The sequence below is a fragment of the Martes martes genome, assembly GCF_963455335.1.
Source record: "Martes martes genome assembly, chromosome: 1".
Classification (NCBI taxonomy): Eukaryota; Metazoa; Chordata; class Mammalia; order Carnivora; family Mustelidae; genus Martes; species Martes martes.
In genome coordinates, this window is record NC_137888.1 from 117,966,589 (window position 1) to 118,109,117 (window position 142,529).

The 142,529-nt window shown below is 48.1% G+C and overlaps 2 protein-coding genes across 3 annotated transcripts in view; one reads left to right on the forward strand and one right to left on the reverse strand.

Annotated features, from left to right (window-relative positions):
• The first annotated feature begins 1,204 nt into the window (after positions 1 to 1,204).
• Positions 1,205 to 114,635, forward strand: ITGB5 (integrin subunit beta 5). Its single transcript, XM_080796275.1, has 15 exons — positions 1,205 to 1,409; positions 13,003 to 13,088; positions 23,451 to 23,655; positions 34,809 to 35,058; positions 44,168 to 44,336; positions 65,830 to 65,991; positions 67,470 to 67,565; positions 69,358 to 69,447; positions 76,334 to 76,468; positions 83,044 to 83,473; positions 103,858 to 104,080; positions 108,022 to 108,125; positions 111,630 to 111,749; positions 112,856 to 113,022; positions 113,904 to 114,635. Exons 1-15 carry the CDS (start codon positions 1,340 to 1,342, stop codon positions 113,997 to 113,999), a joined length of 2,403 nt encoding a protein of 800 aa, XP_080652401.1. The 5' UTR covers positions 1,205 to 1,339; the 3' UTR covers positions 114,000 to 114,635.
• Positions 114,636 to 127,611: 12,976 nt separating this feature from the next.
• UMPS (uridine monophosphate synthetase) overlaps positions 127,612 to 142,529 on the reverse strand; it is a 28,838-nt gene continuing 13,920 nt past the window's right edge. For both annotated transcript variants that reach the window (XM_080807634.1, XM_080807633.1), the window contains 2 exons: positions 140,845 to 140,959; positions 127,612 to 128,222 (listed from right to left, as the gene is read on the reverse strand). In XM_080807634.1, the coding sequence (XP_080663760.1) occupies positions 128,053 to 128,222; positions 140,845 to 140,959 (285 nt within the window). In that variant the 3' untranslated portion in view covers positions 127,612 to 128,052. The remainder of the gene's footprint in view (positions 128,223 to 140,844; positions 140,960 to 142,529) is intronic.

Here is a 142,529-nt window from a genome sequence, read left to right on the forward strand (position 1 = left end):
TCCCTCAAATTAACACCTCTGTGCCTCACTTTTCTCATCTGGGTAACAGTAGGGTTGTGGGGAGGATTATGTGAGTTAAGGTGGTAATTTAGAACAGTGCCTGGCTAGCAGAGCGTTCTCGGTCCATGCCAGGCAACCTGTTACTATTGCTTTCCAGACGAAGGCCACCTCTTCCCTTCCTGCCTATGAACCACTCGTGTTCATCCGTTCATAGAGGTCCAGCCCAAGCCCACCTGTCCCTTCGCGCGCGCTGTCAGGGGAAGTTCCTCACTCTCAGCTCTCGGTGGCCATTTCAGAACTTGCTCAGATGTAAGGGATAAGCTAGCCCGAGCATCTGTTTATCAGCTTAGCTCCACGAAAACCGCCAGCGTATCGAGATAAGGAAAGGGAAGGATAGCGGCACGTCGTCCAGTCTCGAATCCTCGGAAAGGGCAAAGCGCTGTTGAGGGAAAAGTGGACATTGCCTGGGCCTCCACGCCCCACATGTCCTCCCTTCCCGATCAAGCGCATCTCCTCGTATTACACCGGCGGGCGCCTCGGTCGCTCCTCCCGCGAGCGCGCGGCCGGCAGTGCGACTTGGGGAGAAGCCAGACGGCCACGGCGGGGTCTCACCGTCCTGCTCTCCCTCCGGAAGTTTAGCAACCCAGAGTAATGGGGGCCGTCCTCCACCCCCTCCCTTAGCGGCGCCTGGCTGCTAAGAAAGCACAGCGAGACCCTCCCTAACGCCTTCGTCCCCCACCCCCCCAACCCCGCCCCGCCGCCAGCGCTCCGGAAGGGACTTCCACCTGGGAGCCCCGGCTCCGCGTCCCAGGCGGGTCCCCGCGAGGGGCGGAGCTGGCCCCGTCCGGAGCTCGCCCCGCCCCGCCCCGCCCGGCTGTAAACTGACCGTGTGGCAGCCAGGCGGGGGATTGGAAGGAGGGAGAAGGGGAGGAGAGAAGAGGGTGGAAAGTGGATCCTGGCGGGCGGGAGGGAGGAAGGGAAGGGGCGGAGGCGGAGGGCAGAGTGTGGCTGAGCGTCCCGGAGCCCAAGTTGCGGTCCCATCGCGGAGCCCGCCCCTCCCGGGCCCAGAGCCACCAGCCGGGCCGTCCCGAGCCGCGACCTCCCCGCCCCCCACCCCGATCCCGGGCAGCCCCGGGACTCGGCTGCGAGCGCTGCGGGAGGGATGGTGGCGGCGGGGCGCGGGCCAGCGCAGCCGCCAGTTTCTCCCGCCCGGCCGCGGGCGCTGTGAGCCGGGCATGCGGCTGCGGCCCCCGGCCCTCGGCCCCCGCGCTCCGGCCCCGGCCCTGGGCCCCCGCGGAGCCCGCCGCCCGCGCCGCCGCTGAGGCCGGGCGCCCTCACCATGCCGCGGGCCCCCGCGCCCCTGTACGCCTGCCTGCTCGGGCTCTGCGCGCTCGTGCCCAGCCTCCCAGGTAAGCCGGGCCCCCGCGGCGCAGAGAAACTTTGTCCGGCTAGCAGCCGCCCGCAGGCAGCGTGGAGGGCCGGGCGGGGGGCGCTGTCGGAAGGGGAGAGCGTCTTCTGGGCCCCCCAGGTGGGCGAGTCGCGGGTTACGGCCCGGCGGGGGGCTCGCGAGGTGAGTGCGCCACCCCGCGCGCAGCCTGCAGCCGCCCCGGCGCGCTGTCGTCCGCCGCCGGTCAGTCCCGGGCCGAGGAGGAGCCTTCCCTTCCTGTGTAAACAGCCTTGCCCGGCTGCTGACCGGCCCGCGTGCGCCCGCGCCCAGTGCCCGGGGAGGGCGGCCGCCAGCCCTGCGCGGGGGCCGGGGCGCCGCAGTCCCAGGCACAAAGCGGCCCTTGTGGCCGGCCGGGGGCGGGCGGGCTGCGGGGAGGCGCCGACGGATGCCGCGGGTGCCCCGGTGCTCAGAGAGGCGAAGGGCAGCAGGGCGGGGCGAGAGACCTGGAGTCCTGGCTCGAGCCGCGGCTACTAGGGACAGGGTCGTCTCTTGGAACTGCGGGTGCTCAGGGCGCCTTAGCATGTCCTAGGGTTTCACTGCACCCAGGCCGACCGCCTGCCTTTAAAGTTGTAATCCCCTCGCTTCCTCCCCCAAGCCACCGCAAATCCCGGGGGAGACCGGCGTCCCAAGTCACAGCTCCACCTGGACTTCCCGATCTGATTCCTTCTGCCTGGCTTTATCCGGGGATTTACACGCACTCGTCTCCCGCTCCCCGCCCCCCCCCCCCCAACATTCCCCTAACTCTGGGGCGTTCTGGGCGGGAGGGTTAGGAGATGTGCGATTGCTTTGGCGCGACTCTGCCAAGGGTTGGCAGCTGCGTGAGGAGCCCCCAGTTACCTGCTGTTAAGTTTACCGAGCTGGGAGGCCCCAGAGGGAGGATGCTCTGTTTTGCGCCTGGCTGCCAGGCAGATAAGCTACCCCTAAGCCCTCCAAAAAAATCAGGAAGTTCCGATCTTTCCCCTTTCCCGGAGGAAATAATTATGTGCTGGGGTGCTTCGTTGCTCCGTTGCCTTGCACACCCAAGATACTCGATTGCCCTTGTGCCTGGCTGCCAAGCGAGAGCGGACTGTTCCCCCGTGGCACCTCATTTAGGAAGGCAGTTGAAGGTTTACCCCTGAGAGAAGGACTGTTCTGGGCACACAAAAACTTCCTTTACGCTGGAATTCAGACTTAATACTCTAGCAAGATTTCTTTAATGGGAAAATAATCACTCTGGAGCTTGGAGCAGATCAGTGGTTTCCAAACACCCATCTGGCAGCCAGCGCCCATGGATGTTTTCTTGCCTCATGAGGGAAATGCAAAGAGGAAGATGAAGCTAGTGTCAAACCCAGGAGTTTATCTTTGGTAGTGGTTCCCTGCCTTGCAAGGACTGTCCTTCAATTCGAAATTATGTCTTTTTTATTTTTGGTGGGAAAACTTCTAATGATTTATAGTGATGATAGAGGTAGTTTTTCTTTTTGGCAAAATAAAAAAATCTGGCCATCCTGTATAAAGAGGCCATTCCTGCCTCTTTTTCTGTTTGTTTTCTTCTGTTCTGTTCTTCATGTTCCGTGAAATCCCAGAGTTTGGGAATTGCTAAAGGAGAGGATTTCTAAGTTTCCCTACAGCTTGACATTCTCTGATTCTAATAAAAACTCAAATGCTTCCAGTTGTGAAAAATTCTTTTCATATATTGCTTTGCATTTGCGTTGTGGTTTCTGTTTTTCACAGTTCACATGCATCCTCACGACCATCTCCATTTTTTCCGTTGGGCCCCAAAGGATGAAGTGACTTGCCCACTCTCCTTGTCCGTGATCTCAAAGCTTCTCAGTCTGGGCCCCTTTGTCCCACAGGACACAGCTTAGGCCGGGAGAAAAGTGTAGAGCCATCGTGGTTTCTCTCCAACTCTTTCAGAGCCCGCTTTTCTTATGCTGTTGCCCTGTGAGAGCTCAGCCAGCCCGCTGCGGGCCAGCAGAGCCAAGGTACCGTAAGCCCATCGCTGGCTTCCAGACCTGTCCTCTCCCTCTTAGCCCTGGAGCTTCTCAAGGTTAGATGGGGCTGTATGATTTCGCTAGTGCCCCAGTGTTGCTTCCAACAGAGTTTGGAACAGTTTTCCTTTCCTCTTCCTTCCCTTCACTTCTCTCCCTCTCAAAGCACCTCAGGTACTTTTTTCCCCAGAGCGTGTTTCCTGTCTTGCTGCTAAGAACATGATTGGAAAGAAAAACCTTCGTTGTCCAGTGAAAGAAGGAGGACACCTAGGGGTGCCTGGGTGGCTCAGTGGGTTAAAGCCTCTGCCTTCGGCTTGGGTCATGATCCCAGGGTCCTGGGATCGAGCCCCACATTGGGCTCTCTGCTCAGCAGGGAGCCTGCTTCTCCCCCCCCCTCCACCGTCTCTCTCTGCCTGCCTTTCTGCCTACTTGTGATCTCTGTCAAATAAATAAATAAAATCTTTAAAAAAAGGAGGAGGAGACCTGCAGGGCCTTACCTACCCAGGTGTCCTTAGACCAGGGGCCATGCTGTCCATCTGTTGCTTTCACCACACTTCCATCCCTGTGCCTAATCCAGCAGAAAATAGACTTTTAATTTAAGAGGGCTCATTTCAAACAAGCCCCTGGCAGGCTGACAACCACCCCCCTGCCCTTGTCCCAGCGTTATCTCCTGCTCTTCTCATCCCGTGGCCCAGAGCCTCCCGACAGGACCTTTGGACACAGAAACCTTCCCACAGAACCAGAGAAGAGTTTCTCTGGGGTGAGGCCTTTGCCCTTCCAGAAGGAAGAGGGGGAGCAGCATTGATCTTGCTGCTGGGACTGGAGTCATGTTTGCTGTCATCGTTCATGAAAAAAAAATCAAATGTTCTTTCAGGAAATGCCCTGCAAATTAGAATGCTCTGACTCTTAAGAGAGAGCCCTTTATTCTGTTCTGTGGGCTCCTGTTGGCAGCACTCCGCCCTGCACCACAGGTTCCAGGGCCTGTGAGGGGGCCGCTGGACTTGGGCCTTGGCTTTGCACCTCTCCAGGTGACCGGGCCTGGGTTTAGAAATAACAGGGCAGCAGGGTCCAAACAGTGGCCTTGGTTTGGGGACTGCTCTTTACCTCAGGTATTTGTGTTTTAGCCCCCACCATCCTTGAATGAGAGGGGTGGTTTATAAAGGGAATTGAGGCAGAAGAGGGCAGGGTCTAATTAGGTCTAATTAGTATTCTCCTTCTGCTTGTTCTCCGTGCTTATTGCGCTACTGAGGCAACGGAGAATTACAATATCTAAGTAGTTGGCAGAAGGCTTTCTGTGCCCGCCTGCCCTGGTTACTGGTTTCACTTCTTCAGCTGGAACTGGAACTGTTCTGAAAAGTTTGAACGATATCAGTAACCCAGCACAGTTACGCACCGCTTCAGTAATGGCTTCGTTTTCATGCAGCAGCGTGCAGCTGGGTTCATGGGGCCAGGGGGCGGGGGGGGGGGGGGTGTCTCTTTTTTCTCTTTTCACAGGTGTTTTCTGTTGCCTGGGGCAGGGGGAAGGCTTCAGAAAGCCCACTGCTATAGTTTGTTTGCTTTCTTTCCCGTGGCAATGGGATTAGCGGTCTTTATAGATATAAAGGAATACTTTATTTATAGGCACCCACTGTTTGTGAGGCTGCTTCTTGCTTCTGTTGAATGCAGGGTTTGATTCCTCGGCCACCTGGTGAAAACCCTGCTCCAAGGCAGGCCTTGACACATCCCCTGTGTGGTGGCGGGGGTAGGGGGGGCAGAGGGAGAAGGTGTGTGGTACGCAGTCCTTACTGGATTCCCTCCCCCGCCCTCCTCCCCTAACACCACCCAAGTTTTCCCCCTCCCCCCCAGATGGGGCCTGCTCCTGCACTTGTCCCCTTTCCTTGTTTGTAGCTCTCACTCAGAGGGATTCTGTTAAAACTCAAGTCAGATCCTGCTGCTCTGCTTAAAACCCTCCCGTGGCTTCCAGGAGTCCTGACAGTGTCCGGCCACGCCTCTGCATGCACTCTGACTTCCCTGACTTTATGTTTCTGGCCATTTCTGCTGGTGCCTTTCGCTCTCTCTGTTCTTTCGGTGCAGCAGGCCCCTCTGGAGGCCTGCTATTGTCCCCCCGCCCCCCCTTGGCTGCAGAGCCGGCTGCCTCCATCCTGCCGCCCTTTCTTGGTGGTCTCCAGCTCAGCTGAGGTGTCCCTGGCCACTCCCAACTCAACCTCCTGCGCCACATTCCTCCAGCCTCTTTTCTTTAGGGATTTTTCTCTGCAGCCCTCATCCCCTCTGGTGCTCTCCCATCTTGTGTACTGTCCATCACTTCCCCCGCCCCCAAGGAGGATTCTCGTCCTACCGGAACCTAAGCACTGTGAGAGCCAGGAGCTGTTGACTGACTTTATCATTGTGTCCTCCCGGCTTAGGATGGTGCCTGAGGCACAGGGTTCAAAGCCTGGATGAACTTGAGTTTTGGGGAGGGCGGGTGGGGCTTGTTCTGTCCTCTGCTCTTTGCTGCCTTCTATAACCGGTCTGGAGGTCAGGGACTGTGCGTGCAGTGTACTAGTAGGAAACATTGTGGGAGAGAGAGAACATGTTGAATGTGTCAGGGTGTCTGGGGCTGGAGGAGGTAATCAAAGCCATGGACTGCACCGCCTGAATTGCTTGCATGAGGCTACTGAGGCCTGGAAAGGATAAGTGACGTGCCAGAGGTCATGGAGGCAGGAAGTGGCTGAACCAGTGCTTGGATCTTTCCTGCCCAGGGTAGCCTCTCCTCGCCCCCTAATTGCAGCCCAAATGTCCCCTCCTCTGTGAAGCCATCCTTTAGGTAGGTGGAATTGGCTTCTCCTTCCCTTGCTCCCATAGCACATTCTGTGAGACTAGGGGCTGGTGGGGGGGAGGGGGGGAGAAGGGAGGGGGTCCCCCTCCCCTGCTAGGGGGCAAATTGCCCAGGTCTCATTTACCTTTAGGTTCCTGGTACAACTGCAATGGGCCCCCCGCCCCTATCCCCCTACTTTATGGTTTCAGTATATTTAGAAAACCCCTCAACTTTCTAAAAATGTAAAGCAGTTTTAGATTTATAGAAAAATGGAGAGGGTAGTACAGAGAGTTTCTATATACCCCACACCCAGTTTAGCCTATTATTAACGTCTTCTCTTAGTATGGTACATTTTTTTTTTCAATTAATGAACCACACTGATACATTATTATAAACTAAAGTTCATCCTTTATTTTATTTATTTATTTTTTGTAAGTAGGCTCTATGCCCATCATGGAACTTGAACTCGTGACCCTGAGATCAAGAGTCCCGTACTCTACTGACTGAGCCAGCCAGGCGCCCCTCGAGGTCATACTTTACGCAGATTTCTTTCTTTTACCCAGTGTTTCTCCTGTTCTAGGATCCATTCTGGATGCCACCTAAATTGAGTTGCCATGTCTCCTTAGGCTTCTCTTGGCTTCGACAGTTTCTCAGTCTGTACCCGTTTTAGATGACCTTGACAATTTCGAGGATACGTTTTGTAGATTGTCCCTCTGGTGGGATTTGTCTGATGTTTTTCCTCATATTTAGACTGGAATTACAGGTTTCTGGAGGAGGCCATAGAGGTAATCAGTTGCCTTTATAAAAATTATTATTATTATTATTTTTTTAAAGATTTTATTTATTTATTGGACAGAGATCACAAGTAGGCAGAGAGGCAGGCAGAGACAGAGGAGGAAGCAGGCTCCCTGCTGAGCAGAGAGCCCGATGCTGTGCGGGGCTCAATCCCAGGGTCCTGGGATCATGACCTGAGCCGAAGGCAGAGGCTTTAACCCACTGAGCCACCCAGGCGCCCCTTAAAAATTATTTTTGAACAGATAATATAGTCACATGATATTTTTATGGTGTAACAGCTATACAGTGAGAAATCTGTTTTCCGTTCTTATTGCCCATCAGTCCAGCATGTTGTCCTTACCCCTTCCTGGCACAGACTGTCTCTGTTAGGTTTCTTAATGTATCCAAAGTGTTTTCTATGTGTGTATGTTACAAATGTCTCTCCCCTTACGTTTATTGAAAGATAGCACTGTCCAACTGTTGTATGTCTTGCCTTTTATTTTTAACTTAGTGATATATCAAGGTAAGCTTCCTGTCAGTATCTAGGGAGCACACACATTCTTTTTTAAAGCTGCATCTTATACGCAATCATATGAATTGGGGTTTTAAAAATACAAGTCCTGTCTATCAGGCTGGACGTTCTGCAGCTGTGTGATGTTCAGAAAGGCAGTCTAAGATGGGAACTGAGATCAGGCCTTCCCAGGGCATATTTACAGTTTATGGTAACATCTTTGGGTCAATGACTGTTTAGTTGCTAGGTTCTGAACCAGAAACATTTTGTCTACCATGTGAGAATGTGTGGGGAGGGTGGTTCAGGGTATGGGGAGAGGCACTCCAGTGGCTTGTCACTTTTTAAAAATCAAAACCAAACAATAATGGAATGTTTTTATTTTCTGTTGTCTTGACAACAGTGACTAAAATGTAATTTAGGACCATGGGAAGCCCACTTCCCACTTGAATCATGATGGTGACACATACACAAACATGATCTGTTATTGTTCGTGTGTTTTGTGGGGGGAGTATACACCCTATATCCTCATGATGCTTTTCCTACTGTCCCAGCTGAGTAGCGTCCTGTCCCTTCTCCCCCTGCCAGTACCAGGTCCTTCCAGCTCCGTACTAGTTTCTGTTCTCCATCTGAATGTCTCGGATCAGGAAGTTCCACCTGCTGGATGTGTGCTTTAGTAAGTGTTGTCTGACCTTGGACATGTGGGGTGGACGGAAATGGGGAGAAGCTGCCCGGAGGGATGCTGGCAGGAGGCCCCTGCAGGACTCTAGACCAAGTGCAGAGGGCTGGCTTGGGCACTGTAGGGCAGGAGGGGGCAGGCAGGAAGGGCTGGATTAGAAGAAACATTTCATACATCTTGAAGGAATGATCAACCGGACATGCTAGCTGCCTGGATATGATTGATGAAAGAGAGCAGTGAGTCAATGAGTTTCGGAAGGAAAACGTATTTTTAGATTATGGTTTGCAGTAAACCCTGGCTTCAGAGATATTAAGGGCTTCAGGCCGTTGCAGTGGAGCTGGAAATAGTCACGGTGCAAACCAAGAAAAGATGTGGCCACCGTCTGGGCCACCAGCGCCTATTTCCATGACCTAGACACGACACTTTGACATTTGTGAACTCTAGCTGTTTGGCTTTTTATTCATTGCTTCCGCCCTTTCGAAATGCTGTCGGTGCCGAGTGACTCATCCAGCCGAATCCAAACTCTGCAATATTATTAGGTGGAGAGAGGAGTGATGCCAAAGGAGGAAGTCTGGCACCGTGGCGTCCATCAGCGCCCGACCTAGGCTCTGGGTTCTGGGAGTGCCTGTCCGCTGCCTGCTGCCTGGCACCCTGAGCGCCCCGGGAGCAAGGCTTGGCCCAGCCGTCTCCGTCTCCGTATTTTGTTAGCATCCCCTAGTCCAGGGCTTAGCATTTAGTACGCGCTTAGTGCAGGCTTTCTTGAATTTGGATGTGTCCCAGTAGCAACCTCATTCTAGAGGAATCATTTTGGGTGCAGTAAAACGACTTTACGGTTGCCTGTGAATATGCGATGGTAATAGAAGCAGTTAGTAAAGCAGGACAATAAATATTTTACAGTCGTTCAGTATGTTTTCATAGCAGATGTCTGTCATATCCTTTGAGCCACATCAGTATTACGTCCGAGATCTTTTAGGCTGGCAGAGGAGAAGACCAGAGCCCCTTCTGTCTGGGTCAGAACGGAGGAGCCCTTATTGCCCTGAGCTCAAGACCCATGATCCAAATTCCTAAAGCTCACTGATGAGGCCCTGGTTATTAGGAAGTGGTCTTTGTGAATTTCTATGGGTTGAAGCAGATACATAAATGAGACACCTGACTTCAAATTCCTCCCAGATTGAGGGCCTATTATAGCTCCTTGCCGGAACCCTGGAATTCACTGGTTATGTGTCCCCGAGTCTGGGATGGTTTCTGGATTGCCGGGCATCCCCCATATGGGCACTTGCTAGGCAGCATCCCTTCTGACTTCTTTTCTTTGAGACTGAGCTCCTTTGTTTCAAGTCACTTACTCTCGTTTTCATCTCTAAGATGAGCTGACTTGACTACCTCATTTTAAGACATTTCTAATTCTGAGAGTCTGCAGTTCCATGATTTTATGGAAATGACTTTATGCACCAAAGGAAAGGATTGCCACAAGGGCCCGAGTTTGTACTTGGTGAGGAGAGCAGGGGGAAAGTCACTTTCATCCCCAGTTTGACCCCCCTCACCCTACATTTGGGTTTCTGACAGGTGAGGAGATTTGACCCCAAAGTAGAACTGGCATTTTCAAACTCTTTCTGCACACACTTTTTTTTTTTTTCTTCCTTAAAAGCTTAAGTGCCTATTTAAAAGTCATCAAGTGAGTGGATTCACATTAAAATGAGAAAGAAATTTGTCAGGGCAAGCAGGAGGCAGGCAGGCCCAAATTCCCAGTGGGGGTTGTATTCAGAGACCTTCTTAGTTAGTGTTTAGACCTGGGAAGGGCTCTTCTTGCTGAAATGAGGTTATGCATGGTGGTTGGTCCCAGCTTGTTTCTCCTGAGAAATGTGTCCCAAGGCCAGGTCTAGCACCCAGGAGGTCCTGGTGCAGGCCTGCCAGTGAGATTGGGGTCCCCCAGCTCTGGGGGTGTGGTGGCTGATTTGGACCAGGGGCTCAGAGTTCAGGATTGAGGTCTCTGCCTAGGGGAAAGCATCTGATTTACCGGCTCTGGGCTTCCTAAGCCACCCCTCCTTTATTCCCAGCATCTCTGGTCCTGCCAGTTTCTCCTCCCTTCTATCCCGGTGGCCATTCTTATCCCAAATGGTATTTGTTCCCTCTGGTGTTCCTTGGGATGACACAGTACGGCTCCCTATCACTTAATTTCTGTTTTTACTGCTAGTGACAGGGAAGAAGCAGGGAGTTAAAATTAGCAAATTGGGGAAATGCTACATCTTCAAGATGTCTTGAAATAACTGTTCTCTCCCTTCCCCCCAGATCTTTAAAAATTTTTTTAATGCCTATATTTTTTAAATTTTATTTTTTAATTTATATTCAGTTAGCCAACATGCAGTACATCATTAGTTTCTGATGTAGTGTTCAGTGATTCATTAGTTGCATGTAACACCCGGTGCTCCTCCCATCATGTACCCTCCTTAATGCCCGTCACCCAGTTACCCCATCCCCTCACCCCCCTCCCCTTCCGCAGCCCTCAGTTTGTTTCCCAGAATCACGAGTCTGTCATGGTTTGTCTCCATCTCATTTCTTCCCCTTTCAGTTTTCCCTCCCTTCCCCTATGATCCTCTGCACTATTCCTTATGTTCCACATATGAGTGAAACCATATGATAATTGTCTTTCTCTGATTGACTTATTTCACTTAGCATAATCCCCTCCAGTTCTATCCATGTTGAGGCAAAAGTTGGGTATTCAACCTTTCTGATGGCTGAGTAATATTCCATTGTATAATGAACCACATCTTCTTTATCCATTCACCTGTCAATGGACATCTCGGCTTCTTCCACAGTTTGGCTATTGTGGCTATTGCTCCTGTGAACTTTGGGGTGCATTTGCCCTTTCTTTTCACTACATCTGTGCTTTTGGGGTAAATACCCAGTAGTGCAGTTGCTGGATCGTAGGGTAGCTCCATTTTTAACTTGTTGAGGAAACTCCATACCGTTTTCTGGAGTGGCTGCACCAGGTTACATTCCCACTGACAGTGGAGGAGAGCTCCCCCTTCTCCCCATCCTTGCCAAAATTTGTTATTCCCTGTCTTGTTAATTTTAGCCATTCTAACTGGTGTAAGGTGGTATCTCATTGTGGTTTTGATTTATACTTCCGTGATGACTGGTGATATGGAGCATTTTTTCACATTTCTGGTGGCCATTTGTATATCTTCTTTGGGGAAATGTCTGTTCATGTCTTCTACCCATTTCTTGACTGGCTTATTTGTCTTTTGGGCACAATAATTGTTTCTGTGGTACAATAATTGTTTTATGAACTTAGTGGAGTTCACTATGTTTTCTCTTCCATTCTCCCTTTTAATCTTTTTGGCTCTGCTTTCCCGTTATACGTTGGGCCTTTCTTTGTATGGCTGGTGGCTCTCCATTTCTTTTTTCCATTGATTCAGTGGGCCTCTCTCCTTCTGACATTCGAGGCAAAGACTAGGAGAGACAAGTGGGTCCTGTAGGGCTATGAGGGCTGAATAGAGTCATTTTCATTCAGAGAAAAACCAACGTGTTCTATTCTTGATCAGTAGAAATGTATGGGGGCACCTGGGTGGCTCAGTGGGTTAAAGCCTCTGCCTTCGGCTCAGGTCATGATCCCAGGGTCCTGGGATTGAGCCCAGCATCAGGCTCTCTGCTTGGTGGGGAGCCTGCTTCCCCCTCTCTCTCTGCCTGCCTCTCTGCCTACTTGTGATCTCTGTCTGTCAAATAAATAAATAAAATCTTTAAAAACAAAACAAAACAACAAACAAAAGAAATGTATGCTTGACCTTTCTGAGGAAGGGAAGAGAAGGGATGATAGGTTTCACCAAGGATACCTGTGCAGCTGGCAAGGTTGAGGAAGGGTGGGGCAGGGTGTGGGGTGGGAAGTTGGCAGGGCAGTGGGTTTAACTTCACCACCACAATTCAGCCTGCTTCCAGGTGCCCAGATTAATGGAAGAGAAGGGGTAGGGTAGGCCTTAGTTCGAAATAAGTAACTTCTACAATGATAGATAAGTTTCCTTCTGATCTTGGTTTCTAGATTTGATCAGGGGTGGGTTTTAGATTTGATCAAGTGCCTTTTCATTACCCAGTGAGGTGATGATAGGATTTTCCCATTTGGCCTACTAGTAGGTATACCAAATTAAGGAATTTTCTTTATCTTAACCCAACATTGTATTCCTTGGGTACATTCTTCTTTAAGGGTTCTGCTGGCTTCTTTTGGTGCACTTGGATTTGATGTGATAGTACTTGATTTAGGATTTTTTTGTCTTATGCCTGGAGGTGATCAATCTGTTCTTCCTTTTTCTTCCTATCTTTTTTTTTTTTTTTAATTTTATTTGTTTATTTGAGAGAGAGGGGGCACAAAGGGACAGTGAGAGGGAGAAGCAGACTGCTTGCTGAGCAGAGAGCCCCATGAGGGACTCAATCCCAGAGATCATGACCTGAGCCGAAGGCAGACGCTTAACTGACCGAGGCCACCTAGGCGCCCCTCTTTCTTTCTTCTTTTTTTTTTGTACCATTTCTTTTTGTCATTTTGGGTGGACTAAGTGTGATGAGGCCTTCACTGAGGGAGGACCTACTGTGTTATGGGGGTGGAAATCCAAGTGGGTCCAGGAGAAGAAATGGGAGTTGCTAACACAGTGTGCGTGCTTTAAAAACCACCCGTGCGTTGCCTCAGCCCCTGTGCCTTAACCTGCCCTTGGCCCAGAGGCCTGTACCCTTCAGCCTTGCCCAGACTCCCTGCTGAGAACAGATGAGACTCCTCCTCCCACCCCATTCAAAGGCCTCATCAGCAAGCTTTATGGCCAGGAACCCATCGGTGCCTCTCTTTCTTCGAAGGTCTCAACATATGCACTAGTGGAAGTGCCACCTCATGTGAAGAATGTCTGTTAATCCATCCAAAATGTGCCTGGTGCTTCAAAGAGGTACGTGGTGGTGTGTGGTGGGGGTGGGGAGGGGGAAGGGTGCGGGGTAGGGGGAGGTGGTGGTGGGGGAGGGGTGGGAGAGGGGGGAGGGAGTAGGGGGGGGGTTACGCCCAGCACCCCAGTCGACTGAGCAGAGAAGGGGTGAGCAGATTCTGCAGGCTGCCTCTTCTCTTTACCAGGGCGATGACAAAGCTGCATTTTTATAACAGAAATTCAGTCGGGTCTTCAGATGGTGTTGAGTGTTTTAATCCTATTTTAGGAAAACAAGACCTTCCTTCCCTTTTGTGGGGGAGCCAGTTATGACTCTTGTCTAGTTTCCTGCGATCTGGTAAAAGATCTGAGCATGTGAAGGGAGTTTGTTGTATAATAGTTGAAAACGTGGGCAGGTGGGTGGCGTGTGGATGGAGGCCAGTCATCTTCACGTATTATGACTCGGCCTTTGTGATATGATTAAAAGTCATGGTTGCTGTTTCTTTAGGCCCCGTAAGAAGGGTTACAAGTTCGGGGAGATGTTAGACATATTGCCACCGTAAAGCAGTACAAACCTTGGAGCGTGGTGAGCTCATCAGCAAGTGATCAATTTCTAAAACTCCTGTCTTGAAGGAAATTTCCAGCTCACCTTTTGAAATTGTTTAGAACCACCAGGCACAAACTCTCCTTGCACGAATGTACTGTTAAGGTGGTTTTTTTTTTTTTAAGTTTTATTTATTTATGTTAGAGAGCGAGTGCTCAAGGCGGCGGGGGGCGGGGAGCAGAAGGAGAAGGACAGGCAGACTCTGTGCTGAGGGCAAAGCCCGACATGGGGCTCGATCCCCTGACCCTGAGATCATGACCTGAGCTGAAACCAAGAGGCAGACACTTAACTGACTGAGCCACCCAGGCGCCCCTGTTAAAGTTATTTTTTAAAGAAGCTGAGACCTGCCATCTTGGATTGGCTCAGTCTTTGCTGTTCGGTGTGCGGTGCCCGTCAGGACAAGAGATGACCTGGGAGGCTGAGCGTCTTTGCCTCAATGCAGCCTCAGAGGTCTGGGGATGGGTTCAGCCTTCGATGGCTACAGACGGTCATGTAGGGAGCCCCACGAGTACCTACCTCACACCTTGTATATAGTATTGATGAAAATCGAAGGCTCAGAGAGGTGATGTGATTTTTTTTTCAAGGCCACACACTGTGCCAAAGCTGGATTTTAGAGCCCAGGCTCTTACGCTTTGGCCACCCGGCCTCTTACATGTGACCTCTATAGAATTTTTTCAAGTGGAGAGTAGGATTAAACTAAATAAATGATCCCAACCACAATAAGTTTATTCCAATAAATCTTCCCAATATATGAAAACTTCATTGTATTTGTGCTTAATTGTGTTTGTTGTGAACTTTCTTTAAAACCTTTCACTGGCATCGTATGTCCCAAGTTCCATGGCCCCTTTCTGCCTCCCCACCATTGCCCCTTGCCTGCTCCCAGCACTTTAGTCAGAGGGAACTACCTGAAGATTGCCAGAAAGCCCTGCCCGGTGGACGTCCTCATGGTTTTCCCTGTGTTGCTCCTTCACCTGGAAGGCCTTCCTGGCTTCCACTCCTTTCCCTGACCAATGTTTTGTCATCCAGTTTTCAAGAATCAGCTCAGAACTCATCTGCTCTATGAAGACTTTCATTGTTTTTCCTAGACATGGCTGTCTACCTCTTCATCCATCAGTCTGCCCAGGCCCTTTGGTATGAGACTATCTCTGTCTTCCAGAATGTTAGGGCATGGCTTTTATCTATTTTCTTCATTGCTACATCCCCAGTACCTAGAGTGTTGTCTGGCACACAGTAGTTGCTCAATAAGTATTGACTGAAGGATTTCACTGGATTGGTATTTATTGCGTGTCTGCATGTGCAGGCCATGACCCCCTCTTCGTCTCCCCGTATTCCCTACTTCCTTGATAGCACTGATAACCTTTTATTGTATTAATTTGTTTTCATGCCCATGACTGACTAAATCATCATCTTCTTGGAAACCCAAACGATGTCTTATTCATCTTGACTCCTCAGATCCAGCCCAGAATCTGGCAGAAATTTATAGTTGATAAAAGAGATGGGCTTGGGTGCTTGGGGGGCTCAGTGGGTTAAAGCCTCTGCCTTCGACTCAGGTCATGATCTCAGGGTCCTGGGATTGAGTCCGGCACCGGGCTCTCTTCTCAGCAGGGAACCTGCTCCCCCGCCCCCTGCCCCGTGGCTCTCTCTGCCTGCCTCTCTGCCTACTTGTGATCTCTGTCAAAAAAAAAAAAAAAAAAAAAAAAAAGATGGGCTTAAACAACATGTAGTTAGAAAACCAAAGTTTATTTTTTATTTTTTTAAGATTTTATTTATTTGAGAGAGAGAGAGAACATGAGTGGGAAGGAGAGGCAGAGGGAGAGGGAGAAGCAGGCTTCCTGCTGAGCAGGGAGCCCAACGTGGGTCTCCGTCCCAGGACCCTGAGATCACAACTTGAGCTGAAGTCAGATGCTTTACCGACTGAGCCACCCGGGCGCCTCTAGAAAACCAAAGTTTGAATCTCAGTTTTGCCATGCTTTGTTTCCAGTTGTGTGATGTGTCAGATGCTAGTGACAATTGCCGCCCTCCAGCGTTCTTGGGAGTGTAAGATGAGATGAGTGCATGAGAGGACTCTTGGATGGGACTGCTGATGAACGGAATGAGTGTTACCCAGCACACTGCCACTGTCATCCACGGTATCGGCTAGTAAATGGAAGCAGTGGGACCTGGAAGCCAGGGTCAGCTGTCTACGTTAGGTTTCTTCCTTTCTTGTGCTAGTACTTCCAGGAGTCTGATATGCTAATATTGACAGTGAATGACATTATCTCCAGGAGCCTTGCATTCTCCGGGCCCACACCTGGGTTCCCTCTCTAGCCCAGTGGGTTCCCTGGGCTTACACGGAGCCTCGGTCTTGGCTGCAGAGCTCCCTGTGATGCCTGCGTGGGAATGCAGCTTCCCATTTTTTGGGGGAGGTGAACTGCCCCCAGGATGTGAGTGTGTTTCAGGGAACTGGGTTTGGACAGTTCAGGAATGCTTTCTGATTGACCTCTGCACTTTAGCAAGACAGAGTAAGTGTGGTCGAGTGCCTTCCTAACCGTACATGCCAGGATGGCATCAGAGAGGTCAGGTATCTGCCACGAGGATATGACGAGTGTGCACTGAGGACTGGTCCCTCTGAGATGGTGAGGGAGGGCCAGGTTGCTGACCCGAGTGTTTGTGTGGATTCTGCCCCGCCCACCTGTTGTGGCCGCACACTAGTACGGAGTCATCGGGGAAACATCCTCCATCGGGACTCCCCAGCTCTTGATCTCGTAGTGCTGTCTTATTTTACTTCAGGGGTGGGCATCCTCACTCTGCGTTTAACATTCCTTGTAAACTAATTCCATCTCCTCTCCCTCGTCTGTTCTGCCGTTCCTGTGTTCCCCGCAGGTATTGAGTTGGAGTCTGCTGGCATCGGGCTCCCACTCAGCACTTCTTGCTGATTTTCCATTCCGTTCTGCCGCATGGCCCTTTTTTGTTTTTGTTTTTTTTTTTTTTTAATTTTTTTTTTAAGATTTTATTTATTTATTTGTCAGAGAGAGGGAGAGCACAGGCAGAGAGGCAGGCAGAGACAGAGAGAGAAGCAGGCTCCCCGCTGAGCAACGAGCCCGATGTGGGACTCGATCCCAGGACGCTGGGATCATGACCTGAGCCGAAGGCAGCAGCTTAACCAACTGAGCCACCCAGGCGTCCCTTTTGTTTTTTTTTTTAAGGTTTTATTTTTGGGGCACCTGCGTGGCACAGTCTGTTGAGCCTCTGACTCTTTTTTTTTTTTTTTAAATCTGAGCGAGAGAGGGGGAGCAGAAGTAGGAGGAGCCGCAGAGGAAGAGGGAGGAGGAGATACCCCACTGAGCAGGGAGCCAGATGCAGAGCTGGACCCTAGGACCCTGGGATTATGACTTGGGCCGAAGGCAGCTGCTTAACTGACTGAGCCACCCAGGTGCCCTGAGCATCTGATTCTTGATTTCATTTTGGGTCACGATCTTAGGGTCGGGGGATCGAGCCCTGCGTTGGGCTTCTTGCTCAGCACAGAGCCTGCTTGCGTTTCTTTTCCCCTCTCCCTGCCCCCTCACCCTGTGCTTTTCTCTCTCTCTCTAATAAATAAATGTTTTTTAAAAATTTGAAAATAAAAAAAAGATTTTTTAAAAAAGATTATTTATTTATTTATTTATTTGACAGAATCACAAGTAGGCAGAGACGCAGGCAAAAGGGGAGGGGGAAGCAGGCTCCCTGTTGAGCAGAGAGCCCAATGTGGGGCTCGATCCCAGGACCCTGGGACCATGACCTGAGCCGAAGACAGAGGCTTAACCCACTGAGCCACCCAGGCACCCCAGAAAAGGATTTTAGAGTTGCCAGACTTTCTGGTACTCTGAGACCAGGAGTGCGGGAGGCCGCCTGTCCTTGCCTGTCCTTACCTGTTCCCACGGCACCCCTCACCCCGTCTTTAATTCATTCTTCATGACACCTCCTTGGCCCTTGCTTCTCAGCCAGTGTGAGCACTTAGGGTGCTGTCGTCCTGCACAGGATAAAACACACAACAAATTCCAGCAGTGTATTAGCCATTTTGTCTGCCCTTTTTTTTTGTTTTTTTTTTTCAAGTGGAAATCTGCCCCTGATCTCAGCTTGTGAGCCTCTCAACCCAGCTGGCTGTGAGAGGAATTTGTAGGGCAGAGTGTGTGTATGCTTTTCCCGCAAGGCCCAGGGCAGCCCGCCTTCTCTCCACTCACACTTCTTGGCCGACCACCCAGTCATGTCGCTCTTCCTACATGCAGGGAGAGCCAGGAGACTGGATCCAGCTGTGTGCCCAGGGAGATGGGGAGAACAGGGTTCATGCTGGGAGCAGGGGGGCCACTGTGGCTTGTAGGAGGACGGTGGTTTGGGAGAAGTGGGCAGGGCTGAAGGACCCAGACTCCCCGTGAGGGTAAAAAGCAGAGCCGGTGGGAGTGGAAGAGGAGAAGACAGGCTACAAGATTGCATGCAGGGCTGGGGAACTGGGGAGCCCATTGGGCATGATGGTGAGACAGCTTGAGGTGATGTGGCCTTGGCCAGCACAGGCTGCTGAAAAGCCAGAGGGAGAAGGACCAGGGAAGCACGGCCACTGGCTTGTGGTGTGTAGATGGAAATGCGGTTGGAATGGAAGAAGACTGGGAAAGTGTGGGCTGGGGTGAAGGGTGTTTGCCTTGGAGATAGACATGGAGAAGCAGAAATGAAGAGGTCAGTAGGGCTGGATGCAGGAGGAAGGAGGCCATTTAGAGGCAGGAAAGCAAGACAGTGTTAGAGGTTAATTGGACACTTAGTGAGGGCCAGGGTCCCCAGCAAGAAAGCGAGAAAGCCAGGGCAGCTAAGCCAAAACCACACCAGCATCCTGTTGTACAGCTTAGGCAAGACCACAGTAGCATCCTGTAATGGGCCGAGTGGACTTTCGGGGGAAATTATGGTGGCCCAAAGGGCTATCAAGGGGACGTTGCCTGTATTCTCATTTGAGCTGGGAGGAAATGAAAAAGAAGTGAGCATTTGCTTTAGCTCACATTAAATTATAGATTCTTTGAGAGAAAAGCTCTTTGTGGTCATGAAAGGAATAATCGTGGCCTGTTGTAGATGCTTCATAAATATTTGTTCAGTGAATTAAATGAGCTGCCTGAAAATTGACAGAGGGATTTCTCCATCCCCAGGCAGAGGGTAGTGTGCTGAATGAACCCGATCACCCTGGCCAGGGTGCACGCACTGGCTTGCACCGCAGGGAGAGAGATCTTGGTGAACAAAATGTCCCGGGAGTTAGGTGTGACAGTGTGACAACCCGCAGTGGAGCTCGTCCTATCCTCCACATCATAGGTGGTGGAGGGAGGAAAGGGGAGCAAGTTACAACAACATGCAAAGGCCAGTGTTGTAGCAAATTAAAAGGGATCTACATTTGGAATACTTCCCTTGTCTTTTTATATTACCACAGGGTGACTAAAAGCCATAAAAGATGTTTCAAGTTCCTGTTCCCATTTTGATGCTTCTCTTGGAAGTTTGCCTGTAATGCCGTTTCCTTTTATGAACCCTCTGAGGGTTCCTGGAGGCATTTCTGGAGACCGTGGACAGGCAGAGCTGAAACTCCTTCCAGCTCAGAGATCAGGAGCACCTGCTCGCATTTGTGCTGTGCCCCACCAGGAGCCCTTCCTGATACTAGTTTCCATGTTGAGATGAAGTCTCCCCCCCTCCTTCCGTAGCTGTTTTTCTGCATAAGAAAGAATATTTATCCTCTCAGTTTGAGAGGTGGCAGGAAGATCTCTGCCTTGGGGGCAGCAAGGAAACACTAAATTCAGAGGGATGGGGTCTGGGGACCCAGCATTAGTTTCCTGCTGCAGCGTTCAGCTGTGGCCTTGTTGAGGTGGAAGGGAGGCGATGTGAAGAGCACTGGGGTCCAGGCAGCTGAAGCCAGGTGAACTTGGGTTTCTTGGATGAACTTAAGAAACAGACATAACCTATACATTGAACATGTCTTTTTTTTTTCAAAGATTTTATTTATTTACTTGATAGACAGAGACCACAAGTAGGCAGAGAGGCAGAGAGAGAGGGGGAAGCAGGCTCCCTGCCGAGCAGAGAGCCCGATGTGGGGCTCGATCCCAGGACACCGAGATCATGACCCGAGCCGAAGGCGGAGGCTTAACCCACTGAGCCACCCAGGCACCCCTTGGATGAACTTAGGCATGAACTTTGGCATGTGGGCCTCTCATTCCTCACCCACAGAGACCAGCGGCTGGCACCTGAGGATGCCTCCGAGTCCCTTCCCCCTTGGAACTTGCTGTCTTCTGGCACCTGGACGAGGGCCCGGGTGTCAGGTCCCTGGCATCTGAATGAGGACCTAGGGAAGCGCTCAGGTGTGGAGCGAGAGTAGAAGCCCTTGGGCGTGCAGGGTTGGTACTCCCAGCCGGGCCTGCAGGAACACTGTACTTTCCTTGGGCAGCAAGAGATGAGTCGTGGCTCTTTTCAGACTCTGTGCCAGATGGACCTTCAGCTATGTGGGAATCTCAGGGGTAGCTGCCTTCCTCTCAGAAGGGGCTTCATGCCTGCCAAGGCCAGGGGTGCCTCAGAGGTTATCTTCGAGGCCTCAGACCCCGATTCAATATATAGGTAAAGATGTCCCAGAGGCTGTGGAACCCATCAGTGAAACCACTGGGCCCACCCCAAGTAACAGGACACTGAGCTTTGTGAACTAGGACAGGGTTGACAAACCGGTGATAGAGATCGATGGCACTGAGACAAAATCTAAATTTGGCACAGGTGCCACAGTAGGGTGTCCCTTGCTGTGTGTGCAGCTGGAGCTGCTGAGAAGGGGGCTCCCTGTGTTGTCCCGTTGTTGACTTGATGGGCACTTGTGAAGTCACCGTATGAGTTGCAGTTTGTTTTATAGTGGTCTCTGTGGCCAACATGGGGCTTGAACTCACCACCCCTAGATCAAGAGTCTCCTACTCTACCGACTCAGCCAGCCAGGTGCCCCACGAGTTACAGTTTTAATGTGGTCACCGGTAGTTCTCCTACTGGCAGTCAGGTGACAATACAGAGGTTGATGGGCCTCCCTTGCCCGTGCAGTGAACTTCGGAAAGCCATAAGCACTGGAGTGGAAGTTTATCACAACCTTGAGGAATATTATTAATGAGAAATATGCTGGTACCAGTGAAGGGAATGAGGAGAGCCTTGCTTCTAATACCCTAGAGATTAAAGAAGCCGCAGAGTCTCTAGAGTATGGCTGGGACAGCCAGATATGCAGACCCGGTTGTGATTGGCATGGGTGTGGCTGTCTGATTTCTTCAGGTCTGGCAAGGGTGACCTGGGCTTTAAGTCTCCTGGTGATCTCAGCTGTGCGTCTTCCCTAGCCAGCAGGTGGCCCCGTACAAGTTCTCCATCAAGGACTGCTCGTGTCTGTCAAAGACCCCTTAGAGCGGGATGACTGGGAAGCTTGGGTGAAGTTCACTGCTAGTGCAGGTGTCCGGGTGGTATGGTGTGATCTCGATGAATGAATTGCCAAGGCTGTGGATTAAGAATCATACCACTACCTGCTGCATAGAGGGAAGCAGGTTGGCTCTGTGACCTGGTCTGTTCCAGAATGCAAGCTGCTCCAGACCAGTGGGAGGGGTGTCGGGTTCCCATCACTTCAGGGGCACCACAGATGCTTTCATGGCCAACCTGGAGGCAGAGTTTTGCACTGGAGTGCTCAAGACACTGTACCTTGACTACCAGAACTGGGCCAAGCACAACCAGCTCCTCAGAATTGGGGGAGCTGGCAGCAAGGACCAAGATGCCAGAGGCCAGCAAGAAATTCATGAGCAGGCGAGCCCCTTCCAGCTCTGGACAGCCAGGTGGACCTCCGCTGCAGGTGGCTCAAGACAGCAGACCGCTACTGTGGGGCCGTCAGAAGTTACTCCTTCATCCCTTGGCTTTCTCACTACTTTATTAGAATTTCTACATCAGAGTCATGCTTGTCCGTTTGGAACCCAGTTTGGAAAGCCTAGCTTTGAAATCTTGTATCATTTCAAGGATAATCATTTTTAGCTGGAATAATTATTTTCTCACCTGATCCACAAGTGTCTGGAGACACTTAGACTTATGACACCATCCCTGAGGTTGACAGGCAAGATCTCCAGGGGCTCAGTATATCAAAACAAACAAACAAATAAATAAAATTCGATTATAAAATAAACAACAACAACAAACATCACAGAGGTCCAGAACAACACACCTTGTTTCACTTATATAAAAACACTGCAAATTCTTCTTGACTTCTTGGTGTTGAATCTTGTGAAGGCTCGAATATAGAGGTTGGCTAGCCCTGGAACCTCGACCATGGTGAAGGGCGAGTCCCCTTTGTCTCTGTGCTTCTGCCAGCAGTCTGACTCCTAATACAGTGGGGAGGACGCTTGACGCAGCTGAGGCTTTCTGGCAAAATGTTACAGAGGCAAGAGGAAGAAATCAGCATCAGAACCCCTCCAGCTATCAACAGGGTGATCAGGGTCACCAGCACTGGCCTCCTGCCAGCTGGTGGAGGCGATCTGCTTTTCTGCATCCACCAGCGAGAGGGTGTTCGGAGAGCATCCTGGATTTGCTTTGCTGTTAAAAATTCCCTTACTGGAAAACAACCAATACTTACAAAGTACCATATTTTATAATAGAGTATATTATTTCGGTTTAAAGTGGATGGCCTAAAGTCCTGGTTGGGTCATCCTGATATCTAGCCTTCTCCTAAATCCAGCTTAAGAAAAGCAAGTTTTTTTCTTACCAATGTGGCTTTATTGTTCAAACTACAGTAAAGATAATAAAAGAAAAAATGTAATTTTAGTCCTTCTACACTAATGCCTCAACTGTCTTTATTTTTAAAAATTTTTGTTTTGAATCCTTATGTGGATACAATTTTATTTTCTGATCTTTCTTAGCATGTTTTGGACTTTCTTTTCAGTCTTCATAATTTTGAATGACCATGTCATCTACGGAGGTGATATACCATATTTTTCTTATAGTTGAGGGATTTATGTTTACAAGTTTATACTCAGTATGTATCTTATAGAGTTCCCCCCCCCCCTTTTTTGGAAAGATTTTATTTATTTATTTGACAGAGATGGAGACAGAGAGCATAAGCAGGCAGAGTGGCAAAGAGAGGGAGGAGCAGGCTCCCCACTGAGCAGGGAGCCTGATGTGGGGCTCGATCCCAGGACTCTGGGATCATGACCTGAGCCGAAGGCAGATACTTAGCGACTGAGCCACCCAAGCACCCTCCCCTCTCTTTTGATTGACTTCTAGTGATAGATTCCTGGGACTGGACCAGTGGGTCAAAGGGTGTGGTGTTTATTGCCCCGTTGTCTTGCAGAATGGGTGTGTAATGGGTGTGTAATGCCCCGTGCCTGCACAATAGATGAGTGGATGCCTCATAAGTTAACTCTTGACTGCCTGAATGGTGACTACTTGTCTACTTACATAGTATCTTTAAAACATTTTTAGTTGTGCAACGGGCCATGTCAGTTACTTTCCTCCCGCTAATTGTCCAGACAGGCCCATTTTTTTAGGAGAATTTTGATCATTAAAGTAACAGTGAAACCAAACCTTTTTATTATGCATTTACAGTTTGCAAAGGGCTTTTGTATCCAGTACCCTCATTAACCCTCGTAATCCTCAGCAAGTATTTGGGGTATGTGTGATCGGTTTCACCACTTTCCGACAATGAAAATGGAGTGTGGAGTGTTTCGGGTCCAGGCACTAGGTGCTGTTGGGTCCACTCCCTGAGGTGCTCTGGAAAGACAGCCTGACCATTCTCTGCCCTATTCCTTTGTTGCTGCATCTAGGACTTCGGCAGCCTGCGCTCCGTCACCTCCCGCTGTGACTTGAAGGCAAACCTGGCCAGAAACGGCTGCGGGGGTGAGTTTGAGAGCCCCGCCAGCAGCACCCAGGTCCTGCGGAGCCTGCCTCTCAGCAGCAAGGGCTCCAGTCCCGCCAGCTCAGATGTCATTCAGATGACGCCACAGAAGATTGCCCTGAACCTGCGGCCTGGTGAGCGCCATGAGGAGGGGGAGGCCTAATGATGGGCAGGTGAGCCGGGGCAGGCTGAGAGCTGAGCCCGCAGAGGGAAAGGGCAAGGCATCGCCCAGGCCCCGGGAGGCAGAGTAAGCACAAGGCCTCTGTGGACAGATCGGGATCTTTGCTATCTGTGTGATTGAAGTAAGATACATATAACATAAAATTGAGCATTTTAACCGTTTTAAGGTGTATAGTTCAATGGCATTAAATACGTTCACCATGTCTATCACCACTACCTGTCTCCAAAACTTTTTCATTATCCCAGTCTGAAACTGTGCCCATTAACACTCATTCTTTTTTTTTTTTTTTCTTCTAAATTCATTTGAAAGAGAGAGAGAAAGAGAGAGAAGCACATGGGGCGGGGGGGTGGGGCAGAGGGAGCAGGGGGAAGGGCAGGAGGAGAGGGAGAGAAGCAGACTCCCTGCCGAGCAGGAGCCCCATGATCCTGAGATCATGATCTGGGCCAAATGGACCAAAATCAAGGAAATCAAGAGGTGTAGGCTTAGCGGCTGGAGCCAGCCAGGTATCCCTGAACACTACTTCTAGCTTCTACGCCCATCCTCCCTCCTCCTACTACTACTACTCCTCCTACTTCTACTTTCTGCCATGATGAGTTTGACTACTCGGGGAGCCCATATAAGTGATAGTAATCGGATTCGTACAATACTTTCACTTTTGTGTCAGCCTTTTTTACTCAGAAATGTCTTCAAGGTTCATCCATGTTGTCGCATGTGTCAGATCTGCTTCCTCTTTAAGGCTGAATAAAACTCCCTTGTGTGTGTTTACTTTATTTTGTTGGTCCATTCATCCATCAGTGGACACTTGAGTTGTTGCTACTTTTTGGCTATTATGAATGACGTTATGGCCTTTCGTGGGAGGACACTGCTAGGTTTACTCCCTAGTTAACTTCTCAGGAAGGTGCTGCTTCCAGGAAAATGTATTTTTCCTTCTCAGCAAATTCCACTGGAGTCCATGGCATTCTGAAGGGACAAACTTTTAGAGCAGAGTTATTTTGTTTTATGACCCTAGAGCCCCTACAAGCCCTAGCATTGGTTGGGATATGAGGAAACTAACGGATTTTGTATACCTACTATGTGCTGAATGCCTGGCTTACTCCTAGGTAGCTAAGACCATTTTACATGATGAGTGACCTGCTCAAGTTCTGCCAGTTAGAAATGGTGACTCTGGGGGCACCTGGGTGGCTCAGTCAGTTGAGCGACTGCCTTCGGCTCAGGTCGTGATCCTGGAGTCCCAGGATCGAGTCCCGCATTGGGCTCCCTGCTCCAGGAGAGTCTGCTTCTCCCTCTGACCTCTCCCCTCTCAGGCTCTCTCTCATTCTATCGCTCTCAAATAAATAAATAAATAAATCTTTTTAAAAAAGAAAAAGAAAAAGAAATGGTGACTCTGATTCCACCCCAGCTCGTTGCAACAACAAAACTCATGACTTTTTCTAGTTCACCATGTTTTAAATATAATACTCTACATATTGGAATTGTGGTAAGGTCAAAAAGTGGATATGCATGTGCTTAAATTAGAAAGTATCACATTTTGAGGGAAGGTAGCCTATTTCCAAATTCCTTTGATTTTCCTCCTTTTCTTTTCTCTCATTGCCTAAGAAACCATTGGCAAAAACTACTCCCAGATGATTTATTTCGACCCCAAGGCCACTTGGAGCCAGTGGCAAGGTCACGGATGTGGTTGGCGGTCCTGGATTCTAGCGCTGACCCTGTCCCTAGCTGGGAGGGCCTGGGCAATTGACCCCACCCCTTCGCATCTCAAGGTCTTTGCCGCCTTCATTCCTTACAGCCACATTCAAAAGCTTAAATGAGACTTCTTGTATACATACACTTTAAAAAGTCAAAATTACCATTATTTTCAGAGACTAGTGGCCAAAGATGCAGATCCTGGAGTCAGCGAGGTCTAGGTTTGAATAGCCATTCTCAGTGTCTCAGAGACGGATTTCGCCCAACGCTGCCATCATAAGCGCTTAGTGATGCTTGTTGTTGATGTCTTCGTATATTTTAAACATGTTTTATTCTGGGGACACCTGGATGGCTCAGTCATTAAGCATCTGCCTTCAGCTCAGGTCATGATCCCAGGGTCGCTGGATTGAGCCCATATTGGGCTCCCTGCTCGGTGGGGAGCCTGCTTCTCCCTCTCCCACTCCTCTGTGTTTCCTCTTTTGTGTGCTCTCTCTCTCTGTCAAATAAATAAAAATCTTTAAAAAAATGTTTTATTCTGCTCATTGAATTGTCTTGGAAATAAAAACAAGGGGGCATCTGGGTGGCTCAGTGGGTTCAGCCTCTGCTTTCAGCTCGGGTCATGATCTCAGGGTGCTGGGATCGAGCCCCACATCGGGCTCTCTGCTCAGCGGGGAGCCTGCTTCTCCCCCCACCACCCCCCCCCGCCTGCCTCTCTGCCTACTTGTGATCTCTCTCTCTGTCAAATAAATAAATAAAATTAAAAAAAATAATAATGAAAAAATTTAAAAAAAAAGAAAGAAGAAACCAAAGGAGGTGTACGCAGCCGTGCTGTACAGAGAGGCACAAGCTACTGGATGGCCAGGGATTAGCACGGGGATTAGTTGAGGCTGCTATTTTTATAAATGGTCCACTGTAATGACACTTAGCCTTGTTGTTTGGTGAGCTCCCACACTGAGAGAGGGCAGAGCCCCTGCAAAGCTGTGTGACTGGGTAGAGAAGAGTCAGCTGAGCCTCTCTGTGGGCAGCTGCTTGGTGATGTCCTCTGGGTTAAGATAAGTCATCTTCATCCATGAAGACTGGCCTGGGGTCAGAGGCTGTGACCTAGAGGGGGATGTGGGAGTTGTGGCGGACGATTAAGGTATTAGAGCATTGTGTGGGATGAGAGTAGCTATCAATTAAAGTGAATGATGTTTCTTCTTTTGTATTTAATTACAGTGTAACAATAACTGAAAGTCTTGAGAGATCATCCACTTTCATGCAATGTTGCTTTTCATTTTTACTAGACTCTGTCTCTATTCACATGTTCAAAATTTTCATACATTCATATTGTATTTATAATCATACACTGTCTTCACTTAATCATTAACAAAGACCAAAATTCACACCGCCAACCAAGTTTATAGTTTCAGTCATCGTCAGCAGAGGTTTTTAACTTACATTTTTGAAACTCCTCATTTAGAATTGCTCTCAGCGCCTCTGATTTTCTGAGAAATACATTGTTTCAGGGTGGCAAATCCTTATCCTTTAGGGTGGATTTAGTTTAGGAAGGAGCTGGAGGTGACACCAAGTCAGACATGCCACAGTTTGAATTCTACTTAGAATCAGAATGAAGGTCACAGTCACACGTGAGGCAGAGAGACTGTTGTTTGATTTGATTTACCAGGGGGCTCTTTAAATAGCCTCCAACAAGGAGCTAAGGAAGGGAAGGCAGCCTCCTTGGGCTAAGTTCTCCTGGCATTAGACGTATGCACAATATTGATTTATGCCTGCAGTTTAATGTATGTTCACTTATAGAAGAAGGAAGTCAGCCTTATTTTGATATGCCTGTGGTGGTTGTTGGAAAGAGCTCTGAGTCATCATATATAGAAGAAAGGTTTCCTTTTGCCTATTGAATAGTCTGGAAATAAGAAACAAAAAAAGGGGCGTAAGTGGCTCTCCTGGACAGAGAGGCACAAACTACTGGATTGCCAGGGATGATTATGGGATTAGTTGAAGTTGCTAATTTTATAAGTCATATTTCCTGCTAAACATTATGATACAGTTTCTGGTATTAGAAATAAAATGGAAAGTATGGTCCTTTTTTTAAAAAATGATATATATTTTAAAGATTTTATCTATTTTTGCAAGAGAGAGAAAACTCGAGAGCACAAATGGGGTTGGGGGGAGGGGCAGAGGGAGAAGCAGGCTCCCTGCTGAGCAAGGAGCCCGAGGCAGGACCTGATGACCAGAACCCTGGGATCATGACCTGAGCCGAAGGCAGAAGCTTAACTGACTGAGCCCAGTGGTTTAAGCCCAGTATGATCCTATTTTTATATAAAATCATGATATGGGTGCTGTGTGTGAGCTCTCTGGTTGTGTGGAAGGTGTGATAAGAGAGCCAGTTTCTGGAAGGTCAGGGTGATGGAGATGTTGGCTACCCAGTTAAAATATGCCCAAACTGTGAGGATATTTGTAGAGCTGAAGACTTGGAGGAGATCTGATGAAAATAGGAATTCCTAAAGGTCTAGAGTCTTGTGAATCTCTTTGTCAAATGAATCTGTTTGTCACCTGAAGCCAATGAAGCCTCTTAAAATCTTGAAAATTTTAATTTTTTTAAAGAGACAAACCCCAGATATTTATTTGGGGAAGAGAATGTTATGTTGCAGTTAACAGCATTCGGTTTACCAAGTGCATAGTCAACCTCAAGGTAGTTACCCCTGACTCTGCAGAAGGCTTCAGATCTACGGGTTGGTTTTTCCAATATTGATTTCTAGAAATCCTTTTTTGTCTCCTCCCTTTCCCTGCTCCCCTATACTTCATAATAGATACTTGTTGAGCAAAATGTAACACTTCACCAGCCTTATACTAATGACTAATCAAAGATAAGCCTCAACATAATATGAGTGCTACTTCAAGAAAGCAAAGTTATTGTTCTAGGATAAGCCTGGGGAAAAAAGATTAATTTTGCTCTATGTGGAACTTTTTGTTTTGGTTTTCTTTCTTTCTTTCATTAGATGTGACTCACGTCCCATAGAAGTCACCATTTTATTTTTATTTATTATTTTTATTTTAAAAAAAATTTTATTTTTTAAGGTTTATTTATTTTTCTAGTGATCTCTATACCCAATGTGGGGCTCAAACTCATGACCCTGAAATCAAGAGTTACGTGGTATTCTTACTAAGCCAGCTAGGCGCCCCCAGTCACCATTTTTAAGTAAATAATTCAGTGGTTTGCAGTATATTTGCAACATTGTGCAGTCATCACCATTGTCTCATTCCAGAACATTTTCCTCACCTCAAAAAGAAACCCTGTATGCATTAACAGTCACTCCTTATCTTTTCCCTCCCGGCCACATTCAGTCCTAGGCAACCAGTAATCTACTTTCTATTTCCATGGTTATGTCTGGCTTCTTTCACTCTGCAGAATGTCTTCAGGATTCATTGATGTTGTAACACTTACCAAGACTTCCTTTTTATGGCCAAATAATATTCCTTTGTGTATGTATAGATATGCCGCATTTTTGCTGATGAATATTGGGGCTGTTTTCACTTTGGGGCAATCATGACTAATGCTACTGTGAACATTCATGCCCAAGTTTTTGTGCAGACATGTGTTTCCAATAATCTTGAGTATATAACTAGGAGTAGAATTGCTGGGTCATATGGTAATTCTATGTTTAACTTTTTGAGGAACTGCCAAACTTTAAGCAGGATTTTGTATAAACACAGGATCATGTTTTCCATTTTGTTTGCAATCCTGGAAACTGTATGTCAGGAAAACAATCTTAAAAAAAATTCTTAACAAAGGATACAAACTTTGGAATAAAGCTTATTGAAATGGTGAATAAAAGGCTAGCAGTGGTTTTGAAGCATTGGGACAGTTAGAAAGAGTTTACTTACGTCATTAATTTTCCTCCATCCTTTAGTTCATTGACTAGTAGCTTTGTATTTTCATATTAAGTGTTTTAATCTGAAATAATCGTGGGCTCACAAGAAATTGCAAATGTAATCGTGTGCTTGTATACCCCTCCTGGCTTTCCCTGGTAGTGTTACATAACTGAAGTGCATTACTCAAACCAGGAAATTGGCACTGGTACAGCCCTGTTAACTAACTTAGGGGACTGGTTGCTTTTGAGCCCTTTTCCCAGCCCTTATGTGTGCTACTTTTTATCCCGCTCCTCCCTGGCCCTACTTTGAGGTGCCAGTTACCTCACTTAGGTGTTGCTTCTGCCACCCAGAGAGACAGAATACATTCTTTATTATAAAATCTGAGAAAGATCTGATGGAGGCTGGATAAGAGAGGTTGGCTAACATACCGTGTTTGTGCCTTCCCCGGAACATTTGTAAATTGCAATCCTGACCCCCAATGTGATGGTATCAGGAGGCGTAGGGTCTTTGGGAGGTGATTAGGTCATGAGGGTGGAGCGCTCATGAATGGGATTAGTGCCATGAATTATAAACAGACCCCAGAGAGCTCCCTCCTCCCCTCAGCCATGTGAGGACACAGCAGGACGCCTGCAGTCTACAACCCAGGCCTGGCATTCCTAGTTTCCTAGTTCCCTTGGAAAAAACCAAAAAAACCCAAAACAAAACCCAGTCTTAGTCCATTTGGGCTACTCTAATAAGTACCCATAGACTGAGGGCTTATAAGCAACAGAAATTTCTCTCTCAGGGTCCTGAAGGCTCCAAGTCTAAGATCAGGGTGCAAGCCTGGTTGAGTTCTGGTTGAGAACCCTCTTCGGGGCAGACACTGGTAGAGGCCAGTTGTGTCTTCACATGGTTCCTTCCTTCGTTCCATCTGTCCAGAGTCAGAATTCTGCATTGAGGAGTGGGATACAGTAGGGCACACCAGCCTTGTCCTAGACCAGGGAGGCAATTCTTTTGTTCTAGGTCTGGATTTAATTCTGGGATACTAATTACCTTCCACTACAGTAAACAGAAGAGCTAGATGATAGTCCTAAGGTGTATATCTGGGCCCTAATTCCCTGTTCAGCTGCGATCCTTTTTTAATATAGTGGATTTTAATGTGCTTCTTCTTTCTTTCAGTTTTTGGCACAGAAAGGTAATTCTGAGGAATCAAAAACTACTTACATTTATTTGGGCACGGCAAGCATCTTTATCGATTGGAATACTACTTTGTCTGAACGTTTGGACAAAAATCAGTCTTAAAAATACCAGAAGTTCTTGGTGGAATTCCCTCCTTCACTCTCTCCTCCCTTTTTTTTTTTTTTAAAGATTTGTTTATTTGTTTATATGGGGGGAGGGGCAGAGGGAGAAGGAGAGAATCCTCAAGCAGACTCTTCCGCTTAGAGGGGAGCTCCATGCGGGGCTTGATCTCACCACGGCAAGATCATGACCCCTGCCTAAATCAAGGCTTGGCCAACCGACTAAGGCATCCAGGTGCCCTGACTCTCTCTCTCTTCACTTTTTTTTTTGTTTTCTTTTTTTAAAGATTTTATTCATTTATTTGACACAGAGAGAGATCACAAGTAGGCAGAGAGGCAGGCAGAGAGAGAGGGGGAAGCAGGCTCCCCACTGAACAGAGAGCCCCATGTGGGGCTCAATCCCAGGACCCTGAGACCATGACCTGAGCCGAAGGCAGAGGCTTAACCCATTGAGCCACCCAGGCGCCCCTCTCTCTTCACTTTTGATTGAAGGGAGGGCATAGAGAGAGAACAAACTTTAAAAATACATTTCAGGTGGTTGGCTGGGACATGCCTGCAGTAGGAGAACCGGAAGCAGGTGCTGACCCGCCACTGACAGTGAAGGTGACAAGGGCTCTGCTCTTTGCTGGACACGTGGAGGTGACATGTTTTGAGTTGGTGCAGAACCGCATAGCTGGCTGGACTTCCAGAGAGTGGCTGAGTGTGCCTGGTTCTCGAAGTGTGTCCAGAGATGGAAAGTGGGTTGCAGGCTTTCTCTCTGCACGTGGCGGTGGCCTCTCCTTCAGTCTGCTGACCTTGCTCATAGTGGGGCTGGGGCACTGCTGCTTAACTCCCACACTTAACACTCACGCTGAGACTTGGTCCAAGAATGTTGGCCCCTCCCAAATCTGCTGACAGAACATCCCGTTCTTGCCACGGCCCCCTGAGAAGTTTGTAGCATCTAAAATCAGGGATAGCTGAGGTAGCAGTAAACCCTCATTCCCAATGCTAATAACACCCTCCTTCTTACACCCTCCCCTTTCTGGAAAACTGGAAGAAATACTTTTGTTTAACATTGGCAGCCCCCTAATGGGAAGGGGTGTGTGTGTGCTTTTCAGTTTCTCTGAATTTGATTCTGAGAATCAAACTGATTCTCTGAATCAGTTTCTCTTAGAATTTGATGCCAAGAGCTTTCTCACTTCAGAGTAGATGCCTGCTGAGCACACACAGATGCGTGGTCCCACCTTGTTTCACTTTCTGGAAAATGTGGAGTTAAATGTAATGCCCAAAGCTATAGCTGTTCACACTCAAGTTTCTGGCAGAGTTTTCTGTCTCGCTTTTTATCCCTACAGGAAATTGCTTTAATAACTGACTTCTGGGGGGAACCCAGGTGGAAGTCTTCCTGGAGTAGAGGCATTTGTATGATGTTAGGATAGGTTGTCTTGTTTGATCCCCACAGTAATTAACATCCTCCCATTTTACCCATCTAGAAACTGAGACGCAAATTTAGAGGAGCCTGAAGTCTCCCAAAATCTTGGTGACAAGGTCTGAATTCCAGCTCAGCTCTCGTTCTCCAAGCCCAGTACCCTCTGCCCTCCCATAAGGGCCTCCCCAAGTCTGAGCCCGTTTCGGACTTCCTGGTCCTAAAGGGCTCATTAGTGCTGTGCTCACAGTCCACAAAAGTGGATTCTGGATAAAAGAAGATGTAGTTGGGAACTTTGGGGGAAGGGCAGAGGTGACAGAAAATGCAGAAGCCTCTCTGAAGAGGTCATGGGATTGGACAGAACACACGTGCATCACAGGCTCTGCCCATTGGGGGTCTGCGGTCTGCCTAAGCCAAGGCCAAGGAGGCACTCCCCTTCCCCAAGTTCTCCTCCCTCCTGCCCCTTCCCCACCGTGATGTGTCATCCAGGGCTGGGGGGTGCTCAGTGCTGGGACCTGCTCAGTCTTTCTGATGGGAACCAGAGGCAGACATTGCAGCCGTCCAGAATTCATTTTGGAAGAAATCTCCAGCATTCTTCTGCATGAGTCAGATTCTGATGGTTTTTAAAAATAGGCTCCTATCAACAGGCAACCCAAACTACGTCAGTCTCGAGGAAGCTAGAGTAGTACACGCAAAGACAGGTCCAGGGAAGCAGCCTCGGTGCTGTCACTCAGGCAACAAATAGTAATTATAATAATTATACTTCATTTATGCAGGCCTCTGCTGCTTACAAAACATGTTCTCCACATGAGCGCTTCATAGCCTTAATCAGGACTGTGCTGTTATTTCCATTGTATCCCCAAGGGCACCACGGCTCAGGTTGCACCCGTGGTCAAGGGACGGAGCTGGAACTTGGTCCTTTGAATCCCTATGGTCTAGTTAGTGCCACGTGCTTGTCTGGGGTGGGAGGAGGAGAGGGAGCAACAGGATTGGGGTCCCTGTCCTGCAAGTTTAAGAGGACTTCTGCTTGCTGCTGGTCAGCTTGAGGTGAGAGACGAGCTTCCCTGGGTGGTGACTGCCCACAGATCGGGCATGGACCCTCTGGGTAGGAAAGGCCGACTTCACTGTTGGACCTCTGAACACGGCGCATCTGTCCAGATTTCAAACGTGTGTACAGCTCTCCTGCCCAGAGAGTTGAAGGACATCTTGGTGCCTCCGAGAAACGAGTTAGCTCAAGGGCAGCTAGAACTACCTGGTATGATTGCTTCTGGAAGTTGGCTCTAAATGATGTGTTTTTAGAGCCTATGAAATGATTTAACATCATTATCCTGGCATGAGTCCCCTGGGTGTGGCGCTGACTTGGGCCTTCTGTAAGCCCTGGGAGGGCTGACATGGGCTTTTCTCTTCGTTTCTTTCCCTCTGAATTAATTCCTCCTTCTCTTTTGTGGAACCAAAATTATTTTCTCTTTTTTGTAGCTGGTAGACAAATATAGTAGTGTTCTTTTTTTTCTTTTTCTCTCTCTTTTCTCCCTTCATTCTGATGGTGCTAAAATTTGGAATCTGTCTTCCTGTATTTATACATATAATTTCTTTCTTTTTTTTTAAGATTTTATTTATTTATTTGACAAGATCACAAGTAGGCAGAGAGGCAGGCAGAGAGAGAGGAGGAAATAGGCTCCCTGCTGAGCTAAGAGCCCGATGCGGGGCTTGATCCCAGGACCCTGGGATCATGACCTGAGCCGAAGGCAGAGGCTTTAACCCACTGAGCCACCCAGGTGCCCGTATAAATATAATTTCTGATGACAATAATTTATGTCTGTGATATCCCAGTGTCAAATATGCCCAAGAACTAAATACTATTTTTTTTTAAAGATTTTATTTATTTATTTATTTGACAGACAGAGATCACAAGTAGGCAGAGAGGCAGGCAGAGAGAGATGAGGAAGTAGGCTCCCCGCGGAGCAGAGAGCCCGATGCGGGGCTCGATCCCAGGACCCTGGGATCATGACCCGAGCCGAAGGCAGAGGCTTTAACCCACTGAGCCACCCAGGCGCCCCTAAATACTATTGTTTATAAGTGGCTAGGGATATAGGAAAAAGTGAGAGAAGCATAAATATTTTTGCTCTTTGGGGTATGTTAAGTAATCGTGTGTCCCCACTCCCCCTTGCCTTGTATCTCTCTCTTCCCATCTTATTTCTTAGTCACTCATGCCCGTACCTCCTTTTGTTTATTCCCTCTTTTCTGTTTCATTCACACCTTTACAGTCTCTTCCCCGCCATGTTCGCAATTTGGCCGCTCCTTTCTCTGAAGTTGGTGTGTGGTTGGTGGGTGACTGTCACCTAATCTGTGTCCATGGAATTGTCTGGTTCCTTGTCCACCAATTGCCCTTTTTTGCTGACAAAACAGAACAGCACTGAGGAGACTAGTTGTTAAAGAGTTTCCTTAAAAATCCTGAGCCAAGGGGCTCCTGGGTGGCTCAGTGGGTTAAAGTCTCTGCCTTTGGCTCAGGTCATAATTGCAGGGACCTGGGATCCAGCCCCCACACTGGGCTCTTTGCTCAGCAGGGAGCCTGCTTCCCTTCCTCTCTCTGCCTGCCTCTCTGCCTACCTGTGATCGCTCTCTGTCAAATAAATAAATAAATAATCTTAAAAAAAAAAAAAAATCCTGAGCCAAGTATTTGGAAAGAGAACCTAGAACCTAGAACTTCCCCTTCGGCACCGTAACTCCACTTCCAAGAACAGTATTTCTTTTGAGGGGGATGCAGTCACTAAAGAAAAGTAAGGGGGATGGGGGACCGGCTTTAGAAGCAAAGTCCATCCCTTCAGCCCCCAACAAGTTGGGTGACCTCTAACGAGCATGGCTTTTCTGTTGGCACAGGTGACAAGACGACTTTCCAGCTGCAGGTTCGACAGGTGGAGGATTATCCTGTGGACCTGTACTACCTGATGGACCTCTCCCTGTCCATGAAGGACGACTTGGACAACATCCGGAATCTGGGCACCAAGCTCGCTGAGGAGATGCGGAAGCTCACCAGCAACTTCCGGTTGGGGTTCGGGTCTTTTGTAGACAAGAACATCTCCCCTTTCTCTTACACAGCGCCGAGGTACCAGACCAATCCATGCATCGGGTGAGTGACCAGTTGTCCTTCTGTTGGGTGTTTAAGGGTGGGAGAACAGAGTCGCAGGAAAACTTAGCCCAAAGAAAGGACTAAGGAGGACTTACAAGGGCAGTGAGGGAGCAGACTTCAGTGTTTAAACTGATCAATGATGACCCAGTTCTGTGCTCCCACTATGTGTGGAGACTTGAACGGTTGCAAGGCTGTAGGAAGGTATGATGACCATAGCTCATTTGTTTTCCTGCCTGCCTGACAACAGCACCGTTGTCCAGGTGAAGACAGTGCTTCAGGAGGTGAGCACCCAGGTGTTCAGGGAAAGAGCAGGCAGGACAGTGGAAACTTTTCTCTTGCTTGGGGTGCCTGAGGTACTTGGGGAGAAGTGAATTATTTGTTGTTTATGTAAATAGAACTCATGCTGACAAGAAGAAATGGAAATGCTGCGATTTAAAGGTATGACTTCTTTCCCAATGTAAGTCAAGTACTCCAACTAGAAAATATTTGACAGGTTATCTGAGAGCAGGAACTTCTAACTGCCACAACAAACAAATCCAAAAGTATGTCACGGTAGAAGTTTATCTCCTGGGGTACCTGGGTGGCTCAGTTGGTCAAGCGTCTGCCTTCGACTCAGGTCATGATCTCAGGTTGAGCCTCACATCAGGCTCCCTGCTCGGTGGGGAGTCCTCTTCTTCTCCCTGTGTAGCTCCCCATCTTGTGCACATGCGTGCTCTCTCTGTCAAATAAATAAAATGGTAAAAAAAAAAAAAAAGAAGAAGAAGAAGAAGAAGTTTATTTCCTACCCACCTAAATCCAGATGGGTCTCCTGATCAGTGGACACCTCTCTTCCAAGCAGGGTCTCGGGGACCCAGGCTCCGTGTGCCCTGTACTTCTTCATCTTCCATATGTGATTTTGAAGGTCCCTGTGTCTGGATGATTGCTCACAGGTGGAGCTTATGGGCCAGGGCTGAGTGGCTTTCACTGCTTCTGCACCTGTATTTTATCAGGTAGAAGGGCATTCTAACAAGGAGGCTGGAAGCTAGGTTGGCTGTGCCCAGGAAGAAGAGGAAGCAGGACTGGTGACCAGGACTCCTCCGTCGTGTACTTGTGACGGGGGTGGGGGGGGGGGTCACAGCCACCAGCTCCCCTAAGGCAACCTCTAGGTTGGTTTGTTTCTAGTTTTGTAATGGTTCCCTTGAAGTCTCGGGATGATGTGGTCTGTGACAACGAGTGGTAACTTCCAGCTCTTTCTTTCTCATCCCCACATTCAACTTGAGTCAGGCTTTGGGCTGTGAGGCCCCAGAGTCGTTACTGGACAAGAAATGGCGAAGACTTAGGTTCTTACCAAGTGTCAGGCACCACACGAAATGCTTTGCACCATATGGATCATCTCATTTAAATCTCATGACAGTCTTTTGAGGTCCCTCTGGTAGATGTGAGCCATGCTTCACAGATGAGGACACGGACGCTTGGAATAAACAGCTGACCTGAGATTACACCACTAGCAAGGGGGGACTTGGAGCACAAGTGAAGTCAAACTGTTTCAGAACCTGCAGTCCCGGTGACACTGTGCTTGCTTTTGCCCATCCAAGTCACACAACAGCACAGAAGCTCCTCCTGAGTCCAGTCCAAAGGCCAATACCCATTCCCAGACCACCTGACCCTCAAGGAACTTGCCCGAGGGCAGTGTTGGGCGATGCTACTGTGACACACAGCCCCCGCATCCCCATGGCTCAGCACCACCCAGGTTTATTTCTTGCTTCTATCAAGTCTGGTGAGGGTTGAGCTGCTTTCCCTGACGGCTCTCCCTCAAGCAGGGATCCGGGTCCCAGCCTTTCTGCCTTACAGTGGCGTTTTCCATCCGCGGGTTCCTTGGCTGCCCCAGGGAGGAAGGGAGCTGTCCCCTGAACCTGCCCAGCTCCCCGGCTTATCTGCAGCAGCCTCAGCAGCTCCCAGCCCTGCAGTGGGCTGGGTGGTCGGCACGCGGTGGTGTTCGTGCCGGTAACGGATGTACTCCTTCATCTTTCGGGACCGTCCGTGCACTCTCCTTGAAGCTCCCTTTGATCTTCCTTAGGGCTTGGGAACTGACACAGGGGTGGGAAAATCAATGAATAAGAAAAAGGTTTAAAATAAAAAATGAATCTAAGTTCCTTAACTGCAAAGAGGCCTAGGTGTCATCATTTGCTGGGTTTAGCTTCCTCCTGGCCACGGGTTACTGCTGGCGTTGTTAGTCTGGTCCTGACTCCAGGGCCCCTTCAGCCGACTGTCAGTGCCAGATGTCCTCTGGTTGGGGTTTTGCTGCTGACCAGGTGCAATAGCATCTTAACCAAAACTTTTTTCAGGGCGCCTTGGAGGCTCAGTCCATTAAGCATCTGCCTTCAGCTCAGGTCATGATCCCAGGGTCCTGGGAGGGAACCTCCCTAATCACCAAGGAGTCTGCTTCTCCCTCTACCTACTGCCCCCCCCCCCCGCTTGTGCTCACTGTCTCTCTCTCTGCCAAATAAATAAAATCTTAAAAACAAAAACAAAAAAAAACCCTTTTTCCAATTCATCAAGAATAGTGATGCTGTCTACTTCTTTTTCACCTCTGCCCTGTGAGTGGGCCCTGTCTGTAGACAGACGGGGGTGTCTCCACAGTCATTTTCCCAGGACCCTTCCTTCACTGTGAGATATGCTACATTGGAAGCCTGGAGAGGATGAAGGACTGGCTCTGGGAACTCAGCATTCGAATATTCTAGGTTGTTACAGGCTACTTTTCCAGAGTCCCCCTCTGGGCCTAGAAGGCAGAGCCAGCTGTGGACAGTGAAGGTCTTCACAGCGAGCACAGGCACGCTGAAAGACCGCAAGACAGGAAATCTAGTGAAGAATGGGAGTTTTGAAGGAAACATCAGGGCCCAGTTAGGCAAATCTCTCTTCTCCAAGCTGCGCGCCGCATCAGGGAGTCACTCTGTGGCTCAGTGAGACAGGCCGAGATTGATCTCCTCACGGCCAGGGAGTGGACTGCGGTGGGGTCTCAGGTCTCGGAGATTCCCGCTGCTTGTGGGAGAACAGCGCGAGGCGGCTATTCCAGCCCGTGTGTGCTTTGTTTGCCTTTCTGAGTTTCAGTGGCACTGTGAATTAGTTACCAATATTTAAAGGAATAGAAGATCTAACCAAGAATAACCAGGACTGGGGCGTCTGGGTGGCTCAGTCGGTTGAGCGTCTGACTCTTGATTTCAGCTCAGGTCATGACTTTGGGGTAACGGGATGCAGCCCCACGTTGAGTCCTGCATTGGGCTCCGGGTGCGGTGCAGAGTCTGCTTACCTTTCCTCCTGCTCCTCCTCCCTGCTCACACTCTCCCAGATAAATAAAATCTTAAAAACAAAAAAAAAAAAAAAACAAAAGAAGAAGAACCAGGATTTGCAGGTTTTCTAGAACAATGGGGAGGTCTGGTCGTGCTGGGCTTGAACCCCATGCTTGGCCACCGCTGTCCTAACACTCTCTCGTGTCCCAGCTGGCCCACCTTGCTGGTTTGCTTTCATCCCTGGCTCGGGACACACTGTCTGTGATCCTTGCCTGTTCTTTTCCTTCAGCTAGTGTGCGCAGGAAGGTCAGGGGCTTCTTCTTGGGCTCCAGTGGCACCTTCAGTTGGGTTTCTCTCCCCTGTGGGAGTGGGAACAGCAGCAGCCCCCAGGAAGTTTTGGGAGGAAAGAATCAGGAGGGAGGGACTTACCGCCTCGGTGGGACACCTCAACGATCAGAGAGCCAGTTTTTCATGGGGCTCTCCTGAGGTTTGTCCTTCTTCCTGCTCCAGACATTTCTGCCAAAGGATCAAAGTCCTGGACTCATCCCTTCCCATCTTAGAATGTGCTAGAAATGCTAGAACTGAAGTAAGTAGTACCAGAGCTGCCATAACAAGAAAAGAAAAAGACATAGTGTAATGTAATCATGAGATTAAAGAACTGTTTAATTGCTAGTCTGAGTAACAGGAGGAGTGTCACTGGGAAAAATCGTATCATGTTCACTCATATAGGATTTGAAGATGAATGCAGTGTGTCATCTCTGGTCCCCAACATACTTTCTTTTGCTGGGGGTATCAGGCTGTTGTTGAAATATATGTCATGTCTCAGGGCTCCTGGAGGTGCAGTGGGTTGAACGTCTGACTCTTGGTTTCGGCTCAGGTTGTGATTTTGGGGTTGTGGGACCGAGTCCTGCGTTGGGCTTCGTGGGGAGTCTGCTTAAGACTCTTGCTCCCTCTTCCCTTCCCCACTCTGAACTTGTTTGCATGCTCTCTCTCTCTCTCTCTCTAAAAATAAATCTTTAAAAAAAGAAAAGAAATACATGTCATGTCACATTTATATGTGGAATCCAGAAAAGCCAAATTCATAAAAACAGAGTAGACTGGTGGTTGCTGGGGGCTGGGAGGTTGCAGAAACAGGGAGACTTTGGTCGAAAGATGCAGACTTCCAGTTAAAAGATGAATTTGTTCTGGGGATGTAATGTAGAGCACAGTTACGATTGTTGACAATACTAGACTTGGAACACATATTTGTATACTTGGAAGTTAAGAGAGTAGATCTTAAATGTTCTCACCACACACACACACACGGAAATATACATGGGAAAATCTGCACAATTGAGATAACACATTTCATCCTTCATCATTTGTGTTTTTTCTTACCCTTCCTGTATTTCTTCCAAGGGCTCAGAGTCTTCCTTTCCTGCCTTGATGGGATGATTTTGTTGTCTTCTGGCATATCTTGTGGCCGATGAGAAGTCTGCTGTCCATGTGATGGTTGCCTTCTCTCTGGTGGCTTTTTTTTTTTTTTTTTAAGATTTATTTATTTATTTATTTGACAGACAGAGATTACAAGTAGGCAGAGAGGCAGGCAGAGAGAGAGGAGGAAGCAGGCTCCCCGCTGAGCAGAGAGCCCGATGCGGGGCTCATCCCAGGACCCTGGGACCATGACCCAAGCCGAAGGCAGAGGCCCCAACCCACTGAGCCACCCAGGCGCCCCTCTCTGGTGGCTTTTAATATTTTCCTGTGTTTTTCCTATTCTGTAATGATACACATTTCAGTGTGTCTAGATTGAACTGACTTTTCTTTACATTGCTCAGAATCTGGTCTGCGTGTTTAGCCTGAGAATACATGTTTTTATTCTTGACTATTCGTAGACATTTCCTCTTGGACCCCCCCCCTTCATTTTCTAACACTGATTTCCATAATAGGGCATTTCTTCTAGTTTACCATTTTGTTCTTCAATTGCTTCATCTGTACACTGATGATTCGTTTTTTATGTCATTGACTATATTTTTTAGTTGGTTCTATTCCAGACTTCTGTTTTTGACACTGGGTGTCCCCCCCGCCCCAGAGCCTTCTGACTCTTTTTCCTTCTAATAATACCCTGTTTTAGCTTTTGGTATCTGTTCTCTCCTCTCCTTTGCTCTCTGAAGGACCTCGTCTTACCGTGCTTCAGGTCATTCTGTTGCCCCGTTTCTAGAACAGCAGCTCTTCCTGTTTGTTGCGTTTGTGGACCTTCCCGGTGGCTTGTTTCTTGCGGGGTCCAGAACCTCGCCATCAGCTTCTTGGCCAGCGCTGATCTTATGCACGAGCATCTCAGCCCCAGGCGTGCCGGCTGGTGCGTCTGCGTCCTTGCGGGTCAGGTGTCTGCCTGCTGCCGCTGGGATCCTCTGGGTCTCCATGGGACAAGTTTTCCTGTTCGTCTCAGTTGGACATTCCTTCACCATAAAAACAGTGACTTCTGACTTGCTCGGGTCTGGAGTGAACAATTTTTATGGGTGATTCATCTCGCTCTGGGCCTGGAGTGGCTCTTACTTGCTTCTTTCCCAGGCCAGGGGCTGGAATTTTTGCCTTTGATTTTGGTGACAGAGCAGCTCTTCGTGGCGCTCAGCATTCTGTGGAGAGCCCCGTTCCCGGGCTTCATGTGTCCCTGTTCGACTCCCGCCCCCAGCCCTTAGGACCTCCACCCGATCGGTCCTGACACATCCCGGATCTCCTTGGCCTGAGCTCTCGCCCCAGGCCCACCTATCTCCTAAGCGTGCTCATTTGTTGAACAATTTATTCCCCTTCATTTCTGGTACCTGGGATTTCCCTGCTAAGTTTCCATATTAACGTTTACGTGTTGACAGTTTGACAAAGTTTACGTTATCCAGCAGTTCTAAATATTTACAGTAAGCGGGGAGCTCTTTCCACGTCAGCTTATCCCGTAATGTTGTCCTGAAGCTTTAGATTGTTTTCTGCATTTGCCTGGATCTAGTGTCTTTAAATTGCAATGTTTTCATATATACATGCTCCCCTCAGGCAACTTAAGCCTATGTACTTTATTTACGTAGTTGCTACATGATTCGTAATTTAGTAACTCCCTATACATGGCCCTAAACAGGGCTCTCTGGGCAGACACAAGGTGCGGGTTGGAGAGTTTCTCCACGTTAGGCCCCCAAACACCCAGACCTTCAGTTCACTCAGGCCTTCCAGGGGTTAAATTAAATAACTAGTCACACCTCTATGTGTTGTATTTTAGTGACTGTGAGACATTCAGTGGGACAAAGCTTTTTTCCTGTCACAAAGAGGTGACTGATTTGATTATAGTAATTTCTCTGACATGAAGACTTCTCTCGGGCAAACACATTGTCTAGTTCCCGACTATTTAATAGTAATTCTCCAGGTAAAGATAGATCTACTTAATGTTGCTAGCGGGAATGAAAGGGAAAGGGTAAAAAACACCAGGCTCATTTTGGTGAGCTTTCCACAGCTTCTCTGGCTTTCTCACTGAAGGACAGTTACTGTCCTGCTCCTCTCCTCCCTTTCCTCAACCCACTTGTTGAACTGAGCCAACACACACACACACATACACACACACACACTCATGCGCGCCTGAAGTCCCAACTGTGCACCAGAACCACACAGAGAGGCCTAGGGGCTTGGAGGAAGGGAGTTGGTGTATATATATTTCCCCCTGCATCTGTCCGTTTGTCCAGTTGCAATAACTGCTGATGGGACCTCCGCTCCCTTCCTTCTTCCAGCTGGGAATATCATTTCCATGACCTTTCCTTCATGGCAGAATGAAATGGGGATACAACGTTTGAGTGGCCTGGGTTCTCGAAAGCTCAAGGCTTAGGTAAACTGAGGAAGAGGGAGGGAGTAAAACAAAGAGGAGGCAGATGTAGGGAAGCGGGCAGCTCCCACCCTCCATCCAGAGAGAGCCAAGGCCATTTTGGCAGTGGGGTCAACTCTGTCCAGGGCCAGTTTGTTGTGGCCTGGTGGACAGAGCAGGCACTGCAGGTCCCACGGGAGAATGGAATGGCCTCTTAGAAAGCTACAGGTTGCCTCTCACTTGGAGAAAGGGAGCCTGTCCAGACCTGCCCTGGCTGCTGCTGCTTGGCGGCAGTCAGGCAGGATCCCTTAATAGTTGGTAAGCCTGTTTCCCTTCCCATGCACACGGCTATAAATTGGATTATAAAGCCTTCCCACCATGCCTCTCCATTAGTAGGTTTTTTTCGTCTTTTATTCTGAGAGAGGCCACACACCTGCGTGGTCTCTTTCAGTCTGCCTTCCCAGCCTCCCCTTGGCCTAGCCTCACCCTCATTTCCTGCCCTGCACTTCCCCAGCCTCCCTGTGCCTGGGCTCCCCGTGTTTTCTCCTGTCACAGGGCTCTGGCATGTGTGCTGCTCTGTGCCCAGGACCCTCTCCCCTCCCGCCTCTCCCCTAGAGAATCCGTTTGTGAAACAGCGTTAGGCCTCTCTTCCTATGTCAGGGAGATACGGGATCTAACTTCCTCCAGGTATGGAGCCACTTGGTGCTACAGGATTTTCTGTCCCCTTAATGCCCACAGTTCTTGGTCACACCCATTCGAAGAATGACGTGGTAGACCAAAGAGTGGTGGGCAGCCAAGCCAAGTTTACTGAGCAAAAGTACAAAGCTCCCAGAGAGGGAGGGGGATCCTCGGAGTTCCTGAGCTTGAGGGTTTTTATGAGGTCTTTTGCAGAACGTTCTTAAGCATTCCGGGTGTGCTGAGTCATGCCAATCAGGGCTTCGGTCACGTTTCTGTCTACCTGTTAATGTCCACATGCTGATGGTCCTTTTTATGCTGGCATCTGGGGGCTTATGTCTTAACTGCCCCTTGCCCGTGATACTGATGCATGCTGTTCTGGTTTGCTATCTTATTTTAGAACGGTTTGCAGAAGTCATTTCTGCAAAGGCTGCAGAGTAGAATGTCCATGCAGTCCTGTCTAAGATGCCAAACAGGACATCAGTGCTGTTTCACTGTAGCTGTCCTGACTCCATTTTTGCTTGGGGACCCTGGCCCTGACCCCCTCACTGTCCAGCTAACTCCTAACGTTGGGATCTCTACTGCAGACTGCAGATGAGACTGTCCAGTCTTGTGGGAGAAAGAGGCAGTGCCCACCTGCCATCGAGATGCCGTGCTTGCCCCTTCCCCAGCTACCAGAGCTAATCTTCCATTTGCAGATGGTTAGTTTCTGAAGGATTTCTGCTGCATTTAGGAGAGCTGATCATTTATCACTGCACTATTTACCAACATGTGAAGTAGCGGAAAGAATGCATTCACTCCTGTTCCATTGACATGAGCTCGTGCACCAGGATGTCGTGGTGTCTCTCCTTGGGTCGGCACAAAGGGGTTCTGTGATGTTTTGGCACATGGCGGCAGCAGAGGGGATGTGGGAAGCTGGCTTCAAAGCAGACCCCCATTCAGGCTGCTCTCACTTGACTTTGCCCACCATCCCTGGCCCAGAAGAGCCTTCCTTGCTGTGCTGCATGGGCCGTGGTGCCTGTGCCATGGGTCCCCTGCATCTTTCAAGGCCCACAGCAGGGCTCCCCCATGTGGACTAACCATGATTATTGCTACTTTTTTCGAACCGTTTTTCCATCCCGTTCACTGAGCAACCTGGATATGCCGACTTGCCTGTAGCTTAGGCCTTGATGTTTGTAGAGTAAGAACCGTGTTGTTTCTCTTTGTCCACTCCATGCTGCCTGTCCCGGGGGCACACCGTAGGAGGGGGGAATACTGACTAGGGCTGATCGAGGTGCTCCATGAACACACTGAGTGCTTGGTCGTTCAGGATTTACTTACAGTGCTAGAAAGTGACTCTCCTTTTCTTTCTCTCCAGTTACAAGTTATTCCCAAACTGCGTCCCATCCTTTGGGTTCCGCCATCTGCTGCCTCTTACAGACAGAGTGGACAGCTTCAACGAGGAGGTCCGCAAACAGCGGGTGTCCCGGAACCGCGACGCGCCCGAGGGGGGCTTTGACGCCGTTCTCCAGGCGGCTGTCTGCAAGGTAACTTTTCTTGCTGGTGTCATCCCTGCGTGTGGGCGGGTGTTGGCATTGCCAGCAGGAGGTGGCAGATTTTGAGCCACCCCAGCCTGCAGTTCCTGTCCATTCTTCCATCAGAGGGTGAGCTCAGGGGCCCGTGGGGAGATGCGGAGCAGTTCCATCGGCTGGGGCTCAGGGACGGGGCAGGGGTGGTGCATGTCTCGGTGTCAGGGTGTGGCTCTGCGCAACGGGGTGCTGTCTTTGCCAGAAGACAGCTGCTCTGTGTTTATATTTGAGCTCTTCTGCTTCTTTTCAGGGGAAAAAGGTAAAATTCAAGCCCTGTGCATAGAAGCTTGTTGAGCCTTCTGGCCCAGTTTTGGTAAATCTTAAAGATTGCTGTATGAGGGAATCCAGCTGAAGAGGAGAATTGCATGTAGTCTTAGGTTGCTTTTCTGTTTGTTTGTTTTTCCCCACCAGCTTTTTCTGTGATATATGAATCCAGAGGGAGGACATGGACTTAGGTCAGAAATGAACTCATGCTTTGAGAGGTTCCAATCTCAGTGAAATATATAAATGGAATGTTGGTAATAACTTTTTTTTTTTTAAATTGGAGTAGAGTTGGCACATGGTATTACATTAGTTTCAGGCATCCAACATAGTGGCTCGGTAAGTGTGTGCATTGTGTTGTTGTGCTCATCACAGGGCAGCTACCGTCCTCCACCGTACAACACTGTAATAGCACCACTGACGTCATTCCCTACGCTGAAACTTTTATCCCTGGAAGTTATTCTTTCCAGAACTGGAAGCCTGTATCTCCCTCTCCTCTGTACCCTTTTTGCCCATCCCCCCCTCCCCACTGCTCTCTCCTCTGGCAATCATTAGTTTGTTCTCTGTATTTATGGGTCTATTTTCTGCTTTTTGTTTGTGTGTTCATTTGTTTTTTAGATTCTATATAAGTAAAATCATATGGCAATCTGTCCTTCTCTGACATATTTTACTTGGTGTAATACCCTCTAGGTCCATCCATGTTGTCACAAATGGAAAGATCCCATTCTTTTTTTATAGCTGAGTAACACTCCAGTGTGTGTGTGTGTATCTAACCATGTGTCTGTTGATGGACACTTCAGTTTTTCCCATGTCTTGGCTATTGTAAATAATGCTGGAGTAAACATGGGGGTACATAGATATTTTCATCTGTTTTCATTTTCTTTGTGTAAATACCCAGTAGTGGAATTACTGAATCATATGGTATTAATGTTTTTAATTTTTTGAGGAACCTCCCTCTGATTTTCCAGTGACTACACCAATTTCTATTCCCACCAACAATGCATGAGTTCCTTTTTCTCCATATCCTCCCCAAGTCTTGTTAGGTAATAACCTTTTTCTTAAGCTAATTTTCTACAGTCAAAACAACTCAGTAACAACAACAAAAGATTAAAAAAAAAATCACTTGTGAATTTGCTATCCCCGCACATACTTTTATAATTTTTCCGTAGTAGTCATCATAGAGCACGTGTAAATGATGATGCTCTTGAGAATTTTGGTGGCTCAGCAGCCTTAGGGCAATCCTTGGGACCCCTGTGTTTGGGGAGGGTTGGGAAAGAGGACTGGAACTCAGTTTGGAGAGGCTGCTATTCGTATGCTAAGTGATAAGCACTTAGTTGCCCACTTACCTAGTTTCTGACCTCAGAGAGTGTGTGTTCAGGGTGTGACAGCCTGACTTTTTCTCTACTCCATCCTTGACCGAGTGCTAAGAGAGCCACAGTTGTCCTTTCTGAAATAAAAAAATGGAAATGGTAGACAGGGAGGGGTAAAGGGAAGGAAATGGGAAGAAAACCCGGTCTCCTGCAGTCCTCTTCCTGGTCCCACTGCAGCTCTGTTGTCATTCACTGCGTCCTTGGGCCGCCTCTAGAGAAGGTCTCACTGTGGCTCCCTGTCCAGGATGGCTGCAGCGTGACCCTTCCCGGCTGCTGGCCAGAGCCACACAGTCTGATTCAGAGGCTCCCGGTGCTTCGCGGGAGTCCAGGAAGGCCAGACAGAACATAGCTAGAACGTGTTCAGCTCTCAGTCATTACCATGTGTCACAAAATGGGCCACTTACGGATTTGCTTCAGAAAGAAAAATTACATCTTTGACTGGCGCTCAGACTGATGGCGTGAGGTGTGGTCTTCCCAGATATTCTGCCAAATCTACTTCTTGGCAGGGACAAACAATGCAGGGAAACAAGATCCCTCTCATCTCCCCATCCTGAGCATTTTGTGGCTTTTCTTTTTTTGGAGGGAAGAAATCATCTTTAAGGCTCTGGGGAAAGAACGCAGTGATAGGACTAAGCGATGTCAGTTCTTTTAGTTCTGTTAGTATTGTTGGCATGGCATGATTTGAGTGTTGGAGGCACGGGGGTCTCCAAGAAGCCGCTGGATCCTTTCTTTTGCCTAGAGAGCACTTCCTGTACCACCTCAGCCCCCTGCAAATCTCCTTGCCTTTGGAAACTTAGTATTTCAAGACTTGAGCATTTCAGAGATGCTGGCAGATGTCTTGAACTCCTTGCATGGATCTGGTTTGTGAATTGTTGCCTGAGAGGCACTTCATGACCATGTTTCAGTTTTATGTCTGTTGCCATTTCCTCCCACAGTGGCCTTGGCAACAGCAGGTACCTGGGAAGTTAGTAAGTGCTTACAGTGATCTAGTCTGGGAGCCAGCAGCTTCTCCCTTACTATTATTCCTTTGCCTGTATGCTGTCAGATTATGTTTGGGGACATATCCAGAAATTTCTTTCTTTTTTTTTTTTTAAAGATTTTATTTATTTATTTGACAGAGATCACAAGTAGGCAGAGAGGCAGGCAGAGAGAGAGGGGAAAGCAGGCTCCCCGCTGAGCAGAGAGCCCGATGCAGGGCTTGATCCCAGGACCCTGGAACCATGACCCGAGCCAAAGGCAGAGGCCCCAACCCACTGAGCCACCCAGGCGCCCCCAGAAATTTCTTTCTTAACTTGGCATCACCTATACAAGAAATGTCATCCTTCCTGGTTCACCACACCCTTACTTACAAAAGCCAAATACTGGAAATAGATTTTGGTTTACCTTTTGATGAAAGACTACGTGGCAATCATACTCTTAAAGGACAGTTAAAGACTTGAATAATTCTCAAGATAAAGTAAGAGAGGAATAGAGAGCAAGTCACAAAACAGTATAGGCAGATGACGTTATTTTGGAAACGAAAGAAGAATGTGGAAAAGATTGGAAGCAAATAGAAGCGTTGACAGTAATTCTCTCTGGTTATAGGACTGTGTGTGGTTTTTGTTTTCTTCACTGGTTTTTAATTTTTATATTTACCTACATTTTCACATTGCTTTTGTATGATTTTTTTTTTTTACTTAGAATGAAACATCTCAAACATACGCAAGTAGAGAGAACAGTGAAATAAACCCATGTGACTGTTGTCTTTGACAGTGACCGACTGCTAGCCAATCTTGTTTCATTTATGTTCCTCACCGTTCTCTCTTCCGTTATTTGAAGTGAATCCCAGCTATCGTTTCAATGATATTTAGATTTTGAAAGATAATTAGATTTTGAGAGTTTTTTAGTTTTAGTTGTTTTTTTTTTTTAAGAGCTAAGCATTTCTGACTTTGTTTACTGAGTTTTCTTCTGCCTCCTGGTTGGCACAGGTTCAGATTAAAGGCCCTTCCACTCAGTCCTGCAGACTGAGCATGACGGAAGCTGTGCCTGGAGAGCAGGGTCATGAGGGCCAGAGTTGGCTGGACAGCCATCTGTGCCCCCATCCCACCCCCCAGCAGAGCGTGACCCTGAGCCCTTGGAGATGAGCTGATAGCAGGCTTAAGCAGCTCACAGGGGCCTCTTTGTTCTGGTTTTGTTCTCGCCCAGGTTTTTCTGGGATAGAATGTTATCAGCTTGTGGGATTTAGGGCTATGGAATGTTCACATGCCTGACCTTAAATCCCACCTCTGTGGCTTGCTTTATATTTCTTGGAAAGCTGTTCTTTCAGCAAAAAGAAGGGAACTATTTCTCTTTAGGATTCCGTTTAGGATAAGGACCCTGATTTTACCCCTACAGGTCTTTTCCCCTGCAGCAGGTCACATTGCTGTGATAGGCCATTTAAAAGGCGTCCACAGCTAAGGGAGGCTTCTGTCTTCAATGCAGGCATTGTTTCCAGTCTTCTATCTGGCTAGGTTGGATAAAAGAATAATGCTACTGCTCTTAATTTCTTATGCTTACCTGGAAACTGTGCTCGAACCTTTCTTGGTCAGAATAATAATTTCCCCGTTACCGCTTTTATTGCTCTCCCAGGACTTTCTAGAAGTTGACTCTAGGTTGTTTATTCTGAAATTGTGTAGATAGAAGTGTGGTGAGTGGTTCAGACTGGAACTAGGGTTGCTTTCCTGTTCTCCCTGAGCTGGACCTGCCCTTGGCCTAGGGGGATGTGGGAGGGGTGGCCCAGGAGCTCTGCGTTCCAAGTTGTCACTCACCCCTTTGTGGTTGTTCTTGGTTAAAGAGGTGACCTGTGAATTTGAGCTTGTCCGGGTGCATCCTGGCTACATGGAGTCCTAGGGCTGCTTTCTCCAGTTAGACAGGAAGTAAGATGCGTACGATCCAGCACATTCCCCTTTTGTCTTCAGCTTCTAGCCCCGCAGCCTTTATCCTGAACAGCCTTCGGCAGACTTTGTTTGAATATTGATTCTCTGACCTTGCACCGTCTGTTAAATTTTTAAAGCATTATATGTCCTCCCAGAAATAGGTGGATGAGTCAGTCTCAAAGCAAACAAAGTAAGTTATATGCTGAGTAAAAAAGTCTGTGGCCTGGGTTAGGTCCCTTTATGTCTTTGCTGGAGAGAACATTCTAATCTAGAATGGAGACACAGCCCCAAAATTGCTGGGTACTCTCGCAAGACTTTCTGCAGGAATCCAAATTCTGCGGACCCCTAGAAACAGAATCATTGCTGCCCTTGCTCTGCCCTCATCCCCACTCCAGGCGTTCTGCATATGTTCTCTCTGAGGCTCAAGCAGTCCGTCAGGGTATTGGTGGTGCTGGTGGCTGTCCCCAACTGACCGGGAAGGAAACTGAGTAGCACAAAGATTCGTGAAACTTACTGTTAGTAAGAGGTAGAGCCAGACTTTGAACCCGATCTGGTTGATTCTAAAGCCCATGCCCTGACTGTTAGCTGGTGCCTGGTGCTTTGGGAAATAGTGACAGTGCTGTGCAGAGCAGGGAGGACCCAACTTTGAGTAACATCCTGGGATCAAGCTCAGCCTCTTGTGCTGCTTACTGGTTCCATAAAGGCCAGACTGCTCTGGGCATCAGAGTGCTCATCGGGAAAGTGCAGGGAGGTGGGATTGGAGACAGGATCTCTAGGATGTCCTCCAGTTGTGCTGGTCAGGGCTACTTTCCCTGAAGGACTCAATGTGGCCCCTCCCCCTTTGCTCAGAGCCCTTGGTTTTGCTGTTCATTCTTGAGCCTCCTGCCAGGGACGGGCTGCAACAGATACCTGTAGAGGGTAGGAAATTCCCCGTACCTGGAGTCAGGCACAGCTCTGAGAGGTTTCCACTCTGCTCTCTCCTCTGTCCCAGCCTCCCACAGAGTGGATTTGGGTTTGGGGGTTCTGTTTTTGTTTTTTTTCCCCCTCATTTGCCTGATTTCTTTTAAACCTTAGATTTGTGTGGTTTTTCCAAGCATGGTTTGAGAAACGTATGTACTTCTCGGAGAAGGCAGCCATCCCCGACACTCAGTGTCACCTGAAGGAACTCCCTGTCCTGTTCCTTGTCCTCACAGCCTGGGTTCTCCATCAGCACATGTGAGGGGCTTCTGCTGGCAGACTGTACCCCAGTTTGGGGGGCTTGTTCCCTCCCCAGTGTGTGTGTTCCTTCTCTGGCTCAGTGTCTCGGTGAAACACTAGGAAGTCTGGCGCCTCGCTGTGGCCCAGGGAAGCCTCGGGACCATGCGTGCAGGTGTGCAGGTGCTCTGTGTGAGCCCAGGTGGCTTTTTTGCCGGAGGTGGTGAAGATTCTCCTTGGCTTTCTAGTTTGCAGGTCCTTGCGGTCTCCTGTGCATTTTTGAATCATGTCACTCTTTTGATCCCTGAGGCACTGTTTCCTCGTTCTGCCTGGTGCCTGTGAACTGCACTTTGGGTATTGGCCACCCTGCCAACAGCTGCTTGTTGACACAGGGGGTGGGAACACACTGTTACAACTCCACCCAGGTGGGGATGAGAGCTTTTGTCTCTTTGGGTCCTCCAGCAGAAGCCTATAGTACCTGTTTTGAGGATGTTCACATCCCTGGACTCACTTGGCGAATGACGGCAGGGGAGAATCATCCTGGGGAGAGGGTAGGAGGCCCACTCCATGACTGAGGTTAGGATGTCACTTTTTCATTTCAAGTTATGGGCTCCTCACTGCTTTAAATGTCTGTTGGCAAAGAGCAAAAGAGACAAGGACTGATTCTCGGGTTCTTCTGGCCCTGTTCTCTCCCTAAGCCTCCACCCCTGCCGTCTGCATTCCAGCCACAATGCCCTTGACAGTGACCTTGACTCTTGTACTCTGATTCAGGTAGGGCCCGTTGCACGTGTTTTCTCTGTTAGCAGTACTCCTCCCCTGTATTCTTGCTTTTCTTTCTTTCTTTAACTTTTTCATTAATAAACTTTATTTTATGTAAGAGCAGATTTAGTTTCACAGCAAAATAGGGCAGAAAATGCAGAGTTTCCATATGCCTCCTATCTGTACCCTGACTCTAGCCCCATTGCCCCTCCCCCACCAGCAACATCCCCACCAGAGAGGTATATTTGTTCCAGTCCTCGAACCAGCGTTGACACATCGGTATCTGCTGAAGTACAGAGTTGACTTCTGGGTTCACTCTTGGTATCGCACGTCCCATGGGTTTGGACCAATGTACAATGACATGTAACCCCCATAATTGTATCACATAGAACCCCTCACTGCCCTGAAAGTCTTTGCTTCACCTCTTCATCCCTCTCTTCTTACCTGCAAACCTGCTTTTCTTTGAATGTCTAATCTCTGCCTGCCGATGTTTTAGACCTCCACTTACGTGTTTGTGTGTCAGGGAAGCCCGATGGAGCCTCCTGATGCGGTCAGAGCACCAGGCCCTTGGTCACATTTACTTTAGTTACCGTTTTCTTTGTATTTGGGCCACTCCTTGAGTGATGTCTGCCTCCCCTTTGAGACAGTAAGCCCCCTGAAGGCAGGGACCCCATTTCTTTTTTCTCACTACTGCATTTCCCTAGCACCCAGCACATTGCTTGGCACATAACAGAACCTTGTTAAACATTTGGGGAGCAGGGCACCTGGGTGGCTCAGTGGGTTAAGCCTCTGCCTTTGGCTCAGGTCATGATCTTAGGGTCCTGGGATTGAGTCCCGCATCGGGGCTCTCTGCTCGGCAGGGAGCCTGCTTCTTCCTCTCTCTCTCTCTCTCTGCCTGCCTCTCTGCCTACTTATGATCTCTCTCTGTCAAATAAATAAATAAAATCTTTAAAAAAAAATTGGGGAGCAAACAAAGGCTTTGTTCTCACAGATTCCTTTATGCTTCTAAGTTTAGGCACCTGCAGGTCCCCCTGGCTCCAAGCCCCTCCACCCTCCTGTGGGACCGGGCTACCTCCATGTCATTCACAGTGCTTCGTACATATGCATTCAAGAGAACTGGAAGTAGTACTTTCCCACTCAGCAAGTGTCTGTTGAGCACTTAGTGAGTGTTCTGTGGCAGGGGCAGTGGGAAGAACGAAAGAAAGATGGGGAAAAAGTTCCTGTCCTTGGGGGTTTGATTTGAGCTCACAGACCCAGCAGAAGGTAATAACAACCTCTTTATAAACATTAGCAGGAACCATATGAAGTTACTGATATTTGACAATCAGTGGTATTTGATACTTGATTACTTATAGTTTCTGCTAAAAAAAGAGCAACTTTGTGTGGTTCAGCTTCATGCATTCCAAACGTTTCTCTTCTAATATTTGGATTGGACTCTCCCGGAAAGTCCACATCAGACAAGATCTGTTGCATGTTGTTGGGCTTGGGCTCGAAGGGAATGTCTCAGTCCTGACTCACAGGCCAAGATTTCTTTTCCCCAAGGAAAGAAATACTACACTTTTGCCCTCCTTAGGTTTAGCCACAGAACAGATTTTAAAAAGAAAAATGTTCATTGCAAAGTATGGATGGAAGCAGGAAAAACAACTAATGGGAACATGATTATTGTCATAAAGTGACAGAAATAGATTTGAATGTCGGCATGATTGCGGAAGCCAGTCACAGAACTAACCTCCGTTTTCCTGATGTGTCGTGTTCGAATTCAGACTCGGTGGTCCCCAAGCTCACATCTGCTGTGTGGTCATCCTGCTGGCTGGTCAGGTCAGCCCCCTTTCCATCCTCATTTCCTCCCTCAAACATGTTTTCTCTCCTAGTGCTTGCCCGAAAGGGCAGTATACAGTGTTTTATTAATACTTCTGAAGATTTGTGGAGTACTTACTATGTGCAGGACACCATGTTCGGTGCTGTGAGGATGCCCGGATGACTGAGCCCCGGCTCCTGCCCCTATGAGCAGGACTCTGGCTGGAAGGCAGGTGCTCGCCTGACAACCTGCGGGACCAGCGGAGCACAGAACCAGCCCTTGAGGACCTACTGACCGAATCACAGCATTCTTCTGCTTCAGGGTGTCCCCTTGTTCTCTCTGCCTCTTGGTCTCCCCTGCTGATGATGTTATTGATAACCATTGGTTCCGTGCTCTGTGAGAGCCAGGCTTTGTGCCAAGTACCTCAAAGGGCTTATTTTACAACGTCCTTTTGAATGTGGTTTTACTGTCCCCTTCTGACGAAGAAACAAGCCTAGGAAGGTTGAGCATTTCTCAAGGTTTTTCCAGCTAGAAATGACAGAGCCGGAGCTGGGACTGGACCCACTCCCCCGGCTGTGCAGCCGGCGTTCTTCACCTTGGCGTGAGAGTGCCTGTTGAGGCTGTGTCCCACAGGAGCATGGGGGTGGGAGGTGTGTGCTTCCAAGGACAGCAAGTCCTCATCTAAGGAACCATTGCAGTTTCCCACGCGAGATGCCTGACATGGTCCCGGGGGAACACAGTTGCACGTGCTGCTGCTTCTCTGGCACTAAGAGTTTCTTGTTTATCAGGGAATGGTTACCACGTGGCTCTGTCCGCCCTCAGGACTTTCTCGGAGACCTCTAGTGCCATCCCATGGTTGGAACGCTGGTGGAGCCCAGCCCTTTGAGCAAGCATGCTAATCTTTGCCCGTGGCTTCCCTCTCTGTAAAATGGGAACTCTGCTCCTTCTCACTCATAATTCAGTGGTTCTGCCCACAGACAGTGCTATGGTGAGACACTTTTTCAGACGGTGGGTCTTTTCCAGCAATGAGGGGGTGTGTGGCTGGAGACGGAGGCCCATGGGCTGTATCAATACCTTCATGTTCGGTGAGCATTCACTTTAATTAGATTGACCTTGAGGTCCCCAGACCTAGTCATTTAAAGCCAGTGTTTGCATCCCCACTGAAAATGCCCCTGGGATGGCACATTGATTCCAGGCTGCCCTTGTGTGTGAGCAGCGTGTACTGGAGAGAGCTGTGTGTTGCCTCTGAACAAGGAGGCCAGCCCACATTCGGGCAGCTTCCATCCCTGTTCCTTAAGGCAGCCGAATGGGACATCAGCTTTTCTCTGGTTCCTGGGAACCAGCATTTCAGGCCCTCCCCGGCTCTGTCCTGTTGGGGCAGTCTTTTTTTTTTTTTTTAAAGATTTTATTTATTTATTTGAGAGAGACAGAGACAGAGACAGAGACAGAGACAGATAGTGAGCGAGAGAGAGAGCGTGAGCAGGGGAGAGGGAGAAGCAGGCCCCCCACCAAGCAGGGAGGCTGACACAGGACTCAATCCCAGACCCTGGGATTATGACCCAACTGGAAAGCAGACACTTAACCAACTGAGCCACCAAGGCACCCTGTGTTGGGGCATTCTTTAGGCTACCCTTCTTGCTGGTCATGCCTGGTTGTGGTCGCTGTGTGTAAGCAAGTCACTATGGAATGGATCTGGGGACTGACAGGATTAATGTGAGCCCATCAGAGGATTCAGTGCCACATGCAAGAGCCCAGTCCCAGCCCGCTTTCCTCTGTGAGGTCAAACCCCGACCCGGGAACTGCATATGCCCGGGATGGGGGTGGGGGCTGTGTCTAAGATGCATGTTGACAGTGAGAGAACAGAGGATGGTGAGTGAGTGGATGGTGCTGGGCTTGGAAACACATCTTAGGAGGAGTAGGTTAAACGTCGGCCAGGAGGAGAGACACCAAGGAAAAAGTACATTTGACCTCAGACATCATCAAAAAGGAGGAACTAGACTTCTCTGGATGTTCTGGGGGGTGGGGATGTGCTGGGATAGCTGGAGGGAAGCAGGTTCGAGTTCGAGGTAAGGACAAATTTTCCAACAAAGATCTCTGCTCTGCCGTGGAGTGGACTGCTGGATGGGGCAGTGAACATGTGTGTGGGCCGCCTGCACATGTGGTGGAGATGCCAGAGGAAAGCTCCCTGCACTGGGCAGGAGTGGGGACAAGACCCGCTCTGGGGCTCCTTCCGAACTTCAGGTGCTACATCTTTCCTCTGAGTCACCTTCTGGGTCCAGTAACCACTCGTGCCTTTGTTCTTGGACTTGCCCGTTCTAGCCTGTCTTCTGTCCCTCCCAGCAGGACACCGTCTCAGCTGCCTTTCTGTTTGGCTGTCATGACCATGAACTCTACCGTGCATACTCATTCGTGTCCCAAACACAGCTTCTTCTGAGCTGGTGCCTAGAAAAGCTTTCCCTGCTCCCAGTGGCTTTTCCATGGAGCCACCTTACCATGGGGTAGAAGTAGGGAGGGGGACCCAGGGACAGACTGGAGGTTGGCTGGGGAGATGGAAGCCTATTCTTTTTCTTTTTCTAAAGATTTATTTATTTATTTGGTAGAGAGTGAGAGAGGTGGGAGGGGCGGGGAGAGGGAAAGAGAGTCTCAAGCAGATTCCTCGAGGAGCAGAACGTGGAGCCTGACTCGGGGCTCGAGATCACAACTCTGAGATCCTGACCTGAGCCGAAACCAAGAATTGGAGGCCTCATGTGCCACCCAGGTGCCCCTAGCAGCCTATACTTGATCTCTTGAGTGACGCTCCTCCTCTGTCACACTTTGCAGTCCCCGATGATGACAGAGAAACCATGTTCTCTGCTGCCCGGTCCCCATGCTGTCCTGGGCCAGATGTTAGATGTGAACAAAGCAGCAAGTTTGTCTTCACTTGAGGAGCCAGTTTATGTTCATTTTCTCAAAGTCAGGAAGGCCTGGTCTGCCGTCTCTGTTCCCACTTCCCTGTTTCATGGACTCCGGCCTCCTCTTCACCATCTCACAGAGCCCCAGGTCCCCCAGACTGGCTCGCAGGCCTGGCCGCACGGGTCCTCCCGGTAGCCATCCCTGTGGCCTGCCCAACCTCTCCCTGCTCCTGTTCCTGCTCCTGCTCACACAGCTCGACGCAGACAATGAACCAGTCCTGTAGCCCTTCATGCTTCCCTTATTTAGGTGTTTGCACTGAGATGCTAGTGAGATTGGAAGGCATAGTAGAGAGCTGTTGGGATTGTGAGTGATGTGATGGAAGAGGTCTGACCCCGCCAGTGTGGGCTGCGGTGCCTAGCTCTGACTCTGAGTGTGTGCTCACCTGCTCGTCCTTCCCCGCGCGCCGAACACATGCTCCCTCCGGTGCTCTTGCTTTTCTGGGGGTGGGCCCTGAACCCCTTTCTCTCTTCCCGCACCTCCAGATCTTTGCTGCTGAGGACAAATCCCCTGCTGAGTTCTCCACCCTGGGAAAGTCCTCTCTGGCCCCAGTTTGACAGCTTGGTCCCCACAGAATAGGTAGACAGTTTGCCTCAGGGACCTGGATGGAATTGGAGATTCGTGGCTTGGGGACCGTCCCCCTAGCCACTCATTACTCCTGTCACACACCTGTAGTCCACGGTTGGCTGCTTTCCACATAGTGTGGCCTCCTGCCTGTGTGGGTTGCCTCCCTGGAACAGCTGGAGTATGCTGGGTCACGGTCACACCTCCTGGGGAAGTGCAGGCAGGTGGCCAGGAGGAAGGTGGGAAATCGTGTGTAGCATTGCCCAGGGGCTCTGGCTCAGTCTGGGACTGGCCGGTGCTGTTGGGGAACCAGAGAAAATGAAAAAGGTAATCCCAAGGTTTCTGGAGAAGGCATGTGAGAGACACATTGTCAGAAATGAGAAGCCTGGGGGTGGTTCATACTGGGGATAAAGATGGTGCTGCACCTTCAGATGAGCTGAATTCTGGGTGATGGCAGACACTTTGGGGTTTTGGCGCAGACCTGGGAGGAAAGCTCCGGAGAGAGGTCAAGTGCAGGGTATGTTTGCCAGTCATCCAAGTAAATCTCCACAGAGGGGGGCAGGGGGTGGAGAGCATTGTCTTTGACCTCATACACCTGCTGGGAGAGCAGCCAGACGGGGAGGGGCAGGATGGGGCTGCGTGCCAGATAGGGCAGGGGGGCTTGAAGGAGTTCCAGATTGTCCCAGAGGCCCCAAGAGCAAGGCCTGCAGTGGCCATAGGTTTGGTTCTTAACCTTGGTGGCACATGACGCTCATCTGGGGACCTTTAAAAACCCTGACAGCTGGGCTGCAGATCAGCCCAGTTTGATCAGCAGCCCCGGGCATTAATGTTGGTGAAGCTCCCTAGAGGAACCTACAGTGCAGCCAGGACAGAGAACACGTGCGCATGAGGGAGGGAGATGGAGTCCGAAAATTACTGTCTGGGGGTCACATGGAGACGTCTGATGATAAGGAACTCAGGAGAGGAAATCAAGGACATAAATCTGCTGTCTTAGGAAAGAGACAGAAACAAGTGAGATGGCAGTGTAGCTGGGTCATAGGAAGAGTTCTGCAAGATGGGTCATGAGCATGCTTTTAGGTACACGGAAAGGAACCATAAGAGAGAATGACTGGTGGAACAAATTCTCCAGAGAGGGCAGGATGCAGGGGCTGCATTTCCTGGGGGCGGGAGGAACCCTCCTTCTTTGGGGACAGAGAGATCAGAGAGGCCAGGAGGATGCCCCCGTGACTGAAAGGCTCAAGTCCCATTGGTGACGAAAAAGGTGAGGTCACCTGAGCAAGTGCAGGAATGGGGGTTTGAAGGCTGAAACAGACCTCATGGTGAATTTGATGCAGGTCTGAGCAAAGAACCAGGAGAAGTTAAGTGAATCGCGACCTCGGCCGATGCGGGATTTCTTGCTGCTGATTCTTGCTGCTGTTTCCGTCCCACCCAGCCCCTGACATTTTCATCTCGGGGCTGACCTCTATGGCATTTAATGAAACTGGCTTTTAAATATATTGTTTTTACTCTGAGACATGGAAGAAAATGTAGCTACATAAATAGGTCTAGGTTTTTTTCCCCCCTCTCTTAATTTTTTTTTTTCTGAAAAGAGAATATGTTCAATCTAAAAGTATAGAAAATGCAGGTGAGCAGAAAGTAGAATAAACATTGCCCATGATCCTACAGGGCAAAGATAAGATTGTGTGCTTCTGAATTACAGATGGGTCAGGGATTTGCAACTCCATGGGAATACTGATTGACAGTCATTGTCAGTTTTTAACTGTCACTATGTACAGGTGGGGAGCTGGGTGCCGCTCGCGTGTGTCATCCTCTCAACAGCCCCATTTTGTCAGTATTCTGTCAGTATTCTGTTATCTCCTTTTTATGGAGGAGAAGCTGCCTGGGAAGGATTGAGTAACTTGCCCCAGGTCAGAAAGACAGGTTGAGGCAGGTGCGGGGCTGACCTGGGAGCGGCGGGATGGGGCCCCTCCCTGCTGTGCGATGCTGCCCCCGACAAGAGAACGTGTCTGAGCTGTGTTCCCTCCCACATTCGGGACACGGGGTCTGTTCGTGTCATTTCTTGTAATTGAGACTTTGTGAGCAAACCAAGTCTTCCTTAAATGCAACAGTTCTATTGAGGATATATAAAGCAGATGTATAACAAACTAGACATATTGAAAGTGTACAATTTAAGAAATTTGACACGTTTCCACACCACCTGTGAGATACACACACACACACAACCCACGATCAAGATAACGGACATATCCTTCTCTCCCCAGGCAGTATTGGTTCTCTTTTGTCATTTCTCCCTCCTCCTCCTCCTCCTCCTCCTCCTCCTCCTTCTCCTCCTCGCCCCAGGCAGCCCCTAATTAGCTTGCTGTCTCCGTACCTGAGTTTGCATTTGCTAAAATTGTCTATATTCAGCATACATACATTTTTGGCCTGGTTACTTTCACTGAGTGCAGTGATGTTGAGACTTACCTGTGCTGTCGAGTGTCTCCATCCTTCCTTTGTTAATAGAAATCCATTGCATGGATGGACCGCGGCTTGTTTATCCGTCCGCGTGTGGCTGGGTGTTTGGGTGGTTTGCGATATCTGGTCCTTCTGGCCTATTGCAAACAGAGCTGCTCTGAATGTGTGTGTTCAAGTGTTTGTGTGGATGTTCGCCTTTGTTTCTTTTGTTTCTGTAGCTGGGAGTGGACTTGCTGGGTCATCTGGTGGGTGTTGAACCTTTTAAGAAACTGCCAGACTGTTTTCCAAAGCACACGTATCATCTTATGTGGCTTGCGGCGGCGTGTGACTCCACATCCCCCTCAGCGTTTGATGTGGTCGGTCTTTTTCGGTTCAGCTAATCTTTTAGGTGTGCGGTAGAATCTCATTGAGGTTTGAGGTTTTAACTCAAGGTGTTTTTCAGCTTCTCTGTGTGCCGTCCTTCGTCGCCCCTGTGACCATGGCAGAGCCTCCCACGTCCAGCAGTGAAAGGCCAAGGGAGAAAATGCAGAAATTAGTACCAGTCTTCGAGTAATAACCGCAGACCCTTTGTGTAGCCCCTCTTTTATGTGCTAAGGGCTTTGTAATACATTATGTCTACACCCAGCTTCAGCCCTGCAAAATAGGATTTCCTCCATTTTTGTTACGGATGAAGAAACCAAGGTCGAGAGAGGCATCTCAGAGCAAAGCAGGTTTGATCTCAGCCTCATCTGGTCAAAAACTCGCGTACTCTCTCTCCCACGCCACACTCCATCCTGCAGCTGTCCTTTCTTGAAAAAAAGCAATCTGCTGTCCCACTGTTGCTCTCTGCCCCAGACATGGCAGACAGAACTTAAGCCTTCCAAATAGTCCAGGCGGACTGTAGGAAAATTATTTCTAATGTCAATTCTCTGTGGAGTCCCTGCTTACAAAATCTGAGCCCCAAAGCCTGGGCAAATGAATAAGCACGGCCGGACTCATTCTCTGCAGCCCAGCCTCTGGGCCAAGTTTGTTAACGTCACTTATGTAATAAGAGTCCAGTTCAGGGAAAACAGAATTATTATTATTAGGCCGTGCCATTCTTTGTTTGTAGAGCTATTTCTGTTTCAGATGCAACCTTTCAATTTAACAAACATTTATCTTGGACTTGGCAGTCAGTAGTTGAGAGACTACTAAGTATTTTAATATTTTATTTATTTATTTTGACAGGCAGAGATCACAAGTAGGCAGAGAGACAGGCAGAGAGAGAGGGGGGAAGCAGGCTCCCTGCTGAGCAGAGAGGCCCATGGGGGGCTCGGATCCCAGGACCCTGGGATCATGACCTGAGCCGAAAGCAGAGGCTTTAACCCACTGGGCCACCCAGGTGCCTGGAGATTACTAGGTATTTTAATGAATTCTTTCATTTCTCTCTCTCTCTCTCTCTCTCTCTCACACACACACACACACACACACCCCTATCCCATCCTCTCTCTCTACATCATTGGCCAGTCCAGCTTTGTGAGTAAGAAAGAGATCGCCTGAATGGGGCTTCTCTGGTTCCTGATCGTTCAGTGACCTTGGACTACTGACTCAACGTCTCTGGACACCGCTTTCCCCATCTTCATGACGGCGGTGTATTCCCTGCATTAGTAAGGGCTGCGGTGAAGATTAAGTGGAAGAGTGGAGGTGATCAATAAATGTTTAGTAGTATTCTTGTTTTTACTAACAAGAAGAAAAGCTCTTGAGGCATTAAGTAATCTGGTCAAAGCTGCACAGGTAATTAGGGGTGACAGCAAAATGGAAATGTCCATCTCGGGGCACCCAAGTTCCACACTGTTCTGTGCCCTTGCTGCCAGCCTCCTGTAGGTCCCTACAAGCCCCCGGAGAAGCTGGCGCAGAAGAGAAGGCAGAAGTGGCTGAACAACAGACCAGTGTTCACAGCCTAGTCTTGGGAAAGTGGTACTTGCTTCTGAAAGACAGTTGGGGACACAACAGAAAAAAGAAAGATGCTGCCTTTCATCTTGCCCCCAGCCACATCATGGTGTATGTCATTTCAGCTGCTCTGACTCTCTTTTTTCGAGAAAGTCCGGCTCGTTTCTCATGGTTTGCAGTCATGCCGTCATCATAATATGGTATATGTTGTTTTCCACTTAATATCACACACGTTTACCCAAAATTTCATACATTTTATGGACATAATTTCTAATGGCCAGAGAAGAGATCTCTTCGTTTACTTCACCATTCCTGAATGAGGGTATTCACGTCTTCCCCTGTGCGTCACTGCTGGTGAAAACACTGCTGTGGGTACTTCGGGAAACTTCTTGCAGACAAAGTCCCTTGAAGTAGAATCATCGAGTCAAAAGATGTGTACTTCTTGAAGGGTGTTTGTTTTAAGTCACATTAATGGGGGATAATTTACATAGAGTAAAAATTCACCCTTTTGGGCTCAAGTCTTCTAGCTGCCCACAGTGAAGATAGGGGTTTTCCTCCCCCAGAGAGTTCCCTAGCATCCCTTTGTTGCTGGCCCCTCCCTTTACCCTCAGCCTTTGGCAACTACCAGTTTGTTCTGTCCCTACGTTTTTGTTGTTTCCCTAGTGTTCATATGAATGGAGTTAGCATGCGGCCTTTGGATTCTGGTGTTTTTCACTTAACGTAATGCTTCGGAGATTTGTCCAGGTTGTGTGTGTGTGTGTGTGTGTGTGTGTGTGTGTGTGTGTGTTAGGAGTTCCTTTTGGTGCGGAACAGTCTCCCATTGTACAGATGTACAACATTGTGTCCCTCTGTTCACCACTCGGTGTCTCGACTTTTTGATGATTTCGAATAGCTCCTATAAATATTTGCACAGATGCCTGGCTGGCTCTTTCCAACTCTTGATCTTGGGGTTGTGAGTTCAAGCTCCACTTTGGATGTAGAGATTCCTTAAAAATAAAATCTTAGAAAAATACATTTACATAGAAATCTTCATGTGAGGGGTGCCTGGGTGGCTCAGTGGGTTAAAGCCTCTGCCTTCAGCTCAGGTCATGATCCCAGGGTCCGGGGATCGAGCCCCGCATCGGGCTCTCTGCTCGGCGGGGAACCTGCCTCCCTATCTCTGTGCCTGCCTCTCTGCCTACTTGTGATTTCTCTCTGTCAAATAAATAGATAAAATATTAAAAAAAAAAAAAGAAATCTTCATGTGAGCATAAGTTTTCATTTCCTTTGGGTAAATACCAAAGAGGGGGATTGCTGGGTTGATGGTAAGTGTATGTGTAACTTTATAAGAATCTGCCAAGCTGTTTCCAAAGTTGCTGGAATGTTTGTATTCTCACCGATGATTACGAGAGTTCTAGTTACACCATATCCCTTCCAGCACTTGGTATTATCAGGGTTGGTATGGTAGCTATTGGAGTAGCTATCTAGTGCATTCTTTTTTTTTTTTTTTTAAAGATTTTATTTATTTATTTGTCAGAGAGCGTGAACACAGGCAGACAGAGTGGCAGGCAGAGGCAGAGGGAGAAGCAGGCTCCCCGCTGAGCAAGGAGCCTGATGTGGGACTCGATCCCAGGATGCTGGGATCGTGACCTGAGCCGAAGGCAGCCACTTAACCAACTGAGCCACCCAGGTGTCCCTATCTAGTGCATTCTTATTGTGGTTTTAATGTGCAGTTCCTTCATGCCTAATGACGTTGAGGACCCTTTCATGTGCTTATTTCCATCTATCTCCCTTCTGTGGTGAAATGTCTATTCAAGTCTCTGTCTTTTTAAATTCAGTCGTCTGTTTTCATATTGACCTACGAGAGTTCTTCAGGTGTTCTCATAGGGGTTCTTAATCATATTTTTATTTCTTTGCAAATGTTTTCTCCCAGTCCACACCTTCTCACTTCATTTTCTAAATGGTGTCTTTCAAAGAGCAGATGTTTTTAATTTTGATGAAGTCCAGTTCGTCAATTTTTATCCTGTGAATCATCTTATCCAAGAAATCTCTTCCTGTAGGAAGGTCACAAAGGTTTTTTCCTTTTCCTTCAGAATCTTTGCAGTCTTAAGTCTAGTTAATTTTTTTTAAGTCTAGTTAATTTTTTAATCTCTTTAGTAAGAGGTATGGGTTGAGCTTCATTTCTGTCCATATGGATGTCTAATTGTTCCAGTACCCTCTATTGAATTGACCATCTATGTGTGAGTCTGTTTATTTCTGTCATGCTCCACCATCGATGTTTTTTTGCTGTCTTAATTACTGATGCTTTGTAATAAGCCTTGACCTTAGATAATGAGTCCTTCAACTTTGTTCCTTTTTAGAAAATTATGTGGCTAGTATCCGTGATTTGCCTTTCCATATGAATTTTAGATTAAACTTAATTTTAATTTAAATTAAATTAAAAACTTTAGATTAAACTTCTTGGCTTTTGATTGGGATGTGCTAAGTTTATAGGTCAATCTGGGAAGAAATGACATCTCAGAAACATTGATACTTCTGATCCATGGAAACTAACTCTGTACATTTTTTTTAGGTCTCTGATATTTTTCTAAGGTTCTTAATATACTGTGTCAGATTAGAGGTTGTTCTACTTTCTTGTCAGGGTGGTTAGCACATTGTTGTGTCCTCGTGGATAGCAGATCCACATTTTTCCTGCAAAATGTGCTGTTGGTTTACATCCCCCCCCCCTTTTTTGGAAGGGAGGTCAGAGGGAGAGCGAGAATCTTTTTATTTTTTTTTATTTTATTATTTTTTTAAGATTTTGTTTATTTATTTGACAGACAGAGATCACAAGTAGGCAGAGAGGCAGGCAGAGAGAGAGAGGAGGAAGCAGGCTCCCTGCTGAGCAGAGAGCCCGATGCGGGGCTCCATCCCAGGACCCTGGGATCACGACCCAAGCCGAAGGCAGAGGCTTTAACCCACTGAGCCACCTGGGTGCCCCGAGAGCGAGGATCTTAAGCAGGCTCCACGCCCTGCACAGAGCCCAACACCAGGCTCGATCTCACAAGCCTGAGATCATGACCTGAGCTCAAACCGAGAGTCAGATGTTTGACTGAGCCATCTAGGCGCCCCTACGCTCTCTTGATTATGCTTTTGTCTCCTAAGCATCCTGCCCTCCCATACTCCATGGCTTATAATGTGCTGCTTTATATATTTCACAGTTTTAAACTTTTTTTTCAAGGATTTTATTTATTTATTTGAAAGAGATAGAGCTCGAGTAGGGGGGAAGGACAGAGGAGGAGGGAGAAACAAACTCCCCACTGAGTAGGAAGCCTGACATGGGACTTGATCCCAGGACCCTGGGATCATGACCTGAGCTGAACACAAATGCTTAACCGACTGAGCCACCCATATGCCCCTCACAGTTTTAAATCCTTTATCAAAGTCTAATATTATGTGCAGAAAACAACATAAGAGTGCATCGCTGTAAATTTTCTCAAGGTGGAAATACCAGGTACCAGGTCAATAAACAGAATATCACCAGCAACCCAGAAGCCTCCTTGTGACTTTCGTCAGTTATTAATGCCCCCTGGTTGTGCCTCCAAGGGGAACCGCTGTCTTGACTTCTAACACCACAGATTAGTTTTGTTATGGCTTAGATTTCATTGCTGCCAGAGACCTAGGTTTCTTGTTCTAGGTCCCCAAAATGTGGTTGCCCTCCCTTTGTGTCTTTGCTAGTGCCTAGAACACCCACCCCCCTCTTCTGCCTCCTCCTTCATTTCTTCTTCCAGCTTCCTTGAAGAGCCCTCTGTATCCTTCCAGCTCAGCTTACGTTTCACGTATCCTAGGGAGGCTTCTGTCTTCCCCCTCTCCCATTTCCATTGACATTGTATGTACCTTCATTAACATCCTCGTCGTGATGTGTTGGAGTTGTGTTTCCATTTGCCCGTAAGATCTTTGGGATCTGGAATAAGCTGTTTTGTGGACCCCGTTCCATAGGGCCTGACACACAGTAGGAGATCAGCAGTTATATGTTGGATGAATGTGGAGAGTCGAGGAGACTTGATTCCTCAAAAGATAAGTTCCTTCTCACAGGAGGCATCCTGCTCTCAGTCTTCATTGGCTTCTCTTCAACCTCTTCTTCTCCCTCTCATTAGTCTGATATTTTGTGATTTTTTTTTTCCATGCTACTTTTGGAGCAAGTGAGAAAATGTTATAGCTCTTTAAGGCTGCTAAATTCATCAGTATGGTAATAAGAAAGACGGTGATGGGGGGTGCCTGGGTGGCTCAGTGGGTTAAAGCCTCTGCCTTCAGCTCAGGTCATGATCTCAGGGTCCTGGGATGGAGCCCCGCATCGGGCTCTCTGCTCAGCGGGGAGCCTGCTTCCCTTCCTCTCTCTGCCTACTTGTGATCTGTCAAATATATAAATAAAGTCCTTAAAAAAAAAAAAAGAAGAAGACGGTGATGCCCTCAACTCCCCATCTCTCTGAAGGACAACAGCCCTTGACTCATGAAGTCTGTGAACCCAGTCTTTGGCTTTCCTGTCAAGTGTGCATGTGTAGGTAACGCTTAGCATGTTTAATACTTCATGTGTTCACTCTGCTACCAACAGAGTGGTATTCGGGATGCCCTTTCACTATTTTGTGTATTATCGGAGCCACCATGTCTCAGTATGAGAAATAGAGTCTTTCCCTTACAGGTGTTTAGCCGTGCCTCTGACTGGAATGGATGCATGAAGCAGAGAAGGGAGGACAGAGCTAATCTGATTGATCTTAAACACTAAAGTAGCTCAGTTAGAGTGGTTTACACCTACCAGACTAGATGGCAGATTTTACCAAATCCTCCAAAGACAGATCCATTAATCACTGAAACACTCCATTCTGAGCAGTTTGTGTCTTGCTGGGGGACCAAAGTGTTCCTTTTCCGTCTTCTTAAGATAAGGCCAGCCAGCCTGAGTGCTTCGTGGGGGGTTGTGTTGAGGTGGGCTAAAGGCTTCTCTGGGGAAGGAAGCATCGAGAAGGGTAGCCCTCAGATGTAACTGAAAGGAGCAGGGAAGATAGGATGGTCGGGAGGGAGGTTCCAGGCACATGGGCCGGTATGGGCCCAGCTGTGGAGATCTGTCTCTGTGCACTTAGGCTTCCTCAGTCCCGGCTGTGTCTCTTCTCAGCTCTGTGGAATCCTTCCTCTCGTTTCTGTGAGTGTTCCCCCAGCTGTGCGTGTCGGGAAATGTCTCTGATTCAGTCCATGACCCTGGGCGATGGGCCGGTGCCCTGTCCAATGTCCTGGGGCAGGCTTGGGCAGCAGTCAGAAATCCTTGGCACCCATCAAAGTTCTGTCCTCAGGAGAAGATTGGCTGGCGAAAGGATGCTCTACATTTGCTGGTGTTCACTACGGACGACGTGCCCCACATCGCGCTGGACGGAAAACTGGGGGGCTTGGTGCAGCCACATGATGGCCAGTGCCACCTGAATGAGGCCAACGAGTACACTGTGTCCAATCAGATGGTGAGGGCCGGGGACCCCAGCCCCGCTCCCATGCTCCTATCCACGGACCATGCGCTCACCTGGCCCTCTACTCACGGGCTTTCCAGTCTGTTCTGGAAATTGGGTTTCTGTGCCATCTCCCCTAGCTGGGCTTCCAGAACTCCTCATTAACTTAGAACGTCTCTCACAGATTTCTGTAGCTGCTTCATCTTCCCACTAGTGTGCACCTAAATGCAAGCTAGTTAAGGAATAGGTGACTGGGGCAGACAGGATAGATCCCAGAGGATGGAGGTGACCTTACAGGAGGGCAGGGACTGTGCTCCTGTAGAGATCAAAACTGAGACAGAAGCTATAGGGCAAAACAAGTGAAGGTAAAACTTTGTGATATCTAGAAATAAGCGTCCTGAAGCACAGAGTTCTGTCAGGTCAGGAGTATGGCTGCAGAGGTGTGCACAGAATAGGAGGCCTTAAGGACCTTCCACTGTCCATAATCTGTGACTATGACCATGTCATCTAAAACAGTTTATGCAAAATTTCAAACATATATAATAGTAGGTAGACCAGTGAAATGAATTCCTATATACCTGTTTCCCAGATGGAACAATTAGCAAGATTTTGTCATACTTACTGTGCAGTAAAAAAAAAAAAAAAAAAAGTATACCCTTTTCCTTCCCAAATCCATTCTGGTGTCTGGCTAGAGAGAAATATTTTATAACTTTTTTTGCTGGGCAAATCCATTTTCTCCAGTTTCAAGCCTCACATATTATCCAAGAATAATGAAGTCTGGAAAAAGGACTCATAATTATAAAACTTGGTAACTGTAGAGCTGGTGAGGACCTCTGTACCCATCGTTAGCCCTTAAAATCCTTCAGGACATTAAAATCCTTTGGGACTGCCTCTCAGCCCCCACCCTCCCCTCCTCCCTGGCTCCCCTTCCCCACCACAGCCCAACTTTTGGTTGGTCAGAGGTCAGAGGCAGAGGTCAGCAGCCTCTTCTGCCTATTCTGAGTTGTGAGCAGGACCTGTGACAGACATCAGCAGGCCCAGCTGCTGGGCTGAAGAGGAGGAAAACAGGACAGGGAGATAGGGAGGAGGGGTCTTCGGGAAGAGAGGGAAGATGACAGGAGCTGATGGGAGATGCTAGGGTGTGGTGGCTGGGCTGGGGGTGGGGCGCTATCCTCTCTGTCCCATCTCTGCTGGAAGGATAGAGGGAGACACACATCAGGTGTGGGACTCTCCCCCTCATCACGTCTCCATTCTGGCTTAGGAGGGATGCGGCAATGCATCTAGTTTGGGGGGTGCCATAGGGTCCTTTCCTGAGATCTTTGTGTATTTCCCCAGTCTGAAGCTTGCAGCTGGGGCTTGGTTATTAAGGGTGGCCAGGGGAAGCTGCTTTTCCCAGCAAGTGATGAATTCCCGAGTGCATGCTGGAGCTGGGGGCTATTTTCTCATCCTGTTGGAAACGTTACAGCCTTGACCTTTTTTTGCTTTGGCCCTAGGACTATCCATCCCTTGCCTTGCTTGGAGAGAAGTTGGCAGAGAACAATATCAACCTCATCTTTGCGGTGACAAAAAGCCATTATATGCTCTACAAGGTATGCCTGGAGGGAGTAAGGGAGGCTCATGGCCTGATTCTAGGGCCCATGATGATCCCAAGGTGAACGGGTGATTAGAATGTGGGGCGGTGGGGTGAGCAGTGTTAACAGCCTTGCTCTGTGTGGGAGGAGATCCACAGGAGGGCTGGAATATAGCCCTGTCTTGATCTAGTGGAAAATAACAATATCGAAGAATCTATTAGCATTCCCCTAGATGTGCATGCCTTTACAAGCAATGTAAACACAGTATCTAGTTTGATCCTGAGAAGAACTTTGGAAATAGTATGAGCTCCCATTTTTCAGGTGATGAAATGGATATTCAGTGTAATAGGGAAGGGCAGTATAAAATAAAAATGCACGGAAAGAAAACCCAGGCAGCGGAGCAGGCTACATCACTAACTCCAGTATTCGGAGTTTTATGCTTTCTTCGAAGAGTAGGACAGAACAGGGGCTTAGTCTGAGACAGGAATTCCCAAAGAAATCAACAGATGTCTTGAGTGAATAGAGGAGTCTGTGTATGAATTGGCTCTATGAGACTTTTCCCGGGTCACTCTCTAGACCGTCGTTGTAAGCTCCCCTTGTGAATGCGTTCTTTCTCACAATCTAGGCAAGTCACATTTTGAACTAGAAGTCTCCCAGTTGCTCAGGGCGTGTGTGTGTCAGCGAGATGTAAAGCCCAGCTCCCCTCTGACTTCTTTGGCTTGAGAAGTTACGAGAACTGAATCAGCAATCCTTCCCCAGCCCTGCCCGCCCCTCAGACCAGCCAGCCCCCATCCCCTCTCCAGACTGTTCTTATCTATCCACACAAGAACCTCTGTCTGTGGTCTTCTCTTGCTTCTGCCTGAGATTATCACTGATCAAATGCCACTTGAATCTGCTTGAGTTCTTTCTCTTCTTGTAGTCTGAATCAGTTTTAGAAGATGAAAACAAAGAATGAGGATTGTTTTCCTTATCTTGTGCAGTGGAAGATAGCAGGACAAAACCTGTCCATTTACAAGGAACATCTCTAGAGGGATCAGTTGCACAGACTAGACTGGGTATGTTTCCAGATACCTCAAGACAGAAGCAGTCCACCGTGGCCTAAGCCATTCTTGCTTGGAACCAGGGACACCTTACTCAGGGAGTCGGCCCATGCGGCCCAAGGCAGGCTGAGGGCAGTGGGAGTTCCTGGAGGTCTCTGGCAGTCTAACATGTGACCTACTCAGGTGTTAGGACAAATGAAAGAGGAGAGGCAGCCACTTCAAGGCTGCCTGCTGTGCCCAGGATTTCACCCAGAGATACCCAGCTGTCCCTGGGAAGCCACCACTCACGTCTCAGTTCCCCATTCAGGGAAGAGGCCAGACACTCTTGGAAGAGCTTTCCCCTTTGCTCCTGCTAAACACATCCAGGGCGTCCTTGAGCTGAACCTGGGAATACAGATCTATGTAGACTTGAGGAAAGACAGCAAGGATATCAAGACTAAGTTGCCCATAGAGGAGGATGGAATTTCAGAGAGTTGTCTGTTGCCGGTCGGAGGGGCGAGGTCTCCCGGGAGGAGCAGGACATTCTGCTTCAGGAACAGATCTTACCAGGCCCTTTGATGCAGACGTTCAGAGGTTGGTTTTCCACATGTCCACGCCCCAGAACCAGGTCCTCTCACCTTGCTTGTGACGTCTTCTCCAGTTTATGTTATAAGAGAGAGTGGTGCTGGGGGCTCCTTACTGGTCTAGCTCAGGAGAGCAGTTGGTATAGAAGGGCAAAATTGGCTTATATTTCTTCTTTCTTTCTTTTTCTTTTTCTTTTTTTTTCCAAGAATTTCACAGCCCTGATACCTGGAACGACAGTGGAGATTTTACACGGAGACTCCAAAAATATCATTCAACTGATTATCAATGCATACAATGTAAGTCATCCGTTTTCCCCACTGCCACCCCACCCCACCCCACCCTGTCCTGCTGAGGCTCTAGGAGCTGACGTGCACGTAGGTGGCTGTGAATTAGACTGGCGTGTGTGGCTCTGCTTCCTGCTGCCTGTCTCTCTCTCTCTCACTCTCTCTCTCTCTCTCTCTCTCTTTTTTTTTTTTTTTAAGATTTTATTTGTTTGACGCAGAGAGAGAGAGAGAGAGAGCAAAGCAGGGGGAGTGGCAGGTAGAGGGAGAACAGGCTGCCCACTGAATAGGGAATCCAGGCGGGGCTCGATCCCAGGACCCTGGGACCATGACCCTGGGACCATGACCCGAGCCAAGGCAGACGCTGAACTGACTGAGCCCCCCAGCATCCCTTTGCGGCCTGTCTCTTGAGTTTGATGCCTTCCTCCTTCACTCAGGTTTGGGCTGGAGAAGACCATCCTACTTGCCGCATCCTCTCCCCTCACCTCTGCCCTCTTGATTCTCAACAAACATTGAACCCAGTAATCAGTAAGTGGCTTAGTCAGACTCAGGCACCCCCAGGCCAGTGGCCCCCGGACATGCCTGGATTCTGACTTCATGAAAACTTGGGCCCACGGGAGCACTATGCTTGAGGAGGGCGCAGGTTCTCTGCACCCGCCCGGTTGCCCAGGTGATCCTTCCTGCATGTTGGCAGGAAGAGAGAAGCATGCCCGCTGACCTCACCTCCCAGTGGGCAGGGCAGTCAACATTCCCCAGGCTCTTGGAGCTCCACAGAGAGCTGCAGACTGCAGTGGACTGTAAGAACCAGAGGCCCTTTGCGTGCCCACTTAGGTCTGGTTGTAATCAGGGCCTTTCAGAGGGAGGCTGAGAGGGCCTGGTGAGTTCTGTGCTCTGTAACTCGTCACCCGGACTTGGCTGCCAGTGAGCGGAAGTGGAGCACTGCCAGATGCGCTCCAGCTGTCCCTTCCTCATGCCAAGCCTGTCTCTGGGATTCCCAGACCTTTCTCCTTCCTATCCTCCTTTCCCTCAGTTCTGTGGACCCAGGAAGCACTTGACTCGGACCTACTTTTCTCAGGAAGATGGCAGGCCCAGTTTTTTGCGCAGGCAAGTCTGGATGCTCAGCTGGCCCCTCCCTGCAAAGCGCCACGAGGGTTGTAGCTTCCAGGGTCCACCCAGCCCCTCATGGGGCCTGCTAATTCCCAAACTGGAATTGAGTGCCTCTTCCTGTTAAAACAAAGTTATGCATAAAGTAAATAGTTGAAGTAGCACTATTAGTCCTAACCTTATGTAAAGTAGACATTTATGGGCTAACCCGGGGTCCACTATGGCATCACACGTGTGGTAGAAAAACCATCTTCCCAGCTGTGACTGATGTACAAGTGAGTATTTGGAGCTCTGCCTCTCCAGTGTTGACTTTGTCAGACTACTGATGCAGTCCTGTTCTGACTTACGAAATATTGCTCAGCTGGACCAGGAGCCAGAAGTTGTGTGCTTGCTACTGGGGGACTCCAGGGCTGTCACTTGGTCTCCTGGAGCTTCAGCATCCGAAAGGCAGTGGGCTGAAAGGCAGTGAGGATTTGTGGATGGTTTTCTGTCCTCTACCCACCCCCACCTTCTAGTGCAGTTAAAGGTCCTCTTCTCACAAATGCTCCAATCCCCCCTCACTCCTGGAACTTCCTCTTGAGAGAAACCAAAGACTTCCTTCCCCATCTTCTACCCCATTCCCCACATATGACATCCTCTTTTCTGTTCTCTGATTTTTAAGTCTTCACCGGACCCAGCAGGCCAGGGTTTCCAGGTTCACCTTATCTTCAGTGGTTTTCACATTTCCATGGTGAATGGAAACCTACCAAGAGAGTGTCTGAGAAAAGATCATGTGTGGGGGAGGGAGCCCAGGCCTGCTGAATGTCACCTCCTTTCTGAGGGCCATTCCTTGCTGTGAGCCTTTTGGCCTCAGCCTCTGGACACTTAACTAAAGGAATCAGAGTGAGAGGCAGAACTCCCACCTGATGCTGCTGGACCCATTGTCACTGTGTGTGTGTGTGTGTGTGTGTGTGTGTGTGTATGTGTGTATGCACTTAGCGTACCTAGCTCTGGCTTTCCTTCCACCTGCTTCTCTCCCTGGCCTGGGTCTGAGGCCAGCTGTGACTGGACTGCTTGCTTCTGTTTGTGTTACCTTGCCGTCTCGGCAGTTTGTGATGGATTCATTGGATTCCATATGAGTCATGCAGCAGATGACTAAGTTTGGGTGTTGACTCCAAACCACCCCCCCGCCCCCCGAGAGCCGGCCAGCCATCTGTGGAGACATTCTGAAGAGATTTTGGGTGAAGCACATGTAACAGACGAAACAGCTGTGGGATTTAGCGAGGCTGAGGCGGGAGCAAGATGGGAAGGGTGTGTGTAAGTCTGTGTCCTGCAGACTCAAGTCTGTTGTAGACAGCTCTCATAGTGGGAAGTCTTCAACTCCGGGCTTTGATTTCTGTATTTTTGTTTGCTGTGCCAAATTCTTCATTGTAAGAGATCACCAAGTCTCCTCCCAAGGGGGTTTGGCAGCGTGGAGCTTGGCTGTGCTGTCGGTGCTGGGAGAGGTTCTCTTCCAGAGCCTGGAGGGCGGCTCCAGGTGCTCACACACAACACACCAGTGTTGTGTCTCATTGAGAAAGAGGACTAGGACTCAGAATCATGGTGGCAGGGTGGGGGGCGGGGGTGTTCTTTTCAGAGTGGGGGAGAACAGAAGGAGCTGGAAACTGCTAGCCTGGCATGTGGAGAGTAGTAGTAGGAGAGGCTGTGGTAGGTGTGTCTCCGAGCGGAGCACGTGTTTCTCTTTTTGTCATTGCCATCAAGTCTGTGCCCACCTGTGTCTGTGTTCCACAGCTGGCCTGACTTAAAGCAACTGCAGCTGTGACCTAGCCTGCCTGAGTATTTTAATAGCCTTTAAACTTCTGGCATCCTTGACATTGTCTCCTTGTCTTAGGATGAGAAGTAAGGAAACATCTTCAGGAGCAGATGTGGTGGGAGTTAATTGAATTTCAGGCATCCTGCAGAGGTCTTCATGTGCAAGAACTGCATTGCCTGAAGCTTGGATCCTCTATTTTATGCTCCATTCCATGTAGTCATTTACTCGGCCAACAGATATATGCCAGTGGCCTAATGTGTGGCAGACATCATGTGTATCTTGGGGGGAAAAAAAGTAAACAGAACACAGTCCTGCCCTTTGGGAGACCATAGTCTTTTGCAGGAGATAGACCCATAGGACCAGAATACAACCTGACTGTCAGTACTTTCCAAGGTTGTCGGAACACTGCAGGGAGGAGGCCTGGTTCTGTCCTGCCTGCCAGCAGCTGAATGACCCTGGGCGATGCCTTTTCTTTGGCCTCAGTTCCCACTTCTGTGAACTGACAGGTTGAACTGAATAATCTCCATGATTCCTGTCCCCTGCCCCCACATCTTAAGAGTTTCTGATTCCTATAGGGAGCAGGAATAATACAAACTTTAGATCACAACACAAGGCTTTGGGGTCTTATGGCCAGAATGGAGCATAGATTTGATTTCCATCCATCATAGTTAACAGTTCATTCAGTAGGAGTCCCAGTCTCCAGTGTTCTCTCTCCCCCATTAACATGTCCAGGAGGCAGCTCCAGCAGATCCTGGGGAGGGAACACTAGTGTTTCCTCCCAATGTCTTGTTGGCAAGACACAGGAGCCTCATGTTTTATGTGACTGATCCTAAGTCATTTTTTACATAGCTCTGATCTACCTAGCCCTTTTTTGATACACTGATTTGCCTCATTCTCATAGTTATTCACAATTAGAAAATATATACTTTTTCATTATTATTTTTTATTATGTTATGTTAGTCATCATACAGTACGTTATTAGTTTTTGATGTAGTGTTCCAAGATTCATTGTTTACATATAACACCCAGTGCTCCATGCAGTACATGCCCTCCTTAATACCCATCATCAGGCCAACTCATCCCTTCCCCTCTAAAACCCTTGGTTTGTTTCTCAGAGTCCACAGTCTCTCATCGTTCGTCTACCCCTCCGATATCCCCCTTCATTTTTCCCTTCCTTCTCCTAATGTCCTCCATACTATGCCTTATGCTCCACTAGTAATTGAAACCATATGATAATTGATTCTCTCTGCTTGACTTATTTCACTCAGCATAATCTCCTCCAGTCCCATCCATGTTGATGTAAAAGTTGGGTATTCATCATTTCTGATGGCTGAGTAATACTCAGCTATATACAGAAGAATGAAACTCTACCATTCTCTTACACCTTACACAAAGATGAACTCAAAATGGATGAAAAACCTCAATGTGAGACAGGAATCCATCAAAATCCTACAGGAGAACATAGGCAGGAACCTCTTTGACATCGGCCACAGCAACTTCTTTCAAGACACATCTCCAGAGGCAAAGGAAACAAAAGTGAAAATGAACTTTTGGGACTTAAACCTTCTGCACAGCAAAGGAAACAGTCAGCAAAACAAAGAGGCAACCCACAGAATGGGAGAAGATTTTTGCAAATGACACTACTGACAAAGGCTGATATTCAAGATCTATACAGAATTCCTCAAATTCAACACCCAAAAAACAGATAATCACATCAAAAAAATGGGCAGAAGACATGAACAGACACTTCTCCCAAAGAAGTCCTACAAATGGCTAACAGACACGTGAGAAAATGTTCATCATCATTAGCCATCAGGGAGATTCAAATCAAAACCGCACTGAGATACCACCTTACACCAGTTAGAATGGCCAAAATTAACAAGGAACAACAGATGTTGGCAAGGATGTGGAGAAAGGGGTACCCTCTTACACTGTTGGTGGGAATGCAGGTTGGTGCAGCCACTTTGGAAAACAGTGTGGAGATTCCTTAAGAAATGAAAAATAGAGCTTCCCTATGATCCAGTAATTGCATTACTGGGTATTTACCCAAAGGAAATGAAAACACTAATTCAGAAAGATACACGTACCCCTATGTTTATTGCAGTGTTATTTACAAAAGCCAAGATATGGAAACAACCTAAGTATACAGTGGATAAGATAGATGTGGTGTACATACACAATGGAATATTACACAGTACTAGGGAGAAATAGGCTATGGCTCTGGGAGCTCCCCGCTCAGTGAGTTCAGGAGCTTTGTAAAGAACTGTGTTCAGCAGGAGAGCACTGTGTATGTTGAGAGGTACTCATGCAACTCTCGGCCGGTTGAGGCTGGCACAAGAGGAAGTGGATTTAAGAGAGAGTATTTTTAGAGTTGTAGAAGCACTTGGACAATTTGTTGCAATGGGGGAGACTATTTTTTGCAGAGAGTATTTTCAACAAGCCATTAATTTGTTGGAAAAACTGCATATTTAACTTATTCAAGTTTAGCACTACAGGCTCAGCAAAAAAGAAAAAAAAATGCAAAGAAAAGAACCCAAAAGAGCAAGAGGCAGTTCTGCCAGCCATCTGTTCAATGCCGTGTTCCCTGAAGTGCACCTGAGAGGAGGGTGCGGGCCTCGGGGTCATTGTTGAACTTGGGGTCCGTGTATCTGTGTATAAACAAATTTATTTTTTGTAAGACCCAAGCCAGTTCCTTTGCCCTGAGTCACCAAAGTGTGCCCTCTTTAGAGATTTTCAATGGCAAGTTTTTCAACGTACAGGCATGCAGAAATTTGCACAAACTCTTTACAAGCTAAATAGCTCTGAGAATCCAGCACCCAGATCAAAAAACGATATTACTAATACCCAGAACCACCTATTGTGCCCTCTCCCACTGTTTATCGCTCCAAGGGTAACCATTAATTTTGCCTCTTTTTAAATGTCATATAAATAGAATCATACAATATATATCCTCTTTGGGTCTGACTTCTTTCAGGCAGGATTACAAGATTCATCTATGTCATGGGATGTAGTGATACTTCATTAATTGTTACTATATGGTGTTCTGTGTGAACACACCATAATTGTTTTGTTAAAGGTCTCTTCTACCATTGACAGGCATTTGGGTGGTTCTGGTTTCTAGCTGCTTTGGACAGTGTTGCTATGAACATTCTCATGGTTGTCTCTGGTCAGTACACGTCTCTGTTGGGTATAAGCCTACAGTGAATTACTAAGTCCAAGGTTGGTCCAGGCTTTGGTAGACAGTGCCTAATGGTTTTCTCGAAGCTTATACCAGTCAGACTCATACCAGCAGACTGGGGGCCCAGGGGCTCCACACAGCTTTCCAACACTTGATATTTTTCGTCTTTTATTTTTTCTGTTCTGATGGGTAACTTTGGCTTGACTTTTATTTCATTCACCATCTTGAGAACATTATCCCCATGTAAGATACTGTTCTTTCAGAATATGGTTCAAAACTCAGTGAACGTGCCCCTCATCTGATGGAGGGTGGGTGTGATTGCAAGGATCGGCCAGGTGGATTCTAGGAGAAAGTGCCTGGTGAACTGGTTTGGAAGGTTGACAAGATGCTAGCCAGGGGAAGAGAAGAGCCATTGACTGAGGGAACACTATCCCAGGCCCATTAAACTACCCAAGTCTAGGGAGCACATGACAAGATTTGAGGAGCTGCGTGTTCAAAGCTGAGTGGGATGAGAGGTGACTCTGGAATGGTGAGTGGGGACAGAATATCACCCCCCGGAAGCAGATAAAGTTACCATATGGCAGGTGGACCACTGTCAACCTCTCTGAGCTCACGGAGGGAGAGCTCGGGCCAGGTCTAGCAAGGTGGTGTGTGGTGTGCAGAGAAGGGAAAGGATGAGGGATGGGCGGTGAACCCAGTGGCTCTTGCCTTGGCCTGAGGCTCCTGAGTTAGGAACGGTCATGTGGGCCTCCGAGGACCAGTGTGGAGAACATCTCTGCTGCGGCCTGCACTAAATGGTTCTGGCTCCGCCTTCTCTCCCTGTTCAGAGCATCCGGTCAAAAGTGGAGGTGTCTGTCTGGGACCAGCCTGAGGACCTTAATCTCTTCTTCACTGCTACCTGCCAGGACGGTGTGTCCTACCCCGGCCAGAGGAAGTGTGAAGGCCTGAAGATTGGGGACACAGTAAGTTCTCACCCCCAACTAAACCTGCTAGCATTGGTCATCATTCTTTGGCTTCTGGTAACTTTTATGACTTATCAGAGCCTTTCGGGGCTTATATTCTGTCTTCCAACTCTGCGTCATGGTGGGGGGTTCCTGTTCTGTGCTGTGTTTCCGGGGTGCGAGGTGGACTTGTTAGGGGTCTTCAGTCAGGAGGCAGCACCCAGTGCACTGCCGCATGAGAATTCCTCAAGCTGACATTGTGCCCTTGGCGTTTGAAAACTATCTTCATTGGGCAGGAATGAAATTAGGTGGGAGAGTATGGTGGGAATCAGAGAACTGGCCTTCATTCCTAGTCTTTGACAACTTGCTCTGTGCCTTGGATAATCTGACCCGCGGTTTTTCCTTCTGCAGATTAGGAAAAAAGCCATCCACCTCTTCTGATTTGATCCAATGGGGTGGATAACCACAGCGGTGGAGGGCATAGAAGCTTTGTGTGGATTAAGGGGCTGATGAGGAAGAAAGACAATGAGTTTGCTCTGTGTTCCTCACCACTCCCCTGCAGGGAAGGTAGTGTTACTCAGGTTGGCAGGTGAAAAAAGCGGAGCCAGGGCTTTCTGGCTGTGATACTGGTACCCTCGCCCACCATTCCCTGGCCTCTTGCTGCCTGTGATTCTGTTCTCTCCTGTCTGTTCCAGAGGGTTCATTTTGGATCAAAGTATGATAGCAAAGAAGGGGGGCGCTCCGCACGGGGAGCATGGCTTATTGAGTGGCTTTCCACGCCTTACCTCATTCAGTGTGCACACCCCCCTGGCTCGGGGGGAACGGGGCGCTGTGCTCACTGCTGCTGGGCATCCTGAGGTTGGGGAATGTCACAGCCTGCCCGAGATCCCCCAGCTAACAAGTGGTGGGCGTGTAACAGACTGTGGTCACTGACTAGTCATCCTTACCATGGAGGGAATAACCCGTGTACTGTTGTGTGGGGCTTGATGACGGGCCCTGTGCTGCATCCAGTAGGGACTTCGTCTGCTTCCTGCAGCACCTGTAAAGTTGACGTTACTTCGCCACTTGATGTGAGGAAGACGGGGGCTCCCAGGGGCACCTGAGAAACTTGCCGAAAGTCCTGCTGCTGTTGAGCTGCAAGTACCCAGTCAAATCTGAAACTCCTGATGCCGGAGTCCACGTTCTGCCTTGTGCGCTTGGGAAGGACAGCTTTCTAGGAAGCCCGGGGTGGCATCCTTACCACCTCTGTATAGACATCCCTGTGTACAGATTTGGGGTTTTGCTAGGATAGCTCAGGAAAGTAGGAACATTGTCTAGAAGACAAAAAAAAGATTATTATTTAAAAAAAATTTTTTTAAAGATTTTATTTACTTATTTGAGAGGGAGTGAGAGAGATCACAGAGGAAGGAGAAGCAGGCTTCCTGCTAAGCAAGGAGCCGGACGTGGGGCTCGATTCCAAGACCCTGAGATCATGACCTGAGATGAAGGCAGATGCTTAACTGACTGAGCCACCTAGGTGTCCCCCCAAAAAGGTTCTAAATGGCATTTTTTTCCACAAAAAACAAAAAAAGCTCGGATGTTTTGGGATGATTTATAGAGAAGCTGAAATAGAGATGGAAGGAAGGTGCTTCAGCCATCCTGATCGCCCTCAGCTCTTCCGCATGGGTGGGCCAGCAGCCTCCCTTCAGCTCAGAGAGAAGCCTTCCGCTGTTGTCTTGCTGTCCCGGAGGCCACGGTCACACGGCCTCTGGCTCTGCTGCAAGGAGGGGTGGAGTTCTTGTTTCCTGTGGGTGGAAATAGCCTGGCACAGAGCAGCGACGGCTCTCCTGTCACAACAGACACGATGCTGCCGCCAGCGCCATGCTAGCCCACGAGAGGCAAGCTCGTGCAGGGCCCTGCGGGTGCAGGGGCAGAACCAGCCACATAATTTGAGGGGCCCAGTGCCAAATCAGAATATTGGGGACCTTGTTCAAAAATACAGAATTTGAGGGATGCCTGGGTGGCTCAGTCGGTTAAGCCACTGTCTTCGGCTCAGGTCATGATCCCAGGGTTCTGGGATCAAGTCCCACATCAGGCTCCTTGCTTGGCAGGGAGCCTGCTTCTCTAGTCTGCCTCTGCCTTCTTGTGCGTGTACTCTCTCTCTCTCAATCTGACAAATAAATAAATAAAATATTTTTTAAAAATACAGAATTTGAAGATGACAACAGCAAAGGAGTAACCTGAGCATGGGGCCCTTCTGGGTGGGGGGCCCTGGGAGTGCATAGGCTCAGCACCATGAAGCTAGCCCGAGCAAAGGAATGAGGCGGGGGGGCTCTCCCTTGGCCCCCCTTCTGCTGAAGGAGAGATGCATTTATGCACTTCTAGCTGGGACCAGTCTGATTCCCTTAACCCTGGGCCATCTCTCTACCTCTGTCCCTCCTCCCAGACTGAGCTTTCTTTAGAGGGCTCACACCTGGGCTCCAGCAGCCAGGTCTGCTCCTGAGCACGCGGGCTCTCCCGCTAACGGCAGTGTGGAGGGCCAGTCGGCAGAGGAGAACACGTGCGATGAGTCGGCCTCACAGAGGGGTTCTCTTTGAGCTGAGGAGCACGAGTAGGGGTTTTCCAGGTGTGGGAGGAAGGATGGGGAGGTCCCATCCGTGGGCATACCATGTGCAGAGCAGTAGGTGAGTCTGAGGGTGTGAACATGCTTTGCCCTTTTGCAGGTGGGAAGCAGTTGAGGGGAGTGGGTTGGGGCCTGGGGCAGGCTTGGGCGGTATGGGCAGGGTATGGGCCAAGCTAAGGTATCTGTTACTTGGGAGGTGGGTGTTATCCTTCAGTGCCAAGATTTGGGAGGTCCGTGGACAAGTTGGAGAATGGCAGGAGATAAGCAGAAGGGCTCGGGGACTTACATGGGGAAGAGGGATTAGGAAAAGCAGTCAGGGTATAACTGTCGTTGGGTATCTCCGGGTCTGGCCTGTAGATGAGGACATGGGCCATGGTGGGGGTTGGGGGGAGGTGGGTGCAGCCTTGGGACAGCTGGGTTCAAGTGTCAGCCAGGTGAGCCTCATCCGCTCATAAGTAAAGCTTCTTGAAGAGCAGGGCATGTTGGAGGCGGGGGTGGGGCAGGCAGAGGCTTTATGGGCACTTCCAGCCAGAGGCCATGGTTTTATGACTCTTGTGTGTTCCCTGGGTTAAGAGATCTCTCCAGGCAGGAAGCAGGAGAGGTGGCAGGGGATGAGGGACAAAAGAAATACTCCTTAAATAAAACCTTCCAAGTGTCAAATCCAATGAGGTTCTCTTCTCCAGTGATTTTAATTTTTTCCCTAATTTTCCGCCTCTGGGCCCAACACCAGCTAGGGCTGACCCAGTGGGCCCAGCCACTAGGAGTTGGTTTTCTCATGAACTGACTTCGACAAATCAGTATGCAAGTGACCAGCCATACAGCAAACACTAACGCCCAGTACAAAGGACCTAGTGAGCCCCATCACTGGCTTCCCACAGCGTCCCCCTCTCCTGTCCCCTCCTTTGGGGCTCTGTAGTCCGTGCCCATGCCCAGCGCTTTGTTTCAATGAGCTCCTGGTGGATTTGGCATCTGTACAGCCCCGGGTTTGGTGGGTTTGAGGTGGGGGCTGGGCAGCCCTTTTGAAAGCGTGGATCAGGCCAACAGCCCTGCAAGGAAACCACGAGCATCCCAATGAGGCTTAAATAACAAGACTGGATGGGAGGGAGGGCTGCTATGTCCATGACCTTCCTCTGGAATCTCAGAGTGGGAGATGGAAAGTCTCTGGGAACTGGGGAGCCTTGAGTATCAGTTGAAGTCCACAGTAATCAGGGGAAAGTCTCCTTCCAGCTGCTTGACAGAGGCTGGATTCTTTCCTGACCCCTCAGGGAAATGGACTCTGAAAGGGGGGGTAGCAGAACAGATTTACTTGTTGTTCCTGAAGTGCTTTTTATAGCTTTCGTGTGCCCAGCAGGACCGGCGAGACCAGTGGCTGAGTTACACGGAGCCACTCTCTGCTTATCAGGTGGCTGGCCACCCGCCAGGGTACATGGGCCTGATAGCTAGGGCCTGGGTTAGACCAAAGCTTTGGCTGAGGAAAGCCACCAGGACTGCCTAAAGGCCATTCTTCCTCGTTCCGCCAGCCAGGCAGACAGTCTATGAGCCTTTCTAAATCCTGGGTCACTGGCTGCCTGCACTGATCCCGGGGCTCCCCTGGTTTCTCCACTTACTCCCTGGCAAACACAGCCACACTGGGAAGACTGGGGAGATTGAATTCTCCTGTTACTTTGTCCCTTGATGCAGGCAAGTTTCCCTGGGGGCAGGTTCTGCTCCCCGATGGACACTCCTCACAGTCTTTCAGTAACTAAATCCCTTTGGCTCTTGGTCTAGGTTATTTCTTTGCCACTTATTCCATTTCTGAGCTCCAGACACCTTTGGGAGGCAGGGACTTTTCATTTAACAAGCCCTATTCCACTGTAGCCCCGGGAAGTGGTAGCGTTGAGCAAGTCATGCCTTCTTTCCCAAAGCAGGGATGTTCGTCTCTGCGTTCTTGACGGCCCAGTGGGGGGCTTCGGTCAGGCACCCCACTCCCTTCCTGTCTGGAGGTTTGGGTCCCCTCTAGCCCAAGGCAGGTAGATTTGGAGACGCCTCTGGTCCCCTCCTTGCGGCTCACCATCTTGCAGTACCTGCAGTTCACCGGCTGCCTTGCCCTCCGTACCCAGACATGAACACTGAACACCTGCCATGTTCCCACTTCCAGGAGAGGATGTGCCCAGAAGAGCCAGGTCCCACCCCCACCAGCTCTGTGACCAGCACTAAGCTCCCTTACCCACCAGCCCTGTTTTCTCTCCAGTAAATGAGAATACCTCTTCTTAGGGCATGTCAATGAGACACTCATGGAAATGCCCAGCATGGTACCTGGCACATGTAGGCATTTGTCCCCCGGTAACTAGTCGTGTTTGTTGTCACGAGGCAGAGTTCAGTTCCCAGGTGGGTCCTTATCTTGTTTCCTTACCTCAAGAGCCCACATATACCTCGGGTCCTTGAATCATAGCCTGTTTCTCCCTTTGCCTCCTTCCACCGTCTGTGTAGACCTGGAGAGTGCGGGTGGGCTAGTCCCAGCTGTCTGCAGCTGGTTTGGCTCTCCCAGCATCCTCTGACCCTGGCTGTTGGTCATCATCCTCAGCTCACCTGTCTAGCAGCAGCTTCTGTGACACCCCTTGGCTGACGCTGATTCCTGGATGTCCGTCGTCGGGTCCCCTGGAGCCAGGCCTGCTGCCAAGTGGGAATTTCTCTCTGGGGCCTGGAGTGCTGGGTCTGTCATCCCGCTCAGTCTCACCTGCCCCCCCCACCCCCCGGTGTCCCTAGATGTCACAGAATCTGAGGGGAGACCTTTTAGAATTAATGAAGACCCCAAAGTGGTAGGGATCTATAGAACATTTAGAAAAAAACATGTTTTCACAGTTCTCCAAAAATACACCTCTTTGTTACCTGAGAGGCCAGTAAAGCCAGTTATAGATGACTTTCTAAAAAATCAGCTTTAATCCAACCCAAGTGATTAATGCAGTTAAGAAAAGCAATAGCTAAAAGTGGTTTCTAACCCCTTCTGAACCTCAGAACAACCCAAGGGGCCTTTTGAAAAATAGAGCCATCCGGCCAGACGCAGGGGGTCCGTCAGTGGACACCCCGGTCTGTTTCAGGAGCACTGCTGTTCGGGGAGAAGTGTTTCAGGGTGGCATTGGGTCAGGGCACGCCAGCTGCCTGTCTGCGGACCTCCACAGCCCTGGGCCCTGAGGGCAGCCTGGCTGACCAGCCACACCCGCTCCTGTCCCAGGGGAGCCCAGGGAGGAGCGGCGCTGTGCCTCTGGGAGTACCCCACAGAGCCTGCCCGTGCTCTCCTCCCTTCACAGCCATGTGGGCAGGTGATGGGGTCTTTCCCGTGAGGCCATCCCCAGTCGGCCCACCTGGCTGCCTGTTTCTGGGGCAACCCGTGAGCAGCTCAGGGGTCAGTGACACTTCTCCACAGGCTGTGCTTAGAAAGAAAAAGTCTGTCCCTGTGTGTGGCATGCTCATCGGTGATGACACGGGGCTGTGATTGGGGCTGAGGGGTGCAGCTGGGAGGACCAGTATGAGCAGGAACCTGGGGGTAGAGGAAGCCTTCAGGTGTGTGTCGTGGTGAGGCAGGCACCCTGGCAGGGACCCAGGGCCCTCTCATCCTTTCTCCAGCAGGAGAGGAACCCTTTCTGCAGAGGGGCAGGCAGGTGCCAGGGTGCATGGGCCCCCGTGCCCCGCGAGGTCAAGGGCGCAGCTACCTCAGTGCCTGGCACAGAGGGGATGCCGGGAAAGTATTCGTGGGAGGAGTGACTTCCTAAACGGAGAGAGGAGCGGGTAGGGTAACGCAGAAACGTAGGGGAGCTAGAACCACATGCCCTGGGTGCACCTGAGTGCTGTCATCCTGGCTGCTTGTGGATCTGGGGGGGGGGCCTCGTCTGCCTCTGGCCTGCAGCCACAGCTCTCCATCGAGGACCTCAGCGGTGCTTCCTCCGGCTGGGCCTCTGGGTGGTGGGGAGGCCCTGACTAGCCGTGCCGCAACGTCCCCTCTCTCCTTCCCACCCAGGCGTCCTTCGAGGTGTCGGCGGAGGCCCGCAGCTGCCCCGGCAGGCCCACGGAGCACACGTTCACCCTGCGGCCCGTAGGGTTCCGGGACAGCCTGGAGGTGGGGGTCACCTACAGCTGCCAGTGTGGCTGCAGCGCGCGGCTGGAGTCCGACAGCACCCGGTGCGGTGGGAACGGGACCTATGTGTGCGGCCTGTGCGAGTGCAACCCCGGCCACCTGGGCACCCGCTGTGAGTGCCAGGAAGGGGAGAGCCAGAGCGGGTACCAGAACCTGTGCCGGGAAGCCGAGGGCAAGCCCCTGTGCAGTGGTCGTGGGGAGTGCAGCTGCAACCAGTGCTCCTGCTTCGAGAGCGAGTTTGGGAAGATCTACGGCTCTTTCTGCCAGTGTGACAACTTCTCCTGTGCCAGGAACAGAGGGGTCCTCTGCTCAGGTAGGCACCCTGTGAGCACATCAAAACTCTGGGCTGGGCTCGGGCACCACTAGGCATCCCCCGCCCAAAGGGTGCCTTGTACTAACTAACCACTGTCCTCCTGGGAGAAGGAGAGGGTGAGCCTTGCCCACCACTGGGCCCAGGAGTGGGAACCTGTGTTTAGAATACAACAGTAGGAGGACCTGCTGTGTGCCTGAGAACTCCCAGAGTCACAGGGGTATGTGGGGGTCATCTGGGACTTCCTTGCATAGCATTCCTGAACAGGTAGGTGTTTGGTCTCTCCTTGATTGCCTCCTGAGATGGGGAGCTCCCTGGGGCCAGTAGTGGGTATTCTCTTATTAGACATTGCATTCGTTTCCTATTGCTGGTCTGACGAGTCACTATAGACTTAGTGGCTTCAAACAACACCAGTGTGTTCTGTTACTGTTCTGAAATTCAGAAGTCCACTGTGGATATTATTCAGCAAAAATCCAGGTGTCAGCAGGGCTGCATTCCTTTTGGAAACTGTAGGGGAGAATCCGTTCCCTTGCCTGTTTCGGCTTCTAAAAGCCATCTGCATCCCTTAGCTCATAGCCCCTTCCTCTGTTTTCAAAGCCAGCACTGTGGCGTCCTCAGATCTTTCTCTGAGTCTGACCTCTGGTTTGTTGTCCCATGTCTTTCTCTGACATTCTCCCTCCCTCTTACAAGAAGCCTTGTGATTATGTTGGACCCTCAGGGTAATCCCAGAGTCTCCCCATCTTGAGAGCTTTGACTTAACCACATCTGTGAAGTCCCTTTACCATGCAGAGTAACAGAGACATGGGTTCTGGGCATTGGGCTGTGGTCATCTTGGGGGGCCATCATCTGCCTCCCACAGACATGGTTTGGAAGCTTCTTTTGATTGAAGGGAAAATTGTTGTCTTGGTCATTTCCACCCACTGATTCCCATTCTAGACCCTGTCTTCCATATGACAGCCTGTCAAACATCTGAAAATTTCATGTTTCTCTTTTCTCTTTTCTTTCTGCACTAGACACCACGTCTCCTCCTCTGAGGACTCCATCAGTTTGTTAAATGTGCTCTCAGCCCTGAGTATGTTATTTGTCATTCTGGAGAGTTCCGCTGAACAGTTCTGTGATCTGGATCTGCCTCTTCCATTAACACATCCTAACAGGATGCCCACTTTCCCTTTTCTCTCCTGTTAAACAATCACATGGTACTGTTGAGGCGATCTTTAACTTCACTACCAAAAGCTGAAGGGCTTTAATTTTCCAAGTGAACCATAGTCAAGCCCAATTTTTGTTGTGTCCTGTTTGAGCACTTAAGCTTTTTAATCTACGTGTAAGACTTTCCATGGATTCCAGTTAAATTACAGTTTGGCAGTTCCCATTCTGAGAGTTGCATTCCGATGAGATACTGTAAAATCGCGTCTTGGTGGCGGGGGGGGGGGGTGGCGGGGGGGGCATTCCTTCCAACACCATGCTGCCTGCAAACCCAGCAAGTGGAACAATTATAGGCAGGAGTGTGGTCCCTTCTGTGGGGTGTTCTCCTTTGCTGGGATTCCTCCCTTGAGAGTGGTCCTCCAGTTGGGAAGTATTGACTTGAAAGGAACTTTGACTTCCCTTTTTATAGGGAAGATAAAGCAGAAACATGGGAGGCAAATCAGAGCATTTAAATGACCTGTCCCGGTGGGAGGAATGACCATCCCTCTTCGGAAGGAGCAAGTGCCGAGGGTGGCCCCCGATGTGCATCAGTAAGTGAGGCTTCCTGGAGCAGACCACACAGTGAGGCAAGTAGGAGTATACCCATGGGAGCGGTGGGACCAGCATGTTCACAACTGGCACTGCTCCAGAAAGTACAGGGCATGTGAATGTCATGGAGGAATGTCACGGGTGGAAGAATTGGGATTTGATATGCTGACCATGCAAGAGGGATCCATGCCTTCAGACAATAGACTGGGATTTGGTAGATGGTTTTTTTTTTTTTTTTAAAGATTTTATTTATTTATTTGACAGACAGAGATCACAAGTAGGCAGAGAGGCAGGCAGAGAGAGAAGAAGGGAAGCAGGCTCTCCACTGAGCAGAGAGCCCGATGCGGGGCTCCATCCCAGGACCCTGGGATCATGACCTGAGCCGAAGGCAGAGGCTTTAACCCACTGAGCCACCCAGGCGCCCCTGCTAGATGGTTCTAACTGAGTTAGCAGAAAAAGACCTTAGGATCAGGCAGGCCTGAGTTTAAACCCAGTAACACCAACTGCTGCTTGTATCACTTTGGGCTCAGAGCTCTTGTGAAGCAGTGTGTGTGTAGACAGCACCTGGAGCCCAGCCTGGCACAGAAGCCTGGCTTGCCGAGCACTGGGTCCTCTCTCAGTCCATGCCACCACCTCTGGGCAGGGCTCGAGGGGCCGCTGCCGTGAACCGCCAGGCTGTGCCTCAGGAGTTCCAGCATGGTGGGTGGACTTCCCAGTCCCTTCACCAGCACCATTAAAGCTCCAAGGAGCCTGCCAGTGCCTATGATGGCTTTTAGCAGTGTTTTCTTCTTGTTTCAAATGTATTAGTAAATAGTGTCATAAAACTGTCCCTCCCTTCCCCTCAGGAGCCAGAAACAAGCCTCTGATCCGTCTTCCTCCAGAAGGCTGTTTGTGCTGTACTGTGTCCGTATGGCCTGGGAGCTCGGGCTTCTCAGTCCGCTGACGTGGGCAGATTCCGGCCCCGTAATTCATTAGCCTACTGTCCCGGTTCTCTCCCTCTCGTATGTTTGGTTTTCCTGTCTTAAAATGGTTCACTGCCCTTTGTTTCTGTATTCTTTTGTAAATTGAAGAAGATGTAGAAGAAGGACCTGGCGTGCTTACATGGTAGAGGCCTCCTCTACGTCCCTCAGATGTTAGGTTTCTCTGCGTACAGCGCAGAGCCTGGAGGTGCAGGGCCTGTGGTCGATGAGGCGTGAGTGGCCTCAGCAGGGAAAGCTTGTCATTTTGGAGGAAAGGATATTCTATAATTGAGAGAATACCCAGCTTTTTTGTTCAGCCACCCGAACTCACCGTTCTGAGTTATCTTGCGTTTCAGAATTCTGCCCGGTGCTGTTTCTCTCCCTTCACTGCACACAGTCCTGCAGTGTTGGGAGACTCTCATGTCGCTCCGTAGAGAGAAGGGAGATTCTTGAAGCCCTCAAGGCTCCCACATACACGGTGCTTCAAGTCACTAATATCTCAGGGTGGTTGGGGTGGGATGTCTTTTCCCCCTCAACTGGAAAAGCCATACATACTCATTAAAGAAAATTTGAAAAACCATTCCATCGATAGATGTGTGGTCCGTCCTTTTTGTCTGCTCCTTCTTGGTGACCAGGATTAATTTGGACCATCTGGTCCACCTGGAGGAACTCCTTCCTCCCACACTGGTTCACATGCCTCCCTTCCAAAACTGTGCTTGCTCACATAGCTGCAGAATTATTCTTAGGTTTAGAAGAGTAGAAAGAAATGAAATAAATTGTTTATAATTCCTTCAGTCATACTTTAAGACTTTTTTTTTTCCCTGAGTTAGTGTGTCTGTGTCTGTGTACAATTTTGTGTCTTGCTTTTTTCAGGTAATATAATATCGTAGGCAGCCCTTAAGGTTGAATGACTTTGATACCTCATTGACTGGAACATTTCGACTCTCTTTCCACTGCAACCCCAATTACCCTCTCCACCCCTTCCCTTGAAGAGCAGCAGCTAGTTGAAGCATGAAGCTATCCAAGTCTTCATGGGGAAAGCAGTTTCTGGTATGAGGTCATTGTTGTATTTGCTTATTTAGTAAGGACTTTGAACTGAGCCTGGCTCCAGGCAGCACTAGTTCCTGCACATGGATGGAGCACCCCGCTCCTCCTTTCTTGTCTCTCATGGGGCAGCGGTGACTGGGTGGGTGCTGGGTTCCGGCCCCCAGTTCCTTGGCACACGTGGTCAGCTCGGGACTCCCACTCCGCAGCCGTGCCCATGGGTTTCAAGCTCTTGGGCTGCTGCTACATTTGGGGTTTTGTGGGAGAGAGGTCTGTTTCCCAACAGCCACCCTGGTCTGGAAGGTGCTGACTCAGAGCCTCGGGAGCAGCTGACTTCAGCACTCTCTCACAGTCCTTCCCACCCCTCTCCCTGCAGCCTGGGCCACAAGGGGCCATGTGCTTGTGGTCTGTCTTCAGGCAGGGGCTCTGGCAGAGCCAGGGCCAGGCTTGGCAGTAGGGACGTCCTGGAGAAACTCCTTCCGCTTCTCTCTTGGTCTCTTTGTCTATGGGAGGCTCACAGTCCCTTGTCCCGTTGCCCTCCCCTTCCCCCCAGAGGAGACCAAGGGGGAATGCGAGAGAGTCCAGGTTTTAACATGTCGTGTGGCATAAAAGTTAGTAGTGGAGCAATCGGACTAAGGTCCGGAAGCAGTTGAACAGCTTTTGTTACGAGTTTTGGCACACATCATGCCAATGTGTGTGCACTCAGGGCTGTTGTGTTTCCCTCTGGTTTCTAGAGGCAACAGAACCTAGTCTGTCCACAGACTGTCCCTGTGTGTGCAAAGGGAGCTTTTGGGAGCCACTGTGAGGTTTCTCTTCTTCTGAGTCTCATGAAATGTTGACCCTTCAGAATCCCTCTGTTCCTGGAACAGAAGTAGGACGTGGTCTGTTTAGTTGTTCTTAATGGAATAAAAGATGATTGCGCCAACCTTGTTCTTTGTTGGTTACCATACCCAAACAGTGCATTTCCTGGGATTTGAGTTATTCCGTTGTGGTAAACTGTTGAAATCGGTCTCAGCCCTGAAGTTTCAGTACCCTCCATACTTCGAGTGACTGCACTGGCGTACACTGAGTAACTCGCTAACGGTCAGCCTACTTCTTGGGTTTCACATATTGGGAAAACTTAAATAGGATATGGAATTTTGAACGGAGCCCTTTTGGTCTCGTGACTGTAAGACCCCAAAAGTACATCTAAGTGAGGTCTCAAATATTTTACTTCCTCTGATAGGCCATTCGGCCAGTTTTTATTTTATGTATATTTTTTCTTTTTAATCTAGATTTTTGTATAGATACATAAATCTTTTAATACGTGGCAGGCAGTCAGAGGCTAAGGGGCATCTGGAGTTCTCTCCTAAACATAAAACAATGGGAGCCACGGTAGTGGCATCATTGCCAGTGGCTAGAGCCAGGCTCCGGGTTTGGGCGGATGGTTTCCAGAACGCTTCATGAGGCTCTGTGACTCCTCTCCAGTTACAGCCTCCTCTGACATTAAGGCCTGGTTTTAGACTTCTCGATTCTTGCCAAATGAAACACCTCCTTTGGCAGTAGTTATCCAGCTATGTTTATAAAAGTCCTTCTCACCATATTTATCCTGTTTTTCTTCAGAAGTGTACTTTTCACACTCAGCATAAGTATCGCGGTGGCCGTTCCTGGGCCTGTGGTCACAGTTGTACCTTCTGCCACTGCATCAAAATTTGCATATTTCATAAATGGCTCATTAGAGGACCATTTTGAACGCACCTCCACAACCAAGGCCTCAAAAAGTACATTTTGAATTAAATGACACGTTTAATGTTCTAAGAAAGGGGCCCCTTGCCGGAATTGCTACCACTGTGCGCCTCAGGTGGGAGAGCCTAGAAAATTCTTCAGGTTTTTCACAATATATGTCAATCTCTGCTCAGTTTATTGATGGTTACCCAGGTGCTGATGGCAAATATAAGAATACAAAATACATGTATTTTCTAGAGATTGGGCTTCTTTTCCCCAAGGGAATATCCACATCACAGTTTCCCTTATCTGCTGTTACATAAATCCGAATTATGCACATGACAGCAAAAGTCAAGAGACTCATGTTCCATTGTATGGAGGCTCTAAGAACAGAATTCGTTACAGGATTCTTCAGTAATTATGATTGTAAGGAATGCTATACCCCTCATTAGTAAAGACACTTCCATGGAGACCATTTCCCAGTGCATGTGCAAGTCTGGATTCTAAACCTAGCAATGCCCCTTTCTGCCTCTGTTACCTTGGACTCTTGACTTACCCCCTCCCTGACAGATACATTCTTTTAAGTTTTTATTTAAATTCCAGTTAGTTAACACAGAGTATAAAATTAGTTGCAGGTGGACAGTGTAGTAATTCCAACAGTTCCATACAACACCCAGTGCGCATCGTGACAAGGGCCCTTCTTGTTACCCATCACGTATTTCACCTTCCCCCACCCACGTCCCTCCCAGTAACCCTCAATTTCTGGCAGATTTTCTTATCTGTCAAATACCCCAGGGAGTTGCGAGCATCAAATAGAACAATGTCCAGGGGTACCTGGGGGGGTTCAGTCAGTTGGGCGTCTGACTCTTGGTTTTGGCTCGGGTCGGGGTCTCAGGGATGTGGGATCAAGCCCCGTGTTGGGCTCTGTGCTCAGCGCAGTCTACTTGAAACTTTCTCTCTCTCCCTCTGCCCTTCCCCTTCACACACACACTCTCTCTCAAATAAATAAAATATTTGAAAAAGAAAGAAAGAAAAAGAACAATGTCTGTAAAGCTCCTTGGACAGTGTGAGTAAACATCACGGTCTGGTCTCCCCACCCCACTCCTTCCTGGAAAAACATTTTCTTCCACAGAGATAAATTTCAGAGACATTCATGGCATAAAACAGGTTGGTTTCAGAAATTCTCAACAGGCACCCCATGATCAAGAATTCTCTAAGAATTCCATCTGTATCCAGACATTGCTCAAGTTCACTTGAAAGACAGAAAGGTACCAACATTTAGGGCCTAGCTTTACAAGGAAACAGTACGTCTTTCAGACTAGCCGCTTGTACCAGATACGCTGGACTGCTTGCCTCGGGTCAGCTAGCTTCTTGCAGCTTGTGATTGGAGAGAGTTCTTTGGGAAAACCAGAGCATAGCAAGTACCCAATGTTAGTGCGGCTACAGATATGGAAACTGTGATCTCTGATTGCAGGTCATTTTGTTTTAGGAAGGTTGCTGATTTCATCTGATTCAGTAACAGCTCACTGAGCACCGTTCACATGCCAAGTGTTGTGCTGGGTTCCAGGGTTCCAGAGCTAGGGTTGCTTGAATTAATTTGCCATTGTTTGTTGCCTGTAGAATTTTCCACTTCTCAGAAACTTGCTAGGATTGAGGAATGAGGATATGAATCATTCATGCTTCTACCTTTACCATGCGGACTTGTACGAGCTCTTGAGAGACAAGGGAGAGGATATTGGGAAGCCGTGTTGAGAACCTGCCTTGTTCCATGCTCTGACCTTAGCTCTGGGAATGGAGTTTTCGTACTGCCCTTGCTCACTGCCCAGATTTTGTTTCGGCAAAGATCGTAAGCAGCAACTCACCAGTGATTCTGAAAAATGGACTATTCTAAGCATTGGATCGTACCTCACTGCGCTTCTCTCTCTAATTACAAAGGAAAATGTGCAAGAGCAGCCTCTGTGGTGAGGACCCTGTGCATGCCTTTGAACTTCAGGACTGATCCTTAAGGGCATGACACTTGGCTTATGAAAGAAATAATAATGAAACTTAAAAAGCAAAGGAAAATCCTAGGAAGACCATGAGAATGCAAAAAATAAGATCTCAGTCATGGGTGGTATTAGTTTTTGGATGTTATAGAATAACACATAGACAATTTCCCATTCTTAGTTAAACTGAGCACTTAAAGGGTTGGTTTCATTTCTTGGTTGTTGAGCCATAACTTTGAGTTTGGTCTTGATTTGGAAACTGTGACATAATCGATTATAGGCCTCTGCTGCTCGATGCCTCTGGTGGGGTGGGGTGGAATTGGATGGAGGAACCCTGTTCTCGCTTGGGGTGAGTGTCCATGGCTCTAAGAACACTGACCTAAGAACACCACCCAGATGCAAACGCTCCCTAGTGTCTGGAAGTTGCTCTGATTGAGTCTGACCTGCTGCAGCTTTGGCTTCCTCTGTCTGGGACATCTTCCTAAACCCTGCCTGTTGCCCTCTGACCCAGAGAATAGGGTCACTCCAATTACTCCAGCTCACAACCACTTCCCTGAAAAGTTTTGATCAGGTGACCCCGCCATCCCTAAGCTAAAGGAATATACTTCCCAAGTTAGTATGTTATTTTAGCATTTTGCTCTCGTCATGTTCCCACAAAATAGTGGGATTATTTGTGTCTTGTGCCTTTCCTAAAAACATCAGTCGCACACAGTGGATCAACATTGTATTACCTGTTTAACGGTTTACACTTGGGGAAACTGAGACCCAGAACTGGGACTCAAGGTCACTGTGATTCTTTTAAGTAGGCTCCATGCCCAGTGTGGAGGCCAACTCGGGGCTGGAACTCATGACCCTGAGATCAAGACCTGAGCTGAGATCAAGAGTTGGACACTTGTCCAGATGAGCCACCCAGGTGACCCATATGATTCTTGATTAGAGAGTCAGACCAGGAGAACCTTGCAAATAAATAGTTACCTCATTTCTACCTAATTTTACTTATGTTGATTAGTGTGGGGCCCTTCCCAAACCTCCAAATTACCAATCCAGCCTTTGCTGCCGCCACCACCCAAGCACTGAGCCCACATTTTCCAAGTCTTACCTAATCAGTGCTATTTATTTCAGTCAAAATTTTAGGAAACATTTAGTGTCTGTTTTCCTAAGTGAGTGTTTGGGTTGCATAAGGATGTATCAGACACAGCAGGTGAGGCTGAAGGACACATGTGAACCAAGGGACTGGCTGAGGTACCCACCCTTTTATGACAATTATTTGATGGAAGACAGAATGTTCCTCTTCGTATTCAGTGCGCGTCTGTCTGTTTTTATTGATTATGCTGAACCCACTTTCCTGACAGGAACCTCTGTTCGCCTGTTCTAATTTATAAACCACTTTTGACATGAATGATGTCACTTAGTTGTTGTTACTCTACCAGGCTATTGATGTGGCTGTTACTGATCCGACCCAAGTGAAAGACACTGTGGCTGAGAAGACTGGCCCTGTTGGCCACACTTCCCACCAGCGGTTGACCCAACGCCTTGACCCAATAAAAGCCCACCTCCCCTAACCCTCAGGGGTATTCTTGGGCAGCTGCTTCCTGCCATCTTGTGGCTTGGCTTGGCTCCTGGCAGCCAAGCTTCAGCGTGGCCCACTCATGTGACATTCCAGACCAGCTCTGTCCATTAAGAATGCTGCACCCGACTCTGAACAGTGGCCAAATGAGGGTGGAATATGGCAACTGTTAGCCAACCACAACACGACAGATCTCCAGGTTGAAAATAGTAATCCTCTCATCCTGTTGCAGTGATCAAGAGGGTAGCAAATTCATGTTTCTCCAGATGTGGTTGGCATTCCCGCAGCAGTGCCTGCCAGGTGGATTGGGCAAGTTAAGCCAGATTCAAGATGTTGATCTGAGAAACCTCTGTTTCTTTTGGCCACAGGCCCTCTGTTTTTCTTTCTGAGTCAGCATTCCTTAGGGTCCTGTGAGGACTATGGTTCGTCTCACTCAGCTGTTTACAGACTTCTCTGAAACTGGAAAGATGAGTTCATTAAAGAATACAGATTTTTCCACTTCCATCCATTGCTTTAATCTCCTGTGATTGGTAAGTTGGGCCAGAGACCAAGTCCTTTCCTTGCCGTCCTCGTGTGAAATGCTATAGTAATTCAAGGGACTTGGCAGCCGGGCATCAGCATTGAGAAATCGGGTGCTAAGACAAGAAGGGCAGAGGCATCCGTTGAGAGGGCTGTTGCCTTTGACAATGGAGTCTTAGCTTTCGGGCCAATGCTGTCATCTCAGAACGTAATGCTGAGGTTTGGAGAAGCTTAGCTTAAAAGCAACATCACCTCACTTGTTTAGCGGCAGTCCTATTTTGCTGCTCAAATACAACATGAATGCAGCATATGGTCCAGCAGATGAAGACAGAGAGTGAGGGGCTCGTCAGGACGTTGCCCCTTGGGAAGCACCATCAGTTGACCTTGTTAGGGCTGGTTCATTGACACGAAGCCAAGGACAGAGGAGCAGCTAGCCCTGAGACTGAGGATGCATCATTGTTCATGTGTCTGAAGAGCCTGTGGCTGGAGAAACCTGAACAGTATACCAGAGCAAGAGTATGGTGCAAAGCTTGTGACTTCTGCTTGACTGTGACCATGACCTGCCAAAGGAAAAAGAACTGTTAACCATTTTTTCCTCATGGTATTCTAAATCTCTGGATTTCTTAGACATGTGTTAAGAATTTGAAATACCTCAAGAATCACATTTAAGTTCATAAACCTCAACAGTACTTCTCTATTCCCTTTCTAATTTACAGCTTTGGATGTCTTCCCTCAGGGCCTCAGGCTTGTCCTGATGATGTTCCCAGCCTCTAGCGACATGTTCTGAGCATCTCCTGTGTGCCTGACAATTCTAGGCATTGGGCAAACAAAAAGAAAACACCCATCTTTGATTTGTACGGGTTTGCAGGCTAACAGGTTGAGGCAAATGAGTAAATAAACAAATATGTCCATGTGATAAGTGATTTTATATCTACATTTTCCTCTTAATGAAGTCTTCCGTCAGCTCTTGAACATGCTCAGGTCTCTTCATTCTAAAAAATAAATAAATAAATAAATAGAGAAAGAGAAACCCTTAACCTCCCACTTCTTACTTCCCTTTCTTTCCTCCATATTCGCAGCTGTATTTCTTTTTTTTTTTTTTTTTAAAGATTTTATTTATTTACTTGACAGACAGATTACAAGTAGGCAGAGAGGCAGGTAGAGAGAGAAGGGAGGAAGCAGGCTCCCTGCTGAGCAGAGAGCCCGATGCGGGACTTGATCCCAGGACACTGGGATCATGACCTGAGCCGAAGGCAGCGGCTTTAACCCACTGAGCCACCCAGGCGCCCCCGCAGCTGTATTTCTGAAAACATTTGTCCCCGCCCAGTCCGCCCTCACCTCAGTCCAGTTTGGATTCAAAGTCTTCCCAGGTCCCTCATGGCCTTGTGCTACTACAGCTCATAGACTTTTTCAGCCTTCGTCTTGACTTTCCTGCCTCGGTTGACACTGTTGGCCACACCCACCTTGAAATGCGCTCTCACGTAGTTCGGCCACCACTTTGAGTCCCCTTTTCAGGTCCTTCACCTCTAGCGACCCTCTCGGTGGCTGGTGTGGCCGTCCTCTCCCTCATCACGCCCATACTGTCCCATTGCCGAAACCTGCTGCCGAGCTCCTTTCAGCCACTCGACTTCTTGACATCTCCACTGGGTGTCTTAAATGCACCTCAGTCTCACGATGGCTCAAACCGGTCTCCAGCTCTTTCTCCCGGTCATGATTCTCATTCTCCTCATCTCCCCTTTACACAACCAGAAACCCAGGAATCGTCCTTCTCCCTACCTTCTCCTCACTGCCCACATTCCGTCTGCCACCAGGTTGTCCCCTGACCGCTTATATTTCTTCCAAATTCATCTTCTTTCCATCTCCTTGACCACCCTTCTGGTCTGCCTGCAAGGTGATTGCTGCAAACCAAAACACGCCAGTGTTCAGCACCTCACACATGTTTTGCAATGGCCAGAAGCTGGGGTGACTCAAGGGAGGGGCCTGGATGCTGGTCCACAAAATAGAAATGCAAAAGCTGGGCTACAGGTGATGAGGAGCCAGGAAAGGGCTCTATGCCAGAGTGTCATCACGGTTTACATTTTAGAAAAGCCCTGTGGCAGCCTCGTGGAGCCTGAGTTGGGGGAGGGGCAGGTGCACCGTGGGAAGGCAGCCCGGTGGATGCTGCCTCCAGGTGAGGCTCTCTGCTGACCTCAAGCCACAGGAGTTTGTTGTCAGGCCATTTGGGAGCCAAAGGATAAACTTAAACTCCTTAGTCTAATAGGCCTCCTTTCTCCATCCTCTTCCTTCCTGCATCCTCAGACATCCTCCTCTCCCTCCTGTCTGTCTGTCCATCCATCCGATTCTACATACATACACTAGGATTGTATCTGTGTCCCCACCCTTGCTTCCCACTCTGGTACATCTCTCCTCTTCAGATACTTCCTTTCCTGGCTGTGCAGTGTTTTCATCTTCGTGAATGATCTCATGCAGCTTTGGTTTTTTGCACCCAAAATGCCTTCTCTCTTCTGCTATTCCAGAACCGATAGCTGAGCCTGGAGCCCATATAAGTGCTCCAAATTTCTCCCTGCTCTGACCTTGAGCAGTATTATGACAGTGGGTGAGGAACTGTCGAGCCCTCCCAGTCTGCTGCCTTTACTTTACAGAAGAGGCCAAGGGGCTTAATGATCAGAGATTAAAAGAGCCATTCTTGGAGCGCCTGGGTGGCTCAGTCTGTTGAATGTCCGACTCTTGGTTTCAGCTCAGGTCATGATCTCGGGGATTGGGCTCCATGACAGCTCCGTGCTCAGCACGGTGTGCTCAAGATTCTGTCTCCCTCTCGCTCCGCACCTCCTGCATACGCTTTCTCCCTCTCTCTCTAAAATAAATAAATAAATCTTTAAAAAAAATTTTTTTTTAAATGAAAAGAGCCAGGCTTGGGGGTGGTCCTGTTGCACATTTTCAACTCTACTACCCTGGGCCGCTTGAGCATTTATCCTAGGTACTGTTCTAACTTGTGTCGCTTACTCACGACTGGGTTGTGCTACAGAAACCATACAGGTAGTGGTTAGGAATGTGGGCTCCAGAGTTAAACACATGTGGTTTAGATCCCTGCCCTGGCACCTACTTGCCCTGCAGCTCTGGGGAAGTTACTTGGCCTCATGTGGCCTCTGTGTGCCTCATTTTCCGTCCCTGAAAATCAGGGGTGGCACAGGGCCATTGGGAGGGCTGATGGGATCATTCACGTGAAGTGCTTTAGACAGTGCCTGCCCCCCGTGAGTAGTCATGAGGTCCCTCTAGGTTAGGAGACTTTAAGCATGGCTTCGTGTCTCAATGCAGTGAAAAATCGCTTGAAGGCAGTGAGCCGTCCCCTCTCTGTGGCACATTGCACAGAAACTCCCCGATCCTGTTCAGTAGACAAGGCATGATCCCCCTTTCCCTGATGAGGGAACTGGACCGAGGCCCGGAGACAGCAAGTAGGTAGCCGAGACAGCCCCACAGTGTCACTGAGAAAAGACGTCCCCAAAGCGAGCCATTCCAAGGCATCTCAAGTAGAGTGACAGGATACGACGTAGCCGGTCAGAGAGCTGAGCTCGGGGCTTGGTGTGGAACGAGGCCACGCCGTGCTCTCATCGGGGAGCAGCCCTTCCAGGGCATGTTCTCCCGTCGGTGACCGCCCTTGACAGGAGAGCACCACGTTCACGGACTCAGAAAGCCCGTGACCCCAAAGGTACACCTGTGGAGAGCGACCTGTCCAGAGGGTTATTCAGTGGTTGCTGAGGTGCCTGCAGCCAGGCTAAGGTCATTTGCATTTCAAAACTCTCCATTCTTTACTTTTTCTGGAACCATAGTCAGTGTACAGAAGGGAAAGTTGAAGTAGTGGGAGGGGATTCCCACGGGACCAGACTCAGAAACACCCCGACACCAGTGGGCGGCGCGGGCGCGGCAGGGACGCGCTGAGGACGTGAGAGGGCCTGTTATGTAACATGGACCTGCTTGTCGGCACGGAGAGTACTTCCTAGGAGGGATTTCCCCTTCCTGCTCGAAAAGCCCCGGCCAGGGAGGCCATGCCCTCTGGAAGCCTGGATATGTGTTTGGCCCCAGAGAGGTCAGCCCTCGTCTGGCGTTGGTCCTGCATTACTCGTGTTTGTGCCAGGATGTCTGTGACGACAAGGGCCCTGTCTGCGGTGTGTCCACAGGCTCAGAGCGGGGACTCCGACACCTCCACCCCTGCCACCCCCGGCCCCCCGCCAGGTTACAGGAGGCAGGACCATGGGCTGTGCTCCTGGTTGCCGTGGTGCCCTGACTGGGCAGCTCTCAGGACTCTGCGTCTCACAGACACGGGTGACTGGAAGCACATAAAGCTGGCAGTTGGTTTCCTGCTCTTTTGAAGCCGATTGTTGGGAGAATTCAAGACCCGACTTTGGTGACACAAACCACCCAAATGAGCAGAAAATTTTCAGAACACACCCCTTTTTCTTTCTTCTCACCACTTCCTGTTTACAGGCTACCTCTTCTGAGAGGAGGGGAGACTGGGGGGCAGAGTTCTGAGAGAGGGGGTGCTGGGTCTGTGAGGAGAGGAAGCAAGGAAAGAGAGGAAGTGAGCAAGCAGTCTGCTTGCGTGTGGGGGCGTGGGGGGCACTGACTGGAGAGAGGGAGGGAGGGAGGCAGGACCAGGAGAAAGAGAAGGGGAACCGGGCTTAGTCCTCTCTCCGCTCCCTAGCCTTCGGAGAGCCAGAGTGGACTCCCGGCAGGGACTGGAACTGCTGCCGAGGGAAGCCACAATGTGTTCCAGAGCTGGATGGAAACTATTTGGGGCCAGCTGTGGAGAGACAGTTTGTGCCCTGAGGGTCTGGTGTCTGCCTGGTTGTGACCCCTTGCTCCTGCGCCAGATGAGAACGGGGAGAAGAGAATCACTTCTTGGTTCTGCCCATCTCAGGCTGACTTCTTCCTCCCTCAAGCCCCCCGGTCCTCAGGCATCTCCTCTGAGGTCACTCCATGGCTGTCTGGGTCCTTTGCAGGCCCAGAGTCCAAGTCCAACTTGGGGATGAGGGGGAGTGGCGGCTTCCCTCCTGGGCCACCCTGTGCTGCCTCAGACGTACCTCAGAGAGCAACCCCAGCAGGACCGTGGGCACTCTTATGGTGTCAGGCTCCCCACCAAGGCTCTGGAGGCTGCTGAGCACCCGTACCAAGTCCTGGGTGTTCTCGCCTTGGGTTAGACAGGGATAGGTAACTCATGCGAGCTTTTACCCCTGGCAGTTTTGGACCCAGCCTCCCAGAAAGTACTACCCCCGCTCTCCTCTGAGATCTGGTCCGGGCTCCCTTCCTCCTGTACTCCCAGTATAGCACCAATGATGTGGAAGCTAGCTGGCGTTTATTGAGCGCTTACTATGCTAAATGCTGACTGAGTGCTTCACGTAGGTTAGGCGATTTAATGCATATGACAACCCAATGAGGGAGGCATTTTTAATCAGCCCCACTTTACAGTGAGGAAACCAAGATACAGAGGGGTTAAACATCAGTAACTGCTGGTAAGTGGCAGGTTCCAGGGACCAGCTCAGGCGTTCTGATTCTGGAAGCCACATGTTCACCACACTCCACGGCCCTGTTTTCCCAGCGTTTCCCTGTGTCCCCATTCTCCACCTCCTGTGTTCCACGGTAAACAGGCTCCTCTTCATTCTGAGCCCCTGCAGAAGTCCCCACTCCCCCTCTTTCCTGAGACGGGTGGGCCTTGAGAACAGTTGGTGGGGACTGAGGGGCTGGCCCCTCCTGGTCAGCAGTCTCCCAGCTCCTCAGGGCCCCCTTTAGATCCTTGCTTTCCACCTCCAACCCCCTCCCCTCCTCCGAGGGCGTACCATCCAGTTGCACCAGGCTTGACTTTCCCCTTCCCTGTCACTTACTGACATCCTGGCCATTCCTTCATTCCCCGAAGACTCTGGTGGCTGCCTCATGCTCGCCCCTTCCCCCAAACCCCACCGTCCCTGCCTCTCCCCGTGACGCTGTCCACTGTGTTGGTGTCCACGTGCCCAGCTTGCTCAGCTCTGGTAGCAGCTCACAGCAGTTCTGGCCCATTTCCTGGACAACCCCATGCCCCAGATACCGAGTTAGGGCTTTACCTACAACAGCACTGTATTTCTTGGCGCCATTTCCATGAGGAAGACATAGTCCTCATTGACAGATGAGGAAACAGATCTTCAGATGGGTTTGGGGACTTGCCTGAGGTGACATAGTAAATGGTGAAGGACAGACTTGAACTTGGCTCCGTGTAGCCCCTCAGCCTCTCTCGACTCGGCTGGAAGCTTGAGCATCCCACTCCGGCCACAGCCCTCCCCGCTCAGCTTGCCTCCCCTTTTCCCTCATCTCTCTCTGCTGTGATCTCTCCTCTTTAGAGCTTGCCATTCCCTCGATCCCTCTGTTTCCCTCCAAGTCTTCTCTCTTCTGAATCTTTGTCTTCAGTCAGAAGAGTACGCAGATCGATCCCATCTTCAGAATATCCTGTCTGCCTTTCTCCCCGTCTCCTCCTTACCTTGCACAACCAGATCACATGTGGGAGCTGCCTGCTTGCAGCTGCCTCTCTACCGGCTGGACTGTGCCCTCAGCCCTCCGGACTGTGCCCAGACCCAGCAGCCATTTGGGATTTGCCCTTCTTGATCTCTTGTTGCCCTTACCAGGCCTTCCTCTCATGTCCCTTTTAGCTTCCAGGCCACTGGTGCTCCTCTCTCCTCTAGCAGCTCCTCCCCAGCCTGCCCCGAGGGCGCCCCTTCCTCTTAATAGTCGGCATTCTGTTTTATAAAGGGAGGGAAGGGGCCGTGTCTTGGCCCACAGCCCACACAAGCACCGTTGTGCTGATGGAAAGCTGTTGAATTCTGTGGAGCTGAAATTCTGTATAAATAGACACATTTACAACTTCCTGTCCATTTAGCTATCAATCATTCTAACGAAGGTAGTAATAACTTGCACGTGGAGCGAGCCACAGCTTACAGAGTGCTTTCACATGCCCTTCCATATCCCTACCTTTGTGCAGTGAAAATATTTTTATGTCTGCACAGTATGAAACGGGCATCATTAAGTTCAGCTCAGTCTGCCAAGGCGCTGAGGGCAGCATTATAAACGAGCTGTGTTCTGCTGAAGAGTCCTTGCATATGCCCTCTGGGTGTTGTTGGCCAGGATCAAGTCCCCAGTCCCCCATTTAGTTTTACTGGTGATTGGTAGGTTATTGATCCTTGGGACGAGGCCAAATGGCCCTTGTTACTTTAATAACATGTTCCTTTCCTACTAGGGCATTAGGAGAGGCTAAGGGCCGACCGGAAGATGTGGGGAATCTCCGTGCATGTAGCTTGGGGGAGAGGCGGGTTGAGGCCCAGCTGCAGGGTCTGAGACATTTGGGTTAGGTTGAAGTGTAGCCAGACCTGCCTAATTTTGGAAGACCTGTATGGGTCACGCTTTTTAAATGGAAGCTTTAAACCAGGACAGCCAGTAGCTCTAACTCGTGTGCTGGCCCCACAGCTGGTAGAACCTGCTTGGAGTACTGTGCTAGGGGGAGGCCAAGCCAAGGTCGGCCATAGGTGGGAAGGAGGATGTGGCAGCACGAGCCACATCTGTGCCATAGCTGCTTCAGGCTGTCTTCGAGAGTCAAAGAACTGCTTCACAGCCTGAACTGGGGCGAGCAGGGGAGCCAACAGGCCGCTGAAGACAAGCCCTTATGAGGCTTCAGCCGTGACACCAGGCCAGGATCCGCTGTTTCCCTGATTTGGCTTGTTAGGACTTGACTTGAGTCGTCAAATATTTGAGGCCCAAACTGCATGAAGAAGGGTTTTCTGTTGTCCCACAGCCCCTCAGCAGCTCCCCAGTTGCTTGCTTACTGCAGTGGAGGGGACCGGGGCTGTCTGCGCTCTGTCCGCTCTGCAGGGGGCTTGCACACTGTTTCTTGTCGATGTTGGCTACTCAGGTGTTGTGGGAAGCTTCCTGCAGTGGCTCATGTCTGGTAGTGAGTCCTGTCCCTCTCTTGCCCTTGATCCCCGACTTTCTCTGCTTGAGCCTGGATCTGGGGCACACTCAACTTCACTGACCTCTGGCTGGGTTTGGGAGCTCTTGCTCCAGCAGGGTATCAGACGTACCCAAGGCAGCCAGGCTTATGGCTGATCTGGGGTCACGGGGGGAGAGTTCAGAGCAGCAGGTACCCTTGCTGACCTTCTCAGCAAGCAGATCCCATCACTTCCATGCCCAGGCACCGTGGGGGACAAGTTCTGCCTTCCACACACACACATACATCTCACCCGAAACCCAAGTCTTCAACAAAATAATACCCTACCTCTTCTCCAGAAGAGGCACTTCAGAATACAAGGGCAGGTTGTATTTGGTTAGTGTATTGCTGCCACACACACAGCTGGGAGGGAAACACCCCTTACTTTCTGAAGAAAAAGCAGGGTCTCCGGCCTGGGTACCATCTTGCTGCTTGTAAAGACAGCACTGACCGTGCCATTCGCTCTTTGTGTCTTTGCTTTATGGGAAGGTGTGATGTACAAGCTGCTGGAGAGCACCAGAGCTGTATTAGAAACCTATCCCAGAAGCACTCACCTCTGCAGCTCACTTTGAAATCCATTTTGGCAACTACTGATGGGGAGACAGAGGGGTGGTATGTGAGAATCTGCTAACAGTGGAACGTGGGTGGCAAGTACATAGACGTTCACCGTACAATCCTCTCAACTTGGCTGCCAGGTTTGGAAATTTTCATAATGAAGTTGTGTGTTGGGGGGATTACCCCAACAGTGACCCATTTTTAATTGAAAACAGGCCCTTGACCAGTGTGGCCCCTGAGGCTGGAGAGGGAAGGGGTCGTGCAGATTGGATCCATTTCATTTGGGAAGACTTCCTATGGGAGGTGGTTTCCTGCCTGCCCCGGCTCAGAACCCATGCTATTCACTGGCTGGGTGACAGGAGGCTGTGCAGCCCCCTCCTGCCATGCGTGAGTGCCCTCTGGCCCCCTGCCCTTGCCTGGGGTAACCCTGGGGCAGGGGTGCTGCTCCCTCCTGGGCCTTATGTCCACATGCCAGCCTCCAGGCAGTTAAGGGCACTCACAGCCTCCTGCTGACCGGGGCCTGGCTCTCCTCACCTCACTCAGAGAGCTGCCATATGGCTCGGTGCTGCCTGGGAGATGGGAGGGTGCTCTGTTTCTGCTGCAGCTCCGAGCCCCGGTGCAGGCGGACAGGCTGTCTGGCCCAGGAGGCTCGGTCTCTCCAGATGGCCTCCCTCCTGCCTGCAGATTCTAGGCACTGTGGAGCAGACAGAGCAGAAGGGGGCAGTAAGCGGCCAGTAAGGACGCTCTTTGGAATGAGGTCCTGACCTAAATTGTGGGTCATGCTCATTGCTGGGCTCACAGAAGGTGCCGGGATCCAACTACCCGGGTAACTGGCTCCCGTGTGGGAGTAAAATGCAAGGCCTGCACCTGTGTGATGCCCACGGCGCGAGTCTCCTGGAGGTGGAAGTAGGTGCTCAGTCATGCCAGTTCTTGCAAGACAACATCCGGAAGGAAAACATGCAGTAATAGCATAAGGGAGAGTTTGTGAAGTGAGAGTTTGCAACAGAGAGTGCTGCTTTCTGCCTGTGTGAGGCCAGAGGTTTGAAAGTCCAGTCAGGCCCTTGGTCCCTTTGGACGTTGGTGTGCCTCATGCTTTTCACCAAGCGACATGTTCACTTGCTCACACTCACACATGCTTGTCCTCCAGGCTGAGGGAGCCTCTGCCCTTGGTGCCTGCAGAAATTCAGGGGAGGCCCAGCCCCTCCCACCTTGCAGGCCGGGACAAGCGTCCCTCCTGCAGAGGGGAGCAGGGTGCGCCTCAGCTGGCTGTCATCTCGGTGCGGGCCTGCTCTGCCCCCTTTCCTCCTGAGAGGCGGTGGGTGCTGGAGGTCACACTCCCTGGTGCGAGTCCTGGCTCCCGGCTGCTGGCTCATGACCTCCAGCAGGCCTTCATCTCTGTGTCTTGGCTACATCAGCTGTGGAGGGAGGACGCCAAGGGTCCCCTCGAGGCACAGCTGTCAGAACTGCTCGCGTTTGTGAAGGCTGATGGAGGTGGAGTGAGGGCTGTTCGGCTAGCCTCCACGGCCCCCGCACGCGCTCCGGGTCTGGGGCCAGAGCGAGAATTTAGCCTCGCTGCCCACTGGGCCTGTAACAAATTACCACAGAGTGAGTGGCCTTTAACAACACAGGTTTATTCTCTTGAATTCTGGAGCTCCGAGTGTGCAGTTGCTTCCACTGGGCTAGAGTCACGGTGCTGGCAGGGCCGGACTCCCTCCGGGGCTCTGGGGAGGATCCATTTCCTTGCCTCCTCCAGCTTCTAGAGCTGCATTCCTCACAGTTCTTGGCTCTCCGGCCTCTTCCTCCATCTTCAAAGGCCGAAGCTAGCGTCTGGCTTCTGTTGTCCCACTGCCACTGCCTTCTGTGATCAGATCCACCTTTGTCTTCATCTCCTGTGGATCCTTGTGATGGCATCGGGGCTACCTGGAGAGTCCAGGAGACGCTGTCATCTCAGAATCCTACACGGAGTCACATCTGCAGTCTCTTTTGCTGTGGGAGGTGATGTTCGCAGGTTCCGGGGATTAGGACATGGACCTATTTGGTGGCTGTTCTTTACATGACAGTTGAGACAGGAAGAAACTCCCTGGGGTCCTGGTCCTGTGGCGTCCCTTGGCCAAATTCTGAACCGGCGGGCAGCACTGCCCCAGGCCTGGCTGCGCCGCACATGCTGCCTGGACCCCGGCTGCCGAAGCCTGTGAGCACTGGGCCCTGTGTGCCCAAACAGCGCTGCAGGACACCATCCGTGTCCCTGGCCCATGGTAGGGCACAAGGGGTGGGTTTGGGGTTTTTGCAGGCAGGTTGCTGACATGCTACGTGTGTCCCTTTAGGCCATGGCGAGTGTCACTGTGGAGAATGCAAGTGCTACGCAGGATACATTGGGGACAACTGTAACTGCTCGACAGACATCAGCACATGCTTGGCCAAAGATGGCCAGATGTGCAGTGACCGTGGGCACTGTGTGTGTGGGCAGTGCCAGTGCACGGAGCCAGGAGCCTTTGGAGAGACATGTGAGAAGTGCCCGACCTGCCCAGACGCTTGCAGCACCAAGAGGTAACGGCACCCTCACTCTCGCTTCTCCCCCCAGACGAGGCCTGTCTTCCAGCCCATTGGGCCCTGGGGCTGGCCAGCTTCTTCCTCCCATCCCCCACGTCTTCCACTGCCCAGTCGTGCAGGGGAGCGAGACTCTTACGAACAGTAACTCGGTATTAACTACACTATATAGTAAAATAGTGTTCTTGAAATGCTGGTTCCATGGGGATTTTGTAAGGAAATAAAAACAGGACAACAACAACAAAAAAGACTGCTATTCTATTGCCAAATTTAGAAGTTACCAGATCACTGAGTTCAATTAAACCGGTTTTGGTACCAACATAGTGGCTTCTCAGAGCCGTTCGAGTGTTACTGAGTTTTTCAGAAGGGCCTTTAGCACACGTCTGGTTTTCCAACGAGTTTGATCCTCTCCCTGACATTAACATTTCCCAAATAATGTTTCACAGGATGCCTGTTTGGCAAATGCAGCTTCGAACAAAACATAATCAGAAGGTAGATTGGGTAGGAGGGCATCTGACCTAGATAAGGCCTGCCAGCAACAAACCACAATGGCTTGTGAATTTTCTGCTCCATTTATAGAGATAATGGAACATGGGCCCTGTGCTGCTGCTGAATGCAGAGATTGTCCGGACAATGGGCACCCGGCCTCCGCTGCCTTGGCCACAGGGTCACGTTCCGCAGGCTGACCTCCCGGTGGCTGTGCCCTTCACCCTCTACCAGAGTGTGAATGTACGGGAATTAAAGGGATTGAGGAGCTATGCCATCAGGAAGGCAAGAGTGACTGTTTCTCTTGAATTTTGCTAGAAAAAAACAGCTGTGTCAGCACCACCCATGCTAAGGGGCCTCAAGTGAGGGAAACGGGCACAGATAATCAGAAACAAATAATAATACAGACATCGTCTCTCTTTGGCTGGGGAACGCAACTGTGCAATTTTCTTTTGGCACATTTCCCCTCCAAATGTCTGGCTTAGGCTGATAATGGAAGGAGCTCGTGCTCTGTGAGCCTGCCGTGGCTGCTGGGCAGTCCTCGCTGCGAAATGTTCTGGGTGGCAGAACCCCTGCTTGGACGTTTGCCTCAAATAATCCAGGCGTGGGTAATTGAGAGCTGGCTGCAGATCGAGAGACAAGATAGACAGGGTCAGATTTATTTTGTGTAATTGGAGAAGAGCCGGGGAGAGTAAGGGAGAAGAAAAACAGATCTACTTTAGACCTGCTACGAGTGGAGAAATAACAGAAATCCCAACAGAAACCTCCCAGGGGACGAGGGTAGGATCCTGGATCTGGAGCCCGAATGGCTGTGTCCCTCTGAGCCTGGAGCCACAGCCATGACCCACATGGGATGGCGGGAGGGCAGGAGGAGCCCTCCCCCAGCTCCCTGCAGCAGGACTCTGTCAGGTGTGTGCTCCTTGTCCTCGGGGCACCCGAGAGGAAGGGGGCGGGGCCAACGAGTACCGCACACATGGAATCAATAAAAGTAGATAAAGCCCATTTCTTTCCTCTGGAGCCACAAGGCAGTGTAGGTTTGCCAGAAGTCAATTAAAAGGCCCAACAGCCTGTGCTTTAGTCAAAATGGCACATCCCAAGCTGCAAATGTTTAAGACCTAGAAAACATAGCACTTGATAATTTCTTCTCCATTAAGTAATACCAAAGCAACAGGGAAAGCAGGGAGATGCTGTGAGGAAGCCACTGTTCCTTTATCTCTGGGCCGCACTGACCTTCTGTCTCTTTTCTCTGCCCAAGTGCAACTGTTGTTTTAAACAAATTCCCTTTGATAGTGACTTGCAGCAGGCTGTTTTTCTACTTGCTGTTTTGCCAGGAACCACCAGGTTTTGAATGCCTTCTGTCTTCCCCCTCCCTGCCCCGGGGTTTCAGAACAGCCAATCTCCACTTTCTAGCACTAACCAAACATACCCTTCACCTTGGGTGAGGTCACACTCAGCCTCAGCTGATTTCAATTAACAGGCTCTCGGAGTCAAGTCTCTCTCAGCAACTTGTTTGTTTAAAAGGCCAGACTTATTTTAACACGTGACTACAGTATATCACAAGTTTCAGCCAAGTGTGTGGAGCATACGAGTTAGACGCATCTGTCCACATGGTAATTAGGGAATGTTTCTTGGATGTGGCCCTGTGGTTTAACAACAACCGGGGTTGCATCTGGAAAGCTCGGGAAACCCTCGCTGAGACGGAAGGTTGGCTGGGGGGGCTTTGCAGTGTGTTCATTCAGGAGGCCGAACTACACCGGGGCTTCCTGGCCCCCAGCCCAGCCTCAGTGGCCAGCCCTCTGGGACTCTGGCCTCAGGGGAAATGCAAACAGTACAACTTGTTTGTAACTCCCCGGAGTTTCCATGAGGTCGTTCCTGGGAAAGTGAGGACTTGGGAGGGGCTTACTGAGAGGCGGGGCCCCTGGGCGCTGGACCCTCTGCCTCCACTTCTCCCAGGCCCCCTCGCCTCCCCATACACAAAGAGGGTCCTGGAGAGGTTCTCTCCGACTCCCTTCCGCTTCCGTGCTCCCGCCGCAGTTTCTCCCTTGGGAATGTAGTAACCGGCCTCCGTCTCAAGGAATTAAAAAAACAGATGATGATAACGAAGGCCGTGCACAGTGGTTGTACATCCTTCTGTGTTTTTGCCAGAGAACTTTCCGGACACACAGCCTCATTGGTCCCCACGGGCCTGTGGGGTGAGCAGGGCGGCACGTCCTCCAGGTCTCTGCGGGGTCCCCGCCTGTGCTCTGCACTCTAAGCTCCTGGGCCCTCACCCAGACTCCTGAGGAAGCCCATTTCCAGGGTGCTCACCTTCCTCACAGGCCACCAGGAACCACGCGCTCCCAGCCAGGGCCCTGAGAATTCGCTGTCAGCTGGTTGTCTGTCCCCAGACCACCCCTCCCTGGGGGTCCGTTTGTGGTCCCCCGTCCCACCGCCCCCCACTCCACCACCGCAGGCTTCACAGGCCCTTGGTCAGAGCTTTGCTGCTCTGGCCCTGCCTCCTCAGGAGTCGTCTTCTCCCGCGTAAACCGCAGGTCGATGGGGAGTACCTGGAGTTGGGCTGGGCTCTGGGAAGGAGAACTGACCCTTACTCGAGCACCGTTGTTAAGCATTTTCACCCAGAGACAATACCTGATTTAAACTGTGCACCCGACACGGGAGGAGAGGGGCTCAGAGTGTCTTTCTTTCGCACCTAACCCGATTTCTCCAGAAGGACCCCGTTGAAATGTACGTTTCCTGGGAGGAGGCTGTGACCCTGTGTCCTCTACCGGAAGCTAGTGTAAACCAACTCACAGGGTGTAGCCCAGCTCACAGGCAGGCTCCTTTGGGAGGGAGAGGGGGCTAGTGCCTGAGGGGCTCCTGGGCAGGGCTTCATCGCCCTCACTGTGAAGCCGAACCCGGAAGCCAGGCTGTGCCTGGAGATGTGGGTCTCACGGGTGTAGCCATACTCTAGAAGCAGGATTTTCTAGAAAGGCCCATGGAGAGTCTAACACGGAGGAGAGTTGAGGGCCCTGCGATCGTGGGAACTGGGGCAATGTGGGGCAGCAGGCACTGGCTGAGGGGTTGTGAGGACCCCTGTACAAGGCCCAGAACACCATGTCTTACTGTGATGTCTTCTGCTTGGGGCACACGCTTGCCAGCATCAGATGCAGCAGAGTGCAGTGGGTTGGGCTCCTGGTATCTGAACTTGAGAGATCTCCAACCTGCAACTCAACATGGAGGCCAGACATGCTTCTAAACTCACACGTGTTCCTCCAAGGACCCTCCGGCCACCCATGTGACAGCAGTCAGAGACCAGCAGAAGCCCTTAGGTCAAAAATGTGAAGCTAGGACAAAGTTAGAGCCTCCAGGGCCCAGGCCTGGCAGGAGGGCGGGCCATGCACCCCTGGGAGCTCGGCTGCTGTTGGGGGGCTACTGCACAGCCTCTAACACCCGCATTTATCCCCGCTTCTCCAAAGAGACTGCGTCGAGTGCTTGCTGCTTCACTCGGGGGTCCCGGCTGAGAACCAGACCTGTCACAACCTGTGCAAAGATGAGGTGGTCACATGGGTGGACACCATCGGTGAGTGTGCCCCAGCGGCCCTGGGCTGCCATCCCCTTCTGCATCTTGGCAGATGCCTCAAGGCTTCATCCCCCGGGGGTGATTCATTGGTGCCTGGTGGGGAGCAGGGCTGGTCTAGCCTTGGGTTAGGAACCACAGCGTCAGGGTCCTGGGCGCTACTGGGGGCTCCCCAAGAGGACTTGGGCTCCCTGTGCTAGGGTGTAAGTTCTAGGCCCTCTGCAGGTACGACCTCCTTGTTCATCACTTTCTGTGCCATCCCTGGAGTCCAGCCCCTTCCTAGCCACATCTCTCAGGCTCTCTGAACGGCGGGTATGTCAGGACAACCCGTGTTAGCTGCTGTAACAGACACACCCCAGGCCTCAGTGACTTAACAGAATGTAAGTCTTTCACTGCGAGTCCACTGAAGACATTCCTGGTTGGCAAGGCCTTCTGTGAGGTCGTTCTAGAATGCAGACCCTCTCTGTATGAAGGTTCCACTCTCCTCAGGGTCCTTGGAATCCTCTCTACTCATTAGCTTGTGGAGGAAGACAGAATGAGGGATCGCGTGGGATGCTTCTGTGGGCTGGGCCTGGAAGTGATGCCTGGGGTTCCCACCTGCATGTCACTGGCCAGAACTCAGCAATCTGGCGTCATTTAAGCTACAAGGGTCTCTGGGAAATGTAGTCAAGTTGTGTGCCGAGGAGGCAGGGAAACCGTGTTTGATGAACGACTACCAGGTCTCTCTGCCACATTTGGTCTCAGCCTGGTGCAGCTCTCACAATGCTGCAAGGCCTCAGAAGGGGCTGAGCTCTTATGTGGCTGGATGGCACCTGGGCCCACATGCCGCCCTGGCTCTTGTCCCCGTGGCAGACATCCGTTCCTGTAGCCCTCACCGCACCTTGCTCTGTTCTCTGGCACGGCAGCTCTCGTTTGAGGCTTCTTCTCATTTGAACCACTCCAATTTGACTCTGTCCATCCGTCCCTGTGCCTTTGCCTCTGGACAATGTCTACAAGTCCATTTCTGAGTGGGAGCCCACAGGATGCTCAGACGGGGGTGTACAGACCTCTGTTTTCCACCATCTCTGGGCTGCCTCCGTCCCTTTTCCAGCACAGCCGTTGCTGTCCCGGCTGAGAGTCTCTAAGGGTAAGAGATGCAGATCACATCCCTTAGCCGTGAGTGCACGTGGCTGACTTGGAAACTTGTCTGGAACACTGTAATTACACAAACCAAAGCGGCCCTGTGTTGGAACCCTCATACATTCTGGCCGTGATGTAAAATGGCGCACGACTTTGGAGAAGTCCGGCGGCTTCCTCGGGTTAAACAGTTATCACACAGCTCAGTGAATCGCTCCTGGGTGTATGCACGGGAGAACGGACAACACGTTAATCAAAACTTGGGTATGAATGCTTATAGCAGCATTATTCATAGTAGTCAAAAGTTTGAAACAACCCAAGTGTCCGTGAACCCGTGGAAAGCTAATGTGGTACATCCATCCAGGGGAAGAAGGTGTGGGGTTCTGATACGTGCTACAGAGACGAATCTTCCAGGTATTATGCTGTGTGTGAGAAGCCAGACAGAAAAGGACATATATCGTATGATTCCATTTATGTGAAATGTCCAAAATAGGCAAAAGCACAGAGACGGAAAGTAGGTCGGTGGTTGCCAGAGGCTGGGGAGAGATGGGGATTGAGACTGACTGCTAACAGCAAGGGTTTCTCTTGGGGGTAATAGAAATGTTCTGGAATTAGATGGTGAGAGTAGTGATACATCGTCAACATACTCAAATGACTGAATTGTACCTAAAACAGTGGGGCGAGGGGACAAGACTGTGTACCTCGACAGGGGTTCTGCCTCTGAGGCCCCCATGCTGGCAGCCTCGCTTGAATTCAGCTGCTTCGGGCTCCTAGCTCCAGCCTCCCATCTTGGCCCCCATGCACGGCCTCCCTCGTTCCTACCCCATGGTTCCGACTGACCGCTGTGGCTAATTCCTAGTTCCTGAGGACGCTGAGTCGTGCACTTAGTTGGCCCTGGCTCATTGAGCACTGCCGTATGCTGGGGCTTGTGCTAGACCAAGGGGGCCCATGCGGAGCCCAGGCTCACACCATCTTCCTGCCGCTGCATTTTTCTGCTTGCTGCGAAGGCTTGGCTCCCAGCACGGTCTGCCCGCTCACCTGGAGCAGCAGTGGCCCCCACCCAGACACACAGGCAGGAAGGACAAGGCCCCACCTTCCTGGGCCCCCTGCCTGGTGCACCTGCTCTGGGGCGGTTGCGACTTCTCAGTAAAATCCTCCATGAGGGGGCGCCTGGGTGGCTCAGTGGGTTAAAGCCTCTGCCTTCGGCTCAGGTCATGATCCCAGGGTCCTGGGATCGAGCCCCGCATCGGGCTCTCTGCTCGGCGGGGAGCCTGCTTCTCCTTCTCTCTCTGCCTGCCTCTCTGCCTACTTGTGATCTCTGTCTGTGAAATAAATAAATAAAATCTTAAAAAAAAAAGAAAATCTTTAAAAAAAAAATCTTAAAAAAAAAAAAATCCTCCATGAGAAGGTGTCCACTCAGATGGACTGTGTATTCTTCCCTCTCCTGGCTTTTCTCACATACACTTACACTCAGCCAGGCCAGGCTTACGGGTAGGGGGGCTGGGAGAATGGTCCAGGCCCTCACCTTTGATGACCACACTGATTGGTCTGGTTCCCGGTTAAAAACCGGTGAGAGCAGTAGGGTTGCGAAGGCAAGAGCCGAAAGGCATCTCACACAGCTACCTCCACCCACCGCAGTTGCTCAGGACCAACTGGCTATTGCTGTCGGATGTCCCCTTTCCCTTCCCTACTCACTTTCCCTCCTAGAAATCAGTCTGACCCTTGCCAAAGAAGCCTTGGAGTGCGGGTGATGCCTGGACAGGGGGCTGGGACTCTGTCGTGTCAGGGGAACAGCTGTGTGGGGCCAGGCGGGGGCTGCTCCCTGTGGAGGAGCCCTGCAAGTGGCATCCAGACCCCGCCCTGGCCTCCGGCGCTGGCCCACGGCACCCTTGCCGGAACATCCTCGTCGCCCTCTGTTGTCGTTGTGGTTTCCGTCCTAGAACAGAGCCACAGACGCTTGGCCGCCGCAGCGGGCTCTCAGCCAGGTGCACTCGACTGTGAGCTCTTGCCTGGGCTTGCAGGGCATCGGGATGGTCCTTTCCTTTCTGTGTCCTTTTCACGTCCAGGGCAGTTCCACGTCCCAACCTCCTCCCGGAGCAGCACACCAGTGCTCCCCCTGCTTCCTGTCCTGCCCCACACGGGGGAGGTTGGCAGAGCCTCTCTCGTACTCCCCAGGGACTGCTCGCGCCCCAGAGGATTCATGGCCCCAGAGCAACCCACACTGCGCTGGGGCTGCATCCTTGATGGAAGACACCCCAGCTTCTCGTAAAGGCCCAGCCTCCCCTTTATGTCTCTCAGCATCCGCTTGCTTAACCGAGGTGCTCGGCTCCTTGCCGTCGGTCAGCACACTGGGTCGCTCAGAGCAGACACTTGTGCCCGGTTTTCTTCCAGTGAAAGATGACCAAGAGGCTGTGCTTTGTTTCTACAAAACTGCCAAGGACTGTGTCATGATGTTCACCTACGCGGAGCTCGCCAGCGGCAAGTCCAACCTGACCGTTCTCAAGGAGCCAGGTGGGTCCGACCGGCGGGGAGCTCGGCTTCTGACTCCTTTCCCTGCTCTGGGCTTGTCGCCCGCTGTCCTCCCTGCCTCTCCAAACCGTCCAGAGAGGACGGTCCCAATTCCTCATAAAGACCAGGGGCTAAGGCCACCCCTACCCAGCTCCTAGAGTTTGTCAGAGAGGTGGGCCTGCGCCTGGAGACCCCCTGCGGTTGGGGCTCGAGGTCATGGTCTGGAGGCACGGGAGCTGGAGTGTCTCATCTTGGAGGAGCCGGAGCGTTGGGAGGAAGAGGCCATGGCACATTTTTCACCAGAGGTGGGGGGCGGGGCCGGTGTAGACGGTCAGGGCTGGGCGGGCCGCACTTGCCTCAGGGAGCCTCTGGGTCCACACCCTGCCTCCGCACTTTTCCGTCCAAGACCCGCCATCAGAGCTCTGGGTTACATGGCCCTGCTTGGCTCCAGGGCCCCTATGGTGGCCCAGCCTTTGTTGAAACAATGATATTTCTGCCTCCTGCTTTGGACCCAGGGACCAATGGCCTTTTGTTTTGGAGTAATCAGGGATTCTAGTATGACCACTTTGATTCTTCTCTGGAAGGGAGGCAGGGGTGAGGAGAAAAAGAGCTGCTCCCTTCAATTTACAGCGTGGCAAACTGTTTTTCCAAATTGAGCCAGACCACATAATGTGGCTTCTTGGGGCCAGCGGCAGAGGAAATGCTGTGCCCAGGATGCAGGCCTGCAAGAATGAGGCTTTGTCTTCAAGCGCTGTCTTTGCGGTCCTTTGAAAATAAGCACATTGGCTGTGAAGGGCCACACTAAGGGCTTACAACTGTTGGCTGGCCCGCCGCCCGGGCCTTGTGGATGCAGCTTCGTGCGATCTGCCCCCTGCCGGGTCTGATCTGAAACCATTCACAGGAAGGCCGGGACCGGTACAGTCTCGAGAGTGGAGACCGGGGCAGGCCAGGCCTGGGCACTCAGGCGAGGGGAGATGCTGCTGAGCACAGGGGGCACACGGCCTGTGGGAGCGAGGGGGCTAGGCCTGAGGTGGGGATGGGGGTGGGGTGGCACGTGTGGCCATGCTTTCCTGGTGGCTCCGCTCACCCCGCCTCCTGGTCCCCTCCAGAGTGTGGAACTGCCCCCGATGCCACAACCATCCTCCTGGCCGTGGTGGGCAGTATCCTCCTGATTGGGATTGCGCTCCTGGCCATCTGGAAGCTACTTGTCACCATCCATGACCGGAGAGAGTTTGCAAAGTTCCAGAGCGAGCGGTCCAGGGCCCGCTATGAGATGGTAAGCCAGGGGGATGCTAGTAGTAGAGAAAAAGTCGACTTTGAGGTGTGGTTGAGGTCACACAAGCTTAAAAAGCCCCCTAACATCTTTGGCATTCAAATCAAAGAAACAACACCTGGGAGGCGGTGTGTGGCCAGGTCGTGATGGTGAGAACACACGACCCCGGAGCGCGGGGGGCCCTGTGCAGAGCCCCACAGCTGACCCAGCTTAGGATCCTCATAGAGCAGAGGCAGAGGCGTGGTGCAGCCTCTGGTCCTAGAGAGACTGCAGACTCAGTAAAGGACCTCAAGTCCTTGGAGTCCCTTACGGCGTCCGTTGTGTGAGTCTCGTCTCCCCAGGCAGACTGCGCTTTCCCATAAAACTGAGTGCAGGAGTGCAGGGGCGCCTGGGTGGCTCAGTGGGTTGAGGCCTCTGCCTTCGGCTCGGGTCGTGGTCCCGGGGTCCTGGGATCGAGCCCCGCGTCAGGCTTTCTGCTCGGCGGGGAGCCTGCTTTCCCCTCTCTCTCTCTCTGCCTGCCTCTCTGCCTGCTTGTGATCTCTCGCTGTAAAATCAATCAATCAATCAATCATAAAAAAAATCCTGAGTGCAGTGAGCACCCCTGAACCCCTAGTTAGTCTCTGTTTAAATTGGAAGGGACTTCAGAGATCATCTGGTCCGGCCCCTCGTTTCAGAGATAAAGCGTAGAAGCTCTATCTATCTCCAGGAAAGACCTGGAGGGTCTTTCCCAGGGTGCGATAGTCAGTAGCCACACAGGGCTGTCACCGCCTGCATGCTCAGGCTGCCGCCTTCCAGGGTGATGGATTGAAGAAGGGTCTCGAACCCTGAATATGTGTGTTCGAATGAATGGACACCCATGTCCTCTTGCCTTCTGTGTTCTCTAGGCTTCCAACCCTCTGTACAGAAAGCCCATCTCCACACACACCGTGGATTTCACCTTCAACAAGTTCAACAAATCCTACAATGGCACAGTGGACTGACAGCTCCTCAGAGGGCCAGAGGGGGCTGATGAGAAGTCAGACTGATTGGCCTTGGACAGCCGCTCAGCTGGATCGCAGCCCCCTGGAGGGACAAGCACAGACAGCTTCCCGTGAGCCTGGGTTGGGAGCCCACTCCCTGCACCGGAAGGCGACCAGTGTGCTGCCCGGCTGCCAGGCCACGGCCACAACAGGCAGCCACCCCTCCAAGCCCAGGAAAAGGCCCGGGACCTTGGCGCTTTCAGCTTTCTGCACCACAGCGAGCTCACCATCTCCGGGCACAGCTGGGGGCCTAGGCCACCTCTCCCTCCCGGGAGGGCTGATCCTCCAGCCTGGCCAGAGGAGAAGGCTCTTGGAAGCATTGGAGTGTGCAAAACCAACACATGCTCTGGCTTTTCTCGTGTTGATCATTTTTATACGAAATAAAAAGATCATGCATTTATGGTATAGTTCTCATTGCCGCGAACTGTCTGCCTGATCTGTCCTTGCACAGGGGTGTTGGTGGTGGAATTACTGAGATGCCTCCTGAAGGCACATAGTTGCAAATGTCAGTTTTCCAATTCTGTCTGTGTTCGTTTAGTACTTTTGTAATGAAAGGGGAAAAGTTTGGGATTGAAAGTAAAGATTAAAACCAAAAGATTTTGTGTTTGCCTGACATTCTCTTTGATGCTCGTATTCCTATCTGAAGTGGTCTTAAGTGGTATCCTGGTGGGGGTTGAAAAGGCTGTGTCCTTCCTCAGGGGACCCAACATGAGCCAGTCCACTGTTCTAAACCAGGGCTCTTCAAACAGGTCTCCGTGGAATGCTCAAGGAAGAGCTAAGCCTGTGCCTTAGGACCCTCCCAGTTCTGGTGTAAATAAAGAGCTCCACACTAGAAACTGAAAACAACCCCACCAGCCTGCCTGCCCTGTTCCAAGGTCCTAAGGCTGGAAATGGATTGTGCGCATGAAGAAAGGTCAAGATGTGACTTCCATCCACTTTCCACATGGAGAACAGTTCCCTTCCAGTGCCTTCCCCAATCAAATCCCATCTTCCAGCTAGGCCCAGAGCACAAAAACCATTTTAGTGTGTTTTCCTACAGGTCCCTTTAGTGCTCTTAGGTTCCCCTATCTGAGATGGAAGGGACCCGGCAAATTCTCTGATCCTGTCCCCATCCACCCACCCAAGGGTCAGGGCATTAGCTAATGACAAGCCGGTCCTGAGGCCCAGGTTTCACCCTTGCCTGAGGGCTGGCCATCTAATACCTGCTGGCTCTGATAAAATCTCTGTCACTAATACGCAGATTCTGAGTTTCCTCTGTCCTGTGTAATTTAGGATGAAACCGAGACCTCGTGACCTGGTGCAGCTGCCTTAAAACCTTCATTGTAATGAAGCCAAATGTAAGTAAATATATAAAAGAGATAAAAAGGTGACTTTGAGACTAAATTAAGAAAAATACGGTTTTGAAAGAAACTGGATTTGTCTTCTGTTTGTGGGTTTCCTGGAGACAAATCATTAACTTGTTTGCAGGCTTATTTTCTATCAGGCAGCTCTGTGAAGGCACGCAGTACCCGAGCCACAGGCTCTGAAGGATTCTTGGCCCCTGCCGTCCACCCGACAGAAGTTGGGTCAAATTCATTTGTGACACCCAGGGCGCCCCCAACCAGCTGCTCACAGTGCCCTGCTGCCCTCTGCTGGAGGCTCCGGGGACTAGCTGTTGGGAGACCTGCCACCTGAGATTCTGACCCAACCTGTTACTCTCTTCTCTTCCTTAGCGGTTTGTCCATGCTAGCAACCCCCTTCCTCCCCCAGCACACACCGGTCACCATCAGCACTCCTCCATGGACACCAGTAACGGAGCAGGAGCTGGAGGTGGACTGCAGGCACTCTCACACCGTGGGTGGACTGGCACTGCCCTTCCTGCGACTGCTTGGACCCACACAGGAGTTCTAAAGACAGCAAAGGGACTTGCAAGGAGCACCTGGCAGTCTCTGGAAAAGTCTTTCCTCCTATCTGGAAGCATGGTTAGTGATGCACTAGGAAAGAAGGAGGCGTGGGGGTTATTTGCATTGTAATTCATCTATAGTGATTAACTATACCGATTTCCAAATGGTACTTAACTTGTATTAACTGATTTTGAACTTTTCTAATTGCAAAAGTAATACAGAGAAAAGATAGAAAATAAAGAAACCATAAAGTAGAATCTTTTATAATCATACCAAGGAGGGTAACTACTTCAGCTTTTTGTGTATGACTTAAGTCTTTTTTTCTATGCATATATATATATATATATATATATATATATAATTTTAACCAAATAAGGATTTGACTATCGCTCCTTTTTTTTAAAGATTTTTTATTTATTTATTTGACAGAGAGAGGGATCACAAGTAGGCAGAGAGGCAGGCAGAGAGAGAGGGGGGAAGCAGGCTCCCCACTGAGCGGAGAGCCCGATGTGGAACTCGATTCCAGGACCCCGAGATCATGACCTGAGCCGAAGGCAGAGGCTTTAACCCACTGAGCTATCCAGGTGCCCAAATATCACTCTCTTTAAAAGGACCAGGGTCCCTCATTCCACTTGGTTGACTAATTCTTAGTCAAAATAAAGTAACAGCCACCTCTTTGTGGGGGAAGAGATGTGTTTTTTTAATTTGTTTAATTAGGATCGTGGCTTGAGGTTGATTATCATGAAACCCGGGATGGATTTCAGGTAACAGCAAACAGATGGGGAAATGGGAAGGGAGGAGGAGCCTTTCTCTCTATTCAAGGTTCACCTGTTAACTGGCTCGCTCCTCCCTTTCTCCAGAGGGTTTCCAGCACGCAGGCTCCTGCTTGCTTCCAAGAAGGGCAGCTGGGGCGCTGGGCCGCTAGCAGGGCTTGGGGGCTGGCTGCGAGGGGCCAGTGGAGGAGAGGAGGAAGCTGACAGTGCTCAGCTAACACTCAGGAGGAGGTGAGTGTGGGACTCGTGTGTCCAAGGCGCCGAGGGCTCCTGGGAGGTGTGTGCTGAGCCAGCGCTGGAAGTGTGGACAGGGCGCGTGGAGCCCGCAGGCTCTCTGCCCACGTTCGCTTAGTAGCAAGCACTCAGCTGCGGCTTTCAGCGTGGCTGTGAGTGAGGCCCTCTGCTCCCTCTCCCTGGGGCCAGTGGCTAAGGAGGCCTACTTTAGTTGGTCCCACCTGGCTTCTGTCCTCCCCCAACTCAGGACTCCCAATGTTCAGGCCTCAGACCCTGGAGGGAGGATGCAAAGTGCAGGGAGGCCCGACGGTGAGAGGTGGTGGGTGCTGGTGGAAGAGCCCTGTGTGTAGAGCCCTCCTCAGCTCCCAGGGCCTCTCCTGCTGAGCTCCTGGCAGCTTTGGGAGGAACTCTGGGATGGTCCTGACATCAGCCTGGTATGACGCGGCCTCTGAGATGGTCGGGTGATGTGTCAGTGAAAAGGTCTTCATATCCAGTTTCTCTCAAGTTCAATGCCAGGCAGTTCTGATGCTTCCTTTTTTCATATGATGGGACCTGCAGGATCGGGCCCGTTTGATTGTCAGGAAGCTGAGAACTAAATGCAACAGAATATAACTTACCTTTAGTTCTCATTGAGATCCTGACCTGTCCCCTCCTCGGCCCCCCCCCTTTTTCCCCCTCCAGACATGCTTTTGGACCCTTCTGACCATGTCCTGCTGTATTTCTTCATCGTAAGGGCCTCTAGTTCTTGTTGCATGAAGGCAGGATCTAAACTGGAAGAAACCATAAGCCCCAACCTTCTAGGATGGGAGGTTCCTTAACCTTTCTGTGTTGTGGACCCTTTCAGTGTTCTGGCAAATGCTTCTGACTCCTTGTCAGAGTAATGCATGTAAGTGTGTAAATAGGTAACATACCCAAAAGTCTGGCCCAGCTTATCAGGGCAGCTGGTCACCCTGTATCATCTTAGCTGGACTCCAGAAACACCCTAGAGGGCTCACCAGTTAAAGCTTTGCTGGTCTCACCCTCGAATAGCAAACCCTTGAGACTAAAAGCAGCCTCTCTTCTTCATTTGACCCTCACAATAGGTGCACAGGCTGATCAGAGAAGGCATTTCTGCATTTTACAAAGGATTAAATTGATGTCTATCACCCCAGGGTGAGAGGGTTGGCAAAGGAGACTCCAGCTCAGGGACCCCATCTCTGCATTGACGCTCTTTCCTCCACACCACACCTTCTGGAAAACATGTGACAGGCTTCTTATCCTAGAGCTCACATGTAAGTGAAATCCGTGGTACTTGTCTTTGTCTGTCAGACTTATTTCTCTTAGCATGATACCATCTAGGTCCATCCATGCCATCATAGCTGGCAAGATCTCATTCTCTCTTATGGCTGTGTAATATTCTATGGTGTATATACGTGCGTGTGTGCACGCACATGGTGTCTTCTCCCTCAAGGGAAGAGCTTTCCGTTGATAGATGTATCAGTGGACACTTGAGCTGCCTCCATAACTTGGCTATTGTAAATAATGCTACAGTAAACATAGGGGTGCATGGATCTTTTTAAATTAGTTTTTAAATTAGTGTTTTAATTTTCTTCAGGTAGATAGCCATAAGTGGAATTATTGGATCATATGATATTTTTTCTTTCTTTCTTTCTTTTTTTTTTTTTTTGAGGAAACTCCATACTGTTTTTCACAGTGGCTGCACCAATTTATATTCCAACCACAGTAGGTAGGATGCACTTCTCTCCACATTCTCACCAACACTTGTTACTTCTTGTCGTTCTGATACTAGCCAGTCTGACAGGTGTGAGGTAGCATCTCACTGTGATTTTGATTTGCATTTCCCTGATGTTTAGTGATGTTGAGCATCTTCTCATGTGTCTTTTGGCCATCTGGATGTCTTCTTTGGAAGAATGTCTATCCCAGGCTTCTGCGCACTTTTTAATCAGTTGGTTTGTTTTTCTTGGTTTTGAGCTGTATGTGTTCTTTATATATTTTGCATATTAACCCCTTATCAGATATATCATTTGCATATATCTTCTCCCATCCCATAGGTTGCCTTTTTGTTTTGTTGATGGTTTCCTTTGCCATGCAAAAGCTTTTTATTTTGGTGTAGTCTCAGTAGCTCACATTTGCTTTCGTTCCCTTGCCTGTGGAGACATCCATAAATAAGTTGCTAAGGACAATGTCCAAGAGACTACTGCCCATGTTTTCTTTTAGGAGTTTCATGGTTTCAGGCCTCACATTTAGGTTTTTAATCCATTTTGAGTTTATGTTTTTATATGGTGGAAGAACATGGTCCAATTTCACTCTTCTGCTTGTAGCTGACCAGTTTTCCCAACACCACCTATTGAAAAGACTCTTCTCCCCATCATATATTTTTACTCCTTTGTTGTAGATTAATTGCTAATATAGGCATGAGTTCATTTCTAGGCTCTCTATCCTGTTGCATCAATCTTTGTGTCTGGTTTTGTGGCAGAACCATACCATTTTGATTACTAACTTTATAGTAGATCTTGAAATCTCAGACCGTGATACCTTTGTTCTTTCTCAAGATTGCTTTGGCTATTTGGGCTCTTCTGTGCTTTCATGCAAATTTTAGGATTTTGATAAAATTTTGGTATTTTGATAGGGATTGCACTGAATCTGTAGATTGCTTTGGGTGGCAGGAACACTGTGATATTAATTCTTCCAAACCATGAATATATAATCTCTTTTCATTTGTTTGTGTCATCCTTAACTTCTTTCATCAGTGTCCTAGTTTTCAGAGTATAGGTCCTTCTCTTCCCTGGTTAAATTTATTCCTAGGTATTTAATTTTGGGGAAGTGCAATTGTAAATGGGATTGTTTTCTTAATTTCTCTTTCTGTTACTTCATTATTAGTGTATAGAAATGCAACAGAATTCTGTATATTAATGTTTTATCCTTCAAACTTACTGAATTCATTTACCAATTCTAATAGTTTTTCTGGTGGAATTTTTAGGTTTTCTACCCATATGGTATCATCATCTGCAGAGAATCACACCTTTATTTCTTCCTTACCAATTTGGATGCCTTTTATTTCTTTCTCTTGTCTGATTGCTGTGGCTACGACTTCCAGTACTATGTTGAATAGAAGTGATGAGAGTGGACATCTTTGTCTTTTTCCTGATCTTAGAGGAAAAGCTTTCCTTTTTTTTTTTTTTCCATTTTCGACATTGGGTTTGATGTTAGTTGTATGTTTTTCATACACAGCCTTTGTTATGTTGAAGTATGTTCCCACAAAAGCCATTTTGTTGAGAATTTTATCATGAATGTATTTTGTCAAACGCTTTTTCTGCATCTATTGAGATGATCGTGTTTTTTTATCCTTTCTCTTATTAATGTGACCTATCATATTGATTTGTGAGTATTGAACCACTCTTGCATTAGGTAAATCCCACTTGATCATGGTGAATGGTATTTTTAAAGTATTGTTGAATTCATTTGGCTGATACTTTGAGAATTTTGCATCTATTTTCATTGGTTTTTGGTTTTGTTGTTGTTCTTGGTAGTGTCTTTGACTTGGTATCTGGGTAATGCTGACCTCACAGAATGAATATGGAATTTTTCTTTCTATTTTTTGAAATACTTTGAGAAGAATAGGTATTAACTCTTTAGATATTTGGTAGGATTCACCTGTGAAGCTGTCTGGTCCTGGGCTTTTGTTTATTGGAACTTTTTTGACTACAGATTCAATTTCATTACTAGTAGTAAGTCCATTTAAATTTTTTAGGGGCATCTGAGTGGCTGAGCTCATGATCTCAGGGTCCTGGGATCAAGACCCGATTTGGGCTCCCTGCTCAGCAGGGAGCCTGCCCGTTCCCACTCCCCTGCTTATGCTTGCTTGCACTTACTCTCACTCTCGCTTTCGCTCTAATAAATAAAATCTTTAAAAAAAAGTTTATTTCTTCCTGATTCAGTTTTTAAAGTTGTATGTTTCTAGGAACTTTATCCATTTCTTCTAGGTGGTCCAATTTGTGGCACATAATTTTTTGTTGTAGTCTCTTATAATTCTTTGTATTTCTGTGGTGTCAGTTATTATTTCTTCTCCTTCATTTCTGATTTTGAGGACTCTCTTGTTTTTTTCCTTGATGAGTCTGGATAAAGGTTTATTGATTTTTGTTTATACTTTTCAAAGAACCAGCCCTTCATTTCATTGCTTTCTTTTGTATCTCTTTCATCTATTTCTGCTCTAATCTTTATTGTTTCCTCCCTTTTCTACTAACTTTGGGCTTTGTTCTTATTTTGTAGTTCTTTTAGGTGTAAGGTTAGGTTGTTTGAGATTTTTCTTGTGTCTAGAGATAGGCCTATATCACTATAAACTTCCCTCCTAGAACTGCTTTTGCTTTGTCCCAAAGATTTGGGACTACTGTATTTTTTTTCTCCATGTATTTTTTATTTCCTATTTGATTTCTCCCTTGACATATGTTGTTTCCCTGCATGTGTGTTTTTTCCAGATTTTTTCTTGTAATTGATTCCAGTTTCATACTGTTGTGGTTAGAGAAGATGCTTGATATGACCTAAACTTTAAATTTACAGACACTTATTTTATATGATCTTTTCTGGAGAATGTTCCATCAGTGTGTATTCTGCTGTTTTTGAATGGAATGTTCTCTATGTATCTGTTAGGTTCATCTAGTCTAATGAGTTGTTCTAAGACATTGTTGCCTTGTCGATTTTCAGTCTGGATGATCTATCCATGATGTAAGTGGAGTGTTAAAATCCTCTGTTACTATTGTACTACTGTCAATTTCTACCTTTATGTTTGTTCATTAATGTTTGCTTCATGTATTTAGGTGCCTCCTAGGTTGGATGCATAGATATTTACAAGTGTTATGTCCTCTTGTTAGATCGATTCCTTTTATATTATGTAATGCCCTTCTGTTACAGTCTGTTTTAAAATTCTGTCTGATAGAAGTACTGCTACCCTGGCTCCCTGCTCCCCCTCCATCTCCCATTTGCATGTTTTTTCCATCTCTTCACTTTCAGTCTGTATTTGTCTTTAGGTTGAAGTCTCTTGTAGGCAGCAAATATAGATGGGTCTTATTGTCTTATCATTTTTTTTATCCATTCAGTCATCCTTTGTCTTTTGATTGGTACATTTAGTCCATTCACATTTAAAGTAATTATTGATAGGTATGTACTTATTGCTGTTTTATTAATTGTCTTCTCTTCAGGTTGTTTTTGTAGCTCTTCTCTGTTCCTTTATCTCTGTCCTCTTCCCTTGAGGTTGATGGCTTATGTTAGTGTTTTGCTTGCATTCCTTTCTCTTTATTTGTATATATCTATTAAAGGGTGTTTTGTTTGTTTAAGTAGGCTCCAGGCTCAGTGGGGAGACCAATGTGGGGCTTGAATTCACGACCCCAAGACCGAGAACTGCGCTGAGATCAAGAGTTGGATACTTAACAAACTGAGCCACCCACCCACCCCAATTACAGGTTTTTGATTTTGTGGTTTCCATTGGGTTCATATACATCTTATGCATATAGCAGTCTGTGTTAAGTTGGTGGTTAAGTTCTAACACATTTGAAATGCACCAAACTTCTACTCTCCCCTCCATATTCTATGTATGTCACTTTTTATATTTTGTTTTGTGCATCTCTTGACAAATTTTTGTGGGTATAAATGATTTTACTATGTTGATGTTTTAACCTCTATACTGGCTTTGTAAGTGATTAGTCTACCTAGTTTACTCTAGGTTTGCTTTTACCTGTGAAGTTTCTTCTTCATGACTTTCCTCTAGTTATAGCCTTTTCTTTCCACTTAAAGAATCTTCTTTAATGTTTAAGGCTGGCTCACTGGTGATGAATGCCTTTAGCTTTTGTTAGTTTGGGGAAATCTTTCTCTTTCCTGGATGTAGAGTGTTGGTTATTGGGTTTTTTCCTTTCAGTGCTTTGAATATATCACCCCACTCCCTTCTGGCCTGCCAAGTTTCTGCTTAAAAATCAGGGGCACCTGGGTGGCTCAGTGGGTTAAGCCGCTGCCTTCGGCTCAGGTCATGGTCTCAGGGTCCTGGGATCAAGCCCCACATCAGGCTCTCTGCTCAGCAGGGAGCCTGCTTCCCTCTCTCTCTGCCTGCCTCTCTGCCTACCTGTGATCTCTCTCTGTCGGATAAATAAATAAAATCTTTAAAAAAAAAAAATCAACTGATAGCTTTGTGGGGTTTCCTTGTATGTAACTGTTTTCTCTTGTTGCTTTAAAAAATCTCTATCACTGTTTTTTGCCATTTTAACTATTATGGATGGGTCTTGGGGTGGACCTCCTTGGGCTGATTTTTGTGCTGCCTTGATCTGAATGTCTCTTTCCTTCCCTGGACAAGTTTTCAGTAATTATTTCTTCAAATAAATTTTCTGCCCCCTCGTTTCTCTTTTCCTTCTAGGATCCCTATAATGTGAATGTTATTACACTTGATGGTGTCACTGAGTTCCCTTAACCTCTTATTTACTTTTTTTTTTTCATGTTCAGCTTAGTTGCTTTCCTTAGTGTTTTCCAGATCCTGGACCTATTTTTCTGCATCACTTAATCTGCTTTATTTTTTTATTTCACTTACTGAATTCTTCACCTGTTTTTTCATATATTCTATTTCTTTGTGAAGTTCTGAGTTCATATATTCTTCTCAAGTCCAGTGAATATCTTTATGACCATTACTTTAATTAGCCATGTGTTTATCTCCATTTCATTTAGCTCTTCCATGATTTTTGTCTTGTTCTTTCATTTGGGACATATTCCTATATCTCATTTTGTCTAATTCTGTTATTTATTTCTTTTTTTTTTTTTTTTAAGATTTTATTTATTTGAGAGAGAGTGCAAGAGAGAACATGAAGGGGGGAGAAGGTCAGAGAGAGGCAGACTCCCAATGGAGCTGGGAGTCCGATGCAGGACTTGACTTGATCCCAAGACTCCAGGATCGTGACCTGAGCTGAAGGCAGTCGCTTAACCAACTGAGCCACCCAGGTGCCCCTGTTTATTTCTATGTATTAAGCAGGTCAATCACATCTCCTGGTCTTAAAAGTAGTGGCCTTTTATAGAAGAGGTTGTGTGGCGCCACAGTCTCTGCTGGTCACCAGAAGTAGGTGCTCCAGGGGTCTCCCCCATGTGGGCTGCATGTGCCCTACCGCGTGTGACTGAGCCATGGTTGCGTTCAGCCTAGCCAGCTGCAATGAACTGCTTTGTCTCTGGGTACACTGGGCAGGATTTGATCTCTTTGCTGTTGAGAAGCCTGTTTGAGGCCACTTTGGGCTCCTTGGTGGATGGGGCTGGCAGTCAGACTTGCTGTCTGCAACTAGCCTGTTACAATCTGGGGCGGGGCTTGCTCCCTGCCTGGCTTACTGAAAAGGCTCCAGTTGGTAGCCAGAGCTGGCCATCAGACTCACTGTCTGCAATTACTGTGCCACAGTTCAAGCAGCCATTTCTTGTGGAGGTATCACTGAAAGCAGCCAGAGGTGGGGACTGGAAAGGCTGATTCTTGGTGGAATACAATTTTTGTCTTCCTGGTAAACAGGGTTAGATCTGGGAGAGCTGCAGGACATTGTTAAGTGTATTGATTAGCTATTGTGAATAGCTACATACAATCCACCTCAGAATTCCATGGCATACAATAATTAGCATTTATTATCATGCTGACAGGCTTATAGACCAGTCAGGTCTCCTATGGAAGGTTGGTGTGGGCTCTGCTCTGTTTTCTCTTACTCTTCTGTGACCTCTGGGCCAACCAGGGCATGTTCTTATGGTGGTGGCAGAGGTGAAAGGAGGGTGAACATACATGAGTCTGGGTTCAGAACGAGTACGCTGTCACCTCCACTCACATTCCATGGGCCAAAGTAAGTTACATGCCCAAGACTAACACCAGTGGGGTTTGGAAAATTCTCTATCTCGAATGGAAGGAATTACTGTGTCACATGGCAAAGTGTATGGATCAAGGGAAGGAGGGAGAATGGGGACAATAACAGAATTGCCACTTTAGTTTTGGTACTTTCTATTGAATCCTGAGAGCAATGGAAAAACATGTCTCTCAAATTGAAACTGAATACGAAGGAAAAACTGGCTCAAGTCTCTTATGATGGTGTGGAAGTCTTTTTGGAAGTTTAGAACCTAAATTCTATAATGACCATGACAGTGATAGCCTGTTTCACTTCCTGTGTTCAATAAATACTGGCTGATTGAATGGTGAAAGGATACACATGTAGCTACAAGTCTACATATAGACATAAAGGGGTGAAAAAGTTGAATGTATCTACCTATACAGAAAAGGACTAAGAGAGTATAACAAAAATAACCAAACTGGAGTCAAGATACGGATTCTCATCCTTACTCTGCTTGTATTAGCGCTTCTGAAAACTTCTGCAATCATTTCTCATTGCACCTCAATTTCTTCATCTGTGGAATGGGGTGATTGAATCAGATGATCTCTGAAGGACTTCCAATTTGTCTCCTAAGCTTTTGGAATTTCCTAAGATTCTAAGTCACCACTTCAGCTGCTGGCAGATCCCATTCTACTGGCTACATACCCACCGTACTTCTGCACCACCAGCTTCCACCTGATGGGCCTTTTAAAAGGCACAGGCTCAGTGCATCTTGCTCAGTAGTGTGGGTAGGAGTCCGAGTCCTGAAGGGCCCTATGAACAAGGAGCCTAAGAAACACTTAAAGCTGCTGTAGCCTGATAGGGAATCATATGACTGGGCTTAGGATTAATGGTTAGGACAGTCCTCTCCTCTCAGGGCCTGCATGTCACTACCTGTCTCCAGGCTTCCTGTTCTAGATGAGTCTGCTACTAGTTTGATTCTTTGGGGTAAATCGTTATCCTCGAAGTTCAGTAATTTTTGTAGGATATGCCTAAGTCTATGCCTTTGTCTTTAACTCCTGCCTAGAATTTAGGGGGCTCTTTTAATCTGCAAACAAGTATTTTTTTCAAACTAGAAATTGTCTGTTATTCCCAAAATGATTTCCTCTCCTCCCAGAATGTCTTTTTGTTCATACATCTGTCTAAGGCTCTCATCTACTCCCTTACTATTTTCATTTCTTTGTCTCTGTTCTGAATTTTGATGATTTCTTCCACTTGATCTTCCAGCCCATGAATGTAGTTCTCAATATTATCATACCATCTTTAAATTTTCCATCACACTTTCAAATTCAAAACTAAAATTATTTAAGTTCTCCCAAAACTTGGGTCTTGTTTTTGTTATTTTGGTCTCTGAAGTGTGATGCTTCCTGTGGCAACTCATTTGCACCAGAAGCCTTGTACTCACGAAGACTCAGAAACATTTTGCTGGGCCCCATTCCAGGTACAGAAAATACTGCAATGAACTTAAAGAGTCAGTCCTGCTCTCTTGGAGCTCGCACCTGTTAAGGGAGCTTTTCTTCGCTTTCCTTCCCTGGTTGCTGATTTCCTCAGGCACTTTTTTTTGTCTACCCTTGCCCCTGTACACCTTGAGAGGTGGGGCAGACCTTCCTAGAGCAGCAAACCTGTGGCTGCTAGGAGGCCTATGGACTTCTAAGGGCTGGCATTACAGTAACTAGGACACTCTCTCAGAAACCTGTTTCTCCCAAGCAAGGAAAATCCAGCTGACCCTCTGGTGTACACACACACATGCACACAGACACACACAGCACTTCTTCCAAGTCCTGAGCCTCCTCACTGTTGTTCCATCTCCCTACCTACCTTAATGCAGACGATACCCAGCACTTACCCTCTTCAGATATCTGGCAGAGCCTGTGGTCATGCTTCCAGGCTTTACCTGAATGAACCCACCAGCCATTTTTTATTCAGTAGAAATGAGTAAATGGGAGCTGAGAGGAAATAACATTAAAGGTGACTTCAGGCTGCCACCTTTACCCTCCAGTGCCTTTTTTCTGACACTTCTGACAGTCCCCATGGGCTTTTCCCAGGGATGACTCCCATCAGCATGACTAAGACTGAACTGGGACCAAGACTCTAGGTCTTTGTTACCACAGGCTGCAGTGATCGAGAGCCTCCAACTACAACTGCCATCCCAGCCCTGCTCAGACAAGACCCTGAACATGCACGAGGCAGCCATTTCAAAATGCTCACCTGAGCTCATACCCTTCATTCCCTTCCCTCCAGATGCTTCCTGAAAAGACCAAAGAAATATACAGAATTGGGGAAAATCTCTATCAGTATTGGAAAAGACAGATCATCCAGAATCTCAGAACTGGTGGGAGAAATCGTGTGTTTGGGACCAGGGAAGAAGGGCTGCTCGGCTGGTTAGGGCACGTGCGTGAAGGTGGGGACTGTGAAGATGGATGTCCCTACCCCCCACCTAGCAGAAACCCAGACCTGGTGATAACAATGTCAATTCTGTGGCTGGGCTTTCTCTTCATTTCTAGTGAAGGCTGACTGCCCTGTCCTCCACAGCTGGGATAATTAAGCAGGATCCTGGGCAAACCTTCACTAGAACCTTAGATGTCTTGACACTGCTTTCTTTTTAAGTAAATGAAAGAGCAGCCTGTCTACTTGTCATCTGAGTCAGGCAAGAGGAAGCCATGATGGGTGCAGCACAGGTCCACAGCTGCTGCCTCAGTAGGGAAATGAGTCAGGGCGCCTCACCCTTGGGTGAAATGAAAACCAGATACTGGCTTCAGGGTTATAGCTACCATTATCTTCCCCACTTCCTCCCTCTGGAAACCTGGACCATCACTTCTACATAGAAAAGGAAAATAGCTAATATTTAAATATTATTTGGGCATCACATAAGATACAGAATAGAGGACATGTGAAATATTGTCCTGGTTTGAGCCTTCTAAGATCTTAAAATTTTTGTGTCACAGCAATTAATCAAAAAAGTCTGACATACAGATGGAGGGAAATGCTCAAGTATAAAAGACCCCAACACACAGAGAGAACTGTGATCGCCTAACCAGCATCAGTCTCAATAAAAAAAAAAGCTTGAACATGAGTTTGTTATAGTAACAATGCAGTGATTATTCATCATTCGGTATTTCCTAAAGACTGTGAGATATTCAGAAGTCATCCCAACACAGAACCCATGAAAGAATCCAACCCATTAAGTGTTGCTTGTTATTTCAAGCCAGTGCATCTCAGGAGACCATGTATCTTCAAGGTCTTCACAACAATGTATCTGACACTCTCAAATACCAAGTCTACTCAAATAAGCTTCCCAAGCAGCTTTTCGGTACAACTCAGTTGCTTCCAGACGATTGGATGCTGATGTTATGCCCCGGCCTACAATGATGATATCAGAACCTCGTTTACCAATAACTTCTTGGGGGCTGTTGTACTGTTGGCCAAGATTATCCCCTGCAAAAACACAAAAGTCAATGTTTAACATGATACAAAAAAAAAAAAAAAAAGAATGAACGAACGAACCACCCCCCCCCCAAAAAACAAAACACAAAACCAAGAAACCAATCAAATCAGTTTCCTGAAAAAGAATCTAACCAGCTTTAAATAAAAATGTGCCGTAGTGCTCTCCATGCCCCTCCTGGACAGCAATTGATTAAAAGCAGTTGAAGGGACTCCTTAGGCCAGAGATCCCATGGCAGAGGAAGATGCTAACCAGCTCCTCCTCAATGCTGAATTTTAGTGCATTTATACCGTTAACAGTATCAAAAACTAGTAAATCTCTTATGTTGCCAACAAAGGTTCATTACCAAAAACCAGTAAAAATTGGCCTTAAAATCAAAGACAATGATACTATTACACATCTCAGAATCACTGTTAACAGTGTTGGAAAATTCCTCAAACCTCTAATTGGATCACACCAAAATGAGTCTTCCTGTCACAATCTCATCAAGTGCTCAGACTATATGCTATAAACCCTAATCCTTAATTTTGACCTTTTACTTCCTTTACTCTATCACATTTGTTTGAACTTAAATAACTTACTCTATTTTTTTAACCAAAGTATAACCGACATACAATATCCTATTATTCAGTGTATGTCATAATGATTTGATATTTTTACACATTAGGAACTAATCTCTAAATCATTATTATCAGTCATGACACACCGTTACTACCATATTGACTATATTCCCTATGCTGTATATTACATCCCCAGGGCTTGCTTATTTTGTAACTAGAAGTGTCTCTCTTAATCCCCTTCACCTGTTTCACCCATTCCCCAACTGTTCCGCCAACTAGTAAACAACACTTTGTTTCCTATGAGTTGGTTTCTGGTTTATTTGGTTGGTTTTTTCTAGATTCTAGTGTAAGTGAAACCATAAGCTATTGGTCTTTGACTTATTTTACTTGGCATAATACCCTCTAGGTTGGTTCATCCACGTTGTCAAAAATGACAAGATTTCACTTTTTTTTTTTTTTAAATGTCTGAGTAACATGCATTGTATAACCTATACCACATCTTTCTCCATCTATTAATGGATACTTGGGCTGCTTCCATTATTTTGGCTATTATAAATAATGCTGCAATGAACATATGGGTGCATATCCTTTTCAAATTGGTGGTTTTGTTTTCTTCTAATAAAATACCCAGAACTGGAACTGCTGATTGTATGACAGTGTTATTTTTCATTTTTTGAGAGACCAGTACTGTTTTCCACAGTGACTATACCAATTTACTTTCCTACCCAACACTGGTGGACTAGGGTTCCCTCTTCACACCTTGTTCTCCGATGATCATTCATGTTGAGTGTCTTCCTGTGTACCTGTTGACCAGCTGCATGTCTCCTTTGAAAATATGTCTATTGATGTCATTTTTTATCAGGGTTTTCTTTTTTTTTAAATTAAATATGTAAGTTCTTTATATATTCTGGATATTACCTTTTTATCCTTATTTGATGTATTATTTGCAAATTCCTTCCCCATTCAATGGGTGCCTTTTCCTTTATCTGATGGTTTCCTTCGCTGTGCAAAAACTTTTTAGTTGGATGTAATCTCAGTATTTTAGTTTTTGTTGCCCTTGCTTACGGAGACTGATCCAAAAAAATATTGCTAAAACTAATATAAAAGAGCTTGCTGCCTATGTTTTCTTCTAGGAGTTTACAACTTCAGGTCTCACATTCACGCTTGAATACATTTTGAATTTATTTTTGCATAAGATGTAAGACACTTCTGACATCTTTTTTTTTTTTTTTAAGATTTTATTTATTTATTTGTCAGAGAGAGTGAGCACAGGCAGACAGAGAGGCAGGCAGAGGCAGAGGGAGAAGCAGGCTCCCTGCTGAGCAAGGAGCCTGATGTGGGACTCGATCCCAGGACCCTGGGATCATGACCTGAGCCGAAGGCAGCCGCTTAACCAACTGAGCCACCCAGGCGTCCCGACACTTCTGACATCTTATTTCTTCTGTGTGTAGCTGTCCAGTTTCCCCAACACCATTTACTAAAGACTGACTGTCTTTTCCCCATTGTACATCCTGTCTCCTTTGTCATAGATTAACTGACCATACAGGATTGTTTCTCTTTGGTCTCTCCATTCCATTCCATTGATCTATGTGTCTGTTTCCATGCCAATAGTATATCACTTCAATTACTATAATTTTGTAATTATAGTTTGAAATCGGGGAGCACGGTATTTCCAGCTTCATTTCTCTTCCTCAAGACTGCTTTGATTACCTAAGGTAATACAAATTTTAAGGATTCTTCGTATTAGTTCTGTTTAAAAAAGTCATTGTTATTTTAATGGAACTTGCACTGAATCTGTAGACGGCTTTGGGTAGTATGGACATTTTAATAATTCTTTCAATCCATGAACACAGAACACTTTTCTATGTATTTGCATCATCTTCAACTTTTCATCAAGATCTTAACAGTTTTCAAAGTACAGGTCTTTTACTTCCGTGGTTAAATTTATTCCTAAGTATTTTATTCCTTTGGAAGCAATTGTAAATGGGGTTTCTTCTCTCTGTGATAGCTTATTTGTGCATTGAAACAACTGATGTTAATTTTGTAGCCTGAGAACTCCACTGAATTCATTTATTCTAACAGTTTTTTTGGTGGACTCGTGTTTTCTGTAGAGACATACATCATTTTACTGCACTTCGCTTTACTGTGCTTCGCAGATACTCCATTTTTTACAAATAGGTTTGTGGCAACCTTGCATTCAGCAAGTCTCTTGGCCCCATTTTTCCAACGGTCTTTGCTTACTTTGTATCTCTATCACATATAGGTACTTTTCACAGTATTTCAAATGTCTTCATTATTGTTATATTTGTTACAGTAATCTGTTCTGGGGCACAACAAAGTGTGCCCACATAAGATGGTGACCTTAATAAATGTATATGTTCTGTGTGCTCCACCACCAGCCATCTCTCTCCCTCTTCTTGTCCCTCCCTATTCCCTGAGACAAGTAATATTGAAATTAGGCCACTTAATAACCATACAATGCTTGAAGTGTTCAAGTGAAAGGAAGAGTCACATGCCTCTCACTTTGAATCAAAAGCCAGAAATGCCTTAGTGAGAAAGGCATATTAAAAGCCAAAATGGGCTGAAAACTAGTCCTCTTGCAGCAAACAGCAAAGCTGTGAATGTAAAGAAAAAGTTCTTGAAGGAAATTAGAAGTGCTACTCTACTGAACACATGAAAGATAAGCAACGCCACCTTATTGCTGATATGGAGAAAGTTTCAGTGGTCTGGACAGAAGAGCCAATCAGGCACAACACTCTCTTAACCCAAAGCCTAACCCAGAGGGAGTCCCAAACTCTCTTCAATTCTAAGAAGGCTGAAAGAGGTGAGGAAGCTGCAGAAAAGCTGGAAGCTAGCAGAGGCTGGCTCATGAGGTTTAAGGAAAGAAATCTCTGTAACATAAAAGTGTAAAGTAGGGGCACCTGGGTGGCACAGTTGGTTGAATGTCCAACTCTTGGTTTTGGCTCAGATCATGATCTCAGATCCTGAGATCAAGCCCTGCATCAGGTTCTGAGCTCAGTGAGGAGTCTGCTAGAGTTTCTCTTTCCCTCTCCTCCTGCCCCTCTCCAAAGCATGCTCCCTCCCCCATATAAATATATATCTAGAAGATCGAGCTCAGATAGTTAATGGAAGTGGCGACACCAGATTTTCAGTGTAGATTAAATAGCCTTCTATTGAAATAAGATGCCATTTAGGACTCTCACAACTAGAGAGGAGAAATCAGTGCCTGGCTTCAAAGTTTCAAAGGACAGACTGACCCTCTTTTATTGGGTGCTAATGCAGATTGTGACTTTAGGTTGAAGCCAATGCTTGCTTACCATTCCAAATATCCTAGGGTCCTTAAGATTTATGCTAAATCTACTCTGCCTATGCTCTGTAAACGGAATGATAAAGCCTAGATGACAGCACATTTGTCTATAACATGGTTCACTGAATATTTTAAGTCCACTGTAGAGACCTACTGCTCAGAAAGAAAGATTCCAAATATTACTGCTTCCTGACAGTGTATTTGCTTACCCAAGAATTTTGTTGGAGATGTACATGAGATTAATGTCATGCCTGCTAAAACAAAATCCATTCTGCAGCCCATACATAGATCAAGGAGTAATTTTTGAATTTCAAGTCTTATTATTTAAAAAATACATCTCATGTGGCTCAGTCACTTAAGCATCCAACTCTTGATGTCCGTGCAGGTCATGGTCTCATGGGTCCTGAGATCAGGTCCCATAACAGGGTCTGCACTCGCTGGGGAGTCTGCCTTAAGATTCTCACCCTGCTGCTCCCCCCACTCACCCTCTCTCAGGCACGCATGTTCACTCGCTCTCTAAAATAAATAAATATATATTTTTAAGATTTTATTTGACAGACAGGCACAGCAAGAGAGGTAACACAAGCAGGGGGAGTGGAAGAGAAAGAAGCAGGCTGCCCACAGAGCAGGGAACCCAATGCAAGGCTCCATCCCAGGATCGTGGGATCATGACCTGAGCCAAAGGCAGATGCTTAACGACTGAGCCACACAGGTGCCCCAATAAATAAATAAATCTTAAAAAAAAAAAAAAAAGAAAAAAATCTTGTAAAGCTATAGCTGCCAAAGACTGTGATTCCTTTAATGGATCTGGGCAAAGTAAACTGAAAACCTGGAAAGGAGTCACCATTCAAGCTGCCATTAAGAACATTTGTGGTTCACGGAAGAGGTCAAAATATCAGCATTAACAGGAAGAGTTTGGAAGTTGCTCCAGCCCTCGTGGATAACTTTGAGTGGTTCAAGACTTTAGTGGAAGAGTAACTGCAGATGTGGGGGAAATAGTTAGAGAACTAGAATTAGAAGTGAAGCCTGAAAATGTGAATGAACTGCTGCAATCTCATGATAAAACCTGAACAGATGAAGAGTTGGTTCTTATGAATGAGCAAAGAACCAAGAAAATGGCTTCTTGAAATGGAAACTACTCCTGGTCAAGATGCTGGTAAGACTGTTGAAAGGACAACAAAGGATTCAGAATATTATCTAAACTTAGTTGATAAAGCAGGGCTTGAGAGGACTGACTCCCGATTTTGAAAGATTGTTCTACTGTGGTTAAAAATGCTATCAAACAGGGGTGCCTGGGTGGCTGTCAGTTAAACATCTGATTCTTAATCTCAGTTCAGGTCTTGATCTTGGGGTCATGAGTTCAAGCCCTGCACTGGACTCCACATTGGATGTGGGGCCTATTAAAAAAAAACAAAAAAAACTATCCAGCAGCACTGCATGCTATAGAGAATTATTCACGAAAGAGTCCTTGATACAACACACTTCACTGTCTTATTTTTAAAAATCTCCAGAGCTGCCCCAATCTTCAGCAGTCACCACCATGATCAGTCAGCAGCCATCAAAATCGAGGCAGGACCTTCCACCAGCAAAGACATTGTAACTTGCTGAAAGCTCAGATGATGGTTAGAATTTTTTAGCAATCAAGTACTTTTTAAATAAGGTATGTATTTTTGTAATTTTAGATATAAAGTACTGAACACTTACTTAATCCTCTACAGCAGAAACACAACCTTTAAATGCACTGTGAAACCAAAAGGTTTACTTGACTTGCTTTATTGCGGTATTTACTACAGTGGTCTGGTACTGAAGCTGCAGTACCTCTGAGGTGTTTCTACAATTACTGAGTCTGACTTTTTCCTTTCTAATTTGGATGGTTTCTATTTTTCTTGCCAAATGCTGTCAGTTGGACTTCCAAGGCTATGCTGAATATTTTTTAATTGAGGTATAATTAACATGTAACATTAGTTTCAGGTATACGACATAATGATTTGTTTTTGGTATACAGTGCCAACTCACCACAGTAGGTCTAGTTGACAATTATCACCTTGAGTAATTATAAAAAAATCTCTGTGTGTGATGAGCATGTTTAAGACTTACCCTCTTGGCAACTTTCCAAAATGCAATACAGTATTATTAATTATAGTCACCATGCTGTACATTATATCCCTCTTTTTGACACCCTTCACCCATTTTGCCCACTCCCCAACCCCAGGCAACCACTAATCTATTCTCTAGATCTATGAACTTGTTTTGTTTTGTTTTAGATTAGCAGTGAGAGCATATGGTATTTGTCATTCTCTGGCTTATCTCACTTAGCATAATGCCCTCAAGGTCCATCTACGTTGTCACAAATGGCAAGATTTCATTATTTTTTTTATTTTTATTTTTTATACAATATCTTTTTTTAAAAGATTTTATTTATTTGAGAGAGAGAACATGAGCAAGGAGAAGGTGAGAGGGAGAAGCAGACTCCCCGTGGAGTTGGGAGCCCGATGCGGGACTCAATCCCAGGACTCGGGGATCATGACCTGAGCTGAAGGCAGTTGCTTAACCACTGAGCCACCCAGGCGCCCAAGATTTCATTATTTTTATGTCATAATATTCCATTGTGTGTGTATATATATTCTATTCATCCACTGATGGACACTGAGGTTGTTTCCATATCTTGGCTATTATAAATAATCCCGCAATGAATACAGGGGTGTATGTATGATTCTGAGTGTTTTTGTTTTCCTTGGATTAGTACTCAGAAATGAAATTACTGGGTCATACAATTTTAATTTTTTGAGGTAACTCCACACTGTTTTCCATGTTAACTGTACCAATTTACATTTCCAGCAACAGTGCACAAGGCTTCCCTTTTTTCCACAGCTTTCCCAGCACTTCTTGTCTTTTTGATAATAGCCAATCTAACAGGTGTTAGGTGCTATCTCACTATGGTTTTGATTTGTTTTTCCCTGATGATTAGTAACATTTAGTATCTTTTCATGTGCCTGTTGGCCATCTGTATGTCTTCTTTGTAAAATGTCTTTTCAGATCTTCTGCCTATTTTTTAATTGGATTTTTTTCTTCTGGCTACTGAGGCATGAGTTTATTATATATTTTGGGTATTAATACCTTATCAAATATAGGATTAGGACTTCCTCCCATTTAGTAGGCTGCCTTTTAATTTTGTTGATGGTTTCCTTTGCTGTGCAGAATCTTTTTAGTTTGACACAGTTCCACTTTTTAAATTTTGCTTCTGTTGCTTTTAGTTTTGGTCAGATTAAAAAAAAAAAAAATGACTGCCAAAACTGATGTCAAGGAGCTTACCAACTAGGTTTTCTTCTAGTTTTATGGTTTCAAGCCTTACTTTAAGTCCTTAATCTATTTGGTATTAAATTCTCTGTATGGTTTAAGACAGTGACACAGTCTCATTCTTTTGCATGTGACTATCCAGTTTTTCCAACACCATTTTATTGAAAATCATGTCTTCTCCCTACTGTAGAGTCTCAGCTCCTTTGTCATAAATTAATTGACAACATATGCACGGGTTTATTTCTTGGCCCTCTACTCTGTTCCACTGATCTATGTGTCTGTTGTTATATCAATAGTGTTTTAATTACTATAGCTTTGTAATTATATTTTGAAATCAGGGAGTGTGATGCCTTTAATTTTGCGTTCTTTCTCAAAAATGCTTTGGCTATTTGGGGTCTTTTCTGATTCCATACAAATATTAGGATAGTTGGTTCCATTTCATTGAAAGATCCCACTGGAATTTTCATAATGAATGCATCAAATCTATTGATTGAGTAGTATGGACATTTTAACAACATCATGTCTTTCAATCTGTGAGCCTGAGTATATTCCCATTTGTGTCATCTTCGATTCTTTCATCAGTGTCTTCCAGTTTTTGGTATACAGGTCTTTAACAACTCTTTGGTTAAATTTACTCCTACATAATTTATTCTTTTTAATGCCATTGTAAATGTGATTGTCTTAAATTTCTCTTTCAGATAGTATGATATTAAGTGTACAGAAATGCAACAGATTTTTATATCCTGCAACCTGACTGAATTCATTTATTCTAACAATTTTTTGGTGGAGTCTTTAGGATTTTCTATATAATTTATAATCTACAAATAGTGACAGTTTTATGTCTTCATTTCCAGTTTGGATGACTCTTGTTTCTTCTTTTTGACTAACTTCTGTGGCTAGGACTTCCAGTACTATGAAATAAAAGTGGTGAGAGTGGGCATCCTGGTCTTGTTCCTGATCTTAAAGGAAAAGCTTTGATCTTTTCACTGCTGAGTAGGATGTTAACTGTGGACTTTTCATACATGGCCTTTATTATGCTGAGGTTATGTTCTCTCTATATCCACTTTAAATATTTACCATAAGTGGATACTGAATTTTGTCAAATGGCTCTTTCTGCATGTGGTGAGATGATCATATGATTTTTATCCTTCATTTTGTTAATGTGGTATATCACATTGATTTGCAGAAGTTGAACCATCCCTGAATTCCTGCAATTAATCCCAGCTGATCATTGTGTCCAATTTTTTTAAGAGCTTATTTATTTTAAAGAGAAAGAGCATGTACCTGCAGGGCAGAGGGAGAGAATCCTCAGACTTTCTGAGTGTGGAGCCCATGCAGGGTTTGATCCAAGAACTATGAGATCATACCCTGAGCTGAAACCAAGAGCTGGATGCCCAACTGCAACTGAGCCACCGAGGTGCCCGGGTACATGATCCTTTTAAGATATCATTGAATTCAGTTTGCTATTTTGTTCAGGATTTTTGCATCTTTGTTCATCAAGAATATATTGGCTTATAATTTTCTGTTCTTGTGGCATTCTTGTCTGGTTTTAGTATCAGATTTTGGGGCCTAAAATATTATCTAACCTGAGGAATGTTCCAAGTGCACTTGAGAAGAAAGAGTATTCTATTGCTTGTGGATGGAATGTTCTGTATATATCTCTTAAGTACATCTGGTCTAATGTGTTAAGGCCGATGTTCATTTATTGGTTTTCTGTTTGGATGATCTATCCATTGATGTAAGTGAGGTGTTAAAATCCCCTACTATTCTTGGATTACTGTGTATTTCTCCCTTTAGGACTGCTGATATTTGCTTTTATACATTTAGATGCTCCTATGTTGGGGGACAGAATATTTACAAATGTTACATCCTCTTGTTGGACTGACTCCTTCATCACTATGTAATGATGCCCTTGTCTGTCTCTCATTATAATTTTTGTGTGAAAGTCTATTTGATCACTAAAAGTGGTCTGATAAAAAGTGGATGTCTTTTGGTTTCCACTTGCATACAGTATCTCCCATCTCTTCATTTTTAGTCTATGTATGAAATATACTTGGCTTATATGTGAAGTGAGGCTCTTATAGGCAGTATATAGATACGTCTGGTTTTTAAAGTCCATTTCAGCCGCTCTTTTGGAGAATTTAGTCCATTTAAGGTAATTATTGTTAGGTATGTACTTCCTGCCATTTTGTTAAATTGTTTTCTGGTTGCTCTCTGTTCTTCCCTTGTTCTCTTCCTCTGTGATTTGATGACTTTAAGTGTTATGCTTGGATTTCTTTATCTTGTGATCTACACTGAAGGATTTTGCTTTGTTACCAGAAGGTAACATTTAACAACTTCACGTGTATTTTAAGTTGATACCAAATTATGTCTGACGACAGTCTAAAGCTCTAAATTTTTTCTCCATCTTTTACATTTTTGAGACCACACTTTTAAACCTTTCTATCCTATCCTTTAATTATTGTAGTTAAAATTATTTTTGTCTTTTAACTTAGAAGAGACTAATCTACTACCTTCACTATATATTTACCTTTCTTTCCTATGAGATATATTCTTTTATATGTTTTCTTGTTACTAATTAGCATCCTTTTGTTTCAGCTTAAAGGAGTCCCTTTAATATTTCTTGTAAGGCTGGTTTAGTGATCAAGAACTCCTCCTCTAACTTTGGCTGTTGTGGAAAGCTCTTATCTAAACTCTGCTGAGTACAGTTCTTTGTTGGAAGATTTTTCTTTGAGCACTTTGAACATATCTCACCACTCCCTTTTGGCCTGCAGTTTCTGCTGAAAAATCTGTCTTATAGGAGTTCCCTTGTATACATACAAGGGAGCTGTTTTGCTCTTGCTGCTTTTAAGAGTCTCTCCTTGTCTTTAACTTCTGACATTTTAATTTTTTGTCCTCCAAGTTTTTAAATTCCAGCTAACTAACATACAGTGCAATTGACATTTTATGTCTTGTGGTGGACTCTTCGGATTCAACTTATTTGGAACTTTCTGGGCTGGCTGGATCTGGATGTGTGTTTCCTCCCAATGGTTAGGAAGTTTTCAGTCACTACTTCTTCCAATAATTTTTTTGTCCCTTTCTCGCTCCTCATTTTGGGACCCCTATGATGTAAATGTCAGTCCACTTAATGTCTCATAAATTATCTTCATTTTGTTCATTTTGCTGCTCTGATTGGGTGAGTTCCCTTACCCTGTCATCAAGTTTATTGATCCTTCCATTTCGTCTAGTTTGCTACTGAACCCTGTGCCTCTGTATTTCTCAGTTTACTGTATTCCTCAACTCTGGGACTTTTCTTTTTGTTGAAATTGTCATTGTGTTCATCCATTTTTTTCTGAGTGTGGTAAGCATCTTTACAACTATTACTCTGAACTCTTTACCAGGTATTTCATTAGTTTTTCTGAGGTTGTGTGTCTTATTCTTCATCTGGAACATAAAATCCTTTGTTTCTTCAATTTGCTTGCTGACTCTGTTGGTTTCTATGCATTAGATGAAATAACCACCTCTCCAAGTCTTGGAAAAATAGGCTTGCATAGGAGATAAACTTTGTGTTCGAACCTGCCCTCTCAGCTGTCTCACAAAGCTTAGTGATTGTTCAAACAGTCTATTGTATTTTCAATGGCTCCAGGCAGATGGAAATATGCCAAGACTTTTCAGTGTCCCAAAGGGAAGGATTTTAGCACCTAGATTCAGGCTAATTGGAAGCCAGGCCCTCAGGCAACAGCTTTTAAAATCAAATATATATAGTTGTGTGAGACCACAAGCATAAGGCCCACTGGCCACCAGAGCCAGGTTATTTGGAAGTGTCTCCCCGGTGGCAGTAGCAAAAATCAGGGCCCCAGATGTGCATCTACCCTCTTCTCTGGGAGACACGGGCAAAGTCTAACGAGGCAGAGGGAGAGTGTAAAGATGGTATCCACCAGCTTTGTTCCCTGAGAAGAGCTCTGCACGTCACAGATCCATGCCAAACTGGAAGCCTGCCAAGATCTCTCCCTTGTGCAAAAATATACACAAAGATGTTCACTGCTGGTAAAACAGTCTAAATCTATCAGGAGGGGAAATGGTTAAACATATTACAGCCCAATTGTAACTAGGAAACACTATGTTGTTAAAGGTAACTCTGGATGTGGAAATGCAATGTAGCCTCACACATGCAAAACATTCTCCCACTCTCTGTGTGTTTGTTGAGTGTATGCAAAGCCAAGGTCTGGAAGGATACTTATGTGATGATCTCTGGAGAGGAAAGCTAGACTGGGGAATGAATAGTGCAATGAGATGGGTATGACTTCTATAAGAATGACTAGTATAAAATCTACTTTTCTCAATATTTTTACAGGTAACTTCTGAACACCTGGCAAATTCCACTGAGGCGTGACAAGCTAGTTGTTTTCATTTTAAATAGTTTTTTTTTAAGATTTTATTTATTTATTTGACAGGCAGAGATCACAAGTAGGCAGAGAGGCAGACAGAGAGAGGGAGAAGCAGGCTCCCTGCTGAGCAGAGAGCCCGATGTGGGGCTCGACCCCAGGACCCTGAGATCATGACCTGAGCAGAAGGCAGAGGCTTTAACCCACTGAGCCACCCAGGCGCCCCCATTTTAAATAGTTTTGCTGAGAACCCTACTGCTCAAAGTTCCAATTTCCAACTTCTTAGAAAGAGATGGAAAATTGGATAGAATAAACTCCCATTAACTGTGATAAGCAATTAACCAATTCAGGAAAAATGTTTCTAGGTCCTGATTTCTTCCCCATTCAGAACCAAAGCCACTTTATTGGTCCCATAGGACATATAGAATTGCTTATTTTGGGGGGCACCTGGGTGTCTCAGTGGGTTAAGCCTCAGCCTTCAGCTCAGGTCATGGTCTTGGGGTCCTGGGATCAAGCCCCACATTGGGCTCTATGCCTACTTGTGATCTCTCTGTCAAATAAATAAATAAAATCTTAAAAAAAAAAGAAAGAAATGCTTATTTTAATAACCCAGTTTACTCCCCTTACTACAGATTATATTTGTCCTGTTTTTTAGCCACTGTAACTACTTGTCTCAGACTGGTGAAAGTGTTATTAAGTTTGAGAGACATGAAAGAATCATATATCCCCACGCTTGAGAGTCACAACAGACATGAGCACATCAACGGTTTTGCCGGGTCCTCCAAAAAACAAATATTGGATTTGGTTTAGCCTAGAGCATTCTTCCTTGATCACAGACTACCCTTTATGGCAGCATATTTGGAGTTAGTTGGGAAAAACTAAACTAAAATAAACAGTTTCTAGGCATACTTCAACAAAAAGTAGCTTTTTAAAATTTCACAATTAAACTGCAAGCTCTTTTGCATATCTAGGTCAGTATTAGCAAGCCCAAGGGCTCATTCATTACGGTTTTTCTCTTTAGCAACACAAAATTTTATTGTGGGTGAAGAAGCATTTTGGAAAAACCATGACCAATAAATAGATTTACCTCCTGCTTCTAACTGAACTCCTGGAGTCAAGTGAAGAAATTCTGGTTTCATGCTTACTCGGGAGCCAGAAATAAAACCAAGCACAAATTCAGGATGCTCCTCTGCCATTCTAACCTAAAAAGAACATAATAGGAGAGTAGTTAATTACACAGAGTAGCAGTTCTACAAGTAAAAAAATCAGCTCTATTAATAAGAAACTCTTGCTATTTTTAAATGTTTTCTCTTGTTTGATATGAAACTCTTACCTAAAATAGGTAATCTTAGATATGAATCTACATACTTGATCCATTAAGACCCTAAGATAACCGCTTCCCAATTAATCATACCTTAAAAACATAAGACTCCTATACTGTGTCCATCTAAAACTGAGATGCCTAGTAATAATGCTTGCAAACCTACCTACTTCTAGAGAGGCTAGGTGGAGAGTACTCTAGAATACATTAATAATGGTAGGAAACCAAGCTGAACATGTATTGCCTACCTACACAGGGTACTGCTCCATATCCAGACACCCACCACGTAAAAAACAGTGACATTGTCAAGAGCTAAAGAAATCGAATCTTTTATACCACATTCCTTTAACATCTGCCAATAACTGATCTCCACCATTTCTATACCATTTCCTCACATTTACAGAAGTTGCTCTAGAAAGTCTGTCTTATTTGGCTCTTCTGTAAGGTTCCTACTGTACTATTTGTGTCACCAAGTATTACCAACAAGCCATGTCTTGTCCTTGAGCCAGACCCAGACTCCCAGAATGCCAAATATTAGCACTGACTCATGGACCCTCGGCTAGGAGAGGTGGGAAATCATATTTATGGTCAATTTAGAGGTAGGGTAAAACGTGGCCACAGGGCCAAATGATTTCTTCACAGCTCGACAGTATTTGAAATACAAATAATAAATTCCCACGTAAAAATTAATATTTTATTAAAATTGCTATTACTTTTAAAATTAATGGTCTTTAAAATATCTGTAAAGGAACTTTTTAAATTTTTTTTAAAAGATTTTATTTATTTATTTGACAGAGAAAGATCACGAGTAGGCAGAGAGGCAGGCAGAGAGAGAGGAGGAAGCAGGCTCCCTGCTGAGCAGAGAGCCAGATGTGGGACTTCATCCCAGGACCCTGAGATCACGACCTGAGCTGAAGGCAGAGGCTTTAACCCACTGAGCCACCCAGGCGCCCCTGTAAAGGAACTTTTTAACTAGATAATTATCCACCTCATTTTATTCTGGTGTGCAGGGGTGGGGGTTTGGGACTAACATATATGGTGTTATGAGAACTTTTAATAATCGGGGGTTGGGGCACCTGGGTGGCTCAGTGGGTTAAAGCCTCTGCCTTCAGCTCAGGTCGTGATCTGCGGGTCCTCGGATCAAACCCCACATCGGGCTCTCTGCTCAGCAGGGGGCCTGCTGCCCCCTCTCTCTCTGCCTGCCTCTCTGCCTACTTGTGATCTGTCAAATAAATAAATAAAATCTTGAAAAAAAAATAATGGGGGTTAATGGAGAAAACACCATCAGAACTCTAGAGCTTTCCCACACAATACCAATCAATAGCAAAGACTGAAGAAAATAAAACTACATTTGGACTGCTGTGATGAGAATGCATCTCTGTGACTTGGGAGATTCTGAGAAACTGCACGTCTGGAAAGAAACCCTTCAATTTCAACACATGGCAAAATGG

What these genes read in the sequence shown, in the direction of transcription:
- ITGB5 (XM_080796275.1), top strand. Translation starts at nt 1,340, where the DNA reads ATGCCGCGGGCCCCCGCGCCCCTGTACGCCTGCCTGCTCGGGCTCTGC. An exon ending in GCTCGTGCCCAGCCTCCCAG is followed by an intron (nt 1,410 to 13,002) that starts GTAAGCCGGGCC and finishes CTTTCTTCGAAG; the next exon opens with GTCTCAACATATGCACTAGT. An exon ending in TGATTATCAATGCATACAAT is followed by an intron (nt 69,448 to 76,333) that starts GTAAGTCATCCG and finishes CTCCCTGTTCAG; the next exon opens with AGCATCCGGTCAAAAGTGGA.